Source organism: Ceratotherium simum, chromosome 33, assembly GCF_057802395.1.
Source record: "Ceratotherium simum simum isolate JZ-2026a chromosome 33, ASM5780239v1, whole genome shotgun sequence".
Classification (NCBI taxonomy): domain Eukaryota; kingdom Metazoa; phylum Chordata; class Mammalia; order Perissodactyla; family Rhinocerotidae; genus Ceratotherium; species Ceratotherium simum.
The window spans coordinates 27,394,364-27,531,713 of NC_141932.1; the positions used below are offsets into that span (position 1 = coordinate 27,394,364).

Consider the following 137,350-nt stretch of genomic DNA (forward strand, 5'->3'; position numbering starts at 1 on the left):
GTTTTTAATTTTTTGAGGAGTCTCCATATTGTTTTCCATACTGGCTGCACCAATTTACATTCCCACCACAGGTTATGAGGGTTCCCTTTTCTCCACGTCCTCTCCAACACTTCTTACTTCTTGTCATTTTAATAATAGCCATTCTGACGGGCATGAGGTGATCTCATTGTGCTTTTGATTTACATTTCCCTAATAATTAGTGATGTTGAACATCTTTTCATGTGCCCGTTGGCAATCTGTATATCTTCTTTGGAAAAATGTTCAGATATTCTGCCCATTTATTAATTGGGTTGTTTGTTTTTTTGTTGTTTAGTTGTATGAGTTTATATATTTTGGATGTTAACCCCTTATTGGGTATATGATTTGTAAATATCTTCTCCCAATTGGTAGGTTGTCTTTTCATTTTGTTGATGGTTTCCTTTGCTGTGCAGAAGCTTTTTAATTTGATGTAGTCTCATTTGCTTATTTTTTCTTTTGTTTCCCTTGCCTGAGGAGACATATCCAAAAAAATATTGCTAAGACTGATGTCAAAGAGCATACTGCCTGTGTTTTCTTCTAGGAGTTTTATGGTTTCAGGTCTTTAATATATTTTGAATTAATTTTTCTGTATGGTGTAAAATAATGGTCTACTTTCATTCTTTTGCATGTGGCTGTACAGTTTTCCCAACACTATTTATTGAGACTTTCCTTTCTCCACTGTATGTTCTTGGCTCCTTTGCAGAAATTTGCTATCCATAAATATGATGGTTTATTTCTGGGCTCCTGATTCTGTTCCATTGATCTATGTGTCTGTTTTTTGACAGTACCATGCTGTTTTGATTACTATAGCTTTGTAATATACTTTGAAATCAGAGTGTGTTATCTCCAGCTTTGTTCTTTTTTCTCAGGATTGCTTTGGCTATTTGGGGCCTTTTTGCTGTTCCATATAAATTTTAGGATTCTTTGCTCTATTTCCATGAAAAATGTCATTGGAATTTTGAGAGGGATTGCATTGAATGTGTAGATTGCTATAGGTAATATGGACATTTTAATTATGTTTAGTCTTCCAATCCATAAGCATGGAATATCTTTCCATTTCTTTGTGTCATCTTTGATTTCTTTCGACAACATCTTATCGTTTTCAGTGTATAGGTCTTTCACCTCCTTGGTTAAATTTATTCCTAGGTGTTTTATTCTTTTTGTTGCAGTCATAAATCGGCTTGTATTCTTGATTTCTCTTTCTGCTAGTTCATTATTAGTGTATAGAAATGTAACTGATTTTTGTGAGTTGATTTTGTACCCTGTGACTTTACTATATTGGTTAATTATTTCTAAGTTTTTTGGTGGATTCTTTAGGGTTTTCTATATATAAAATCATGTCATCTGCGAATAGTGACAATCTTACTTTTTCCTTTCCAATTTGGATACTTTTTATTTCTTTTTCTTGCCTAATTGCTCTGGCTAGGACTTCCAATACTATGTTGAATAAGAGTGGTGAGAATGGGCATCCTTGTCTTGTACCTGTTCTTAGAGGGATAGCTTTTAGTTTTTCATCATTGAATATGATATTACCTGTGGGTTTGTTGTATATAGCCTTTATTATGTTGAGGTACTTTCTTTCTATATCCATTTTATTGAGTTTTTATCATAAATGGATGCTGAATTGAATGCTTTCTCTGCATCTATTGAGATGATCATGAGTTTTTATTCTTCATTTTGTTAATGTGGTGTATCACATTGATTGATTTGCAGATGTGGAACCATCCCTGTGTCCCTGGTATGAATCCCACTTGATCATGGTGTATGATCATTTTAATGTATTGCTGTATTTGGTTTGCCAATATTTTGTTGAGGATTTTTGCATCTATGTTCATCAGTGATTTTGGCCTGTCATTTTCCTTCTTTGTGTTGTCCTTGTCTGGATTTGGGATCAGGGTGATGTTGGCCTCGTAGAATGAGTTAGGAAGTGTTCCATCTTCTTCCAATTTTTGGAATAGTTTGAGAAGGATAGGTATTAAATCTTCTTTGAATGTTTGGTAGAATTCTTCAGAGAAGCCATCTGGTCCAAGACTTTTAGTTTTTGGGAAGTTTTTGATTACTGTTTCAATCTCTTTACTTGTGATTGGTCTATTCAGATTCTCTATTTCTTCTTGATTCAGTTTTCTGAGATTATATGAGTCTAGGAATTTATCCATTTCTTCTAGATTGTCCAATTTGTTGGCATATAGTTTTTAATAGTATTCTCTTATAATCCTTTGTATTTCTGTGGTATCTGTTGTAATTTCTCCTCTTTCATTTCTAATTTTATTTATTTGAGCCTTCTCTCTTTTTTTCTTAGTGAGTCTTGCTAGGGTTTGTCAATTTTGTCTTCTCAGAGAACCAGCTCTTTGTTTCATTGATCCTTTGTACTGTGTTTTTTTTTGTTTGTTTAATTTCATTTATTTCTGCTCTAGTTTTTATTATTTCCCTCCTTCTGCTGACTTTGGGCTTTGTTTCTTCTCCTTTTTCTAGTTCTGTTAGGTTTAATTTAAGATTGCTTATTTGAGATTTTTCTTGTTTGCTATGATGGGCCTGTATTGCTATGAATTTCCCTCTTAGGACAGCTTTTGCTGCACCCTGTATGTGTTGGTATGGTGTATTTTCATTTTCATTTGTCTCCAGATATTTTTTGATTTTTCCTTTGATTTCCTTGTTGATCTAAAAGTTGTTCTGTAGCATGTTGTTTAGTGTCCACATATTTGTAACTTTTCAAGCTTTTTTCTTATAGTTCATTTCTAGTTTCACACCATCATGATTGGAAAAGATGATTGATATGATCTCAATCTTAAATGTATTGAGACTTGTTTTGTTCCTGACATATGGTTTACCTTTGAGAGTGTTCGAGGAGAATTTGTATTCTGCTCCTTTTGGATAGAATGTTTTGTATATATTTATTAAGTCCATCTGATCTAATGTTTCATTTAAGGCTGATGTTTCCTTTACTTTCTGTCTGGATGATCTATCCATTGATATAAGTAGGGTATTAAAGTCCCCTACTATTATTGTATTGCTGTCAGTTTCTCCCTTTAGATCTGTTAATAATTGCTTTATATACTTTGGTGCTCCTATGTTAGGTGCATGTATTAATAAATGTTATGTCTTTTTGATGGATTGTTCCCTTTACCATTATATAATATCCATCTTTGTCTCTTGTTATCTTTTTTGACTTAAAGTCTGTTTTGTCTGATATAAGTATGGCTACACTCTCTTTCTTTTGGTTGCCATTTGCTTGGAGTAGCATCTTCCATCCCTTCACTTTGAGCCTATATTTGTCTTTAGAGCTGAGATGGGTCAACTGGAGGCAGGATATTGTTGGGTCTTGTTTTTGAATTCATCCATCCACCCTGTGTCTTTTGGTTGGTGAATTCAATTCATTTACATTTAGGGTGATTATTGATATATGAGGACTTAATACTGCCACTTTGTCTTTTGTTTTCTGGTTGTTCTATATTTCCATTTTTTCTTTTTCCTTTAGTTTCTATCTGCCATTTCAGTTTGGTCATTTTCTGTGATGTGTTTCTCAGTTTCCTCTTTTTTGTGATTCACAATTCTGCTCTGAATTTTTGTTTTGTGGTTACCATCAGGTTTGTAAAAAAAGTCTTATAGATAAGATAGTCCTTTTTCTGCTGATAGCATCTTATGTTCATTTGCCTATGTAGGTTTCATCCCCCTACCCTTCCCCTTCTGTGTTTTTATTGTTACAAATTATCCTTTTTTGTATTGTGTTTGTCACCAAATTGAAGTGGTTATAGTTATTTTTAACACTTCCTTTCCCTTTAACCTTTATGTTATAATTAAATTTTACTGACCTATTCTGATATGGAGTTGCAATTTGTTGATTCTATCTATTTATCACCTTGCTCAAAGCTTTGTATACCTTTGCCTTTTCATTTCAGGTAGGAGAGCTCCTTTCAACATTTCTTGTAAGGCAGGTCTAGTGGTGATGAACTCCCTCAGCTTTTGTCTGTCTTGGAAAACCTTTATTTCTCCTTTATATCTGAAAGATAACTTTGCTGGATAGAGTATTCTTGGCTGAAAGTTTTTATCTTTCAGTATTTTGCATATATCATTCCGCTCTCTCCTAGCCAGTAGAGGTTCTGCTGAGAAATCTGCTGATAGCCTATTGGGGGTTCCCTTGTAGGTTGTCCCCTGTGCCCCCCGGCTGCCTTTAATATTTTCTGTGTCATTGACTTTTGACAGTTTTATTATCACGTGTCTTGAAGAAGGTCTTTTTGTGTTGAGATAATTGAGTGTTCTGTTAACTTCATGGATTTATACATCCAGTTCATTCCCAGATTTGGGAAGTTCTCAACTAGTATTTCTTTTTGTTTTTTTAAAGTACTTTTTAATTTATTTTTTAATTTAATTTTTTTGGTGGGGAAGATTGGCTCTGAGCCAACATCTGTCACCAATCTTCCTATTTTTGCTTGAGGAAGACTGTCCCTGAGCTAATGTCTGTGCCAATCTTCCTCTATTTTGTATGTAAGACACTGGCACAGCATGGCTTGATGAGCAGTGTGTAGGTCCACACCTGGGATCCAAACCCATGATCCCGGGCTGCCAAAGCAGAGCATGTGAACTGAACTACTATGCCACTGGGCCAGCCCCTATTATTTCTTTAAATAAGGTCTCTGCTCCCTTCTCCTTCTCTTCTCCTTCTGGGATACCCACTATCCTTATGTTGCCCTTTCTAATGGAGTCGGATAATTCTTGTAGAATTTCTACATTTTAAAAAAATCTCTTTAAGTTTCACTTCTAGGTTTCTATCTTCAAGTTCGCTAATTCTCTCTTCCATATGGTCTTTATTTCCAATGCTTTCTAATGCATTCTTCATCTCATTTATTGAGTTCTTCAGCTCCAGAATTTCTGCTTAGTTCTTTTTTAGAGTTTCAGTCTCTTTGGTAAAGTACTCCTTTGGTTCATTGATTTTATTCCTGAGCTCATTGAACTGCCTTCCTGAGTTTTCTTGTACCTTATTGAGTTTCTTCATGACAACTATTTTGAATTCTTTATCAGTGTGAGATCACAATCTTCCATAACTTTATGTTTGGTTCCTGGAGAATTGTTATTTTCTTTCTGTGATGCTGTGTTACTGTGGCTTTTTGTAGTGCTTGCTGACTTGTTCCTCTGCTGGTATATTTGTTGTAGCAAACACTTCTCTTATTTAGGTATAGCTTTATTTGTTTTAATTCAAACTTTTCAACTGGTTGGAGATTAGAGTCCTTTCTTTTGTTTTTCAGTAGGCGGTGCTATAACACTAGTTTTTGGTTTCTCTTACCTAAGCTGCCTCTGGTTATATTCAAGAATCTGCATGTTCCACCCTCCACGGCCTCTATTTAGAGTGTCACCAGTAATCTTGTTGTGGCCATCTGTGCCTCTTGGGGTCACTGATGCCTTGCTGTTGCTGGTGTCGCTGTGGTTGCTGGCTTCACTGCCAGGGGTACAGGGATGGCTGATGCCTCCACTGCATCTGAAATCACCTGAGTCAGAAGCTCCAGTGCTGTTGTGGTGGTGCAGGGAGGCAGGAGCCAGGTTCGCAGGGCACCATCTCTGCTGTTGCCCATTGCCTTGTGGTCGTAGCACAGCTGTAGTTGGTATGTTGGAGTCCTGTGCACACCTCTGCTGCTGCTACCAGGCTCTGAGCCGTGGCCAGGGGCCTCAGATCATGGGGCTCTGCCTCTACTGCTGCTCCAGTCCCCACGGCCACAGGTGCTGCTGTGGCTGGCTGAGTGGAATTGCACACATGCCTCCACTGCTGCCCACCAGGTTCTCTGGGGCTGGGAATGGCTGGCTCAGCTACTACAGCTGGGGGTCCAGGGTCCTGGGCTCTGCCTTTGTTGTTCCCATTTAGCCTCCTCTATGTGCTCCAATCCACCCACTTTTGTATGTACCAATGTGCAGATCTCTTTGGCATCCTGGTGTGTTGGGCAGTGTAGCCTTTGTTGGGTTATGGTTGTTTTACTCACTGTAGATTGAAGGGGAGAGACAAAGGGATCCTCTCACTCTGCCATGATGATGATGTCTCCTCTTAAATTCATTATTAACGTGCATTATTTTCAGTTCATCATTTATCTCTAATTTTTTTTTCCCCGTGGTACAGGAAAACAACATTTGTTTTCTTGCTTTTTTTTTTTTCAGGTTTGGAGACCAGGTGTGATACAAAGACATTATCTCCAGAAAAAAAGATTTTTGAAATAAATTTATCTAAATGGAAGATAAAGGAAAGAAGTGAAATGCTTGACCTTGAAGTGTTTCATTATCCAAAATAGCTGGCAGAACAAAATTGAGATTGAGAAACAAGAAGAACCTCAAGAAGGATATTTAAGCCAAATGAAAATCATCTATGAAAATACTCACATAAGGGATGCATCTCTTATCCTACATAACAGAATTCCTAGTAGAGAAAACATTTATGAATATAAGGAATGTGGGAAGAAGACCTTTAATTATGGCTCAGACCTAATCAAACATGAGAGAATCCATCCTGTGAGAAGCCTTATGCATGTAAGGAATGTCAGAAGGCCTTTAGACTTTGTGAACAACTAGCTCGACATCTGAAAATTCATAATGGAGTGAAACCCTATAGATGTCTGGAATGTGGGAAGGCTTTCAGTTTTGGCAGAGACCTTAGAGTACATCAAAATATTCATACTGGTGAGAAACCCTATCAATATAAGGAATGTGGGAAAGCTTTTAGTTTTGGCAAAGACTTAAAGTACACCAAAATATCCATTCTGGTGAGAAACCATATGAATGTCAGGACTTTAGGAAGACCTTCAGTTCTTCCTAAGTTCTTCCAGAGTACACCAGAAAATTCATACTGATGAAAAACCCTGTGAATGTAAGGAATGTGATCATTGCTTTAGACTGCATGGACAACTTAGTTGACATAAAAAAACTGATACCAGTGAGAAATCTTATGAATGGAAAGAATGTGGGAAAACCTTTAGACTTCATGCATATCTTAAAGGTCATCAGAGTATTCATACTGGTGAGAAACCTTATGAATGTAAGGAATGTGGGAAGGTCTTTAGAGAGCATGCACACCTTATTGTACACCAGAAAATTCATACTGGTGAGAAACCCTATGAATGTAAAAAATGTGGCAAGACCTTTAGACAGAATTCAACACTTAATGAACATCAGAGAATGCACACTAAAGATCAACCCTATGAATGTAAGGAATGTGGGAAGGCTTATAGATGGAGTTCAACATTTAATCAACATCAGAAAATGCCCACTAAGGGGAAACTGAATTTAAGGAATTTAAGGAATTTGGAAAGACCTTTGAACTTCATTCAATGCTTACAGATCATCAGATAACTCAATGGTGAGAAACCAATCCTATGAATGTGAGGAATGATGTGGGAAGGACTTTAGATAGAATGAACATCAGTGAATGTACACTAAGGAGAAATCCTGTGAACACAAGGAGTGTGAGAATGCCTTTAGATTTTGTTCACACGTTATTGAATGTCAGAGAATTCATAATGGTGAAAAACTCTAAAAATGTGAGAAGTGTATAAAGGCCCAATATTCATGCCTCTGTCAACATCTGAGGATTCATAACCTTATTCAATTAGTAAAAAAGTACTTTCATTCCACTCTATAGAATATTAATACCAGAGGAAAATGTTTAGGAAACCCTTTTCTGTCATGCTTATGAGTTATTTGGCATAAAAGATTTCTTACCAGGTATCTTAATCTAATGAATATATAAAAGACTTCCAAAACCACTCGATTCCTGTTGGATGTCAGCAAATTTATAGTAGAGAAGAATTTCTTAATCTATCAGTTGTGGAACTGAAGGAAAGCCTTTAGTCACAGCACAGACCTACCCTATCATCATCTTCAAGATATTCAGCAATACACTTAGTATCTCTGTGTCTCAGTTGTAAAATGGTGAAGATAATACCTATCTATATGTGTTTTTGTGAGGATTAATACCTATAAACCCTTGTAAGATTATTTGGCAAATAAATATTAGCTGTTGTTCCTCTGATGATAATCAATAGCGTTAACTATGTGTCAATTCTTTTAAGAGAGTCTATGTTGGTAATGAACTTAGAAAAGTCTCCACTCACCACCCATCTCCTATTGAACTTCAGATAACTGATTTTGAATAAAGTCCAGTAGAATATAAAGAACATGCGAGACAACTTCATTCCTAATGCAGCTTCATTAAGCTGATCAGCACATTAATTCTGGAATAAATATTCTGGAATTAGCAGCTGAAAATCGAAGAAAAAATATCTTGAAAGCTTCCAGAGAACATTGATGCATTATATACAGGAGAACAAGGCCTCAAATAACAGAATTTCTCATCAGAAAGTATGAAAGCCTAAGGGTAATGGAACAACATCTTAAAAGCATTTTAAGGAAAGAATTGTCAACCCCAAATTCTATCCAATGAAAATAATTTTCAGGAGTGAAGGGTGAATATATTCTCAGATAAAGGAAAACCAAGAGGATTTGCTACCTGCAAACTTGCTCTAAAAGAAATGCTAAATGAAGTTCTTTAGGTAGAAGGGAAATGATAACAAAGGGAAACTTGAAACTTCAGAAATAAAGAGCAACAGAAATGGCAAATAGCTGAGTAAATAATAAAATAGTCTGTTTTTCTCTTTTTATATTTAAAATATTTACTGTGTTTAAAAAGCAAAGAGTATAACATTGCTGATGGGGTTTGCAATCGTTGTAGATATAATAAATATGATAATCATAACATAAAGAGGGGAGGCTAAAGGGACAAATATGGTGGTAAGAGTTCTACATTCAACACGAAGTGGTAAAATATGAATTGAAAATATACTGAAAATAAATATTATTATCCCAAGAGGAACTACTAAAGAAAATAGAGAAATAGTAAAAAGCTAAATAGATAAAATAGAATAATAAAATGTATAAAGTATAATAAAAAATAATAAATCAAAATGATACTAAAGAAGGCAAGAAAGGGAAACAGGTGAATTAAAAATAGAGGGGAGAAACAGAAAAAAATGTTAGAACTAAAACCAAATATATCAGTATGCACATTAAATGTAAATGTTTTAAACCAAAGACAGATTGTCAGATTGGATTTTTTAAAACTCCAACTACATGTTGTCTATAATAAAGTGGCTTTAATATAATGACACAGGTAGGTGAAAAGTAAAAGGATGGAAAATGATGTACCATACTAATCAAAGATCGAGTGGCAGTAAAATACAGAGAAAATACACTTCAGAAAAAAGGAAAATTACCAAGACAAAGGGATATTACAAAATGATAATGTGTGTATATACTTAACACTAGTACTTTAAAATACATGAAACAAAAGAAAAACAAACTAAACCCAAAGTTAGCAGAAGGAAGAAAATAATGAAGATCAGAGCAGAAATAAATGAAATAGAGACCAGAAAAGCAATAGAGAAGATCAATGAAACTAAGAGTTGGTTTTTTGAAAAAATAAAATTAACAACCCTTTAACTAGACTAAGAAAAAAAAAGCAGACTCAAACTTAGAAATGAAACTGGAGATATTATAACTGATGCCACAGAAATACAAAGGATCATAAGAGACTACTATGAACAATTATATGCCAACAAATTGGATAACTTAGAAGATATAGATAAATTCCTGGAAACATACAACCTACCAAGACTCAATCATGAAGAAATAGAAAATGAGATTAAATGAGTAATCAAAAATCTCCCAACAAAGAAAAGCCAGGGACCAGATGGTTTCACTGGTGAATTCAACCAAACATTTAAAGAATAATTCACACCAATCCTTCTCAAACTCTTTCAAAAAAACTGAAGAGGCGGAAACACTATCAAACTCGTTTTTTTTTTTTTTTTTTGCAGTGAAAGAGTCGCCCTAAGCTAACATCTGTTGCCAATCTTCCTTTTTTTTCCCTCTCCAAAGCCTGTGCATGGTTGGATATCCTAGTTGTAATTCCTTCTAGTTCTTCTATGTGCGCTGCTGCTACAGCATGGCAACTGATAGGTGGGTGGTGTGGTTCAGCGAGTGGGAAACAAACCTGGGCTCCTGAAGTGATGAGCATGCCAAACTTTAACCACTAGGCCATCAGGGCTGGCTCCCAAACTCATTTTTTGAGGCTAGCATTACACTGATACCAAAGCCAGACAAGGACACTACAAGAAAAGAAAACTACAGGCCAATAGCTCTGATGAATATAGATGCAAAAATTCTCAACAAAATATTAGCAAACCAAATTCAACAGCACAATTAAGAGTATCATACACCTTGGTCAATGGAGACTTATCCCTGAGATGCAAGGATGGTTCAACATACGCAAATCAATAAATGTGATACACAACATTAATAGAAGGAAAGATAAAAATCATATTATCTCAATAAATGCAGAAAGAACATTTGACAAAATTTAAAATCCTTTCATGATTAAAACTCTCAACAAGTTGAGTATAGAAAGAACATACTTCTACATAATAAGGGCCATATATGACAAGCCCATACTAACATCCTCCTCAACAGTGAAAGGTTGAAAGCTTTTTCTCTAAGATCAGAAATAAGACAAGGATGCCCACCCTCACCACTCCTATTCAGCATAGTACTGGAATTCCTAGCCAGAGCAATTAAGCAAGAAAAAGAAATGAAAGGCATCCATATTGGAAAGGAAAAGTAAAATTTTGTTTGCAAATGATATGATCTCATATATAGAAAATCTTAAAAACTCCACAAATAGACACTGGTAACTAATAAATAAATCCAGTAAATTAGCAGGATACAAAATCAACGTACAGAAGTCAGTTGCATTTCTATACACTAACAACAAAATATCTGAAAAATAAAGAAAACAATCCCTTAACAATAACAAACAGTAGCATCAAATAGAATAAAATACTTTGGAATAAATTTAACCAAAGAGCTGAATGATCTGTGCATGGACAACTATAATTTTTGTTTTTTTGTGTGTGAGGAAGACCAGCCCTGAGCTAACATCCAATGCCAATCCTCCTCTTTTTTGCTGAGGAAGACTGGCCCTGGGCTAACATCCATGCCCATCTTCCTCCACTTTCTATGGGACGCCGCCACAGCATGGCTTGCCAAGCAGTGCGTTGGTGTGCACCTGGGATCCAAACCGGCGAACCCTGGGCCACCGCAGTGGAGCACGCACACTTAACTGCTTGAGCCACCGGGCTGGCCCCGAAAACTATAATTCTGATGAAAGAAGTTTAAAAGACACAAATAAATGGAGAGGTATCCCATGTTCATGCATCAGAAGAATTAATATTGTCCATCCTACCCAAAGTGATTTACAAGTTCAACGCAATCCCTATCAAAATTTTAATGGCATTGTTTACAGACAGAAAGAAAATTCCTAAAATTCATGTGGAACCACAAAAGACTCCAAATAGCCAAACCAATCCTAAGAAATAAGAATAAAGCTGGAGGCATCACATTTCCTGATTCCAAATTATATACAAAGCTATAGCAATCAAAACGGTATGGTACTGTCATAACCAGTATCATAACTGCCATAACCATAACTGGCATATCGACACATAAACCAATGGAACAGAAGCGAGAATCGAGAAATAAAGCCTCACATATACAGTCGAGAAATAAAGCCTCACATATACAGTCAATTAATATTTGACAAGGGAGCCAAGAATAGTCAGTGGGGAAAGGATAGTCTCTTCAATAAATGGTGCTGGGAAAACTGGATAATCACATGCAGAAGAATGAAATTGGACCACTCTTATACTACTCACAAAAATTAACTCAAAAGGGATAAAGAGTTAAAAATAAGACCCGAAACTGTAAAACCCCTAGAAAAAAACATAGGGGAACATCTCCTTGACACTGGTCTTGACAACGGTTTTTTGGATATGATGCCAAAAGCACAAGCAACAAAAGCAAAAATAAACTTGTGGGATGACATGAAACTAAATGTTTCTGCACAGCAAAATAAACAATCAACAAAATGAAAAGTTGACTTATGAAATTGGAGAATATATTTGTAAACCATCTACCTGATAAGGGGTTAATATCCAAAATACAATGAGCTCATACAACTCAATAGCAAAATAATAATAATAATAATCCTAGTAAAAAATGGGCAAAAGACTTGAATAGATATCTTTCCAATGAAGATATATAAACGGCCAACAGGTACATGAAAAGGTGCTCAATGTTACTAATCATCAGGGAAATACAAATCAAAACCACAATGAGATATCACCACCTAGCTGTCAGAATGGCTATTATCAAAAAGACAAGACATAAGTATTGGCAAGGATGTGGAGAAAAGGCAACCCTTGTACTGTAGATTGGGATGTAAATTGGTTCAGACACTATGGAAAACAGTATAGAGGTTCATCAAAAAATTAAAAATAGAACTACCATATGATCCAGCAATTCCACTACCGGGTATATATCCAAAGGAAATGAAATCAGGATCTCAAAGAGATATCTGCACTCCTTTGTTCATTGCAGCATTATTCACAATAGCCAAGATATGGAAATAACCTAGGCGTCTGTCCATGGAAGAATAGATCAAGATGTGGTATGTATGTATGTGTGTGTGTGTGTGTGTGTATAAATATATAAATATATATATATATTTATACACACACAATGGAGTATTATTCAGCCATTAGAAAGAAGGAAACCTTGCCATTTGTGACAGCATGGAAGGACTTTAAGGGCATTATGCTAAGTGAAATAAGTCAAGAGAAAGACAAATACTGTATAATCTCACCTATATGTGGAATCTAAGAAAGCCAAACTCATAGAAACAGAGAGTAGAATGGTGGTTGCTGCGGGTTTGGGGATGGGGAAAACAGGGAGATATTGGTCAAAGGGTACAAACTTCAGTTATAAGATGAATAACTGAGATCTAATGTATACCATGGTGACTATAGTTAATACTGTATTATGTACTTGAAAGTTGCTAAGAGAGTAGATCTTAAATGTTCTCACCACACACACAAAAAGGTAATTATGTGAGGTGAGGGAGATGTTAACTAACCCTTTGTAGTAATCATTTCTCTCTCTATATATATATATCAAATCATCACATTGTACACCTTAACTTACATAATGTTATATGTCAATTATATCTTAGTAAAGCTGGGGGAAAATCCAAATAAATAAATAACTGATAGAACTGAAAGAAGTAGATAAATCCACAATTAATATGGGAGTCTTCAATATTTATCTCTTACCTATTGATAGAACAACAGACAAGAAATCAGCAAGGATATAGAAGAATTCAGTACCATCTAACTGACATCTATAGATCAACAGCAGAGTATACGTTCTTTTCAATTACATATGTAACATTCATCAAGATAAACTATATTCTGCGTCATAAAACAAATCTTCATAAATATAAAAGAATTGAAATAGTGAAAAGTATTTTCTCTGACCAAAATGGAATTAAATTAGACATCAATAACAGAAAGATATTTGGCAAGTTCACAAATACTTGAAAATTAAACAACCTACATATAGTTAATCCACAGGGCAAAGAGGAGGTCTTGAATGAAATTAGAAAATATTTTCAACTGAACAAAAATGGAAATACAACATATTAATTTAAGAGATACAGCCAAAGAAGTACCAAGAGGGAAATTTATAGCAATAAATGTTATAATAGAAAAAAAAGAAAGTTCTCAAACAACCTAAGCTTTTGCCTAGAGAAATAAACCCAAAGCAAATAAAAGGAAAGAAACACAAAAGATAAAAGCAGAAGTCAATGAAATGGAAAACAATACAATTTTGGGAATCAATAAATCCAAAAGCTGTTTCTACATACTAACAATGAATCATTGAAAAACAACTTTTTCAAAGAATACCATTTTACAATGACTCTTCCCCAAATGAAACACTTAGGTATAAATCTAAAGAAACAAAAACAAAAGACATGTACAGTATACATGTGCCCCAAAACTACAAAACTTGATGAAATAAAGAAGACCTAAACAAATGGACACATGTCCTGTTCACAGATTGGAAGAGTCAGTATAGTTAAGATGCCAATTCTGCACAAATTGATCTATAGCAATTCCAATAAAAATCCCTGCAGGATTTTTTTTTGGTAATCAAATAAGCTGATTCTAAAACTATATAGAGTGGCAAGTGAACTAGAACAGCCAAAACCATTTTGAAAAAGAAGAATGAGGTTGGAGGACTCAGACTACCTGATGACAAGATTTTCTACATAGCTACAGTAATCAAGACAGGTGATACATTTTTAGTAGAAATACCATTACAGAAATTATATTGTATCCTTCTCAGTGCATCACATGAGCACGCACATGATGTTGCTTTGTCTATTGTTGGTGATGATGTCTTTGATCACTTGTTAAGTTGACATCTGTCAGGTTTCTGCACTGTAAAATTATTTTCCCTTTGTAATAAGTAATTTGTATGGTTAATAATTTGAGACTATGTACTCAACAAACTATCACTCTCTAGTTTTAGCATCCATTGATGATTGCTGCCCGCATCAGTTGTTACTGTGTTTACAAAAGAGTGATTTTTTTAATACTATCATTCCTTTTACATTCTACTATAAGTAAATCACTCCCTTCAATACCAATTATCTATTTGTCACTTTATTTTCATATGGACTCACAAATCCTTTTTAAATGTTTAATGGATTATAATCTATTATTGTAATTCTGTTACTCTTTAATTTGATGCTCAGCTTGTCCCAGATTTGGCCACTTGTTCAATTCAGATGGTGTCCTCTGTCCTTTTGATATGTCTCCCTCATTTTTTGAGCCAGTCCTTACTTTCTGGCCCAACAAAATGTTCCAATCTCATCTTGTACTGTTTCTAACTCAGCCCTGAGATTAGCCATTTCTTTAAGGAGCCTTGGTTCTTTTGAATAGAAACGGTGTTGGAAAGAAAGATCTGGGTGCTGGTGTGCTCATTTCTCCTGTGATGTCATTGTTTCTAGGCCTTTTTAGTAGACAGAGCTAGGAAACACACACACTTTACTATATTTCCATATTAAAATCATGGTATCATCCTAATGTATCCAATTCCAATCATACCTAACAAGTTTATTCCCCAAGCTTTTCCCATTCCATATTTGTATTTTCCTTCTTTAGATCTGAGAAACCTAGCTCCTGACTTCATCAATATATTTATTCATTTGCTTAATCCTCCCACACACAGACAGTAGTTTCAAAATTGATAGACCCATACAACTGTAACAAAAAAACCTAATAATATTTTTAACAGTAGTTTTATCTTTAGGCAATTCACAAAAAGACACTATGTCTCTTAGACATTTGAGAAGATGTTACACTTCACTCATAATAAAAGAAATGCAACTTAAACTACACTGAGAAACCATTTTGCACCTATCAGGCTGACAAAATTTAAAAACTTGACAATACACTGTTGGTGGGGCAGTGGGGAAACAAACGTCATACAGCTGGTGGCAATGCAGAATTTTATAACTGTTTTATTACATGTTTGGTAACAAAACTACACGAGTGTTTACCTTTTGACTCAGCAGTCGTACTTCTAGGGGTTTACCTTAAAAACATACCTCTAACAATATGAAAACACAGTTACACAAAATTATTCACTATAGCATTATCTGTAATAGCAAAATACTGGAACCAATCTAAGCATCCATACATAGCATAAAGTATTGTTCATTCACACAATGGAGGATTTGTGAAAAAAAATCCTATAAATTGATATGGATACAAGAAACATAGTGGTGAATTTCCTCGGTTTTATTTTTGTGTCATATATCTCAGACTTGGAGGTGAAGAAGCCAAGAACCTGGAAACAGCAAGTGCAGACAAAAAAAGTCCTAACAAAAGCCTGCCTTCTGTAGACAAAGGAGCAGGAAAAGGGCAGCCTTGCAAGACAGAAAACTTTTAGACAATAATTGCTCTACTCTAGCCAAAAACCACAGAGAAAAATCTCTGCCACACACATCCATGGTAGCAAAAGCAGAGTGCAGAACCTAGCTTTCTACCCTCACCAGGCTGTAGCAAGGCACTCCAACCTCCCTGCCATGGTGGGTTCAGGGAGACTGTGAAGGGAGCCAGTGGAAGTTATCCCCACTGGCAGTTAGGAGGTCCCCTTGAGTCATGTGAAGAAACTGTATTTCTATCCCCTACCTGGCAGTAGAGAGGTGCTTCTCACAACACTACTGTGTTGGTGTCAGAGTAGGTGTAGTATAGTCAGGATCTTCACCACCACCCAGCCTAACGAGGCCATTCTCCTCTGTGGTGAATATGGAGGGGAAATGGAGAGCACCAAAGAGGCACTCTTACCTCTCTCCACTAGGGATGTATAAGAAGAAGGTTAGTGGGGAACCAGGACCCCCATTCACACATAATAGTAAAGAACCCCCACCATGTGTCAATAGAGGCTGAGTGAGGAACCTGGATTTCTACCCCTGACTTGGCATAATAAGATGGCACCCCCCTTCCCATGACAGAGTAGTGTCAGAGAATGCCAGCTTAAACAGGTTTAAATAAGATCTAGAATATCAGCATAATGCAAAAATGTCCCATTTCAATTGAAAATCAATCATCATAACAAGAACCGGGAAAATCTCAAAATGAACAAAGACAGATAAGAGCATGGAGATGACAAAGATGTTAGAATTATCTGATAAACATATAAACCAGACATCAAAAAAACACTTGAAAAATCATAAATACCCTTGAAACAAATGAAAAAATAAAGTCTCAGCATAGAAATATGAAGTCCAGAAAAGAAATTAGAAGATATAAGAAAGAAACACATGGAAATTAACTGAAATTAACCTATAATTGAAATAAACTCAATAGATGTGCTAACAGCAGAAATGGAGGGGACAGCAGAAAGAATAAAATAGAAATTACCCAATCTGAACAACAGAGAGAAAATAGGTTGAAAAAAAGTGAGAAAAGACTCAAGAACCTGTGAGATATAACACAAGATCTAACATTCCTACCATCAAAATCCTGGACGGAGAGGAAAAAGACCACAAGACTGAAAAAATACTCAAAGAAATAATGGCTGAAACTTCCTCAAATTTGGCAAAAGCCATGAACAGATTCAAGAAACTGAGTGAATTCCAAACAAGATACCCCTCCCCCGAAAGAAGTAAACACCATTTCACATCATAGTCAAACTTCTGCAAACTAAAGACAAAATAAAAATCTTGAAAGCAAGAGAAACAACACCTTACATTTAGAGGGAAAAATTCAAACAAAAGCAGATTTCTCACGAGAAACCGTGGGACCAGAAAAAAGTGGTACATTTTTCAAGCACTGGAAGAAAGACTAGTCAATCCCAAATCCTATATCCAGCAAAAATATTCTTCAAGAATAAAGAAGACAAACATCATTAGTCATTAGGGAAGTGAAAATCAAAACCACAATGAGATAGCACTGTACACCCGCTAGGATGGCTATAATAAAAAAAAAAAGGAAAGTAACAAATGATGCCTAAGATGTGGAGAAATTGGAACCTTTTTGGTGAAGCTTCTGTAGAAAACAGTATGGCAATTCCTCAAAAAAAAGTTAATATATAGGGGCCGGCCCCGTGGCTTAGTGGTTAAGTGCGTGCGCTCTGCTACTGGCAGCCCGGGTTCGGATCCCAGGCGCGCACCGATGCACCGCTTGTGTGGCCATGCTGGGGCCATGTCCCACATACAGCAACTAGAAGGATGTGCAGCTATGACATACAACTATCTACTGGGGCTTTGGGGAAAAAAAAATAAAAAGGAGGAGGATTGGCAATAGATGTTAGCTCAGAGCTGGTCTTCCTCAGCAAAAAGAGGAGGATTAGCATGGATGTTAGCTCAGGGCTGATATTCCTCACACACACAACAAGTTAATATATAATTATCATATAATCCAATAATTCCACTTATGGCTCTACACCCAAAAGAATTGAAAGCAGGAACTGGAACAGATACTTGCATACCAATGTTCGTGGCAGCATTATTCACAATAGCTAAAAGGTGAAAGCAACCCAAATGTCCATCAATGAATGAATGGATTAACAAAGTTTGGTATACACATACAATGGAATATTATTCAGCCTTAAAAAGGAATTAAATACTGACACATGCTACAACATGGATGAACCCTAGGACATTATGCTAAGTGAAATATGCCAGACACAAAAGGACAAATACTGTATATGATTCCATTATATAAGGTACCTGGAAAAGTCAAGAGACAGAAAGTATAGTAGTGGTTACCAGCAGCTGGGAGAAGGTGGTAATGTAGAGTTAAAATTTAATGGGTATAGAGTTTCAGTTAGGGATGATGAAATAATTGAAGATGGATAGTGGTGATGGTTGCGCAATGTGAATGTACTTAATGCCATTTAATTGTACACCTAAAAATTGTTAAAATGGTAAATTTTACATTATGTGTATTTTATCACAATTAAAAAATTTTTTAAATATGCAGTTTCCAAGAAACTCTCTTTCAGATATAAAGATATAGGAAAGTTGAAAGTAATAGAATGGAAAAGGATATATTAGGAAAGTTGAAAGTAACAGAATGGAAAAGGATATATTATGCAAACATTAAAGAAAATCAGGAGTGGGTATATTAACATAAGATAAAGTAGTCTTCAGACCAAAGAAAATTACCAGAGACAGAGATGGAAATTATATAATGTTAAAGGGATAAATCCACCAAGAAGATATAGCAATTCCTAAATGTGTATGCACCAAACAGGAGAGCTGCAAAATACATGAAGCAAAAACTGATAGAAATGAAAGGAGAAATAGACAAATCTACAATTATAGTTGGAGACTTCAACATCTCTTTCTCTCAACAATTGATGTTAGAACAACTAGACAGAAAATCAGGAAGGATACCAAAGAATTTAACATCATCAATCAATATACTAATTGCCATTTACAGACTACTTTACCCAAAAATATTAAAAAACACATTATTTTCAAGCACTCACAAAACATACACCAAAACAGACCATATCTTGGGCCTTAAAACAAACCTCAACAAATGTAAAGGAATTAAAATCATACACATTGGGTTCTTTGATTGCAATATGTTTAAAGTAGAAATCAATAACAGAAAGATAACAGGAAAATCTCCAAACATTTGGAAACTAAACAAAACATTTCTAAATAATCCATGGGTCAAAGAAGAAATCTCAAAATAAATTAAAAATACATTGAACTGAAGGAAAATTTAAAAAAACAATATATCAAAATTTGTAGGAAGCAGCTAAAGCAGGGATGAGAGGGAAATTTATAGCACTAAGTGCATATATTAGAAAAGAGGAAAATTCTCAAATTAATAACCTAAGCTCCCACCACAGGACCTAGAAAAGAAGAGCAAAATAATGCAAAACAAACAGAGGAAAGAAAAATAAGGATAAGAATAGAAATCAATGAAATTGAAAACACAAAAACAATAGGGAAAATCAAGGAACTCTTTATTGGCTCTTTGAAAAAAATCAATAAAATTGACAAACCTCTAGAAAGACTGACAAAGAAAAACAGAAGACACAGACTACCAATATCCATCTGAAACGGGAGATATCACTACCCTGAAGACATCAAAAGGATAATAAGGGAATACTACAAACAACTCTTACACACATAAATTTGACAATTTAGATGAAATGGATTCCTTACTTGAATCACAAAACTACCAAACCACACCCAATATGAAATAGATAATGTGTAGCTATATAACTATTAAGGAAATCGAATCTGTAATTAAAACTTTCCAAAAGAGAAACCTCCAGGGCCAGATAATTTCACTGGAGAATCCTACCAAATGTTTAAAGAAGAACACATTCTCTTCCAGAAAACAGAATGCTAGTATTACCTTGATACCAAAGACAGTATAAAAGAAGAAATATACAGTCCAATATACTTCATGAATATAGACACAAAAATCCTTAACAAAACATTAGTGAAGAGAATTTAGCAATATATAAAAAGAATTTTACACAACCAAGTGGGGTTTACTCCAGACATTCAACACTGGGTCAATATTTGAAAATCAATCAACATAATCAACCATTTCAACAAACTAAAGAAGAAAAAAAAATTACACAATCACATCAATTGATGCAGAAAAAAAATTTGCCAAAATTCAACACCCATTCGTGATAAAAATTCAGAAAAATAGGAATAGAGGGAAACTTCTTAATATTGATAAAAAGTATCTACAAAAAACTTACAGTCAATATTATACTTAATGGCATAATAGAAAATCCTTTCCCCTAAAAATCAGGAAGCAAGAATTTCTGCTCTCACCACTCTTATTTAGCATAGTGCTTGAAGTTCTTGTGTGTGCAGTAAGGGAAGGAAAAGCAATAAAAGGCATACAGATAGGAAATAAAACTTTCCTTATTTACAGATGACATGATTGTCTATGTAGACAGTCTCAATGCATCATTAAAAAACTTCTAGAACCCATAGCTGAGTTCAGAAAAGTCACAAGGTAGAATATAAACATGCAAACATTGGTTGTGTTTCTATATACTAGCAATGAACACATGGACACTGAAATTAAAAATATATACTATTGGGGCCAGCCCGGTGGCACAAGCAGTTAGGTGGTCGCGCTCTGCTGCGGTGGCCTGGGGTTCGCCGGTTCCGATCCTGGGCTCGCACCGAAGCACCACTTGTCAAGCCATGCTGTGGCAGCGTCCCATGTAAAGTGGAGGAAGATAGGCATGGATGTTAGCCAAGGGCCAGTCTTCCTCAGCAAAAAGAGGAGGATTGGCAGATGTTAGCTCAGGGCCAATCTTCCTCTCACACACACACACACACACACACACACACACACACTCTATATACACTATTTATAAGCACTTAAAAATACATAGGTATAAATCTCAAAACATATATACATCTTGTATGCTGAAAACTATATAACACTGATGAAAGAAATAAAAGAAAATCTAAATATATTAAAAAGACACACTGTGTTCATGGATTGGAACACTAAACATAATAAAGATGTCAATTCTCTCCAAAGTGATATACAGGTTAAATGCAATTCCTATCAAAATCCCAGCAAGAATCTTTGTAGATGCATGATTGCTGCTGTAACAAATGGCTTAAAATAACAAGTTTATTATCTTATAGTTCTTTATGTTAGAAGTCCAACTTGGGTCTCATGGGGCTAAAAGCAAGGTATGGGCAGAGCTGCATTCCCTTCTGGAGACTCAAAGGAGATCACTCCACCTCCACCTTGACCTCCTCCACCCCCACCACGCCCATCTCGACCTCCTCCACCTCCACTTCTCTGCTTTTTTTGTACCTCCACTTCCCTCCTTCTTCACCTCTACCTACCTCCACCACTTCCTCCTCCCTTCCTCTTCCATTTTTTAAGACCTTTGATTCATGTCCACCTGAATAATCCAGAATAATTTATTTTAAGGATAGATAGTTAGCAACCTTGATTCTATCTGCAATCTTAATTGCCCTTGCCATGTTAAATGGAGATTCAGATTCCAGGGATTAGGTTGTGGATATATTTGTGGGGCCATTACTTTGTCTACCATAGTAGATATAGACCAGATTATCCTAAAATTTATATGGAAAGATATAGGAACTGGAATAGGTAAAGTGATTTTGATAAAGAAGAATAAAGTGGGAGGAATCACTCTACGCAATTTCAAGACTTATTATATAGATACAATAATAAAGATTGTGTGGTATTGGCAGAGACTGACCCCATAGATCAATGGAACAAAACAGAGAACTCAGAACTAGCTTCACAACAAAAAACATGCCCAACTGATTTTTGACAAAGATGCAAGAGAAATTCAATGGAGGAAAGACAGCTTTTTTAACAAATGGTGCTAGAGCAATTGGACATTCATAGGCAAAACAAAACAAAACACCAAAATTAAACAAAAAATCCTCTAAGTCTTATACATTATAACTCAAATAACACATTATCTCAGTCATATCATATATGATCACAATCATATAACACAAACTAACTCAACATGGATCACAGACATAAACGTAAAACATAAAACAGAAAAAAAATGAAGGAAAAAACTTGGGGGGTTTAGAGCCAGGCAAAGAGATCTTAGAGTGGACACAAAAAGGATGATTCATAAGAGAGAAATTTGGTAAGTTGGACCTCAGCAAAATGAAATCTTTTGTTCTGTGAAAGACCTTGTTAAAAAGATAAAAAGACAAGCTACCCAATAGGGGAAAACCCTTGCAAATCACAAATCTAAGTACTAATATCTAACATATGTAAAGAATTCTCAAATTTCAACAGTAAAAAACCCCACATAGGGGACGGCCTGGTGGCCTAGCAGTTCAGTTCGTGCATTCTGTTTTGGTGGCCTGGGGTTCACTGGTTTGGATCCCGGCCAGTGGACCTGCTCACTGCTCATCAAGCCACGCTGAGGTGGCATCCCACATAGAAGAACTAGAAGGACCTATAACTAGGATATAAAACTATGTACTGGGCTTTGAAAAAAGAAAAAGAGGAAGATTGGCAACAGATGTTAGCTCAGGGCCAAATCTTCCTCAAAAACAAAAAATAACATAATCCAGTTAGAAAGTGGGCAAAAGATATAAACAGACATTTCACCAAAGTGGCTATACGGATGGCCAATAAGCACGCAAAAAGTCACTGGTCTCAAGCAAGTCCAAAATCCAACAGAGCAAATTCCATTAGTTTTCGAGGCCTGGGAGTAATCCCATGTCTTGCGACTAGACCCTATAGGTTGCATCTCCACCCTCAAGGTCCATAGCTCTGCAGGCCTCTGCCTCTGTGCCCAGTCCTTCTTCCTTTTTCTTGAAGGGTAGCACATGTTTGCAGTCGAGTATCTCTATCAGTCCATTTTCTGCCTGTAGAATTTTGGAAATCTGACAGTCTTCTGTCATTTCATCCTGTCTCTGTCCCCTTCAGTCCAAGCTAGCAATATTTCTGCTGATATAACCTTCACAAAGACCTTGTGAGTCTCCTGTCTTTGTCAGAGGGATCCACATGATTAGACAAGAGGGTTCTTCACAGATCATTCTTGGATAACTCCATCTCTAGTTGCTTCTGCTGAGATGGTTGATTAGATCTGTTAAGTCACACACCCAATCTCTTCAGCTAAAGGTTGTCCATCCACAACTCTCCAGAGCAAGCTCTCCCCACAGTGAATCTCCTAATTTTAGCATTCTTTGCAGTTTGGGTAGGCTGAGAATTTCCCAAATGATCAAGTTTTGTTTCCTTTTTAACATTTCCTTCCTCAATTTCTCTCTTCTCTCACATTTTACTGTAAGCAGCAGGAAGATACCAGGCCCCACGTTCATTTTCCTTGGAAATCTCCTCAGCCAAATATCCAAGTTCATCACTTACTAGTTTTCTTTTCACACAACTGTAGGACACAAGTCAAGTCTTCTGCCACTACATAACTATACAACTTTCCTCCAGTTTCCAATAATAGTTTACTCATTTCCTTCTGAGCCCTCACCAGAAGTGCTGTTAAATGTTAATATTTCTACTAAAATTCTGTTCATGATGATATAAGTATCCTCTAAGAAAACAGCTTTCTCTCTCTTGATCCTCTCTTCTTCCTGAGCCTGCACCAGAGGCATCTTGAACATCCATGTCTAACAACAGTCTGCTTAAGGCAATCCAGACTTTTTCCATCATGTGACTTAAAATTCTTCCAGCCTCTATCCATTACCCAAACCCAAGGCCACTTCCACATTTTTTTGGTATTTGTTTCAGCAGAACCCCATTTCCTGGGGCAAAAATCTGTATTAGTTTCCTGTTGCTGCCATAATAAATCACTACTAATTTGATAGTTAAAACAAACTGCACTATATTTATTTAAACAAATTGTGTGTATTTATTTTAAAAGTGGTATATTTAGGAAATTAAATTTGATGGATTTAATTTTAAATGGAAAAGTTAAAATTTTTAAATTTAAAAACAGAAAATCATACCGAAAACTTCACATCTGCCACTTTGAATTATGCAGGGACCCTTCAAATAGGGTAACTTTCTATGGCCAAATATTTGCATAATGTCTTTTCACTGCTCTCTTCCCCATCAGCCAACTGAGATAAAATACATGTTAAATTCCAGAGATTTACATGAGGGCTTAATATAGGATTTGAGAAATAATGGAAATATAAAACATAAAATATAGGTTTAGGATATTTGCTGTTTGCCCTAGAATGCGAAAGGAGTCTGGGACTGGCCTACTTGAGTTTTTTGTTTTCGGTACAATGAATATAGTAACAGTGTGTCTCTTCTAATAACACACCATTCCATCTCCTCCTGTAAGGGATAGATAGTTTGGTGGCTACAGTAACTATGATAGGAGAGTAGAAATTGGGGAGATCTTGGTAAATAGCTAAGAGCATAAATATGGAGAGATGCCCAGTGATTCTATACAAATACTTTTATGACTTGTTTACATAACCTGCTATACTGGGAGTTCTCTTAGGTAAGAAACAGCCTAATCATCTGTGAGTTCATAACTGTACTTTTGAGTTTAGCCATTCAAAAAAAACTGTCCATTAGTACACCATACTTTGTAGTACCTCATACACAAGACCTATAAAATATGATTATGTCTTATTGTATAAAACTAAAATAAGCAAATGCGTACAACGTTCTACCACAAGCAAAACATGGCTATTTCTATATAATATAATCAGTAAATCAGAAGGCAGGATAGCACATGTAGGGATGCCACATAATTTATATTTTTGTGACAGCCACAGCAATGCCTAGGAGAGCAGAAACAAGGGAAAGTCGAATATCCAAGAGAATGTAACTCAACACGTTCCCAACATCTTTGGTGGGTTGAGACTAGAACAAACAGATTCCATTAGACCACGCCTCCCCACTCACTACATACCCAGGAAGACGTAGGCTTGCATCCTTGGTCACGAGTACAACTCTTGTTACTCACCTTTGTTAGCATATAATAGTATTTACTCATCTACAAATACAGATTTATTCAAATAAAATTAACTCCTAGGTTCTCGTAGTTCTGAATATAGGTTTTGTAATCTTACCTAGTTGTAGTTATTTTATTCTAATATGTTCACCCTCCCTGCCTCTAAAAAAGAAGAAAAATCTCTTAAGCATGAATGTAATTATTAGTTAAGGCTAAATTTCACAAGTTATGACCAGTCAGACAAGGAATTATCTTTTACCTTACGCCTCTTTCAAGTCTAAATTTTTATCATGTCAGATTTACCTCATCACTCACTGCTCTTTTTTTGCTCTGAAATTATCTGCAAGACCAGGACTGACAAACCTGTTTCCATTTACTACCCACTGGCAATTACTGCCCTTTCTATAGGCCAGAGGGCTTGTTTAACATTGTCAGACACATGAAACACCAAGCATTTTCCTGCTTACTTAGACATGGTTTATAGCTTTACTCAATTGGGGGAAAAAAAAAACCCGATTGTTTAAATTTCTGTTTATTACACACGATGACTTCATGTATATTGTAAATACTGGTTATGAATTATCCCCCCCAAGAAGGGCCTTCACTAACACTGTTCAACTTGCAGCTGAGTTGACTATTTTCACAGAAAAGATGGTATAGATGTTATTGTTTTAGCAGATTTCTAATTCTCAAACATCAAAATCTCTCTAGTGATTTTTCATTTGGGATTTTCGGAGACCCACATTTCTTGTGAATTAAATCAAGGTATAAAGAGCTTATTTTATATAGACATTATATTATATATAGGCTTACTTATATATATTTTTCATAATTCTGTCTACTGTGTGACTCCTATACTCCCAAATTTTCCTCACCTATGTCCCTTCTTAACCTCCCTTTCTCTAGTATGAATTCTTTGATGTTGAATAAGATGTAAGCTACGGCTAAAAATACCCCTATAAATCATGACAACTATAGGATTCCCTCCAATATAAATTCTCTGGTTTTGTGTAAGGTTTAAGCCACAGCTAAAGGTCTTTCTACATTTATCACATTTATATACTCATGACTAACAACCTTCTCACATTAGAAGGATTATAACATTACAAGGATTTCTTTTTAGTAGGAATTCTCCAGTTGAATGACCTAAAGACCTTTCTCTACATTGATTACAATCAGGGCTGTTATTCCCCAAAGTGAATCATCTCATGTTGAGAAAGGTCTGAGAGATATTTGGCAGTTCTACCATAGCTGAAAACACTTACATACACCCTTGAACTGAGTATTTCCAGTCTTCAATTCTATAAAATCAACAGAATTATATACACACACACACACAAAGACATATACAAGAATATTTATAGCAGTATTTTTATTACAACACAAAATTTTAAAAAATACAAATATCCATCAAGAGGATAAATAGCTGTATATTCTTAAAATGGAATAGCATACAGAATGAAAATGAATACTGCCACATGCAATAATGTATGAATCTTAAAAATGTTGAGTGAAACAAGACACAAAAGAATTCATGGTGTATGATAAAATATATATAAAGCTTAAAGACATGCAAAAACTATTTCATGATGTTTAAGCCAGAGAACTGGTAATCTTTGGGGAAGTAACAACTACTTTTTATTCTACAGACTGCAATGAGAAATATACTTCATATTTTCTCTTATGAAGACTGATGCTTATAACCATTTTGTATCTTGCCTCTGTGTGTATTTATATAAGTTTTTTTTTAATATAAACTGAGTCAGCAAGAGAACTTGAAAACTTAAAAATTAGCTTCATTGCTGATAGCATTCAATAACAATGATCATACCCATTTTATATGCTAGTAAACAGGAAATAGTTATATGGTATAGTACTTTAAATTAATAACTATTATTAGATTTGTGATTAAAGTAACCTTATTAACATGTTTAAGCATGCTTTCTTTTTTAAACTAAAGGTTTATAATAACTTGGAAAGGCTTCACAAAGAAATCACATTGTTTATTGCATTTCCATGTTTTCTCCCTTGTGAGTTCTTTGATGGACAATGAGGTTTCTCTTATAACTGAAGGACTTACCACAGTCATTACAAATATAGGGTTTCTCCCCTGTGTGAGTTCTCTGATGTACAATGAGATTTGTCTTCTGGCGAAAGCACTTCCCACATTCATTACATTTATATGGTTTCTCTCCTGTATGAGTTCTTTGATGATGAATAAGATATGACTTCCTGCTAAAGGCTTTCCCACACTGAGGACATTCATAGGACTTCTGACCTGTATGTATTTTCTGATGTACAGTGAGGGTTGCTTTCTGGCGAAAAGACTTCCCACATTCATTACAAACATAGGGTTTCTCCCCTGTATGAATTCTTTGATGTAGATTGAGATTTGTCTTCTGGCTGAAGGATTTCCCACATTCATTACATTCATATGGTTTCTCTCCTGTGTGAGTTCTGTGGTGATCAATGAGGTATGACTTCATTCTAAAGGCCTTCCCACAGTGAGGACATTCATAGGATTTTTCCCCTGTATGTGTTCTCTGATGTGCTACGAGGGTTGTCTTCTGGCGGAAGGACTTCCCACATTCATTACAAATGTAGGGTTTTTCCTCATTATGAGTTTTCTCATGAAGCGCAAGGGTTGTCTTCTGGGAGAAGGATTTCCCACATTCATTACAAATATAGGGCTTTTCCCCTGTATGAGTTCTCTGATGTACAGTAAGGTTTGCCTTCTGGTGAAAGGACTTGCCACATTCTTTGCAAATATAGGGTTTCTCTCCTGTATGAATTCTTTGATGTAGAGAGAGTGTTGTCTTCTGGCGGAAGGACTTCCCACAGTCATTACACTCATATGGTTTCTCTCCTGTATGAGTTCTCTGATGACGAATCAGGTGTGACTTCAATCTGAAGGCATTCCTACATTGTGGACATTCGTATGATTTCTCCCCTGTATGTGTTCTCTGATGATCAGTGAGGGCTGTCTTTAGGCGGAAGGACTTACCACATTCATTACAAACAAAGGGTTTCTCTCCTGTGTGAGTTCTCTGATGATCGATGAGATATGACTTCCTTCTAAATGAATTTCCACATTGATGACATTGATAGGGTTTTTCTTCTGTGTGAATTCCCTGATGTAGAATTAATACTGACTTCCTGCAGAAGGACTTCCCACATTCAGCGCATGTATGTTTCTTTTCAACATTGGTTGCTCTTCTCCTTTTATGATATTCAGATGGGTTTCCCCTTCTGTAAGCTCTATTATGTGTTATTAAGTCTCCTTTTTTAAGGAAGGATTTCTCACAGTCGTTATATCCAAATGACTGTGGAGTTTCCATCTTATGATATTGCATAAGCACTTCATTATGACGGACAACCCTGCCACGTTGATTATGGGATTTGACTCCAGGATGAGCTGTCCCTGGCTGAGTATTGAGGAGTGATTTCCCATATCCATTATACTCACTAAGTCTCTTTCTTGTAGGACTTAGATTACTGATGATTAATTCTGAAACATTTTTAAAAATCTTTCTGTGAGTGTCATATTCAGGAGGTAGATTTTTTAACTTAACAGGGTTTTTGCCTAAAGTAAATGTCTTTTCGTGTGCAGTACTGTTCTCCTTCATCAGTTTTTTCTGGTTGATGAATACAACTGATCTAGAATACTTATCTTGATGTTCCTTGAATTTCACTAAAAAGTCTTCAGCTTTCCAGTTTTCTTCTAGAAAAGAATATAATTAATAACAATTTGTGAATCTTCATACATTTGCTATGGAAAGGAATTGTACTAGGGTCTAGCATACGAGGCCAGAAAGACCTAGGACAAATTACTCCCAGCCTGGGAAAAGACACAGAACCTAAATAAAAACTATGCTTCAGTGTGGAAAAGGAAGAAAAAATAAGCAATGGATGCTAGTAACTTTTGCACTTTGCCCCAGAATTTCATATAGAAAGTGAAATGAAAACAAGAAGCAGGGAGGAGAAGACAAAGACTGGTGGAAGAGGGACTGATGCCTTGATGGGTGGATTCAGAGGCAATGAAGTGAACCTATCAAGGGCATTAAGCTTTAAGTAGGATAGGCAAGAAAAATTAGTAAAAAAGCTTATTCAGGGAAAATACTAGAGGAATGATTACTTTTGGAGGACACAGATCAGAGTGTATACTTTTATACATTCACCTCTCAATTGCAAGGTGAAACACTTCCAGTTGCTCCACCACCCTCTTCTTTGTAGCCATCAATTGCTAATTACTCTTTCTAAGCATCAATTAATTTCCTAGTGTTAAGAAAAACAATCCTATAGTCTAGGCTCTAATCCTCCAGATAGCTGGGAATCATTTTCTCTTGTGAGGGAAGAACCAGGAAAACATTTTCAACAGGAACTTTAAAACAGACTAGGGGTATATTCACTGGTGTATTCAGATTGCTGTTACTATCAATTCTTTCAGAATTGTTCAATAACAAAACTCTCATGACCATCAATTATAACTGTTCCTCTTTTTAATTGCTGGCTTATTTTTTTAGGTTTAAAGAAAAACTAGTTCAAGTCTTTCCCAAATATGATAACATTCCTTAACTCCAGTTTTCCATATGGTGGACCAGAAAGATCAGATTGTTCATTCTGGTTCTAGATCATCATTAACCATGACCTTCATTTCTCTTATAAATGTGTAGCTATATTTGACTTCTATTACTTTGCAATCATCCACATCTAGTGGAACAATGTTAAATCTAGGCTCAAAAATCTATTTCTTCCTTGAGTCCACTGCCTCCAATATTAACATATGAGGAATACTGTAAACAAAACTTTACATCACCTATATTCACTTTTTATATTCAAACAAGTTTTCAGGGTTGTGCACATATCTGACATACCTCATATGTAACAAGTTTTATTGACTGATTGATTGCCCTATAAATACTTCACTTATTCCTAATAACAAGCTTTGCTCATGTTCTTTTAATCAGTTGGCTTGCCTTCTGGTCTTATTTCTACTTGTATTTAGAGAATCTTCAAGAAAATGCTACTGTTCTATGATCTCAAAAGCCCTTCACATATTTCCCATCACTTTAAGCACTACTTCTTTATAACTTGCAAATAACTATGATCTAGAAAAATCCTTTTAATAAATCTTTTTACAAGCTTAGACTGTGTCATAAATATTTCATTAAAAATGTAGACTTTGATAGTAATCCTTTCTCACTGAAAGAAATACTTTATTGTTTGAACTCTTCCGAGTCTACATTAACACTGTATATAGTAAATAGGTAGTATTTGGTAGATCCAACCATTTAAATCAGAATCTATAGAGTCATGGCCTGAGCAGGTACATCTGAAAGGAACTTACCAGTACATGCTTTCTGAATGGAGGAAAAAGATATCTCCCCTGTATAACTCCACAAACAGTTAATGAAGCAACTACTGAGTATCTAACATATTATATACTACAGCAAAGAAGATTCAAACAGAGGATCTTGTCTTTGAGGGAAAGAATTCTTAAGCATAAACCATGTACAATCAGGTATCAAATTATATAATCATATCCAAGAATTGCGTGTGCTATAATTAGTAAGTAACATAGGAATTCAGAAAAAGGAAAGGTGGATATGATGTGGAATAGTCAAAGAATAGTTCATGGAGAAAAAAACCTTAAGACAACTTAAAAGATATAGAGTATATGGAAGGCAGAACACAACACAATGAAAAGTACAGACATCACGACAAATCCTACATGTATGGAGAACATTAGGAGACTGTATCAAGTGGAAATTAGCAAGAGTTTTCCACAAGAGAAATAAACTTGAAAAGACCAGATGAGAGCTTATTATGGTAGTCTTTCAATGAAGAATTTCAATGTCATATGATAAATAATAGGGAACAAATGATGATATTTCCTGTCAGGAAAGCCACAGTATAAAGTGAAAAAATTAGGACAAATTATGGAAAAGCCAAACTGTTATTATAGTAGTCAAGACATGAAATAAGATAGTTCTCATTTTGTAGATGTCAGTGAGAAATGAAAATATGAGAGGATGTAAAATATATTTCACAGGCTGATAAACATAATACAGATTGTGAAGAGATCCACAAGAGATGATGACAGAGACAGAAGAATCAAGCTGATATCATGGCAAGGAAAAATTAATTTGGAAATAGATAATGGAAAAGAATTTAAGAGCTAGGAAAGTTAGTAATTTTCATTTCCAACATATCGTCACAAAATAAGTCACAAAAAAGACGGGAAGAATGTGCTAAGTATGCCCATGTCAGAGGCATCTACATAAAACAAAGAGCTTAAGTCCTGAGAATGGATGAGATTACTATAATTTAAAGGCAGATCCCTTGAGGACAAATCAGAGAAATAAAGCCTGAGAGTACAGTGAAACAATATTCCCTAAAAAAAATCTGTGTGGCTATTATGTGCCAGGCTTTGTTCCAGGCAATATAGCCACAGTGGTGAAGAAAATAGACCAAGTTGCAAACAGTAATCACTCAGGTAATCAGGATAAGAATGAGTTAGTGTTTTACCCAAACCAATGGCTGATTTCAGGAATGATCAGCCATATAAAATGAACCACAAAAGTTTAGTGGAAGAAAATAACAACTGTGGAATTATCAGTCTGGGTCAAGACAAGTGAGTTTTAAAATTAACAACTAGATTTGTGGTGAGAATGGGAAGTTAGACTTAGCACAGAAAACAAATCTGAGGTAATATAAAAGAAAGAGAAAGAAAGAAAATGGGAAGCAACTAAGAAGAGAAACATTAACCAAGAATTTTCTCTTTTTTAAACGTAGACTTAGGAATGCCTGAAAGAAATCTATCACAATAGCAAGGAGATAAGGAACTGAGAATGCTAGAAAAAAGGCACAAATCAAGAAAAAAGATCTAACAGAAGGAAGGCTTATAGTATATTTTGATTAAGTTTAAGAGTGGCAACTATCTTTGATAACATCAAGCAAACTTAGGAAAAAATATTATACAGGAAGGGTAATATTTCAAAGTTTGATTTATGTTTTGCAGGCACAAAGGTCATTTCAAAGGTTAGTACCTTTTAAAAACACTCCCAAAATATTTCAAAGGTGCCACTCACCACATGACCACTTTAAAATTTATTTTTCACTAGATTTCATGTCCCTGAGAGTCAGAAACTCACCTAAGCAGGTATGACCTGTAAATGATGTCCATGGCTCTTCTCCTCGTTCCAACTTGAGGATCACATCAGGCTTGGTCATGTGACACCCTGATAAGGGAAGATTTGGATTAAGTTGCTTAGGCTTCAGTACATCCGAAAAATTAGTAAGATGCATTTTGAGTAATACAATTTAAGATACTCCTTTGTGTAACAGTAAACTTAACACCTTGCCCCAAGCAAGTGAAGACACAATCATCCTTTCTGTTAACCAAAAAGAATTCATCACCTCTTATCCCTGAAATTCAAGAGCACACATACTTTACGCACTTTGAAAGGAAATGTATGCTACTCAAGTTTCCATGAGAGTTTTTCTTACCCACAGAAACGAGGTGGCAATAGTTTTCCAACATCACGTCCATGTATAGAGTCTTCTGAGCAGGATCCAGGTGCTGCCACTCCTCTGGAGTGAAGTCTACAGTCACATCTTTGAATGACACGGATCCCTGAAATGGATTGGAATTGTGATCAGAACAAGTAGATTAGATATTGGAGACGAGTTTTAATCCTGTTCCTTTGTGGCATTCATATGAAAACTTGTAAAGAAAGCCTATCATTTTTCTTGTTTTGTGCTTTACATTGCAAGGAAAACAAAAATCAAGGTAGAAGTACCTAACACAGAATTTATTTAATAATTCATATTCTAAAAGTATTTACTGTGACGTCACTTTGTACCCTAAAACTGTATTAGTTTACTGGGGTGCCAAGAGATACAAAACACTGTCCCTGCTCACAAGCAGCTACAGCCTCAAAGCATGTTAACACCTACCTTCAAGAAAGTACGTGTAAACACAAACCTGCAAGAAGGTGTTACAGGTAGAACAGAAGAATGTACAAGATGCAGTGTGTCACAGGGCAGAACAATTTCTCAGGCTTCAATGAGGAGGTAAATTGTTTCCCCTTCAAGACTAAAGTGTTATACAGGAAGAATATAGTTTTAAAATGCCTGGGAGAGACTTTCAGCATCCAGCAAAAATAGAGTGAAGGATGAGACCCCAAATCTGAGTATAAACTCTGCCAGAACTCCAGGTTGATAGTTAAACTAAGCAATTACTGGTGAGATCACAGAGAGCTTAGCAAAAAGCAGACAGGAAGATACCAGAAAAGAGTCTTGAAAAGCAGAAGTGCACCTAGTGAGACTCTGAGATTTCTGCATTTTTGATTAACAACATTCCACAACCTGCTCACAGCCCAAGCAGAAGAAAATTGAAGCCTTATTGGATTGAGGTATTAGAAGTTGGGGCTGACAAAGCAGCAGGAAGTATAAGGAGTGAAATCCTGGAAGAAAGAGAACTGAAGAAAATTAGCCCGAAAATCAAAGTATAAACACCAATTCCTTGACTGAGAGCTAAAGTACTTCAACACAAGGAGAATCCAGCTCCCCTCAGGGGCCAGGGTGAAAAGCAGCAGCTGGAAGCTTAAAGAACCAAGGGAATATATCAACTGCTTCACACTTGGGAAGCGAGGAGGACAGAGGGCAGAGTTTGAAGTTTGATTCCAAGCAAGTTAATTGCCAGCTAGAAAAAAAACCCAATAATCCTCTGAAAAACAGACATAACAGAATTCAGATTACTATAACATATAATTCATCATGTCCAGGTTTCTAGCAAAAATTGCTAGACACGCAAACAAAACAAAACAAAAAAGGATGGCGAATATGACCCATATTCAGAAAATGACAGTCATAGAAACTAATTCCTAGTGGGTCCTGATGTTGGATTTTGCCAAAAAAGGCTTCAAAGCAGTTGTTCTAAATGTGTTCAAAGAAGTAATAGAAAACCTGGCACAGAATCTCAAAATGTAAACTACAAAAAAAGCACCAAACGAAAATTCTAGAGCTGAAAAATACAATAACTGAAATGAAAAATTCACTATATGGGCTCAATAGCAGATCAGATATAGAAAAAGGAAGAATCAGTAACCTTGTAAACAGATCAACAGAAATTAAGTAATCTAAATATAAAGAAAAAAGAATAAGGACAAATGAACACAATCACACAGATCTGTGGGTCAATTTCAAAGTAATCCAATACAGATGTAACTGGAGTCCCAGAAAGAATGAAAAAGAAAGGGTCTGAAAAAGCTTTAAGGAAATAATGGCCCAACACATTTGCAGTTAGCAAAAACTTTAACTTACATATTGAAAAAGCTTAATGAACCCCAAAAGGATAAAAAACAAAGAAAACCATACTGAGAAAATCCTAATCAAACTGCTGAAAGCCAAAGATAACATCAACTGAGAATTCTATATTCAGCAAAATTATCTGTTACAAGTAAAGGCAACATAAAGCTATTTTCAGATAAAACTGGAGAGAATTCAATACTAGCAAGACTGTACCATCAAAAATGGTAAAGGAATTTCTTCAGGCTGAAGGTAAAAATGACATCAGATGATAACTAAGGTCTTTAGGAAGGAATGAAGATGATGAGAAAAGTTATATATAAAAGACTATAAATACTAATTTCCCTCCTTCAAAAGACATGACTGTTTCAAGCAGGTGTTGGTGAACATATTCCATTGTTTTAGCACAAAAGCAACCACAGATAGTATGTAAAATGAACAAGAAAAGTTGTGTTCCTATAAAACTTCATGTATGGACACTGAAATTTGATTTTTTTTTTTTTTTTTTTTGTGAGGAAGGTCAGCCCTGAGCTAACATCCATGCCAATCCTCCTCTTTTTGCTGAGGAAGACCGGCCCTGGGCTAACATCTGTGCCTATCTTCCTTCACTTTATATGGGACGCCGCCACGGCATGGCCTGACAGCAGTGGGTTGGTGTGCACCCGGGATCTGAACCCGGGCTGCAAGCAGCAGAGCATGTGCACTTAACCACTACGCCACGGGGCCGGCCCTCCTAAAACTTTTAATAGGTCAGAAGTATTCTGCTTTTGCATCTTTTCAAACATTTAAACTATAAAAACCATTTCTGACTCACAATCTGTACAAAAGCAGGCAGCAGGTTGGATTTGGCCTATAAGCTGTCGACTCTTGGCTTAAAATAAGCATTCTAACACCATTTATTACAAGCATAAATATCACATACACGGCCAACAAAAAAACAAAAGATGGAAAAGTCAGTAAGTAGAACTATAATGTTTCAAGAATGATGTATTTTACCTTAAGTAATGCAGGATCATCTCTAAGTAAATCATGATAAGTTAAAGGTGCATATTGCAATCCCTAAAGCGACCACAAAAAATGCAAACAGATAGAACTAAAAAGTCAACAGAGGAATAAAAATGAATTATTAAAATATATCTGATTGACATAACATACAAGATGTAGGAACAGATTAACAAAGACAGGTTAGGAGGAACCTTAAATGCATATTGCTAAGTATTAAGAAGTCAATCTGAAAAGGCTACATATTGTATGATTTCAACTATATGACATGCTGTAAAAGGCAAAACTATGGAAACAGTAAAAAGATCAGTGGTTGCCACTGCCAGAGATTAGGGGAGAAGGAGGGATGAATAGGTGGAGCAGAGAGGATTTTTAGGACAGTGAAACTATTCTGTATAATACTATAATGGTGGATACATGTCATTATATATTTGACAAAATCCATAGACTATACATGCAATGTAAACTATGGACTTTGGGTGATAATGATGTGTCAATGTAGCTTCACTGATTTTAAGACACATACCACTCTGGTGCAAGATGTTGATAGTGGGGGAAGCTATGCATGTGTAGGGGTAGGGGGTAAAAGGAAACTCTCTGTACTTTCTACTCAATTTTGCTGTGACCCTAAAACTGCCCTAAAATATAAAGTATAATTAAAAGGATAAAAAAACCCACCATAGGTTAGGCAATCAGAAAACACATAGCAAAATGGTAGCCCTAAATCCAACTATACCTTTCATTGTATTAATGTAAATGGACTAAACACACCAATAAAAAGGTCAAGGTTATTAGAACGTATAAAAAAGCAAGACTCAAATATATTCTGTCTACAGGAGACATATTTTAAATACCATAGACACAAATAGGCTGAAAGTGAAAGGATGGAAAAAGACATACAAATACTAAATAAGGGAAAGCTGATGTGGGTATAGTAAAAGTAGATAAAATTGATTTCAAGTTGATGAGTATTACTACTACAGACAAGAAAGGGACATTTCATAACAATAAAAGAGTAAATACATCAGGAAAATATCACAATTACACGTGTATATGTACTTAATAGAGTTTCAAAATACATGAAGCAAAAATTGACAAAAGTTAAATGAGATTTTTAAAAGTTCAAAATCATAGTTGATGTTAATGTTTGTCAGTAACTAAAAGAACTAGAGCAAAGCGGGGGGAAATCTGTAAATATTTAGAAACTCTAAAGAATACTGACAACCACCTAACTCATTTGATATTTATAGACTACCATTTTCAATAATTTCACAACACATACTTTTTTCAAGAGCAAATGGACTACACACCAAGACAGAACATAAACAAATGTCGATGGATTAAGGAGAAATCATACAAAATATGTTCTCTGACCACAACCGAACTAAATTAGATATCAACAAAAATAACATATCTAGACAAGCCCCAAATGTTTGGACATTAAATGATACTTTTCCAAGTAACCAATTTTGGGTCAAAGAATAATTGAAAAGAAAATTTTCATGAAATATTTTGAACTAAATAAAAACATCAAAACCTGAAGATGCAATTAAAGCAGGCTAAGATAGAAACTTGTAGGTTTAAATGCTTATTTTAGAAAACAAGAAAGATCTAATGTCAATAATTTAAACTTTTATCCTAAGAAGCTTTAAAAAAAGAGTAAATTAAACCCAAAGCAAGCAGAAGGAAATAAAGTTAAAAGCAAAAATCAGTGAAATAGAAATTGAATAAGAGGAAAAAAATCAATGAAAACCTGAAGCCAAATCTTGAAAGTATCAAAAAAATTTAAAAACCTCTAGTAAGATGGATTAAGAAATTAAGAAGGATGTCATATATGGCCACCCTGAGATCCTACAGATATTAAACAGATAACAAGGGAAGATTATAAATAAATTGAAGGCAATAAATTATATAATGTAGATGAAATGGACAAATATTTTCACTTAAAAAAATGTTACCAAAAGAAAAAAATATGAAAACTCTAAACTATTAAAGATACTGAATTTGCAATTTTACAAGTTCCCACAAAGATTTTTCCAGGCCCAGAAGACTTCAAGGTAAATTCTATCAAACATTTAAGAGTTAATGAGAATACTACACTAACTCTTATTAGAGGACTGGCTAGCACTTTCCAATTCATTTTATAAGGTGAACATTACACTGTTACCAAAACCAGGAAAAGACATTAAAAGAAAATTACAGGGGCCAGCCCCGTGGCCATTTGCTTAAGTTCAGCACGCTCTGCTTCAGCGGTCCAGGTTTGCTTCCCAGGCATGGACCTACACTGCTTGTCAGCGGCCATGCTTTGCCAGCGACCCACATACACAACAAAGGAAGACTGGCACGGATGATAGCTCAAGGCCAATTTTCCTCAAGCAAAAAGAGGAAGATTGGCAACAGATGTTAGCTCAGGGCGAATCTTCCTCAGCAAAAAAAACAAAAACAAAAAAACACAGACCAGTATCCCTGATGAATACTGATTAAAAAAATTAACAAAATATTAGCAAATTGAGTAAGGTGATATATAAAATGCATAACACATCATGACCATGTGGTGCTTATCCCTGGAATGCAAGGTTGGTATAACATCAGAAAATCAATAATGTAATCATCATAATATTAGAATAAAATAAGAAAATCATATAATCATTTCAAATGAAGAAAAAGCATTAGATAAATTTTAAAATCTAAAAACTCCCAACAGTAGGAATAGAAAGAATTTCCTCAACCTGATAAAATGCAACTACAAAAGACTTACAGCTAACATCGTACTTAATGAAGAAAGACTGCTAAGGTCAGGAGCAAGACAAGGGTGTCTGCTCTCACCAATTCTATTCAATGCTGTAGACAATACAGAAAGAACGAAAAAGAAATATAAGGCATACAGACTGGAAGGGGAGAAGGCAAACTGTATTTACAGATGACATGACCAGATATGAAGAAAGTACTAAGGAATCTACTAAAAAGAGTACTAGAAATAATAAGTGAATTTAGCAAGGTCACTGGATACTTATGTCAAAATACAAAAATCAATTCTATTTTTTTTTTTTTTTTTTGTGAGGAGGACCAGCCCTGAGCTAACATCCAATGCCCATCCTCCTCTTTTTGCTGAGGAAGACTGGCCCTGGGCTAACATCCAGGCCCATCTTCCTCTACTTTATATGGGACGCCGCCACAGCATGGCTTAACAAGCGGTGCGTTGGTGCGCACCCGGGATCTGAACCGGCGAACCCCGGGCCGCCGCAGCGGAACGTGCGCACTTAACCACTTGCGCCACCGGGCTGGCCCCAAAAATCAATTCTATTTTTATATGCTAACAACAAACAATTGAAAATGAAATTAAAGAATAAAATTAACAAAATATTTGCAAGATCTGTACACTGAACACTATAAAACACTGCTGAGAGAAATTTTAAAAGACCTAAAAAAACATGGAGATACACCAGATCTATGGATTGGAAGACATACGACTGTTAACACATCAATCACCTCCAACCAATCTGTAAGGTCTTTGAAAACCCAATCACAATCCAAGTGGGTTGTTTTATAGAGATCAATAAGCTGATTCTAAAATTTACATGGAAATGTAAAACACCTAGCATATCTACAACAAATTTGAAAAAGACAGAGTTGGAAGATTCACATTACCTGATACCAGGACTTAATACACTAATCAAAACTGTTACATTGGCGAAAGCATAAATATACAAATCAGTGAAATAGACTACAGAAATATATCTATGCATATATGATCAAATGATTGTCAACAAAGGCTCCAGGATAATTCAGTAGAGAAAGAATGTATTTTCACAAATGACTCTGGAAAAACTGGCTATCCATTAAAAAAAACAAAAAGGAATCTCAACTCTTACAGTACACAAAAGAATTATGTTGAAATGGCTCATTCACTTAAAAGAAATCCAGGGGCCGGCCCGGTGGCGCAGTGGTTAAGCTCAGCGCACTTCACTTCCGTGGCCCAGGGCTCCCGGGTTCTGATCCTGGGCATGGACCTACACCACTCATCAAGTCATGCTGTGGTGGTGTCCTACATACAAAATAGAGGAAGATGGGCATGGACATCAGCTCAGCACCCCTCTTCCTCAAGGAAAAAGAGGAAGATGGGCACCAGGTGTTAGCTCAGGGGCAATCCTCTTCACCAAAAAAAAATATATAAGAAATCTAAATCCATAACACTTATATAATAAACAAAGAAAAAAATATGTCCAACCTTCGAGTATGCAAAGATTTCTGAGGAAGGATACAAAAAGTATGGATCATAAAGGTTAAAAACCTGATGAATTGGACTTTGTCAAAATTTAAAACTTCACCTCTGAAGTTTTAAGAAGAAAGAAAAAAATCAAGTTACAGACTGGGAAAAGATATTCATAGTACTATTATCTGACAAAAGACTTGTATCTAGAAAATATAAAGAACTCTCATAACACAAGAATAAGAAGACAACCAATCCAATTAAAAATTGGCAAAAGATCTGAACAAACTTAGAAGATACATAAATGACAAGCGAAATAAAAAATGCTCACCATTTTAAATCTTTTCAGGGAAATGAAAATTAAAACAATGAGGAAATACCATTATACACCTGCTAGAATAACTAATATTAAAAAATGACCATACCAAGTGCTGGTGGGGACACATAGCTTCTACAAGTCTCGTACATTGCTGGTGGGAAGGTAAAATGGCACAACCACTTTGCATAAGTTTGGGAGTTTCTTATAAAGTTAAATATACATTTTTCATACAACCCACTGATTCCACACCTAGGTATTTACTCAAAAAAAAAATGAAAATATAGTCCACACAAATATTTCTAAGCAAATGTTCATAGGAGTGTCATTTATAATAGTCTAAAAGTACTTTCTAAAAGTAGAAAAAAAAAGTCTATCGAAAAGTGAATGGATAAACAAATTGTGGTGTATTCATATACAGGAATACCACTCAGCAATACAAGGAATGTTCTAATATACACAGTAACATGAATGAATTTCAAAAACATCATGTTGAGTTAAATAGGCAAACCCCCCCCAAAAGTATATATTCTATTATCCCATTTTATGAATTTTAGAGAGGAAAAACTAATTTATAGTGACAGAAGCAGATATATGATTACTGAAGGCTGGGGGTGGCAGTGGAGCAATTGGTTATATGGGGGCATGAGGAAACTTTCTGGAGTAATGGAAATTTTGTGATCTTGATTGTTGTGGTGATTACATAGATCTATACACTTTTCAAAGTTCATGAACGCTACACTTAAAGTGGGTGCTTTTTATTGTATGTAAATTATACCTCAATAAAATTGATTAAAAAATAAGGGTGGGTTTGGGGTTCTGCTTTGAGAATGGCAGAGTAGCTCTTACTTGACCATTACTGTAGATAACAACTATAAACTCCAGATAAAAATATAAAAAACAACTATCTAAAGGCACTGCAAAGTGACCCAAACAAACAGAAAGAGGAGGGTTTACACTTGGAAGAAAAGAAGAGTAATGGGAGAATTGTCAATTTATACTACTGGTAGCCTGAGGGCAGGTCCCAAGTAGACACTGAGTGTGGCAAATAAAATTCAGGTGGAAACCCATAGTCTTACAGGCTTAAAGAACCAAAAGACAGAGTTTAGGGCAACAGCAGCAGCTGGAAAGGAAGTAGGGAAATCCCACAGAAATGAAAGCCAGAGAGGGGGGCCCAAGGACTTTGAATAACCTTTGTTCATACCTTTGGCTGATATCTCAATTAGGCATGCATGGGCCTGAATCCAAGCACCCTGATTAAACATAAAAGAAATAAAGCAGGGATTCAAGCTGCCACAAATCAGATAGTCTGAAGTTTGAGGTTTGATTTCAGCCAATTTTACTGTCCAATAAAACAAAATGAAACAAATCAATATTCATTTCCATTTCCATGGAAATTAACTGCTAATGAAATTCTCCTTTGCCATAAACAACTAAAAAACTGTAAAAAATATATTAAACATTTGTTTTCAAGTACAGGCCAGCTGACAGCACAGAATGGTGATCCCTGCAAGAAGGGAAACAAAGTAAATTCTATGACTGCCCCAGCTTCCTGCCTAGAAGCAGTTTCCAGGTCATAGCACAGGGAGTGGGACCACAAACAGAGCCTGGCAGTCTCCCTGAGTTGAAGAAACTGAGATGAGAATTTGAAGAGTCCAAGATGGCAAGAACTGCCAGGCAAGATACTGAAGAGGAGGAAGCAGCAGAGAGAGAGACCACTCTAGACAGCCGCAGACTGATCCCCTTGAATCTATGGCTGAATACTGACCTGCAAGTACATGGGAGTGAAACTGGGGAGAGAATCAGAGGAAAGTAATAGGGCGAACAATTCCCAGAGCTCATATAGGCCTGGGAACAGTCTGTATTCCCACCAGCTAGAGTTACAGAGACCTGATACTACACAGGCTTTGGGCAGAGCAGGGGTTGGCAAACTTTTTGTGTAAAGGGCCAGACAATAAATATTTCAGGCCGTGTGGGCCATACTGTCTCTGTCACAACTGCTCTGTAATTGTAGTGCAAAAGCAGTCATAGACAGTAGGTAAACAAATGAGTGTGACTGTGCTCCAATATAACGTTTATTTACAAAAACAGGCAGCAGGCTGCATTTGGCCCATGGCCTGTAGGTTGCTGACCTTAATAATGGAACTAAATTAGCCCTAGAGCAAATGCTGCTCTACACCAACAAAAAGTTAAAAGCAAGCCTCAAACGGGTCAAAAAGATATGAAGTAACTTAACTCTTTAACGGCACACAACAAAATACAGCATCCTGTAATTTTAAATTCAAGTAAAAAGTTTCAGAGAGTGACATCAGCATCAAGGCAGAGTGAGCTCTTCCCTTAGTCCCTCTCCCCTCAGTCCCTCTCCCCTAAGCTACAACGAAAAGGACATTCATAAACCAACAGAGGACATTTGCGCAACATAACAGATGTCTGAGAGATCCACACAGCCATATGTCTGAAGGTGGGGGTGCTCGACCCCCCCGGGGAGGCAGTGGAAGGAGGTAAGATCTTCTCTCCCTCCCCGAGCGGCAAGGATCTAGGGCACGGGACCTTGTGCAGCGGCCAGAGTACAACTCTGAGAGGGGAAGAGAGTAAGGGCAGCCCTCTGCAGGAACACTAGCACTCCTGGAGTTGCCGCCCAGCCTGTGGGAACACTCCAAACTGAGGCAGCTAAGCTATCGTGGGAGTGTCCACACCAAGCTAAGCTGCCCAAGCCGGCAGACAGTGAGTGCAGAGCAGGGGTACATGGGATCACACACGTGAAAGAAAGCACCCCTCCCCCTTCTGCCTGGCACACCAGCTCAGCCGGTTGGCCAGAACGGGGATCCCTGCCAGAGTGCCTGTGCACACGTGTGTAAAGCAGCAGGGGCCAGCAAGCAAACGCAGACAGGCCCAGTCAGCACAGTTTCAAATGGACAGGCACATCTGCCAGGGGTTGCAAGGGCTCAGAAGACACGCCCCCTGCCCGCCTCAGTGGTAGCACGTGGAATCTGTGACCAGATACTACCACTATGCAATGGCAAAAGTCCACCCAATCAAATAGCATGGGGAGGTATATTAACACTCCAGACCAGAAGGAAAATGACAAATACCCAGAAATCAATCCTGAAGTCACAGACATTTACAATCTAAATGACAGAGAATTCAAAATAGCTATCATAAAGAAACCAAACAAGTTACAAGAAAACTCAGAAATACAGTGTAATGATCTCAGGAATAAAATTAATGAACAGAGAGAATTCTTCACAAAAGAGACTGAAACTATAAAAAAAAAAAATCAGAAATGCTGGAGAGAAAAAACACAATGAATGAGATAAAGAAACATCTTCAGTCCTCCAACAACAGAACTGATATTATAGAGGACAGAGTCAGTAATTTAAAGGACAGAAATACAGAAATGCTGCAGATGGAGGAGGAGAGAGAACTAAGACTAAAAAAAAACGAAGAAATCCTCCAAGAAATATCTGACTCAATTAGGAAATGCAACATAAGGATTATAGGTATTCCAGAAGGAGAAGGGAGGGAAAAAGGAGCAGAGAAGTTGTTCAAAGAAATAATAGCTGAGAACCTCCCAAACCTGAGGAAGGAACTAGAGTTAGATGTAACGAAGCTAACAGAACTCCTAATTACATCAGTATAAAAAGACCTTTCCGAGGCATATATTAGTAAAACTGGCAAAAGTCAATAAAAAGAAAAAATATTAAGGGCAGCAATAACCTACAAGGGAACCCCTATCAGGCTTTCGGTGGACTTCTCAGCAGAAACCTTACAGGCTAGGAGACAGTGGAATGATACATTCAAAATTCTAGAAGACAAAAACTTTCAGCCAAGAATATTCTATCTAGCGAAAATATTCTTCAGATATAATGGAGAAATAAAAACTTTCCCAGATAAACAAAAGCTGAGGAAGTTCAACACAACAAGATGCCCCCTACAAGAAATGATCAATAAGGCCCTTATATTTGGAAAAAAAAGAAAGGGTTTACAAAGCCTTGAGCAAGGAAATAAATAGACAAAATCAGAAAATTGTAGCTCTCTATCAGAACAGGTTAGCAAACAATTATAACATTAAAGATAAAGGAAAGGAAAGCATCAAGAATAACTATAATCACTTCATTTTAATCACAAACTCACAACAGAAAACATAATAAGTTTTGACAACAATAACTTAGATGGGGAAGAGGAAAGGGATGGAACCTGCTTAGACGAAGGATACAAGAGACTATCAGAAAATGATATCTCAACTACGAGATCTTTTATACAAACTTCATGGTAACCACTAAACAAAAAATCAGAACAAAGACACAAATGATAAATAAGGAGAAAACTGAGAAAACCATCATAGAGACACACTATACTGAACTGGCAGTCGGAAATACACGGGTCGAGAAACAAGGGAAATACAGAACAACTGGAAAACAAGTTATAAAATGGCAATATTAAGCCCTTGTATATCAATAATCACTCTAAATGTAAATGGACTGAAATCTCCAATCAAAAGACACAGAGTGGCTAGATGGATTAAAAAACAAGACCCAACAATATGCTGCCTCCAAGAAATACATCTCAGCTCTAACGACAAACACAGGCTCAGAGTAAAAGGATGGAAGACGATACTCTAAGCTAATGGCAAACAAGAGAAAGCAGGTGTTGCCATACTTATATCAGACAAAGAGACTTCAAGATAAAAAAGGCAATGAGAGACAAAGAGGAACAGTATATAATGATAAAAGGAACACTCCACCAAGAGGACATAACACTTACAAATATATACGCACCTAACACAGGAACACCAAAGTCAATAAAGCAACTATTAACAGACCTAAAAGGAAAAATTAACAGCAACACAATAATAGTAGGAGATCTCAACACCCAACTTACATCAATGAATAGATCATCCAGACTGCAAGTCAACAAGGAAATAGTGGAATTAAATGAAAAACTAGACCAGATGGACTGAACAGATATATATAGAACACTCTAGCCAAAATCAGCAGAATACACATTCTTCTCAAGTGTACATGGAACATTCTCAAATATAAACCATATGTTAGGAAACAAGGCAAGCCTCAATAAATTCAAGAAGACTGAAATCATGTCAAGCATCTTTTGCGACCATAAAGCTAAGAAACTAGAAATCAACCACAGGAAAAAAGCGGGGAAAGTGACAAATATGTGGAGACTAAACAACATGCTACTGAACAACCAATGGATCAATAAAGAAATTAAAGAAGAAATCAACAAATATCTGGAGACAAATGAAAATGAAAATACACCATACCATCGCATATGGGATGCAGCAAAAGCAGTCCTAAGAGAGAAATTCATAGCAATACAAGCCCATCATAACAAACAAGAAAAATCTCAAATAAGTAATTTTAAACTACACCTAACAGAACTTGAAAAAGAACAAAGCCCAAAGTCAGCAGAAAGAGGAAAATAATAAAAACTAGAGCAGAAATAAATGAAACAGAAAAAAAAAAAAAAGAAAAAGAAAAACAGGAGAAAGGAGCAATGAAACAAAGAGCTGGTTCTTTGAGAAGATAAACAAAATTGACAAACCCTTAGCCAGACTCACTAAGAAAAAAAGACAGAAGGCTCAAATAAATAAAATTAGAAATGAAAGAGGAGAAATTAAAACGGATACCACAGAAATACAAAGGATTATAAAAGAATACTATGGCGCCGGCCCGGTGGTGCAAGCGGTTAAGTGTGCACACTCTGCTGAGGCAGCCCAGGGTTTGCCAGTTTGGATCCCGGGCACGCACGGATGCAATGCTTGTCAAGCCATGCTCTGGCGGTGTCCCATATAAAGTGGAGGAAGATGGGCACAGATGTTAGCCCAGGGCCAGTCTTCCTCAGCAAAAAGAGGAGGACTGGCAGATGTTAGTATAGGGCTGATCTTCCTTACAAAAAAAAAAAAAAGAGAATACTATAAAAAACTATAGGCCAACAAATTCGACAATCTAGAAGAAATGGATAAATTCTTAGACTCTGAAAACTAAATAAACTTAGATTTACAACCTCCCAAAATGGAATCAGGAAGAAATAGAGAATCTGAATAGACCAACCACAAGTAAAGAGATTGAAATAGTAATCAAAAACCTCCCAAAAAATAAAAGTCCAGGACCATTCTCAGGAGAATTCTACCAAAGATTCAAAGATTTAATACCTATCCTTCTCAAACTATTCCAAAAAAACCTGAAGAAGACAGAACACTTCCTAATTCATTCTATGATGCCAACAACAGCCTGATCCCAAAGCCAGACAAGGACAACACGAAGAAGGAAAATTACAGGCCAATATCACTGATGAACACAGATGAAAAAATCCTCAACAAAATATTGGCAAACCGAATACAGCAATACCTTAAAAGGATCATACATCACGATCAAGTAGGATTTACACCAGGGAAGCAAGGATGGTTCAACACCCGCAAATCAATCAATGTGATACACCACATTAACAAAATGAAGAATAAAAACCACATGATCATCTCTATAGATGCAGAGAAAGCATTTGACAAGATCCAACATCTCTTTATGATAAAAACTCTCAACATAATGGGTATAGAACGAAAGTAACTCAACATAATAAAGGCCATATATGACAAACCCACGGCCAACATCATACTCAACAGGGAAAAACTGAAAGCCATGCCTCTGAGAACAGGAACGGGACAAGGGTGCCCACTCTCACCACTCTTATTCAACACAGTACTGGAGGTTCTGGCCAGAGCAATTAGGCAAGAAAAATAAATAAAAGGTATCCAAATAGGCAAGGAAGAAGTGAAACTCTCACTGTTTGCAGATGACATGATTCTATATATAGAAAAACCTAAAGAATCTGTTGGAAAACTATTAGAAATAATTAACAACTACAGCAAAGTTGCAGGGTACAAAATCAACTTACAAAAACCAGTTGCATTTCTACACTCTAATAACGAACTAACAGAAAGAGAACTCAAGAATACAACTCCATTTACGATCCCAAAAAAAACCCCAAAATATCTAGGAATAAATTTAACCAAGGAGGTAAAAGACCTATACAATGAAAACTATAAGACATTATTGAAAGAAATCGATGACAACATAAAGAAATGGAAAAATATTCCATGAACATGGATTGGAAGAATAAACATAGTTAAAATGTCCATACTACCTAAAGCAATCTATAGATTCAATGCAATCCCAATCAGAATCCAATGACATTCTTCAGAGAAACAGAATAAAGAATACTAAAATTCATATGGGGCAACAAAAGACCCCGAATAGCTAAAGCAATCCTGAGAAAAAAGAACGAAGCTGGAGGCATCACAATCCCTGACTTCACAATATACTACAAAGCTATAGTAATCAAAACAGCATGGTACTGGTACAAAAACAGACACACAGATCAGTGGAACAGATCTGAAAGCCCAGAAATAAAATCACATCTACAGACAGCTAATCTTCGACAAAGGAGCCAAGAACATACAATGGACAGAGGAAAGTCTTTTCAGTAAATGGTATTGGGAAAATCAGACAGCTGCATGCAAAAGAATGAAAATAGACCATTACCTTACACCATACACAAAAGTTAACTCAAAATGGATTAAAGACTTGAAGGTAAGACATGAAACCATAAAACTCCTAGAAGAAAATAGAGGCAGTACACTCTTTGACATTGGCCTTAGAAATAGTTTTTTGAATACCATGTCTACTCAGGCAAGGGAAACAAAAGAAAAAAGTAAACAAATGAGACTACATCAGACTAAAGAGCTTCTGCAAGGCAAAGGAAACCAGGAACAAAACAAAAAAAGACAACCCAGCAACTGGGAGAAAATATTTACAAATCATGTATGTGACAAGGTATTAATCTCTAAAACATGTAAAGAACTCACACAACACAACAACAAAAAAACAAAAACCCCAATCAAGAAATGGGCAGAGGATATGAACAGACATTTTTCCAAAGAAGATATATATAGATGGCCAATAGGCACATGAAAAGATGTTCAACATCACTAACCATTAGAGAAATGCAAATCAAAACTACAATGAGATATCACCTTACACCCGTTAGAGTGACTATAATTACCAAGACAATAAATAACAAATGTTGGAGAGGATGTAGGAAAAAGGGAACCCTCATACACTGCTGGTGGGAATGCAAAGTGGTGTAGCCACTATGGAAAACAGTATGGAGATTTCTCAAAAAATTAAAAATAGAAACACCATATGACCCAGCTATCCCACTACTGGGTATTTATCCAAAGAACTTGAAATCAACAATTCAAAGAGACTTATGCACCCCTATGTTCATTGCAGCCTTATTCACAATAGCCAAGACGTGGAAGCAACCCAAGTGCCCACTGACTGATGAATGCATAAAGAAGATGTGATATATATATATATATATATATATATATACACACACACACACAATGGAATACTACTCAGCCATAAAAAAAGACAAAATCATTCCAGTTGCAACATGGATGGACCTTGAGGGTATTATGTTAAGCGAAATAAGCCAGAAAGAGAAAAATAAACACGGCATGATTACACTCATATGCAGAAGATAAACACATGGACAAAGAGAACTGATTAGTGGGTACCAGAGGGGAAGGGGGTTAGAGGGTGGGCATAAGGGGTAAAGGAGCACATATATATAGTGACTGACAAATAATAATGTACAACTGAAATTTCACAATGTTATAAACTATTATGACTGCAATAACATAATAAATAAATAAAATTCAAGTAAAAAATTTCCAGGCAAGCAAAGAAGCAGGAAAATGGGATCTATATTCAGGAGGAAGAAAAAACACAAAAACAAAACCAGAAATAACAGAGATGATGGATTCAGCAAATAAGGATGTTAAAACAGGTATTGCTCCATAAGCTCAAGAACGTAGAGGAAAGATGAACACGATGAGAGAAATTGAAGATACGAAAAAGGATCAAATAGAACTTCTAGAGAAGAAATATATGATGTGAAAAATACAATGAATGGGAGTAACAACAGATTAGACATTGAAGAAGGAAAGAGCAGTGCACTTGAAGAGAAAGTAATATAAGCTATCCAAAATGCTTTGGCAATTGGCTGCGTTCCAGTTAAACTTAATATTTACAGAACCAGGTGGCATACCTGATTGAACCCTCAGGCAACAGTTCACCAATCCCTGGGCCTAGGGCAACCACTAAAAAAATAAAACAAAGAGATACTTCTAATAAGTGAATAATAGAGGAAAAAATGGAATCAAAAAAATTTCTCAATCCAAAAGGAAACGAGAGGGGCTGGCCCTGTGTCTTAGTGGTTAAGTGCGCACACTCTGCTACTGGCGGCCCGGGTTCGGATCCCAGGCATGCACTGACGCACCGCTTGTCCAGCCATGCTGAGGCAGCGTCCCACATACAGCAACTAGAAGCATGTGCAACTATGACATACAACTATCTACTGGGGCTTTGGGGGAAAAAAAGGAGGAGGACTGGCAATAGATGTTAGCTCAGAGCCAGTCTTCCTCAGCAAAAAGAGAAGGATTGGCATGGATGTTAGCTCAGGGCTGATTTTCCTCAAAAAAAGAAAACAAGAAAAGAGAAAAAAAGGAACAACAACAATAATAAAAATTGGGAAAATAGGAAAAATAGCAAGATGGTATATTTAAACCCAACTTATTGATAATTAATTAAATGAAAATGAACTAAAAACTCCAATTAGAAGGTAGAGGGTATCAGATTGGAGAAAAAACTAAGACCAAACTATATACTGTCTATGAGACTCACTATAAATATTAAAACACAGGTAGGTTAAAGTAAAAAAGACGGAAGACAGATATACTATGTAAATACTCATCATGAGAAAGCCAGAATGGCTATAATAGTATCAAACAAAATAGATTCAGAACAAAGAATATTATTGGAGATTAAGTGAGGCATTTCATAATGATAGAGGGCGTCAACTCATGAGAGGATATGACAGTCCTAGATGTGAATGCACCTAAAAACAGAATTTTAAAATACATTAAGTAAAACCCGATTGAAAAGGAAAAACAGACAAAGCCACGATTATAAGTGAAGATTTCAACTTTCCTCTCTGTCATTGCTATAACAGACTGATAATCAATAAGGATATAGACTTTACCATCACCATCAACCAATCTGACCTGATTATTTAGAGAATATACAACCTAATAACACTAGAATATACGTTTTTTACAAGCGCACACAGAACATTCAAGTTAAACTATAACCTGTGCCACAAAAGACATCTCCATAAATTTAAGAAGATTGAAATCATATAGTGTATGTTCCCTGATTGCAAGAGAATTAAACTAGAAATCAATAATAGAAAGCTATCTAGAAAATCCCCAAATATCTGGAAATTAAACATACTTCTAAAAAACCAAAGGGTCAAAATAGAAATCGTGAGGAAAATTAGAAAATATTTTCAACTAAAAGAAAATGAAAATACATGTCAAAATTTGTCGAAGGCTACTAAAACAGTCCTTAGAGGGAAATTTATAACATTAAATGTTCCATTAGAAAAAAAGAAAGGTCTTATATCAACGATATAAGCTTTTACCTACAAAACTAGAAAAAGAATTAATTAAACCCAAAGTAATGAAAAGGAAAGGAAATAAAAAATTGGGGCCGGCCCCATGGCGCAGCAGTTAAGCGCACGCACTCTGCTGCTGGCGGCCCGGGTTCAGTCCCGGGCGCGCACCGACGCACCGCGTGTCAGGCCATGCTGTGGCGGCGTCCCACATAAAGTGGAAGAAGATGGGCACAGATGTTAGCTCAGGGCCAGTCTTCCTCAAGAAAAACGAGGAGGATTGGCAGATGTTAGCTCAGGGCTAATCTTCCTCACACACACAAAAAATATATAAGAGCAGAAGTGAAGAAATAGGAAATAGAAAAACAATGGAGGAAATCAATGAAACCAAAAGCTGGTATTTTGAAAAGATCAATGAAATTGATAAACCTCTAGCCATTGACCAAGGAAAAAAGTAAGAGAAAAATTATCAATAATAGGAGTGAAAGAGGGGCATTGCTACAGATTGTACAAAATCAAAAGGATAAAAAGAGTATATTTTTAACAACTTTATGCCAATAAATTTTATAACTTAGATGAAATGGACAAATTCCTTGAAAGACACAAATTACAAAAGCTCACCGAAGGAAAAAAAAATTGATAACATGAATAGCCCTAATTCTATTAAGAAAATTGAACTGCTAGTTAAATACCTTTCCACAAAGAAATTTCCAGGCTCAGATGGCTTCGCTGGTGAATTCTAACAAACACTGAAGGAAGAAATAATACTAACTCTTTCAGAAAAAAAGAGGAGCGAATACTTCCCAACTCATTTTATAAGACAGCATTACCCTGATACCAACACTAAACAAAGATATTACAAGAAAAACCATATACCTAATTCTTTATGAACCACAGACCAAAGAATCCTTAACAGTGTATTAGCAAATTTATCAAACAATATATAAAAAAATAATATATCATGACCAAGTGAGGTTTATCTAGGGCTACTAAGCAGTTTAACACCTTCAAAATCAATCAATATAATTCATCATGTTAATAGAAAAGAGCCATAAAATGCAGAAAACCAATACATGCAGAAAAACTTTTGACAAAATACAACACCCATTTGTGATAAAAACTATCAGCAAACTAGAACTTCTTTAACCTGATAAATCTGAAAAAGAGCATCTATGTAAAAACTATTGCTATTAACATACTTAGCAGTCTTTTACTGAATGCTTTTCCTCTGTCAGGAATAAGGCAAAAATGTCTGTTCTCATCACTTCTATTCAACATTGTACTGAAAGTTCTAGACAATGTAGTAAAGCAAAACAGAAATAAAAGGAATATAGATTGGAAAGCAAGAAGGAAAACAGTTATTATTCACATATGACATGATTGGCTATGTAAAAAATCCTAAAGCATCTCAAAAAAATTACTAAAACTATTAAGTGAGTTTAGAAAGACTGCAGGTCAATACACAAAAATCAACTGCATTTTCATATACTAGCAATAAATGATGGAAATTTGAAATAAAAATGCATAGTATTTACAACAGCATAAAAAGAGAAATACCTAGGGATTAATATAACAAAATATTTGCAACACTCTTACACTGAAAACATCAAAATATTACTGAGAGAATTTAAAGATCTAAAAAGGAGATGTGCATCATATTCATGAATTGGAAAATTATATTATTATTAATAATTACTATTCTTAAATTTAAACTATTAATGAGCATTCTAATATTTTCTTCTCTCTTAATGGATTGTCTTTATATATTCCTCTAATGTGCTTTGGGTCTGATGCTATAAAAACCATAAGATAAGAGTAGTTGTTTAATGTTATTGGTACAGAGTTTCTGTTTGGGATGATGAAAAAGTTCTGGAAATAAGACAGTGGTGACAGTTACACAACATTGTGAATGTACTTAATGGCACTGAATCACACATTTAAAAATAGTTAAAATGGTAAAATTTTGTTATGTATATTTTACCACACACATACAAAAGTTAAACAGAAAAGCCTAAGAAACACGAAGATCTGTAAGTGAGCACTGGAGTGAGCACTTGAAGGACTGGAAAAGAAGCAAAGGTGTTAAATGGGAAGACAAGTGACCACTATGAGAGAGGCACCCAAATAAACATAGTATCAGTGGGGATGAAGGGCACTGTGGTATGAGGAATAAGATTCACCACTAAATGGTTGTATGGTGAAGGAGGAGACATTTAACTCAAGTTAGCTGTATCAGCAGGTGGGTAGGGGCTGGGGACATAAGCAGATTAGGAAAAAAAAACACAACAAAACACAGGATGGGCAGGAGATAATGAGGTAAATCTTGGCCATGTGCCTGAAGCATCTGTGGAACATGCAGGTGGTGATAGCTAGTTAGAGGATGGATATGGTTTTGACACTCAGGCCAGAGGTTTAGGATTATAATTACTTAAGCATCATTAGAATAACAGTGGCAGATTGTGAATAGGAAAAGGAGACTGTAAAGAGAAGAGAACCAATACAGAAGCAGGATAACACCAGTATTTAAGAGGTCCAGATATAAAGATGAATTTTCTGAAAGAAAGAACCAGGAGAGAGTAATTGAAACCAAGAGCAAAATATTTCAAGAGTTACACTGCTAGTTCAGCACTGTGATTTAAGCATATACATTTACTTCTCCTGCAACCAAATAAAAAAATTGGAATAAATTTAAAAATAGGCATAAATCTATAACATTATCAGCATACTGGAAGAATATTATTGGCAGGCCACAGATTTTTAGGAATTGTTGGCAGCTATGAGCAAAACTGAAGGATCACACAGGAGAAATACACAATTCTCAGTTCTTCGTACAATCTGCCAAGCAAAGCTCTACTGTCAAAGCCTCAAGACACGACTTCTTGCCACTTATTGATAGTGATCTTTCAATTCCCTCTCCATCTTGACTCTTTTTATCCATACAAGACAAATTCATGCAGTAATATATTCTCATTAAATTTGACAAAACGCATTTTTGTCCCATTACTGCTTCTGGGAGAGGACTGAGAAAGATGTTGGATTACATACCCACTTAACGTGTGAACACTGGTGAAAATTAGAAGGAGCACTTGTGGAAGGCAAAGGCTTATTTGGCCAATATGGGAAGAAATGAGACCACTTCCCTGAAGGGGAAGATACGCAGGAGGATTTTAGTACAAGACAAGAAAGGCAAATGCTCAAATATTCTTAAAAAAAAAAAAAGACTATTTCAGAAAAGAGAGAGGAACCATCACCTCACCTGAGCCATGGCTTTGAGATTTGCAAAAGATGACCAGTCTTTCTTTGGGCTCCCCTTTAGAAAACGGGCGGTTCCTAAGAAGGCAAAGCCAAGATGAAAAGAAGCCACATGCACCACACATGCCTTACAGCTCTCTTAGGATTTACGACTCAATTAAAATTGCCTCCATTGCCCTTGCTTTGGGCCCTATCCACTCTGCAAACCCATATAAACACAGGGGGGAGAATGAGCTAAGCAAATCTTATTTTATGCCCAAAGCCAGAGATACAGGCTCTTGGGGCAACAGGTTAGATTCTGGGCAAGCTCCCCTCCTCTCTAGCACCACCTTTTCTCTCCTAAGGAGCCTACTGTTATTAACTACGTCCAAGCTGCTCTCCTTTAAGGCTCTACCATTTATACTACCACCAGCAATATATGAGAATACCTGTCACTCTATATCCTGATATATACTACTGACACAAACTTCTTGATGCCTGCCTATCTAATAGGTATAAACTGTGGTTCTAGTTTTTATTTTTCTTATTATGAGAGGAGACAAGCTTCTTTTCATAAGTTTAAAAAACATCTTTAGTTTCTTATCTGTGAAAGGTCTAATTCTTTCACTTTTCTACTAGGTTTTTTTTTTTTATTTTCTGGATTGATATTAGATCTTCTTTAAAAGAAGGAAATTAATCCTGTCTTTACTTAATATAATTTTTTATAGTTTCTCATTTGACTTTGCATTTTTCCCATGTAAAAATAACTTAAAAAAAAAAATTCCTGGGCCATCTGGTTTAGTACCATCAGGTATTTGATAATCTATACTTTTTCCACTCATCAAAACTGCCTCTTTAGCATATACTTTACTTCCTTTATATATCTGAGTTGATCTGGACTTCATATTTAGTTCCAATGATCGGTGCATTTAATCACCAAGATTACTCTGTAGTTATTACAGTTTTAAAACAATTTTAATATCAGCTAGGCCTACTTCCCCCTCCATTATTTTTCTCTTTCAGAATTTCTGGCTTGTTCATTTTCTCCTAAGAACTTTAGAAAGTTCAAAAATTTTACTGGAACTGCAAGAAATTTTAGGGAGTTTTGAAACTTTATCATGTTGTGTCTTTCTGCCCTTTTATCCAAGTCTTGATTTTTGAGTCCCTTAGGAATATTAAAAAAAAATTTTGTTTTACACAAGCAATCCTTTGTAGCTCATATTTTTGATGGCCACTGGCCACTTCCCACAGTTTTCTGATACATATATATATACACATATGCACAAACACAAAAATATGAAGCCTATTAATTTGTTAATGTTTTTTTCCAGCAAAGCTCTGAGTTTTCTAATTGCTGTCACTGTTTGTTTTTAACAGGATGGTAACTTAGAAATCTTTCTGCTTCAGTTTCAGCATATGTCCCAAAGATGGTGAGCAAAACAAGCTTCTGAGTGTCCCTCATTCTAAAATAAAGTCTTGTAAAGCAGCTGACTGTAAAGTTTTGCTACCATTAATTTAACTCCTACTTCGAGGCTGGAGAGGCTTAGAGAAGGGAATGTCTCTTTAAGAGAGTAAATGATTTTTAGAACACAGTTTTCCAGAGAGATGAAAAGTGGGTGCTTCTCTCTTCCTTATAATAAACAAGGGGCCTCTCAGACCCTGATGCCAATAGGAACCAAAGTGGTGGGAGAATTCAGGGGGAAAATGTATATGTTTCCAGGATTTGGGAGGGCAAAGTGACTGAGGTGGCTAATTCTCACCTGAGCTCTAGATGGGGACCCCATGGATGCAGCCCGCCTAGTTTGGCTTGGATCCTGCCAAGAGGACTGACTGGAGAGACAAGACCCACCAGGTGGGCCACTGCATGCCCAGAGGAAGCACTGAGGAGGCAGCTGGAGAAGTGTCTATGCCCATAAGAAGGGAAGTGTATCTCTGGAAGTGGCCAGCAGTGGGTTCTTTCAGAAGGTAAAAGATGACTTACACTAAATTATAATGGTACCAGTCATGTTAGCCTCTTCTTCTCCCTGACTTCTCTTCCCTTTTCCAGCTCCCAATCCATTGCAGCTGGAGACTACCCACCTAGAGGGAGCAAAGAGACAAAACAGACATTGAGAAATCAGCAAAGAAACTGATCATGTACTCTTTCACACTGCAGGCTTCCAACAGGAGGGAGAGTTTTTGCTTTTAAAATGAGTTTGGAGTGTTGATGTCTACAGTGAATATTTTATCTAGCTACATGACTCTTGTAAGACTGATTTTGTGTTTAAATGTTCAACAGATATTTTTATTGTCTTCAGGGTGACTGAAGAATTATTGAACCTGTCCAGGAATTCATCCAATGGAAGAAAAAAAAAATTCACCCAAATAGAAATTTTGAGAGTGGTAGTTACGGGAGAAGATTTTTGTGTGTGTGCTGCTAATGGTGTTATTTCATATACTTATTTCAACATACTAGTCATTAGTCAATATGGGGTTTCCCCAGTAAACTATCCTACCATCTGAAAATTATTTTATCTCATCCTGTCCTCTATTTATTTTACTTGTCCTCATCCTTTACTTACTCCTCATCCTCTATTTTACTTGTCTAATTGCCACAGAGTGAAATTCTGAAGCACATAAAATGGCCCATGTTCAGATAATCTAAACAATACATACTTAACTAGTCATGCATCCAATTTCTCAAGCGCTCCATCTCACACAGTGAGCCACATAGTCACCATGGATTGTGCACACAAAATACTACAAAAATTAGACATATTCAGTTATATCACCTACTACACAATCACAATCCCATGGACATACGTCATGCATAATCTCGTACAGCCCATCACATAGTCCTACACAAAGAAGCAAAATTTTACTCATAAACCCTTTACTGTCGCTTCTCCAAAGTTGCAGTCTCAAAAACAAATCGACTCGCACCTAATTCAAAAAAAACGCAGAGATCCTATCACTTTCATAAACAACCGGTTCCACAATGTCACACGGAGTAACACACGCCCAAACACACACAAGCACAGGCACACAAAGCTATACAAACTGTATGCTTGTGCATGCCAGGCCGCGCTCCGAGAGTTGGGGATTCCTCACGAGGAAAAATCAGACAAAATTCCTGCCCTCGCCGAGCTCACACCCGCCTCGGGCTTCCAGGTCCCTCCTTGGCCCTCTCCACCCTGCACTCCCGGCTCCCTCTCGGGCGCTCCCCGGCCCTGGCTCCCGCTTCCTTCCTCTGCCTAGGTTCTCGCTTCCCTCCTCGCTTTCTCTAGGGCCCGGACTCGCGCTTTCCTCCTCGGCCTTCTCCGCCCAGGTTCCCTCTTCCTTCCTCGTCCTCTCCAGCGGTCCCTCCTCGGCATTCCCCACGGGTCCCCCCATCAGCCGCCTCCTCCGTGCCCACAGGACCCACCAGACTCACCTTGGACCACTGGCCAGCCGCCTGCGCCTGCGTACTCCCCCGCCGGCTGCTCCTCCCAAGCGTCTCCGCGGCTCCGTCCTCGCGGCCGCGGCCTCCGCGCGCCCTCTCGACATCCGGGTTTTTCCGGCGTTGAACTACATTTCCCACAGACCCCTGGCAGCTTTTGAAAAGAACTTTGCGTCTCTGGCTCTTCCGAAATCCTCAAAGTCGTGGCGCTCCGAGTGGGAACTGGTGTCTGGGCGCGGCGGGCGCTCACGGCGAGGAATCCTCGAGGCCTCCTGGCGCAGACAGGGCGTGTGGAGCCCGGAGCTCAGGCTTGTGTATGCGTGTTTAAGTGTGAGCGTTTGTGGCCGTGACGAGGCGGGGTGTGTGCGCAGTGATGAGGCCGTGACAGGTGCGTGATTGTGCTTGTGTGTCCCTGCTCGGATGCGGGACCTTTGGGGTGACTGTGATCGGCTCCGATGTGGGGTACGTGACACGGTGGCGTTTGAGACTGCCCATCACAAAACATTGCTGTTGTTACCTAATGTGATGGAAGAGGCTTTTAATTCTGTGATCAGGTAGGGTTGTATTACGGGGTAGAGCTTCATTTCTGCAGTTCTGGGTTTAACGTTGGGCCTGAGGGGCTTTTGGAAGATCTCCCTAAAAGTCTGTCTGTGCCTGTACAGACTATGATGGCTGTGTTAACTACAGTCGTCCTGCACTGAAGCATGGCCTTGAGCTGCCTTCGTCAGGGCACCCCCACCTCCAATGCCCAGCCTCCTGCTTAACACAGAGGGCTATCCGTGGAGTGAGTGTTGCCCGCCTACGGGCCAATTTTAGGATCTATCCTGTCTCGGGATCTTTATCCCTGGGTTCCCTGCTGCTGCTGCTTTTCTCCCACTTTATAGCCATGGACCCCAGCTGCAGAGAAATGGTCACCAAAAGGGGAGTCAGATATTTGAGTGGTAGGATAAAGATTACATGCAAGCAAAAAAGCACAAACCTGTTTTTGGAATGAATTTGAGAGTTGGAAGTGCCCCTTAAGAAGACATGGGGAGAGCCTGGGAGTAGGATCTCCCTTGGGAGGTGAGGTCAAGTTCCATGTTTCAGAACCACATCATTCCCAAAGTTGTCTCCCCAGGAAACTTGCTGTGAACTTAGAGAAAGTTTCAGCCCTGGATATCAGTGACCCTGGCCTCTCCCTTTGATACTAAGAAGGTTACCAGTACTCCCATCTCCCTTTTACTTCTGTATGTATGCGGTAGATGATGGGAGCTTGTGTGGTGTTGAAGAATTTCTTCCCATTTAGCCAGTCTGTGTTCCAAGAAAGGTCTGGTGTCTCCTGATTCCTTACCCTTTCCGATCTCCCTCCCCCTGCTGTGCCTGAGGAAAGGAAAACATTACTGAGCGTATCTGAAAACCAAGCTCAAAGTCAGGGATTTTGTTGTTGTTCTCTTTGTTTTTGTTTTTCAGAAAAGGAAGTTTTTGCTCTCCTTCTACTGAAATGGTTAGGTTACTGTTAGGCAGGGCCAAAGTGATGTACTTTGACTAGTAGAATGTGGTGGAAGTGACATTGTGAAACTTCCCAGACAAAGCCTTAGGAGGTCTTGCAGTTTGTGCCCTTTTCCTCTTCCTGCCCTGAGAACACCATATGCTGAAGGCTAAGACTAGCTTGCTTGGAGACAAAAGATCACATGGAGACAGTGGCCCAGCTGACAGTCAGCAACAACCGCCAGCTATTTCAGTGAGACCATCTTGGACCATCCACCAAGCCACCAGCTGGCTGCTGTCATATAAGGGAGATCAGCAGAAGGACCATTCTGCCAAGCCTAAATTGCCAACGCCCAGAATAATGAGCTAATTAATGTTTTTTAAGCTACACACTTCTGGTGTTGTTACATAGTAATAGATAACTGAAACAGGTGTTTAACTTTCTAGACTATTCTATCACTCTGTATTATTTGTATTATATATTACTCTGATATAATTGTATTGGTCAACTTGTTTTGTGAAGTAATTTCTCTGCTGATATTATATCTTGAAAATATTCCATATCCTTAATAATTTTCTGCAACTTTGCATTTGTCTTAGTATTCTAGTACATGGATATTTTGTAATTTATTTAACCGATAACTTTCCTGAGCCACTCCTTCTACTTGCTGTCCAGCTCCCATGTCTTCACCAACTTTACATTCCCTTCCAGGACCTTAGGGGGACATGGGTTCATGTTATTTTAGGAGTATGTAGACTCAGGAACGTGGCATTGACTTCTAAGTGGAGTATAGATGACTCTCCCCACTCAGAGGAATTTGTTCAAGTATGTGATATAGGACCTATATACATTTATTTAAGCAATCAACTGGGTCTCCCTGATTATAGTATCTCTTTTCCCTTTTCCAATTCAAAATCTGCATTCTGGAGCCATCTTACTTTCTTCACTGTGATTCATTGGGAAATGTGACTCTTTAGAGTGCTTAGCTAATTTTCTAAAGGATTGGTTAAAAGATTCCTAGAGGTGGAAATGGGCATCTCTGCTGTGTTATTTCCAAAGTGTCGTCATCCTGATCCTTCAGATTACCTTCTCAACTTCCTCTTCTGTCTGATGATCAAGGGAATGGTCTGAATTTCTGCATAGCCACATCAGGCCTAAGTCTCATTTCTTCTCCTATGTGTAGGGTTTATTATTAATTAATTAATTAATTTCCAAGGCAGATATGATTTCCTTGTTGGAGCAATGGTGATGGAGAAGTTGGCAACAAGAGATCTAAGCCTAGGTAAGTGAGGGGCAAGGAGTAAGAGGAATCCATTGTGCATAAAATCTTAGGATTGAAATAGAAGTATAATGATGTACACCTGAAATGTATACAATGTTATAAACCAATGTTACCACAATAAAAAAATAAACAAAAAAAATAAATGAAAAGACTTATTAGACAATCAAAAAAAAATCTTAGGATTCAAAGTAGTATTGGTACTACTTTAAGGTAGTATTTGTGTTACTCATCTGAAAGACTTCATGTCTATGAAGAAAGTTCAGGACTGTTCAGCCAGAATTCAAACCACTACAACACTACATGTATCAGACACATATCTCCTTCTGTTATGTCTTCTGCTTTCAAAGAGGGAAGAATTAGCTCTATTATATTTTCTGATTGTAAAATTAGTAGATTCTTAATTCAGAATTCAGAGAATACAGAAAAGCTTAAAGTAAATCTCACCTAGAAACAGCTTCTTTGAACATTTTATTCCAAATCATGTCACCTGTTTCTCTGTGAATTAACACATGGATATAGGCAAATAGGATTTTTTTCATTCAAAACAAAATCATACTGCAATACTGCTTTGTAATCTACTTTCTTCATCTAACAAAATATAGATGAATACAGATTTTCATGTCATCAAATTACAAACTCATAATTTTTCAACTGCATTGTTTGTCTGAATATACTATAATTTATTTAACCATTTCCCTATTGTAGGATATTTAAGTTCTTTCTAGCTTTTCTCCATTATTATGCAGTGTTTTACTGCACACTCCTTTTTGTGCACACGTATAGTTATATCTTTTGGACAGAGTCAGAAATATTGTTGAGAATGAAGCTTTCATAGTTAAAACCTGATTATACATCTTTATCAATTGCCCTGCTTAAATTTTCACCAATATACAACATACAATGAGAGTGTCTATTCTACTAATATAAGGTAACATCAGTCTTTTTTTTTTTTTTTTTGTGAGAAAGATCAGCCCTGAGCTAACATCCGTGCTAATCCTCCTCTTTTTGCTCAGGAAGACCGGCTCTGAGCTAACATCTATTGCCAATCCTCCTCCTTTTTTTCTTCTCCAAAGCCCCAGTAGATAGTTGTATGTCATAGTTGCACATCCTTCTAGTTGCTGTATGTGGGATGCGGCCTCAGCATGGCCGGAGAAGCGGTGCGTTGGTGCGCGCCTGGGATCCGAACCCGGGCCGCCAGCAGCGGAGCACGTGAACTTAACCGCTAAGCCACTGGGCCGGCCCGTATCAGTCTTAAATGTAGCAATCTAGTGGAAGTTGTGTCTGTTTAAATGAATTACCCATGCTCAGGTTTCGCTCAATGTAATAAAATCTGGGCTTCTGAGGCAAAAACCAGAATTGAAAGAGAACTGTTTTTGTATTTAGAGAAATGTGGGATTCAAAACATAGGTCTGCCATTTATTCTGAGCCTGTGTGATTTTTTCCTTCATTTTATTTGTTTATTTTTTCTTTATTTTTTCCCCCCAAAGCCCCAGTAGATAGTTGTATGTCATAGCTACACATTCTTCTAGTTGCTGTATGTGGGACACAGCCTCAGCATGGCCGGAGAAGCGGTGCGTCAGTGCGCGCCCGGGATCCGAACCCAGGCCGCCAGCAGTGGAGCGGACGCACTTAACCGCTAAGCCACAGGGCCAGCCCTCATTTTAAATAAGACTTTTATACAATATAGAGCAAAGATCTTTAATCTTTAAGATTAAAGATCTTAATGATGATTTGTTTTATAAACCCATACAACCACCATTCGATAAAGAAACTTTTCAACATCCCAGAAGGCTCCCTCATGTGTCTTCCCAATCAATATACCCCACAATTAACCATTATTTTGACCTCTATCACAATAGATTAGTTTTGTCTGATTTTGAACTTTCTATAAATAGAATCATACAGTATGTACTTTTGTGTCTGGCCCCTTTTACTCAACATTGTATCTATGAGTCATCCATATTGTTGTCCATAGCAGTATTTCGTAATTTAACATTGTTGTATAGTATTATATTGTCTGAATGTACCATAATTTATGTATCCATTCTCCTGTTGATGTGATATTTGGGTTGTTTCCAGTTTTGGCCTATTATGAGTAAAGCTGCTATGAATATTCTTGTACCAGTCTTTTGGTGTATATATGAAATCAGTTCTGTTTGTATGTACCACAAAATAGAACTGCTGGGTTACAAAGTACACATATATTAAGCTTTAATAGATGTTGCAAAATAGTATTTGAAAGTGGTTGTTCCATTTTACACTCCCACCTGCAAAGTATGAGAATTCTAGTTGCTCCACATTATTGGCATTATTCTTCTCAGTCTTTTGAATTTTAGCCATTCTAGTGAGCGTGTAGTGGTACAGTTGGATTTAATTTGCATTCCCCTTATGACTAATGATGCTGCAAACATCAATTCCTATGGACAATGGAATAATCCCATTATCCACAGAGCCAGGAATGAACAAAATTGAAATAAGTGAAGTTTCACAATAAAAAGTAAGTGCATAGCTTACCACAAAACACAGCAACTGTACTCTTGGCCATTTATCCCAGAAAAATGAAAACTTATGTTTACACAAACACCTGTACATGAATGTTCATAGCAGCTTTATTTGTAATAACCCAAAACTGGAAATAACCCAAATGTCCTTCAACAGGTAAATGGTTAAACAAACTAGGATATATCTATACCATGGAAAAACACTCGGCAATAAAAAGGAATGAACCATTGAAACACACAACAACTTGGATGGATCTTAAGGGAATCATGCAGAGTGAAAAAGAGCCAATCTCATAAACTCACAAACTATGTGATTCCATTTATATAAGATTCTTAAAATGACAAAACTATAGAGAGGGAGAACAGATTAGAGTCTGCCAGGGATTGGAGGGTGGAGAGGAGGTGGCTGTGGCTATAAAACGGAAGCACAGGGATCCTTGTGATAGAACTGTTCTGAATTATGATGGTGGTGGTGGTCACATGACTCTACACATGACTCTATGATAAAATTGCATAGAATTAAATATACACAGAGATACACAAATGTGTGCATATAAAACTGGCAAAACGTGAATAACGTCTATGGATTGTGTCAATACTGACATCCTGGCCATGATATGGTACTGTAGTTTTACAAGAAGTTACCATTGAGGGAAACTGGGTGAAGGTTATCTGCGATCTCTCTGTATTATTTCTTACAACTGAATATAAATCTACAATGATCTCAAAGTAAAAAGTTAAAAGATAAGCAAATACCTGGGACAAGCAGTTTGCCATTTGGAAAAAAATAAAATTATATCCCTATCACATCATACCACAAGAATAGACTCCAAACAGATCAAAGGTCCTAGAAGAAAGCATCAGTGAATTCCTCTTTAATTTAAGTGTAAAAAGGAACTTCCTAACTATGACTCAGAAAACAGATGCAATAAAATATTGAAAAATTTGAAATATTCAAAGATTTGATACATTAAAAAGAAAATCAAAAGACAACTTACGAATTGGGAGAAAATATTTGCAAGATATATCACAAATAAAGGGCTAATATTCCTGTATTAGTTTGCTAGGGTCACCATAATAAAATACCACAGACTGGGTGGTTTAAACAACCAAAATTAATTTTCTCATTGTTCTGGAGGCTGGAAGTCCAAGATCAAGGTGTTGGCAGATTTGTTTTCTCCTGAGGTCTCTTCTTAGCTTGCAGATGGCCTTTTCTCTGTATGCACGCATCCCTGGTGTGTCTCTCTGTGTATGTCCTTATCTCCACTTATAAGGACACGAGTTAGATTAGATTAGGCCCCACCCTAACAGCTTCATTTTAACTTAATTACTTCTTTAAAGGCCCTATCTCCAAATACAGCCACATTCTAATGTACTGAGGATTAGGGCTTCAACATAGGAATTTGCCAGCGCGAAGACATAATTCAGTCCATAAGAATTCCTACTACCAAAAAAACACTTCATTTTGCAATATCTACAAGTATGGAATCATCATGTTGTACATGTGAAACTGCAGTCACGCTCCACATAATGATGTTTCAGTCAATGACAGACCGCATATACAATGGTGGCCCCATAAAATTAGTACCATATAGCCTAGGTGTGTAGTAGGCTATGCCATGTAGGTTTGTGTAAGTACACTCTGTGATGTTTGAACAACGACGAAATCGCCTAACAATGCATTTGTTAGAATGCACCCCTGTCATTAACCAATGCATACCTCTAATGTTATATGTCAATTATACCTCAATTTTAAAAAAGCTCTTAAGTTGAGGAAAGACCAAAAAACTTGACAGAAAAAAATGGATAAAAGAAACAAACAATTCACAAAAAATATGTAAACTCCAAATAGATCAGTGACCCTTATATGTATGAAAAGAGAAATGTAAATTAAAATGATACTGAGACCATTTTTCACCTATCAGAATGGCAAAAATTAAAAAGTATAACAGCATAGTCTGTTCATAAGGCAGGGTGTAATGGGCTGAATGGTGACATCAAAAAAAGTTATGTCCACACCCTAATCTCTGGAACTTTTGAATGTTACTTTATGTGGAAAAAGGGTCTTTGTAGATACAATTAAGTTAAGGATCTTGAGATGAAAAGTTCATCCAGGATTGTCTGGGTGGACCCTAAATCCAATGACAAGTGTCCTTGTAAGAGTGAGGCAGAGAAAGATTTGACAGAGGAGGTGGAGGCAATGTGACCATGGAGGCAGAAATTAGAGTGAGGGGGCCACAGGTCAAGGAATACCTACAGCCACCAAAAGCTGGGAGAGGCAAAGAACAGATTCTCCCCTAGAGTCTCTAGAGGGAGTCTGGCCCTGCTGACACCTTGATTTTTGACTTCTGACCTCAGAACTGTGACAGAGAATAAATATCTATTATTTTAAGCCACTCAGTTTGTGGTAATTTGTTACATCAGCCACAGAAAACTAACATGCAGGAGATTAAGCAGTCTCATATACTGCTGGTACAAGCACTATAGCAGGGAATTTGGTAGTATGTATGAAAACTATATGTTTACTTGCCATCCAATTTTAGGAATTTGCCCAAAGATATGCCTCCATCTTTTAAACAAATACAGCCATTACAATGGATGCTCTAGACCCTTACCTGTTGACATGGAAGAATGTTCACTAGTGTTAGGTAAGGAAGGTAGGTTTCAGAACAGCAACATTTAGTGAATTCTGTTTTTGAAAGAAAAGACTTTACATAGAAAGAGGGTAAAGAGATTTTCAATAAAATGTTCATAGTGGGCAATCATTATTTTAGGATTCTCTGGTTTCTGAATTTTAATGCTTAGTATGTATTTCTTTTATAATCACAAACTCTGTGAAGGCTAATCTCCCTCTCTTTGGACCTGGAGGGAATTATGGAAAGAGCTGTGGACACAGTGACCCATGGGGATGAGGGTGACATGTCTTTGGGAACTCAGGCTGAAGCGGCCTCAGTTCTCTCCTTTGGCCTTTGAGAAGAAGGCTTCTCAAACAACATCTTCACGTTCCGACTCTTCACACCAGCTGAGCTTTACCGGCAACGGCTTCCCTCTTCCTGCAGCCCGTTTACTGACTGCTCTCTCCACCATTCAGGGCTGTCTCCTTTCCTCCAGTGAGGAAGTCACATCTGGCTTAGACACAGCAAGTCCTGTACACAGGAAGAGAAATGGGACTTAGATCTGCTGTGGTGATGGCAGTCAGGGAAGAGGAATAGAAGGGCCAAAGGAAGATAAGGTCACCTTAGGTGTCAAGAAAATGAAGCCTCAGTAACAACAAAATACACTTGTTTGTTTCTAGTTACACAAATGTCAAGTCAGTTCTTCAAAGGCTCTCCAGAGATTCATAATGAAAGAAAATACTTTCAGCAGGCAGATTACAAATAATGAGGGAAAATATTCTTAACTGGCAAGACCAGGCTCCAACATCACATCCTTGTGGTTACATCCCTCTAAGCAGAGTTCAAGCACTCACCCTCCACCTGGGAGAACTTGATGGACATCTTTGGGAATGATGTCCTGCAAATGACAAAAACATTTCAACTCTACAAAGTCTAGTCCCATATGACCCTGGGGGAAGGGGGCTGGTAGGGCAGACACAGGAGCTAGGCAGCATATAGAAAGAATTTCTCTGGCATAGTTCAGCTGTCTGAGTCTAGCAAGAATATACTAGTTTAATAAATTCCAGAACTTCCTCACAATGAGCTATTATGTGGTCGTTAAAAATTAAGTTGTAGAATAACCAAAAAATATAGAAAAATTCAAAATATACTGACAGTGGCTAAAGCAGGTTACTACACAATATGTACAACTATTCCATTTATCAAAATGTACATATATGTCATTACAGATAGAATGTCAGACATCAGCAATAGAAAGAAAAACAGCTGGATTTATACTCTAAATGTTAACATTGGTGATTTCTAGGCTGTGATACTGAATTTTTAAGTATACTTCCATAGACTTACATAAATTTAAACTTAAGTATACTTCCTATTTTCTTTACAAGAACCATGTATTGATTTTACAATATATGTTTTAAGGAATTTTATTAAAGGGAAGTTCTTCAAAAAATAGGTAAAAGAAACTGTAAGTCTTTAGGTTAGATTTACAGCTCAGCATATTCTAAACACAATTGGCTATGAATGATTTCTCTTATGTCCCTTACAACAAACTATTAGTTTCCAAGCATGCCTGTGGGTGTTCTGCCTAGAAAAGAAGAGCTAAGAGGCTCAAACCTTGGTCTTGCTGCTTTGTTTTATGTCTTCTTGACCGAAGGACTTATTTCACTTCTGAAATATTAGCCATCATGCCCTGCAACCAGTCAGAGAATCACCTTGCTCCATTAGTTTCTCTTTGGACCCAACATCAAGAGAATCAAAACTGTAGGGCATAAACTTGACTAGAGAAAATTCATTCACACCCAGAGTTCCTGTGAATTCACAATAATTTGAACATGTTGCTGTAGTTAGAATTCTTTCTTATCAACTCCCATGGTTTATCATTGTACTTCTCCAGAGGTCTTTGTCATGCTGTGCCTTTGACCTACTTTTATATCCCCTGCTGAATTATGAACAACATAAAAGTAGCAATTTTATCTTATTAATCTATGTTTCTTCCAAGTATATAGGTACAAGTTCTTGCATATTGCGGGCCTGCCCAATGTCTTACACAGAAATCACACTTCTGGGACACTTTGTCTTAGGAAGAAATTATAAAAATGAACAAAGTATTACAAGGATGTTCATTGAAGAAGAATTCCTGATAATCAATAATTAGCAAAAAGAATGTTTAAGAATAAACAATGTGTTAAATAAAATATGATAGACCATATTATAATCATGATTTTGGTTCCAAATTAATTGTCAGAGAGATACTCATCAAGAGTGGCTTAGTGAAGCAGACAGGATACAGAGCAGAAGGTATAGAGTTGGAAAATGGTATAATCTAGTAGTTAAGTAGTCAAAGACTGAGGGCTTTGGAATTCAAATTCTGGTTCCATCTCTAAGGAACTGACATTTCACAAGTTATTTCGGCTCTTAGTGCCTCTCTTACCTAATCAGTTTACTGGGAATGGTAATGATACCTCCCTCACAGGGTTCTCAGGAGGATTAAATGAGACAATCCATATAAAATACTTAGAATAGTATATTAGGGTTCTCCAGAGAAACAGAACCAACATGATGTGTGTGTGTGTACATGTGTATGTATGTATGTCTATATCTATCTATATATCTAGAGAGAGGGATTTTAAGGAAGTAGCTCATGAGATTGTGGAGGTTTGGTAAGTCCAAAATCTGCAGGGCAGGTCAGCAGGTTGAACAGTTGCAGTTCGAGTCCAAAAGCTGTCTGCTAGCAGAGTTCCTTCCTGCTCTGGGAGAGGTCAGTCTTTGTTTTATCAAGGTCTTCAGCTGACTGGATGAGGCCCACTCACATTATGGACAGTAATCTGCTCTACTCACAGTCTACTGATTTAATTAATCTCATCCAAAAAACACTTTCACAGAAACATCCAGAAGGATGTCTGACCACATATCTGGGCATCGTGGCCCAGCCAAGTTGACACATAAAATTAACCATCATAAGTCTACCCTTTGTCAACTTGGCACCTCTATACGCATCTCCTTAAACCATACTTAATCTCTGAATAAAGACAGTAACAAGGTCATACTTCCACCTAACATAACACAGCTATCCTGCATACAACCAAAAACACACTAACCCTTTCCCCAGAAGAGGAGGCAAAGTCCTTGGGTGATGTTTACTCGTCTCCTTGATATCCCATAACTTAAATATCATGATGTAAAGTTAATAATACTTAAATACTATGATATAAGGTCAGTACATTTTATGTTACATGATAAAGGGATAAAAAAGAGAAGAGACCAAAGATATTTGATCTATATACACACACAAGAAAATAAGGAAAAAATACTCGTGACAATTACAGTCCTTATTTCTGAAACTAGTCACATGGTCATAGTTGGCATTTATAACTGCCTTCTTCCACTACCCATTCCGTATTCCCTTTGCACCCCAGCTGGCCGTGGTTCTTTACTTGGTGAGGTGACCCAAACATTCATTCTTGAAGGGTCTGGCCCATCAGTAATCCTGCCTGAATAGAGTTGTAGTTTTCCATTCACTTTAATCAAGGGCAGAGTAATACTAAGAGATGCCCGAAAGAATCTCCTTACTCAGACATACTCTTTCTTACCTCCTTCTGGAGTCGCAGTCCAATTTCCCTTCGTAGTAAAGATCAGTCACCTCAGCCAGCACAGTAACTCCCTTCTTTGCCTATTGATTCAGAGGGATGAGGAGCCCAGAGTGGTGGGGTAGCAATCTTAACTTCCAGTTCAATGGAATCATTGTATCTCCTGGTAGAAGCAGTCCTCCCTTTGGAACCAACACCTCTGGGGCAGCAGAGCATAGGTTGTAGGGACAGGAAGCAAAAATTTTGCTATTGGGTCACTAGGGGTAATAATGAGTGGTATCACTCCCATTTCTACCACTTGATTCCTGGCCTCGTGAATTCTGGCAATGGGAGAAACAGCACCAGATATTGGATGCTGATCCAGAGCATACATAGCTTTCTGGAGAACCTTGCCCCAGCCCTGAGAGGTAGTGCCACCTAGCTGGCACTGTAATTGAGGCTTAAAAAGGTCATTCCACTCTTCTATCAAGCCAGCTGCTTTAGGATGGTGGGGAACATGGTAAGACCAGTGAATTCCATGAGGATGGGCCCATTGCTGCACTTCATTAGCTGTGACATGAATTCCTTGATCAGAAGCAATGCTGCATGGAATACCATGATAGCGGATAAGGCATTCTGTAAGTTCATGGATAGTAGTTTGGGCAGAAGCATTATGTGCAGTAAAGGCAAATTTGTATCCAGAGTGTCTACTCCAGTAAGAACAAAATGCTGCCCCTTCCACGATGAAGCAGTCCAATGTAATCAACCTGCCACCAGGAATGATGTCATATCGGGGACTCAGTGTTGGTCTCTGCTGCTGGCAGACTGGGCATTCAACAGTGGCTGTAGCCAGGTCAGCCTTGGTGAATGGAAGCCCATGTTGCTGAACCAGTACTTATCCTCCATCATTGCCACCATGGCCACTTTGTTCATGAGCCCATTGGGTGATGACAGGGGTGGCTGAGGAAAGAATCTGACTGGTATCCACAGAACAGTTCATCTATCCACTTTATTAAGATCCTCCTCTGCTGAGGTTACCCTTTGGTGAGTATTCGTGGGACATAAATATCTCCATTTCTACCCATGGAGAGAAGTCCATACCTCTTTCTCAGACTTCCTTAACACCAATTTTCCAATCATGTCCCTTTCAGTCCTTGGCCATCCAGCCAAACCACTGGCCACAGCCCATGAATTGGTATATAATCACACATCTGGCCATTTCTCCTTCCAATGCATCTGGCATTGCCTAAAGTTGTGCCCAATAGGAGGATTACTTGTGCCTTCAAGGCCTGCTCAGCCTGATCACGTATATACCACTTCCATTTGATGATGGAGTGCTGCTATGTGCACCCAACTTAATGGCTTATTGGGTCAGATAACCTCCAGTTCATGATGGGCAGCTCAGTTCTCATGGTAACTTGGTGACGCATGGTTAAGTGTTCACTCTCTGCTAAGGCCCAGCAGCAGGCCAAAAGCTGTTTCTCAAAAGGAGAGTAGTTAACCACAGAGGATGGCAGGGCTTTGCTTCAAATTGCTAAGGGCCTTTGCTGCAGTTAACCGATAGGGACCTGCCAAATGCTCCAGACAGCATCCCTATCTGCCACTGATACTTCAAGCACCATTAGATCTGCTGGGCCATACAGCCCAAGTGGCAAGGCAGCTTGCACAGTAGTCTGGACCTATTGCAGAGCCTTCTCTTGTTCTGGGCCCTGTTCAAGACTAGCAGCTTTTCAGGTCACTCAGTAAATAGGCCAGAGTAACATACCCAAATGAGAATATGTTGCCTCCAAAATCCAGAGGCCCACTAGGCTTTGTGCCTCTTTTCTGGTTGTGGGAGGGGCCAGATACAACAACTTATCCTTCACTTACGAAGGGATATCTTGACATACCCCACACCACTGGATCCCTAGAAATTTCACTGAGGTAGAAGGCCTCTGAGTTTTTGTTGGATTCATTTCCCACCCTCTAACACAAATCTCTTACCAATAAGTCTAAAGTAGTGGCCACTTCTTGCTCAGTAAGTCCAATCAGCATAATGTCATCAATGTAATGGACCAGTGTGACATCTGGTGGAAGGGAAAGGTAATCTGTAAACTAAATTATGACATATAGCTGGAGAGTTGATATGCCCCTGAAGTAGGACATTAAAGGTGTATTGCTGGCCTTGCCAGCTGAAAGCAAACTGCTTCTGGTTTTCTTTACTAACAGGGATGGAGGAAAAAAACATTTGCCAGATCAATAGTTGCATATCAGGTACCAGAGGATGTGTTAATTTGCTCAAGCAATGAAACTGTGTTACAGCAGCTACAATTGGAGTCACCACCTGGATAAGCTTACGATAATCCATTGTCATTCTCCAAGATCCACATGTCTTCTGCACAGGCCATATGGGCAAGTCGAATGGGGATGTGGTGGGAATCACCACCCCTGCATCTTTCAAGTCCTTAATGGTGGCACTAATCTCTGCAATCCCTCCAGGAATGCAGTATTTCTTTTGGTTTACTAGTTTTCTAGATAGAGGCAGTTCTAGTAGCTTCCACTTGGCCTTTTCCACCGTAATAACCCTCACTCAACAGGTCAGAGAACTAATGTGGGGATTCTGACAGTTGCTGAGTATGTCTATTCCAATTATCCATTCTAGAACTAGGGGGGAAAAAACCCCACAGGATGGGTTGGAGCACCCACTGGGCCCACTGTGAGATGGACCTGAGCTAAAACTCCATTGATCACCTGACCTCCATAAACCCTTACTCTGACTGGTAAACCACAGTGACATTTTGGGTCTCCTGCAATTAGTGTCAGTTCAGAGCCAGTGTCCAGTAGTACCTGAAAGGTCTGATTATTTCCTTTTCCTCAATGTACAGACACTCTGGTAAAGGCTACAGGTTCCTTTGGGAAGGCTTGGAGAAAAATTAACAGTATAAATTTTTGGCAATGTAGCAGGGTCTTTCATTCAAGGGGTTCTGGATTTGTACACTGGGTCAAGTGTGGGAACTGACTGAGGGGCAATGACTGTCTTTTTATTATTCAAGTTAAGTTTCTGTTCACTTGACCTAGAACTCTTCTGCTTATTCAGATGGAGGAAGAATTTACTAAACTACACATCTATTTCACCTCCACCAAACAATACCAACCATATTCCCAGTTATCCTATAACAGAGATTTTTTTTTGAAATCTTCTTTCATGGTCATTTTGCATACTTTATCAGAAATTACTTTCATATTTTTGAAATCATTCTTAGATTTTAAAAAATTTCCATTGAAAATTTAATTTTCAAGTAAAACTGATATTTCAAGAAGCCTAACCATTATTTTTTTCGAAGTGAGGTTTAGAGTAGGTATCACCTCATACTCAATCTCACACATTCATAATATTTCCGTCTCTCATATGGTTAGTATGTTCAGATCGCAACCACACACACTATCTTCCATCCATATTTTAACTTGCCTAAGCTGCATTCAAACACACACAAAAACACATTTACCAAATCTCTCACATGATCTCCCACTCAATCATACTCAGTTAAAACTCACACATCCACCTGCAAGTCTTAAGGTTATAATCACCTGCTCTTTCACTGTCCTACAGTTCATCCGGATACTTGGGTACAGTCACGAACCACTTTCAGATACTGCATATATTGCCCTCAATGCCCTCTCCCAGTGACAGCAGTCTCAAGTGCAAACCATCTTACACATGTCACCAAGAATCAGACACAAACACAACCACGTGTTCTCACAGATACATTTCCTCACATCACACTTAGAGATGGGGTTTCTGGCCTCTCAGCAAGGTGAAAAATCTTTACCACAGACTTATCCCCTCTGCCAGATAGTCTGTACTAGCTTCCACCCCTCTCAATCAATTCTGGTCTCTCTCTCCCTCCCTCCCTCCCTCTCTCTCCCCCCCTCTCCCTCTCTCTCTGTCACACACACAGGCACACAATGTCACCTCACACCTCTCCCATGCACACATGTAAGGCTCCGGACCAGCTGGCCCTTCCCCAGGGATCTGTAATTCATCCAGCTGGGTCCCTCCTGGTCCCAAGAGACCAGCTTCCTCCCTTCTCCCCCTCGAACTCACGGACACGCGCCACAGCCAAACCCCTCCACTAGTCATAGGTAGACCCAGCGCAGCCTCCCACTGAAGGTTTCATGGTCACCGGCCGCGTGGCCGCGCCGCCGACGAGCATGCGTCATCAAGCACACGGTCTCACCGCCCCGGCACGTAAGGCACATCACGTTACATCCCGTCACAATCACGGAGCGTGGCCGAGCTCACCGCGTGAACCGACATGGGCATACAGCACATCCACTACCTCAAAGGTCCCCAAACCGTTTCACATACGAATTTCCTCACCCGTGCCACCCGCACAGCCGGCGTCACACACATCCTCGTCCTCTCAGGCAGACGCCCTCGGCCACGCTCGCGTGCGGACTAAACAGAATGCAAATCTCGGAGGGCCGGAGGGCACCCTCGCAGACTGAGGCCGGATCCTTCCGCAGCAGACAACCACAATTCTAACCCACGCTACGCGCACGTCCACTTTGGGGTGGTAGGGACAGCCACTGTGCCGATCCGTCCTCAGAGAAATCCGAGGTCCCTAATTCAGACCTAAGACCAGGGCCTAAGCCGCGGAGACGGGCAGACGGGCATCACTCCAGGCCCGAGGGAAGCCGCGCAGGAGCAGCCCGAAGACTGGCACAAGCCTTACCTCGTTCGCTCCCGGGCTCTTTCCTCTGGACTACGTTTCCCAGAGGACGTAGCTGGCCACAGCTACTTCCGGGGGGAAGGGCGGCGGAGGGTCCGCCGCAGGGGCAGGTGCTTCCCCCGACCTGTCGCGTAGGCAGGGCTCGGCGTGCGGCCTCACCTGGAATCGAATCAGAGTTGGCCCGGAGCCCTTCCTGAGGATGCTGAAGGTGAGGAATCCTGGAGCCCGGGGCCCGCGCGCGAGGAGTGTCTGGAGCCTTAGGCCTCTAAGTGCGCGAGCAGCACTAGGGAGATTGGGTTGTTGTGAGTGCGTGACAGAAACTAAAGTTTGTCTCCGCACTAAATGTATATGGCTGTTTGTTGTGACAGCGACTGGATTCGTGATCGCGCTTTTGTGACAGTGCAATTGTGTGCGTGACCGTTTGTGTGAGTGGAGTTTGTATGTGATTGTGACCGTGACTGCGGGTGGCTATTTGTGTAAGTCCTATTTACTTAGATAAAAGAAAAGCGCATTTACACAAACCGTTACACCCAGGCTCGCGCAGTCAGTTAGGGAGACATTCCTAAAAAGGAACTAAAGTAATCACCTGTAGATGCATACACATAACGCAAAGCCAAAATCACATAATCCACCCCGCGTTTATCATCATCACATAGCCTCAGACAAAGCCACATATAGAGTGAAAAAAACTACCCTTATGCCCACTTAGTCCTCATCCCCAACAGTTATTTGAAGAGCTCACACATATCACCAGGAATCATAGAAACATAGTTACCGTGGTCACAGACAATGTCTACTCCACATCAAGTATCATGAAGTTTGTGGTGCAAGAAAGGCCTGGTGTCTCATCGTTGTTCTCCACCTCACTACTTCTGCCATTCCCCTTAGAGTAGGAGTAAAGAATGGCACTGTTGCACATCCAGAAACAGTGTTTAAGATGATCAGGTGCTGCTTCTGACCTGAAATGTTCATATTAACTTTTAAAATTCTTTTGTTATATTACTTCATTTAAAGTAAAAGTTATCTGTAATTCTTCAACCACTCTGACCATTTTATTGCAAATGTTTTCACCCTCCTTATATGCATCCATACATGCTTAGGTACATATGTATTTTTTTCCCAAAGATTAGACCGCAATACACATTGTTTTGTAATTCCATATTAAAAGCTATTTAGGTCTTTTTGTCGGTATTCAGGGATAAATTTCCAAAGATTTTCCAGGATGCTTCCTCATGTGATTCTTTAATTCTCACCAGTACTGCAAACTAAAGACTCAGTATTTATTTTGCCCTGGAAATTTTTGTTCTATTTTTCTTCTTTTCCATCAGTGTTGTTTTAGTCTCTGTTTACACATATATTAGGTCTTTTGGGTCATTTCCTATTTCCCTGATATTTTCATAATGTCCATTTCCTTTTTTCTTTTTTTTTCCTCTTAATTTAGTGAGAATCTGGTCAGGGTAGGTCTGAGCATGTTGGTTGGGTTCATTTCATCATAGTGTTGGGACACTGGTCTGCCTCTCTGAATCCCTCCCTAAAGAGTTTGGGCCGAGTCTTTCTTGAATCCATCCTGCTATAGCTGGATCCCCTCCTTGTCTTGAGTAAGGCTGGGATTTGTCCAACTTCCCTCTAATTTTTTATGTATGTGTATATGGGGGCTGGGAGTAGGAGACATGAAGGGGGAAAAATATCAGTCGAAATTAGCACTTTGGGAGCTCACAGGCAAGATCATCTTATGTCTCCTTTTTTAAACCTCTCTCATCCAGCAATACTTTCTTTGGACTCTGATTTTCTTCTCAAGTGGAACCAAGAAGAGAACTAATAAATACGTTGAATTCTAAAAAAAGCCATGGCCCATGTAAGTTGGTGTTTTCTTGTTCCTAACTGAAGTATTCTTTTTTTTCTGTAGTTCATATGAATACTTGCATTTTTTATCCTGATATTGTTAACCTAACTGAACATCATACAATAACTTACTAGTGAGTGAGTGATAATGACAGAAACTCAGGGTTTTCCTTTTTTGCTCCTTTCTTCTCTAAACAGTGTTCATCTACTCATTCAGTAAATCATTCCTCATTTCCCATATGCCATCTTCTGCCAGGAACAAGGAGAGAACAGAAATAGTATTCTTTTGAGGAAAATATTAGTGTTTCTCTTGTTAGAGCTTTGGTTTGAAGAGGTGATTTAAGAAATATTTATTGATTACCTACTATGTGACAGGCACTCTTCTAGGTAACTAGGAATAAATCAATGGGGGAAAAATATCAGACACATACAAATCATCCCTAGTGGAACTTAACTTGTAGTGAGAGAGACAGAAAATGACTAACTTTATAGTGTAAGACTTAAGACACACAGATATATATATATACCTACGTATATACTTATATATATATAAAATGAAAAAAAAATGATAAAACTAAGACCAAAGAGCAAATATATGTCTTATCAATAAATGTATATGAGCTTTAGCTCACCTATTAAAAGAAAGAGGCTTTCAGATTGAATCACAAAGAAAAAATTGACTCTGCATCAGACATTTACATGATTCAGAAAGGTTAATAAAAGGATGGACAAATTATATCAGGTAAATGGAAACTAAAAGAAAACAGACTAAAATTCAGGCCATATCACACCGTTAAACATGGCAAAGAAGGGCACTATATAATTCTAAGGTGTAAATTTCAAAATGAAGATATAATAGTTATGAATACACATGTATCAAATATTACAGCAGCAGCTTTCTTAAAGCAAATAAAAGAGCAGATAGAAGAAGAAATAGACGCTTGCCAGCAGTAGGGGACATTAATTTACTCTCTCAGTCAAAGTCAGGCCAAGTGGACAAAATTTAGTAAGGATATAGAAGTACTAAATCACATACTCCATGAAATCTATCTTATTGATATGTAGAAAAAATTCTTTATCCTAATAATAGTGACTGTGCATTCTTTTCAAAGAAAAGAATGACAGAAAAAAATGACAAAATATTAAGCCACAGTCAAGTCCAAAAAGTAGAAATGATAAACAGTGTCCTCTGAACACAGTGAAATACAACCAGGACTTAATAACAAAATCAGAAAAAATAAATTTACTAACAATGTGTAAAATCTGTATTAATAACTCCTAGATCAAACAAGAAATATAATCTAAAAGTAAAGAATTTCTGATAATCAATGATAGCACTACATACTGGAACCCATGGGATTTAGTTAAAGCGGACTCTAAAGGAAAAGTCATAGCTTTAAATGCTTCCAACAAAAAATAATGAAAATACATAAGTTAAAAGGAACTATGGGCCGGCCCCGTGGCTTAGCAGTTAAGTGCGTGCACTCTGCTGCTGGAGACCCAGGTTCGGATCCCGGGCACGCACCGACGCACCACTTCTCCGGCCATGCTGAGGCCGTGTCCCACATACAGCAACTAGAAGGATGTGCAGCTGTGGCATACAACTGTCTACTGGGGCTTTGGGGGAAAAAATAAATAAAATTTTAAAAAAAAGGAACTAGAAAGAAATATGGAAGGAATTTACAGAGATAAACGTTATATGTGTTAGAGAACAGGAAATAATTATAACTAATAAGATAAGTAAATAAGATAAATCACTAACCCTCAAATCAGGAAAGAAAAGGGAGAAAGCACAAATATACCATTTTCAATTGCTCTCTCTTCTTGAGATCTGAATTTCCGTTTGTTATCATTTCTCTGTAGCCTGAAGATTTTCCCTTAGCATTTCCTGCAGTTTGTGTCTTCTGGTGACAAAGGCTGTCAGCTTTCTTTATGTGAAAATGTCTTTATTCCATCTTAATTTGTAAAATAAGCCAGGAAATGCACCCTCCTATTTTGTGGGAGAGTTTTTTGTAGAATTAGTATTATTTCTTCCGTAATTGTCTAATAGAATTCACCAGTGGAAGCATCTATTGTAGGCACAATAATGAACCCCCAAAGATGTCTACCTGCTAATCCTGGAACCCGTGAATATGTTACCTTATGTGGAAAATGACTTTGCATGTGTGATTAAATTAATAATTTTGAGATGGGAAGATTGTCTTGGGTTATCTGAAGAGTCGGGGTCAGAGGGAGGTACGAGTATGGAATATGAATACTTCTGTTAGAGAAATGCAACTTTACTGGCTTTGAAGATGGAAGAATGGGGCATGAGCCAAGGAATGTAAGTGGCCTCTAGAAGGTATGTATAAAAGGGAAGGAAATGGACTCTTCCCTAGAGCTGCCAGAAAGGTATACAGCCCTGCTAACACCTTAATTTAGTCTAATAAAACTCTTTTTGGACTTCTAACCTACAGAACTGTAAAATAATAAATTTGGTTTTAAGCTACAACATTTGTGGTGATTTGTTGCAGCAGCAGTAGAAAACTAATTTACCATCTGAGTTTGGAGTTTTCTTCATGGGGATATTTGAATTTCTTTAATAGATATAGGACTTTTGGGGATTTTTATTTCTTCTTGAATCAGTTTAGTAGTTTATGTCTTTCAGGGAATTAGTTTATTTCAACTTAGATGTCAAATTTATTGGCATAAAATTGTTCATAATATTCCTTTATTATCCTTATACCAACTGTCAGATATGTAGTAATGCCCCCTTTTTAAATTCCTGATATTGATAATTTATGTCCTCTTTTCTTGATCAGTATACTAACAGTTTATCAATTTTATTGATCTTTTCAAAGAACTAGCATTTAGTTTTATTGCTTTTTCTCTCTAGTTTGCCCTTGCAATTTCATTGATTACTGATCTTATTTATTCTTTCCTTCCTTCTGCATACTTTGGGTTTAATTTTCTCTTCTCTTTCTAGCTTAAAATTCCCTTTCTTCTTTTACCCATGGGTTATTTAGAAGAGTGTTCTTTAACTGTCCAGATATTTGGGGACTTTTTCAGATCTTTCTGATCATTCATTTTTAATGTAATTCTGTTGTGGTCAGAGGACATACTCTGTAATTTCAATTCTTTTAAATTTATTGGGACTTGTTTTATGGCCCCAATTGTGGACTATCTTGGTGAATATTCCATGTGCACTTGAAAAAGTGAGTATTATACTGTTACTGGGTAGAGTGTTTATCAGTTAGGTCGAGTTGTTTGTAGTGGTGATCCACTCTTCTCTGTCTTCACTGATTTTTTGTCACTTGGCCTATCAATTACTGAGAGAGGCCTGTTGAAACCTCCAAATATAATTGTGAATTCTTCTGTTACAGTTCTGTCAGTTTTTGTTTTATGTATCTTGAAGCTCTTATTATTAGGTACATGTATATTTAGGATTGCTGTGTCCTGTTGATTAACTGACCTCTTTATCGTGAAATATTCTTTTTCGTAATTTTCTTTTTCTTGAATTCTACTCTATTAATATAACTGCTTAAGCTTCCTTATACTGTTGTTTCATGGCATATCTTTTTTTCATCCTTTTATTTTAACCAATTTTAAGTATATCTCGTATAATAGCATATAGTTTGGTCTTACTTTTTTATCCAGTCAGACAATCTCTGACTTCAAGTGTCTAGACTAGGGGTTGGCAAACAATGGCATGCCAGCCAAATTCAGCCCACAGTCTGTTTTTGTATGGCCCTCAAGCTAAAAATGGTTTTGCATTTCTGAAGGGTTATAAACAAAGAAGAATGTGGTAGGGGCTATATGTGACTTCCAGAGCCTAAAATATTTACTATCTGACTCTTTTCAGAAAAAGTTTGCTGACTTCTAGAACGACTATTTAAATTGAATGTAATTATTAGGTTTTAATCTATCATCTTCTTATCTGTTCTTTTTTTTTCTATTTTCCTGCTTTCTCTTAGACTAATCTTGTATTTTTTCAGTATTCCGTTTATCTCCACTATTTTTTAGTATTCTATTTATGTCCATTATAGGATTATTACCTGTAGTGTTTTTACTGTTTTAGGGGTTGTTCTAAGGTTTACAATGTGCCTTAAAGAAAAACTTTTTAGAATCTTCCAGTAATTTTATACGATTTCACATATAAAACAGAAATCTTACACCTGAAGACTTCCATTTGCCCTTCCCATCTTTTTTACTATTGTCATATATAATACGTTTAAACCACACATGCTTTTTTTTCTTTAAATGATCAGTTATCTTTTAAATAAATCATGAAATGAAAACAATATCTTTGTTATTTACATCCAAATTTACCATTTCTGGCACTCTTCATTCCTCTGTGGATAGAAGTTTTTACCTAGAATCACTTTTTTTCCACCTGAAGAACTTCCTTTAACCTTTTTTCTAGGACATGTCTTCTGGTGAAGAATCCTCTCAGCTGTTTTTTTGGTCTCAAAAAACAAACCAAAAAAACCCCCCCAAACTTTATTTCACCTTCATTTTGAAGGATTTTAGTTGGATATAGAATTATAGGTTGATGGCTTTGTTTCAGCATTTTAAAGATAGTGTTTTGTTGTTTTCTTGCCCCCATTGTTATTAATGAGAATTAATCTTTGATTCTTATTGTTGTTCCCCTCTGTGTAATGCATCTTTTTTGGGAGGGAAGGTCTGGCTGCTTTTAAGATTTTTTTCCTTATCTTTAGTCTTCAGCAGTTTGATTATAGTGAGCATAGGTATAGTTTTCTTTGTATTTATGTAACTTGGGGTTCATTGAGCTTCTTGAACCTATGGATTGGTGGTGGTTTTTTTAAAATCAAATTTGGGAAATATTTTGGCCAGTGTTTCTAAAGATTATTTTTTTGCCGTATTGTTTCTCTCTTCTTCTGAATCTCCAATTACATGTATGTTGGATTGATGGTGTCTCATAGATCATTATGTCTCTGTTCACTTTTTTTTTTCGATCTTTTTTCTCTCTGGGCTTCAGTGGGTGATTCCTATAGACCTGTCCTGAAGTTTACTGATCTTTTCTTTTACTGTATTTAATCTGCTATAGATCCCATCAAACGAATTTTTTATTTCAGATAGTTCATTTCTCAATTTCAGGGTTTGCCTATGGTACTTTTTTAAAGTACCTAAATTTGTCAAGTCTTTGTATGCTAATTTCAACATCTGTATCATTTGTGGGTATGTTTCTATTAAGTGATTTTCACTTGCGTATGGGTCACATTTTCTTTTTTTGCATTTCTAGTAATCTTTTACTAGTAATCTTAGTAATCTTTTATTATATACTCAACATTGTGTATTGTTGACTTTGGATTCTGTTAATCCCTTCACAAGAAAAGAAATTAGCTCTACCAGGTAATTACATATAATTATATATAATGTAAAGCACGATACTTAAAACATTATGGTACTGGAGCATAAATAGATCATGGGAACAAAATTGAAAATCTAGAAATATACCTACAAATGGTGATTTAACTTATGATAAAAGTGACATTTCAAATTGATAGGCTAAAGATAGACTCTTTTTTTTTAATTGAGATATAACTGACATATAACATTGTTAGTTTCAGGTATACAACATAATGATTTAATATATGTATATATTATGAAGTGATCGCCACAGTAAGTCTAGTTACCATCCATCACCACACATACTTACCATTTTTTTTCTTGTGATGAGAACTTTTAAAATCTACTCTCTTAGCAACTTTAGAATATACAATATTGTATTGATAACTATAGTCACCATGCTGTACATTCTATCCCCAGGACTTATTAATTTTATAGCTGAAAGTTTATATGTTTTTTTCTTAATTTTTTTATTGAGGTCATATTGGTTTATAACATTATGTAATTTCAGGTGTACATTATTACCTATCAGTTTCTGTATAGACTGCATCTTGCTTGCCCCCAATAGTCTAATTTTTATCTGTCACCATACATATGTGCCTCTTTACCCCTTTCTTCCTCCCCGCCCACCCCCTTCTCCTCTGGTAACCACCATCTGTTCTCTTTATCCATGTGTTGGTTTATCATCCACATATGAGTGAAATTATCCAGTGTTTGTCCTTCTCTCTCTGGCTTATTTCACTTAACATAATACCCTCAAGGTCCATCCCTGTTGTTGCAAATAGAACAATTTCATCTTTTTTTATGGCTGAGTAGTATTTCATTGTATATATATATGCCACATCTTCTTTATCCATTCATCAGTTGATGGGCACTTGGGTTGCTTCCACATCTTTGGCTATAGAATTTATACTTTTTGGAAAGTATACTTTCATCCATTTCACCCACCTATCTCCTCCCACTTCTAGCAACCACCAATCTGTTCTCTATATCTATGAGTTTGATTTTTTGTTTTCTGTTTTTAGATTTCAGATATAAGTGAGATCATAAGGTATTTGTCTTTTTCTGTCTGAATTATTTCACCTAAAATAATGCCCTCAAGGTCCATCCATCTTGTTGCAAATGGCAGGCTTTCTTTCTTTTTTATGGCTGAATAATATTCCATCATGTATCTATGAGGTCAATATATATATCACGCTTTTTCTTTATTCATCCAATGGTGGATAGTTAGGTTGTTTCCATATCTTGGCTATTGTAAATAATGCTGCAATGAACATGGGGTGCAGATATCTACTTGAGTTATTGTTTTTGTTTCCTTCAGATAAGTACTCAGAGGTGGAAGTGCTGGATCATATGGTAGTTCTATTTTTAATTTTTTGAAGAACTTCCATACTGTTTTCCATACTGGCTGCACCAATTTACATTCCCACCAACAGTTCACAAGGGTTCCCTTTTCTCCACATCCTTGCCAACACTTGTTATTATGTCTTGTCTTTTTGATAATGGCCATTCTGACAGGTGTGAGGTGATATCTCATTGTGGTTTTGATTTCCAGTTCCCTGATGATTATTGATGTTGAGCACCTTTTCATGTATCTGTGGGTCATCTGTATGGCTTCTTTGGAAAAATGTCTATTCAGATCTGCTGCTCATTTTTTAATCAGGTTTTTTTTTCTCTTGAGTTGTATGAGTTCTTTATATATTTTGGATATTAACTCCTTATCAGATATATGATTTGCAAATTATTTCTCCCATTCTATAGGTTGCCTTTTCATTTTCTTGATGATTTCCTTTGCTGTGCAGAAGCTTTTTAGTTTCATGTAGTCCTTCATGTTTGTTTTTGCTGTTGGTATCAAATCCAGAAAATCATCACCAAGACTGACGTTGAGGAGCTTACTGCCTATGTTTTCGTCTAGGAGTTTTTTGGTTTCAGGTCTTACATTCAAGTCTTTAATCCATTTTGAGTTGATTTTTGTGTATGATGTAAGATAGTGGTCGAGTTTCATTCTTTTGCATGTGGCTGTCCAGTTTTCCCAATACCATTTATTGAAGAGATTGTCCTTTCCCCATTGTGTATTCTTGGCTTCTTTATTGTAAATAAATTGACCATATATGCATGGGCTTATTTCTGGGCTCTCTATTCTGTTCCATTGACATTGATCTGTGTGTCTGTTTTTATACCAATACCTTACCGTTTTGATTTGATTACTATAGCTTTGTAATATAGTTAGAAATCAGGAAGCGTGATGCCTCCAGCTTTGTTCTTCTTTCTTAAGATTGCTTTGGCTATTTGGGGGCTTTTGTGGTTCCATATGAATTTTAGGATAGTTTGTTCTAGTTCTGTGAAAAATGCCATTGGAATCCTGATAGGGATTGCATTGAATCTGTAGATTGCCTTGGGTAGTATGGACATTTTAACAATATTAATTCTTCCAATCCATGAGCATGGAATATCTTTCCATTTATTTGTGTATTCTTCAGTTTCTTTCATCAGTGTCTTCTAGTTTTCAGTGTATAGGTCTTTCACCTCCTTGGTTAAAGACAGACCGTTGATGAATCATGTTAGACAGCTGGGTAGCCATTTTGGAAAAAGATAAAGCCTGATCTATATCTCATCTACCATACATGATAAACTGCAAATAAATTGAATGATTTAATTATTAAAAATTCAACCATAACATTACTAGACTATAAATCATGGGAGAATTCCTTCATAACTTAGATGTGAGGAAAGTCTTTATAACTAGGCCTCAAAATCCAGAAACTAAGAAAAGATTAACAAATTTGACTACATAAAAATAAAAAACTTCTGCATGGCAAACACTGGTAAGCAAAGTCAGAAGAGAAATGACAAAATGGGGGAAAGTATTTACAACTCATACACAGGCAAGGAACTTATTTTCTCTCTAATTTATAAAGAATTCTTAGAAAGTTAAAAAAAAAATCAACAGCCTAGTAGGAAAAAGGTCAAAGGTCATGTACAGAAAGTTCACAGAAAAAGAAATATAAAAGGCCCCTATAAAAAGAAAAATATTCAACTCATAATTCAAGAAATACCAATTAAAACTCTACTAACAGGGCCGGCCCCATGGCTTAGCGGTTAAGTGCGCGTGCTCCACTGCTGGCAGCCCGGGTTTGGATCCCAGGCGCACACTGACGCACCGCTTCTCTGGCCATGCTGAGACCGCGTCCCACATACAGTAACTAGAAGGATGTGCAGCTATGACATACAACTATCTACTGGGGCTTTGGGGGGAAAAAAAGTAAATAAATAAAATTAAAAACTCTACTAACATACAATTTCTCCCCTATGAAAATGGTAAAAATAAAATGTTTTGACAAAAACACTTTGCTAGTTGGGCTATAAGGAAACAGGTACCGTCATATGTTGCTGGTGTCTAGTAAAATGGTCCGGCTGCTGTGGAGGGCAGTTTGACAGCATCTACCAAAATTAGAAATGCATTTTCAATTTTGACCCTGCAATCTGACTTCTGAGACTTATTACAAATATACCTGTATGTATATAAAATGATATTTACAGAAGTGTTTGTTGCACATTGTTATAGCAAAAGATTGGAAACAGCTAAGTGTCCATCTGTAGAGGTCTGGTTAAATGAACTATGATAAATACAAAAATTGAATGATATGTACTTATAGAAAAATAAGGAAGCCATTAGCCTTAGAATTTAATAAGTTAAAAAAGCCAATACAGAACAATGTATACATTATAGTATGTTACCTTCTGTGTAAAAGTGTGGAAAATAATATGTACATATATACTTGTATTTGCTTAAAAACACTGGAAAGGCATACAAGAAACTTATAAAATTGCTCATCTGTAGGGGTTAGGAGGTGGGAGATAAAATGGACAGGACAAGTGTGGGAGTGAGACGTCTGAATGTATATCTTTTTAGTCCTGAACAATTTAAGAAAGGAAAATAAAATATAAAAATAAAAACCTGTCATTAAGATTGGTGATTTTCACTAGTTATATTCGGCTACATATGTGCGGTGACAGAGTAGAAAGAGAGTTGGATTTATCTGGGATTCAGGCTTTGCTAAGCAAGTATGAAATGAGAGGGTCAAGGGAGTTCACCTTGGGAGTAATTATGAAGTTGGGTGATTAGCTGAACAGAATTTCAGTTGGGTAAGAAGGGGAGAAGAGGTATGAGTATGGTGAGTGACAGTTTAAAGGTGACCAGAGAGAAGGATACTTGATAATTTGGAGATGTTGCAGTTACTGCTAATGACAGGGTCTAGGGTAGTGAGATAAGAAGTGAGTGCACTAGAGTGGAAGACAAGATCATTGAAGCAGAGAGGAGGTCCGGGAACTGGGAGACCAGGATACTAGAAGGAATAGGTATGTGGATATTTGAATCACTGAGAATTAAGATAGGAATAGTATTGGAGATAGTGACACTGAGCCAGGACCTAAAATTCCTGAGGGGCAGAAATCTGGATGTCAACAAATCACTGCAAAAGGGAGAGAGAATGCATAGTATAGCCTGATGAAATGATGACATTAGATTCTAGAGAACGAGGGACAGTTGTCTGATACCAGCAATGAGGAGCCTGGAGGACAGTGGTATGAAGATTGTAGGAGAAAAAACAGCCACGCACTTGAGATGTCCTCGCAGGAAATGATGTCCTCAGGGAAAAATGCTTAATTGGTCACACATGGGAAATTTTTGAGCTTCTCCACAATTCTGAGTTTTTCAATTAGACATTAAGGGAATTGGTGTAGGGTGATCTCACTGGGTGGAGAGACCTTTTGGTTTGTGAAGCATTAGGTTGTGGTGGAGATATGATTGGTGCTTGCATATAGAAAGATCGAAGGTCTTGCCAGGAAATAGATAAGCACCAGTTACAAAATCAAATTTTAGATTGAACTGGATATGCTAGACTTAGGTCACATCTGTGTGAGTCTAGATCATTCTACATTGGTATTCTCTAACTTAAGAACTTGGAAAGTGTACAAGGAGGAGTGCTGGATGATAGGAGGTAAGATCTCCCAGATGTAATTTCAAAAAATGGAATGGTATATGCCTTAGAAAAGATCTTAGAGATTTTGTCCACTATAAAAGTCCAAGTTTAAGAGAATGATTAAATATTTTATTTATAAGGTCAAATGTTATGCCACCAATTAAGAAAAAAGATGTTAAATTACTATTGCTGCATAACAAACCACCCCAAAACTTAGTAGATTAAAACAACAGCAATCATGGTTTGGCTCTCAAATCTGCAGTCTGAACAGGACTCAGTAGGGATGGCGTACTGCTGTTGTGACATGGTATCAGTTGTGATGGCTTGACTGAGAGCTGGATGATCCACTTGCAAGCTGGCTCACTCACATGGCTTGCAAGTTGTTGCTGGAAGCTGGCTAAGAGCTCAACCAGGGCTGTGGTTTGGGGCTGTGGTTCCTTTTCACATGAGCTGTTCTATGGGCTGCTTGGGCTTCCTAGGAACATGGTGGCTGGGTTTCAAGAACAAGCGTCCCAACAGAGTAAGATAGAAGTACGAGACATTTTTATAATCTAGCCTCAGAAGTCACATAGTCACTTCTGCCATACTCTATAGGTTAAGTCACAAATGTTCTCCCAGGTTCAGGTTGGAGGGAAGAGGACATAGACCCCATACCAGTGGGGGGGGTGGGGCACATCAAGATTACACTGAAGAAGAACATATGAAATGGGAGATGTTGCTCTGTCCATTTTTGGAAAATACAATCTGCACTGGATGTTTACTTAAGAATTTGCACGAAGAGTAAAAATGCTTATGACATAGTCATAATGACGAAGAAAAATCTTCAAGTCTTTTTTCTCAATATGGAGATTTTCATAAGACATTCTGGAAAGATTAAAAATTTTCCAACTATTTAACTTAGTTGGGAACCTCTACTTATTTTCTTAATTTCTAGATGACTGATTAACAGAAGTTTTCCACTCTGCAAGGGGATGTGTCTTAATTGTTTAAGAACATGTGGGCACTCTGGTTCAGTCTCACTAAATTCCTTTTGACCTGTGGCACATGCTTCCAGCCTTAGCCTGTACACTCACCGTACCATACCTTTCCTGCAGGGCCTCCTTTTAGCACCTGGTCTTCCTTTTGTAAAATGTTTCTTATAATTTCAAAAATAGTACTGTGATTTGTCATTTTAGGGGTTGGTGATGTTCAAAGATGTGGCTATAGATGTGTCTCAGGAGGAATGGGAACGCCTGAACCCTGCGCAGAGGAATTTGTACAAAGATGTGATGTTGGAGAACTATAGCAACTTGGTTTCACTGGGTAAAGTTATCTGCCTCTAATAATTCAGAATCTGTTTCTTGGAATTTCTGCTTTCTCCACTGTAGATTTTAGGGCTACCTTTCAAATAACCAGATGAATTTTCTCTCTGTGTAGAAATGAGCACAGCTAAATGGAGGTGCACCTTCATTTTCCTCATCCTCACACCTTCCTCTGGTCCTTTCTTATAATTGACTTTCTTCCTTGATGATTAAGGAGCAGAATTGGAATTCTATACCATTAAAGCATGACATGGTCAAAGAAACCAAGCTCTGTCTTTTGTTTCACTTGCGCTGTGCTAAAGCTGTAGGTGCATTAGCATAGATTAAAACTACTCACATGGGTCCTGGATGTGAAGCTCTTTGGCCTTGCCAATTAATGTCATGATGCACTGGATCAAGAAATGTCACTTATATTTACAGCTCAAGTGAACACTATTCCATTTCCTACAACAAATGTACTCTCTTTTAAACAATTTGCATTTGGAAGTTACATTCTAAGAACTTTGTATTTAACATTGAAAAATATCTGCGAATAAGTATCTCAGGAAGCTTCTTTTTTTCTTACAGCAAAATAAAGAGAGAAAGCTTATATAAATTTAAACAGCATTTTATCACCTATTTGTTTGCTTTGTTTCTTATGATTCTGAGTTCACCTGATATGAGTATTTCTTCCTTTCTGCTTTCTTCTGTAGACCTTATCAAGTACCATGTTGACCTATAGTTTATTTTTTTTTAATCAATTCTGAATCATAGTATTTGGGTATTTTCATTTCCACCTCATCTCCATCTCTTTTCTTATAACCAGGACTTTCTGTTTCTAAGCCGGCTGTGATCTCCTTGTTGGAGCAAGGGAAGGAGCCCTGGCTGGTGGTGAGGGAAGGGACAGGAGGACGGTGCCCAGGTGAGTGAGCAATGATCAAGAAGCAGGAAGCTGTTGCAAGGGGTAGGCCAGCCGGTCAGAATGTTGGGCTGGTAAGGTTATTTTAGACAGAATATGTAGGGAAAGCCTGATTTCAAAACTTAATTACAAAGCTCCAGTAATGAAAAGTGTGGTACTGTCATAAAGACAAGACATTTAGATCAATGGGATAGAATAGAGAGCCCGGAAATAAACTCTCAGATATATGACCAAATAATTTTAGACAAGAGTGCCAAGACCATTCAGTGGGGGAAGGACTGTATCTTTAACAAATAGAGTTGATAAAACTGGATATCCACATGTAAAGAAATAAAGTTGGATCCTTACCTTATGCCATATATCAAAATTAACTCAAAATGGATCAAAGCACTAAATGTAAGACCCGACACTATAAAACGCCTAGAAGAAAACATCAGGGAAAACCTTCATGATGTTGGATTTGGCAGTGATTTCTGGAATATGACACCAAGACACAGGTAACTAAAGCAAAGATAGACAAATGGGAGTACCTCAAATTTAAAAACTTCTTTTCAGGGCCGGCCCCGTGGCTTAGTGGTTAAGTGCGCACGCTCCACTACTGGCGGCCCCGGTTCGGATCCCGGGCGCGCACCGCCGCACTGCTTCTCCGGCCATGCTGAGGCTGCGTCCCACATACAGCAACTAGAAGGATGTGCAACTATGACATACAACTATCTACTGGGGCTTTGGGGAAAAAAAAAGGAGGAGGATTGGCAATAGATGTTAGCTCAGAGCCGGTCTTCCTCAGCAAAAAGAGGAGGATTAGCATGGATGTTAGCTCAGGGCTGATCTTCCTCACAAAATAAATAAATAAATAAATAAAAATGAAAACTTATTTTCATCAAAGGACACAATCAATAGAGTGTTTATTAATTTTTTCAAAAACTCATACAAATTTTGCTTTTCTAGGTAATGTGAATACATTTTTTTTTTAAAGATTTTATTTATTTTTTTCCCCCCAAAGCCCCGGTAGATAGTTGTATGTCATAGCTGCACATCCTTCTAGTTGCTGTATGTGGGACGCAGCCTCAGCATGGCCAGAGAAGCAGTGCGTCGGTGTACACCCGGGATCCGAACCCGGGCCACCAGCAGCGGAGCACGCGCACTTAACCGCTAAGCCACAGGGCCGGCCCATGAATACATTTTTTTTTAAGTCTTATAAGGACATTTTGAATCTAGTAGTGGATCAAGAACATATGAATAGATGTTCTAATAGAATACTTAGGAAAAATTAAGATTAATTAGAAATTGGAAAAGTTAAGAAAATTACTACATTGAGGAGGTAGAGATGGCAGAGGGATGATTGGGAAGGAAGGAGGTCATCTAGGAAAGTGTAGAGTCCTGGAGGCCAAGAGCAAGTCCATTCTACAGGTTACAGGTCTTTGATGATGTCTGTGACTCATTGGAGTACTCCAGAACTGTGAGAGCGTATATTTCTATTGTTTAAGCAACCCAATTTGTGGTACGTTATGGCAGCTCTAAGAAATGAATACAGAGGGGAGTCATGGAAAACTGATACAAACTCTCCTGTTTTGTTTTCATTTAAAGATATCATTCCTTTATCACTTTTTTTTTTAATTATTATTTTTGTGTGTGTGTGAGGAAGTCAGCCCTGAGCTAACATCCATGCTGATCTTCCTCTTTTTGCTGAGGAATACCAGCTCTGAGCTAACATCCATTGCCAATCCTCCTCCTTTTTTTCCCCAAAGCCCCAGTAGATAGTTGTATGTCGTAGTTGCACATCCTTCTAGTTGCTGTATGTGGGACACGGCCTCAGCATGGCCGGACAAGCGGTGTGTCGGTGCACGCCCGGTATCTGAACCCGGGCCGCCAGTAGTGGAGCGCGTGCACTTAACCACTAAGCCATGGGGCTGGTCCCTGTATCACTTTTTGATGCCTGTCCAGCCCTTTCCTTTTGCATAGGTGTGATGATTTCTTTTTTAAAACTTTTTATTTTGAAATAATTATAGATTCATGGGAGGTTGCAAAGAAATGTACAGGGAGGTCCCATGTTGTACCCTTCCTCCAGCCTCCTCCCAGTGTTAACATCTGAGACAAGTATAATACAATATCATATGAAAAGATTGACATTGGTACAATCCATAGAACTTCTTCAGTTTTCACTAGTTATACACGCACTCATTTGTGTGTGTGTGTGTGTATAGCTCTATGCAGTTTTACCACATATAGCTTTGTATCACCACTGCAGCTGTCAAAATACTAGACAGTACCATCACCACAAGACTCCCTCGTGTTACCTCTTTATAGCTACACCCATCCTCCCTTATTCCTAACCCTTGGCAACCACTAATGTGTTCTACATGTATATAATTATGTTATTTCATGAATGTTACACAAATGGAATCCTGCAGAATGTGTCCTTTTGAGATTGACTTTTTTCCTCTGTCTCATATATGTAGTACATGAATGTAATGTAATACATAATGTAATATAGTACAGGAGTACCTGTAATGAACACATACACACACACTCATATATATGAACATAAATATATATATATATATATATATATATATATGTTCCTTACATTCATGTAAAAGTTTGTATCTATAAATAAGTCTGGGATAAAGTGCAAGCATGTAATTGCTGGGTGGTATGGTAAGCTGCCAAACTGTTTTCCACAATGGTTGTACCATTTTACATTCCCATCAGCAATGTGTGAGTGATCCACTTTCACTGCATCCTAGCCAGCATTTGGTGTTATATCTGTTTCTCATTTTAGCCATACTATAGGTGGGTAGTGACAGCTCGTTGTGGTTTTAATTTGAATTTCCTTAATGGAAAACTATGTTGAACGTCATTTCATGTGTTTATTTGCCATCTGTATATTCTCTTTGATGAAATGTCTGTTCATATCTTTTGCCCATTTTCTAATTTGATTGGTTTTTTACTGTTGAATTTTCGAAGTTCTTTATGTACTCTAGATAGGCCCTCGTTGGATATGTAATTAAACAAATATTTTCTCCAAGTCTGTAATTTGTCTTTTCATCCTTTTAACAGGGCCTTTTGCAGAACTAAAGTTTTTAATTTTGATAAGTTTAATTTATCCATTTTCTTTCTTATGAATTGTGAGAGTTTTTTGTTTTGGGGGTTTGTTTGTTTGTCTGTTTGTTTTGTTTGTTTGTTTTTTGGTGTCAAGTCAAAGAACTCTCCACCTGTTCCTAGGTCCCAAAGATTTTCTTCCATGTTCTTTTCTAGACTTTTATAGTTTTCATTTAAGTCTGTGACCCATTTTGAGTTCATTTCTGTAGAAGATGTGAGACTTTAGATCAAGGTTCATTCATTTTTTTGCCTATGGATGTCCAGTTGCTCCATCACCATTTATTTAAAAAATTATCCCTCCTCCATTGAATTGTTTTTTCACTCTTGTCAGAAATTAGTTGGGCACATTTGTTTGGCTCTATTTCTGAGTTCTCTGTTCTATACCATTGATCTTTGTGACTGGCCCTTTGCCAGTACCATACTTTCTTTCTTTCTTTTTTTGTTTTTTGTTTTTTTTTTGCAGGGTAAGATTCGCCCTAAGCTAACATCTATTGCCAATCTTCCTCCTTTTTTTTCCCTTCCTTTCCCCCTCCCCAAAGCCCCAGTAGATAGTTGTCTATAGTTCTTCTAGTTCTTCTGTGTGAGTCACTGCCACAGCATGGCTACTGACAGACGAGTGGTGTGGTTCCACACGCAGGAACTGAACCCGGGCCGCCAAAGTGGAGTGTGCCAAACTTTAACCACTAGGCCATCAGGGCTAGCTCAGTACCATACTTTCTTGATTACTACAGTTATATAGTAAGCCTTAATATTGGGAAGAATGATTCTTCCCACTTTACTATTTTTTTTGAAATTGTTTTGGCTATCCTTAGGGCCTTTTTCTTTACATATAAATTTTAGAATAAGCTTGACTGTGTCTACAGAAAAACTTGCCGAGATTTTAATAGGAATTATGTTAGACCTATAGGTGATAATTTAGGGAATTAACATCTTTACTTTGTTGAGTCTTCAAATCCATGAACACAGCATGTTTCTCCAAGTAATTTTTCTTTGATTTTTTATTAGCATTTTATAATTTTCATCATACAGAATCTGTACATGTTTTGTTAGTTATTTACCAAAGTATTTCAATTTTTTTGGAGCATTTCTAAATGGTATTGCATTTTTGTTTTGGTGTCCACTTGCTCATTGTCACTGTATAGAAATTCAGTTGATTTTGCATGTTGATCTTATATTCTGTGACCTTATTCAACTCACTTATTGGTACTAGGTTTTTCCTTGTAGATTTGTTCCTTTGACAGTCATATCATCTGCAAATAGATACTCTTATTTCTTTTTTTCCAATCTATGCCTTTTATTTCTTTTTCTTGCCTTATTGGAATTGCTAGAACTTCCAGGACTATGTTGAATAAGAGTGTTAAGAGTGGACATCCTTGCCTTTTCCCTGGTTTTAGAGAGAAAGCAGAGATTTGTTCTTTTACCATTATGTATGATGTTAGCTGTAGGTTTTTTGGAGATGCTCTTTATGAGGTTGAGGAAGTTTCCTTTTGTTTCTAATGCCCTGAGGATTTTTTTAATCATGAATGGGTGTCAGTATGATCATGTGATTTTTCCTCTTTAGCACGTTGGTATGATGGATTGCATTCAGTGATTTTTAAATATTAAATTAGCCTTTCATACTTGGAATAAATCCTACTTAGTCATGATGTATTATTATTTTTATTCATTGTTGGATTTCATTGGTAAAATTTAATTGAGGATTTCTTCATCCAAGTTCATCAGAGATATTGGACTGTAGTTTTCGTTTTTGTGCTGCCTTTGCCTGGTTTTGGTATCAGAGTAATAGTGGCCTCATAAAGCAAGTTGGGAAGTGTTCCCCTTTCTTCTGTTTTCTGGAAGAAATTGTGTAAAACATTCTATGAATGTTTGGTAAAATTCTCCAGTGAAACCATCTGGACCTGGAGATTTCTTTTTTGAGATCTTTTAAATTACAAATTCAATTTCTATGATAGTTATAGGACTGTTTAGATTACCTATTTCATCTTGGCTGAGTTTTGTAGTTTGTGATTTTCAAGGAATTGGTCCATTTCTTCTAAATTGTCGAAGTTATAAGTGTAAAGTTATATGTTGTGTTCTGATTATTCTTATAATGGATGATCTATAAATAATTCATTATATATTTCCATATATATAAAGGATGTATATACATGTCCTTATAACCCTTTAAAAATGTTTTTCTTTGAGACATTCTCTTTCACCCATGGATTATGTAGAAGTGTGTTATTTGAAAGTGTTTGGAAATTTTCCTGTTGTCTTTCTTTCATTGATTTATAGTTTAATTCCATTATGGTCTCATGTGAAAGTTACAGGGAGCTGTCCACAGAGTCTTCCTTCATTTTTGATACCAATTGCAATTTAGGGGTTCCTAAGACCACCTTCAGCTTTGATAATTCACTAGAAGGACTAATGGAACTCATGGAAAGCTATCATCCTCACAGTTGCAGTTTATTACAGCAAAAGGATGCAGATTAAAATCAGCCAAGGGAAGAAGTACATGGGGCAGAGCCCAGGAGAGTTCCAAATGCAGAGCTTCCAGTTGTCCTCTCCCAGTGGAGCCATAGACAGTGCTCACTTTTCCCATCAACTATATGTGACAATATACATGGAGTATTGCCAAATAGGGAAGCTCACCTGAACCTTGATATCCAGAATTTTTATTGGGGCTCCTTGTTGGCTGCCCATGTAGCTGACCTGTAGTTTCTAGCCTTTCAGGAGGTAGAGCTGATACCTTTAGTCCCAGTCGCTCCAGAGGAGAATTGATGCCACACGGCTCAAAGCCTCCATCATAAATCCCATTATTAGAATATCTGGTGGCTGTGGCCCCCAGGTAAACAAACACACTCTTTGTAGAGATCACTTCCCTGGGGATGAAGACAAAAGCCAGATCTCTCTTTGGGTAATGTTAAATTCTTTACTATACTTTGCAGAACATACTCAATATGATTTTGATTCTTTTAAATTTAAGATTTGCTTCATGACCCAGAATATGGTCTGTCTTCGGGAATGTTCAATGTGTGCTTGAAAACATTGTGAATTCTGCTGTTGTTGGGTGTCATGTTCCATAAATGTTGATTACATCGTATTGGTTGATGGTCTTGTTCAGTTCCTCTCTATCCTTGTATATTTTCTGTGTAGTAGTTCTATCAATCGCTGAGAATAGGATATTTGAGTCCCCAGCTATAATTGTTATTGTGAATTTCTCCTTTGGCTATATCAGTTTTTGCTTCATGTATTTTGAAGTTCTGTTGGTGGTGGTGATTAGTTTTCTTTACCCTGAAGTCTGCTTTATCTGATATTAATATAGCTATGTCTACTTTCTTTTGAGTAATGTTTACCTGATGTATATTTTTCCATCCTTTTACTTTCTACTTACCTATATCATTATGTTTGAAATGAGTTGCTTGTAGTCATCATGTAATTGGATCATGTTATTTATCCATTTTACTAATCTTTGTCTTTTAATTGGTGATTTAGACCATTTACATTTAAAGTAATTATTGATATGGTAGGGCTTAAGTCTGCCATTTTGTTGTTTTATGCTGGTTCCTTCTATTTGTTGTTCTAATGTTTCTTTTTTTTTCCTACCTATGAATTATTCAAACATTTTTAGAGTTCCATTTTGATTTATTTATAATGTTTTTAATATATTGCTTTGGTTTTGGTTTTTTTGTTTTTAGTGTTTGTTCTAGGTATTACCATATATATACATACTTACAGAGTCTGCTGGTGTTGACATTTTACCACTTCAAGTGAAGTGTACAACCTTACATCCATTTAGGTCCCTTTACCCTCCCCAATTTTTAGTATAATTGTTTTAAGTATTTCTTCTATATACATTGATCACCACATGAGATAGTGTTATAATTGTTGCTTCAGTTAAAAAATAGGATTAGGGGCCGGCCCCATGGCATAGCAGTTAAGTGTGCACGCTCTGCTGCTGGCGGCCCGGGTTTGATCCCAGGCATGCACCGTCATACCGCTTGTCAGGCCATGCCGTGGCAGCATCCCATATAAAGTGGAGAAAGATGGGCACAGATGTTAGCCCAGGGCCAGTCTTCCTCAGCAAAAAGAGCAGGATTGTCATGGATGTTAGCTCAGGGCTGATCTTCCTCACACACACAAAAAATAGGATTAAAGAAGCTCATGGGATTAAGGATAGTCCATTATGTTTACTTCTATTTTTGCCCATTTTATTGTTCTTTTCTTTCTGAAGGTCTCAGCCTTCTTCTGCTATCATTTTCTTTATGTTGGGAGAGCTTCCTTTAGTCACTTTTTAAGGGCATGTCTGCAAAAAACAAATTCTCTTAGTTTTCCTTTGTCTGAGGATGCCTTTATTTCTTCTTCATTCCTTAGGGATAGTTTCACTGGGTGTAAAATTTGAGACTGACAGTTCTTTTCTTTCAGCACTTAAAAAGTATTGTGTTACTTCCTTTTGGTCTCCATGGTTTCAGATGAGAAGTCCAAAGTCTTTCAAATTGGTGTTTCTTTATCATCAATATGTAATTTGTGTTTCTCGCTATTTTTTAAGATTATTTCTTTGTCTAGCTTTTAGAAATGTGTTTCTTGGTTTTGATTTCTTTGGATTTATCTTATTAGAAATTTATTCAGGTTTTTGAATCTGTAGATATGTGTCTTGTATGAAATTTGGAAAGTTTTTAACCATTATTTCTTTGAATATTTTTTCAGTCTCACAGTTTTTCTCCTCTCGTTCTGAGACTCGGTGATATGAATGTTGAATCTTTTATTATTGTCCCATAGAGATTGAGGCTCTGTTCTTTTTTTTTTTTTTTTAAGGGTGTTTTTTTGTTGTCATTCAGATTAAGTAAATTCTGTCTTTAAGTTCACTGAATCCAGCCTCTGTCATCTCTGCTCTACTCTTAAGACCATTCAGTGTGTCTTTTATAATGGTTATTATAGTTTTCATTCCATTTAGTTCTTTTTATAACCACTATTTTTTCTGAGATATTCTATTTTTTCATTTGTTTCAAGAGAATTTGAAATTGATTGTCAATGCCTTTTTATGAAGACTGCTTTAAAATCCTTCAGATAATTCATCTTGGTATTGGTGTCAGTTGATTGTCTTTTCTCCTTAAGACTTTGGTTTTCCTGGCTTTTGGTATGATTTTCAGTGGTATCCTGCACATTTTAGTTACTATGTTAAGAGAGTCTTGATTCTATTTAAATCTTCTATTTTAGCAGGTAGTCACCCTGTTAGGTTTACTGTATAGATTTGGCCTACTTTTGTAGGCTTTATTCTAATGGCAGCTTAGTTTTCAGAGTCCTTGCAGTGCTAGTCTGATCTTCTTCATAGTTCTGTTACTGCTGGAGCTCCTGCTCAATCCCTGATGCTGTTGTCTGCAAGGACAGAAAGCTTCCATAGACCCCCAACGGAGCTGGGCCACCTTCTGCAGGATGGGGGAGGTGGATACTGAAACCACAGGGCATGGATTTCTTTATGTCACTGGGTGGAGGCAGGGAGATGCAAGACTCTGCTAATGCTGCCCTTCTGCTGGATGGATCTGTCAGCAGTGCTGGTTGTGAAGTGGGGGCTGGGACAGCAACAGACTTCCTCTTGCTGCTGAAACTGGTGGATCAATCACGGGGACTTCTTGCTCCTACTGTAGCTGGCTGATGAAACTGTAGCTAGGGCCCAGGTTGTGGAGCTGGCACTGGGGATCCCACTAGGTCTGCTGGGCTTCCCTGTTCCTGGTCCTTTGGCTAGAGAGAGCAGACTTATCTTGGTGTGTGTGTGTGTGTGTGTGTGTGTGTGTGTGTGTGTGTGTATGTCAGTGGTTCCAGGTTGCATGCCTCTTCAGTGCCTATATGGGGGTATATGGGAGATAAAAAGAAAACCCAGGGAATTCACCATGTGGTAATTCCTCAAGTCCATATGATTTCACTCATATGTAGAAGATAAACAAACAAACACATAGATAAGGAGAACAGATTGGTATTTGCCAGAGGGGAAGGGGATGGGGGGAGGGCAAAAGGGGTAAGGGGGAACATATGTATAGTGATGGGTAAAAACTAGACTGTTGGTGGTGAACATGATGCAGTCTACACAGAAACTGAAATATAATGATGTACACCTGAAATTTACACAATGTTATAAGCCAATATACCTCAATAAAATAATAAATAAATAAAATGAACCTTGGAATATGCATTTTCTGTGATATTTACTTTGATTTCTTTAAAGAGGAAGATCATAAAGACAATGTGAATGCACTGTACTTCATTTTTATGTTCCCCTCAAAGCCAGTCTTTTTCTTGTAGCAGTTTTTATTTTTGTTTTTTCTTAAGTAATTGCCATTATCTGGTCTTTCCAAGGAAGTTAGCTTAGTGAAATGGCCGGTTTTCACACTTGTTTCATCTCCCAGTATAAACAAGGAGGGGAACTTCCAGCAGGCACACAGCTTGGCTGTTGGATCAGCTTGGCATGCTTGTAGCCCGCTAGCTGGTACCACTGAGCTTGCTGGGTCCTGTCGTGTTTTCCAGAGAGAATAGAGTGTTTCTTTTAGTCTGAGGTGTCTTATCTGTCTGGTGAGTTGGTTAAGAATTGAATGTTACCAATGCCATGGAAGCTACCTGTGTGCTTCTCCCTGATCCCATCCCCTGCTACATCTCCAGAGATAACCATTATCTTGAATTTTGTTATGATTATTGTGTTTTTTAAAATAGTTTACCACACTTGTGTATGCCCTTAAACACTATATTGTTGTGTTTTGCTTGTTTTTGAGTTTTTAAAAATGATAATGTGTATGTGTCTTCTGTGATTTGGTTATTTCATACCACATGGTTTCTAATAATTTTCCCATATTATTTTATGCCTGAGTTCATTTTAACAGCTGTATAATATTCCATTCCAAAAATTTCCGGCTGTTATAATTTGGGTTGTTTGTAAGTTTTTGCTGGTACACACAATGGTGCTATGAATATTCCTCCACATGTCTCCTGAAGCATATAATACAAGATTTTCTCCAGGCTATTTGCTAGAATTAGAATTGCCAGGTCATAGAACATGTACATCTTCAACTTTATATCACAACAAATTCTTTTCCTAAGTGTTGGTACTAATTTATATTACCACTGGCAGTGTGTAACAATTCTAGTTGTTCAGCATCTTAACAGCAAATGAAATTCTTAGACATTTTAATTTTTAGCAATCTAATGAGTATGAAATTGTATCTCATTATATCTTAATTTGAATTTCCTGGATTCCTGATGAGTTTGAGCATTTTTGCATATGATTATTTAACACTGGTGTTTCCTCTTCTCTGAAACGCCTCTTCAGATCTTTTGCCCATTTTTCTTTTAAGTTACCTTTTTTCTGGTTAGCCTGTTTGTCTCATTTAAGATATCCATTCTACCTTGAGGTGTTTTTTCTATATATCCATATTTTTTCCATAAGCTTTACAGTTTTTCCTTTAACTTGTAAGTCTTACATCCATTTAGAGTTTATATTTATGTATTTATGGTGCATGGTAGGGATCCAAGCTATTTGTTTTTTCATATCTATAGCTAGTTGTTCTAATATCATTCATTAAATAATTTATTTTTTTCCTCACTGATCTGCAGTGCATCCTATGTGGGTCTGTATCTGGTCTTTCTGTGGGTCAAGCCCTATGTGAATACCACACTGTCTTAATTTCTAAGTCTTTATGATAAGTCTTTATCATAGGTAGGAGAAGTTCTCTTTGTTTTTCTTCAGGAGTGTTTTGAACATTTGTTCTTTCATATGTATTTTTGAATCAGTTTTTAAAAAATTTTTTTTATTGTGAAATTTTTGTTGTACATTATTGTTTGTCAGTCACTATATACGTGCATCCCTCCACCCCTTGTGCCCACCCCCCACCCCCCTAGCCCCTGGTAACCACCAAACAGTTCTGTCTGTGCATGTGTTGGTTTATCTTCCACATATTGAATCAGTTTTTAAAGTTCTTCAAAAAACCTTATAGGGATTTGATTGGATTTCTGTTGAATCTCTGATCTCCAGCTCTCTGTCTTCTCTTACTTGGTTTGAGCCATCCTAGTCTCCTTGATGTTCCTCTAAGAAGCCAGTGAAGCTTTCTTTTTAGGGACGTGCTATGTTCTCTGCCTGGATTGCTCTCCCCCACATAGGCATGACTCTCTTTATCTCCTACAGCTTTTTTTTCCTCAAATGTCACAAAAGTGAGGCTTTTCTGACTACTTTATTTAAAATTATAACCCCACCTCCATTATTTGGAACTTTTCATCTCTTTCCCTCTTATTTTACTTTTCTATAGCATTTTTGCCATCTGACATACTAATTCATTTACTAATCATTTTATTAATGTTATTCCACTAGAATTTGATTCTGTGAGGGGATGAGTTTTTGTTTGTAATGCTGTCCCCCCTTTTCACTTTTAATATTGAATATTTTTACCTTCTCTTGCTCTCTTTTATAAAATAAAAATTTATTTTGAATTATTTTTAAACTTACAGAAGAGATGCAAGAATATCAAAACAACTCCCATATGCCGTTCACCTAGGTTCACCAATTGTTAATATTTCACCATGTTTGCCTTATTTATTCCATTTCCGTCAAGTCGTTTTACCCTAAATACTTAAGCTTATCTTTCCTAAGAATGAGGATACTCTTACATTTCATAAATTCAGGAAATTTTACATTGACCCAAAACTATTATCTCATATATTGTCTGTATTCATGTTTCACTAATTATTCCAATATTGCCCTTTTCACTTGACTCAGGAACTCATGTTACATTTCTCTTTACTTTAATCTGAAAAGTTCCTCAGCCTTTCTTTGGATTTCATGACATTGGTGTTTTTGAAGAATACTGGCCACCTTTATAGAATGTCCTTCAATTGGAGTATTTTGATAGTTCTTCATGATTAAATTCAAGTTATACATTTTGGGCAGGATTGTTGCATTAGTGACATATCCTTCTTAGTGTATCATTTAAGGAGGCACATAATGTTATTCTTTCCCATTATTGGTGATGTTACCTTTGATCACTTGGTTTGGGTGGTGTTTGCCAGGTTTCTCCACTGTAATTTTTTTCTTTGTAATTAACGTTTAATCTGTAGGGGAGATAGTTTGTTTTTCTTGACCAGTCTTGCTAGGAATCCTCTCTATTATATATTTGTTTCTGTTTCATTCTGCCCTATTTTTGTTTTTTCCTTTATTCTACTGTTTTGCATTTTAGTTTGCTATTCTTCTTCTAACTTCTTGAGATAGATGTTTAGATGATTCATTGTAAGAATTTCTTTTTTCTGTTTGCATTCAAGGCCGTAAATTTTCCTCTAAATATGGCTTTAGTTTCATCCTTCAAGTTTTGATCATAGGGGTAGATAGAGGGCAGCGAATATAGTGCCTTATAGACCATGATAAGAATCTTTTTTTCCTAAATGTGATGGGAAACTATTAGAGGGATTTAAAAGCAAAAGTTATATCATATCATTTAGATATGATGTGCTTAATGGAACAAGAAAGAAAGCAGGTGACCAATTTGAGAGCTACTGCAGTAGTACAATGGTGGTGGCTTAGACTGTAATAGAAATGGTGGTGATAAATAATCAAATGTTATTATACATATTAAAGAATAAGTTGACCGTGCTTGCTAATGGACTGTAAATTGAGTAGGAAGAAAAAACTAGGCTTTTGGCTTAACCTGTTGGTAAAAGATGGTTGCATTTACTGAGATGGGTTAAGCTGGAGTATGAATGAGTCTAAAAAGGGGGAATTGAAGGTCTTTTTGGACATGTTATGGTTGAGATACTTATTACATATTTACCTGAAGATTTCAAAGAGGCAATTAGATGATTAACCTGGAGCTCAGGGGTAAGATAAAAGCTAGAAATATACACATCAAAGGACTCAATCCATAAAGTGAAAGGCAACCTGTGAAATAGGAGAAAATATTTGCAAATAATATAGCTGATAAGGGGTTAATACCTAGAATATATAGAGAACTCCTACAAATCAACAACAAAAAACCCAAACAACTCAATTAAAAAAATGGGAAAAGGATTTGAATAGACATTTCTCCAAAGAAGATATACAAATGGCCAGCAAGTACATGAAAAGATGCTCAACATCATTAGGGAAATGCAAATCAAAACCACAATGAAATATCACTTCACATCCATTAGGATGGCTACTATCAAAAAACATAAAATAAAAAGTGTTGGTGTGAGGATATGGGGAAATGGGAACGCTTGTGTTGGTGTTAGTATAAAGGTGCAGCCACTGTGGGAAACAGTATGGTGGTTCCTTAAAAAATTAAAAATAGAATTACCATATGATCCAGCATTTCTACTTCTGGATATATACCCAAAAGAATTGAAAGCAGTGACTCAAACAGATATTTGTACACCCATCTTCTTAGCAGCATTATACACAATAGCCAAAAGGTGGAAGCAACCTAGGTGTTCATCAACAGATGAATGGATAAACAGTATATACATACAGTGGAATATTATGCAGCCTTAAAAAGGAAGTAAATTCTGACACATGCTACAACATGGTTGAACCTTGAGGGTGTTCTGTTAAGTGAAATAAGCCAGTCACAAAAGACAAATATAGTATGATTTCACTGATATGAGGTATCTAGAGCAGTCAAATCCATAGAAACAGGAAGTACAATGGTGCTTGCCAGGAACTGGGGGAGGGAGGAATGGGTACAGAGCTTTAGTTCTGCAAGGTGAAAAAGTTCTGGAGATTGGTTGCACGACAGTGTGAACGTACTTAACACTACTGAACTGTACACTTAAAAATGGTTAAGATGGTGGGGCCGGGCCAGTGGTGTAGTGGTTAAGTTCATGCACTCTGCTTCGGCGGCCCGGGGTTCAAGGGTTTGGATCCCTGGCGTGGACCTATGCGCCGCTTATCAAGCCATGCTGTGGCAGGTGTCACACATATAAAGTAGAGGAAGAAAACAAATAAAGTAGAGGAAGATGGGCACAGATGTTAGCCCAGGGCCAATCTTCCTCAGCAAAAAGAGGAGGATTGGCAAAGATGTTAGCTCAGGGCTAATCTTCCTCACATACACACAAAAAATATGGTTAAGATGGTAAATTTTATGTGTATTTTACCACAATTAAAAACTAAAAAAAAAAAAAGCTAGCAGTATAAATTTAAAACTTAGCAGTATATGACTGGTATTTAAGCCAGCCTAGTGTTTAGGGAAAGAGTGTAGATTGAGAGCTGGCCAGAGCCTGAGTTCTGGGACATTTCAACATTTAGAGTTCAGGAAGTGGAGGGAGATGCATTAGGGGGAACTGAGTATAAGTAGAGAGATAGGAGGATAACCAGGAGAATATGGTATACAGGAAGCAAAGGGATTGATCAGTTGTGTCAAATGCTGCTAACAAGTCGAGTGAAGACTGGCACTTGAGCATTGATTTTGATAGTGACTTTAGCTAGAAGTGTTTATTGGAGTGGATTACAGAGAAAATGACTAACATACACAGTCATTTGATAAGATAAAGGCAGGGAAAGAATGGTCTTTTCAATAAATGGTGCTGAGTCAATTGGTTATCTATATCAAAAAATGGGAATCTTGATTCCTGCCTCACACCATAATATCTAATCTAGGTGGATTATTGATCTAAGTATGAAAGATAAAATAGTAAAAGCTTCTAGAAGACAATATAAGTATATTTTCATGACCTTGGGATTAGACTACCTTAAAATCAAGAACGTCTGTTCATCAAAACATACTATTAAGAGAGTGAAAGGACCAGCCCCAGAGTGGGAGAAGATATTGCAATATATATGTTGGTTATATCCAGAATATATTAAGAATTTCTACAAATCAAAAAGAAAAATATTACCCAGAAACTAGCCAAATGTCCCTCAACTGATGAATGGATAAACAAAATATGGTATATCTATACAATGAAATATTAGTCATAAAAAGGAATGAAGTACTGAAACATGCTACAAACATGGTTGAAGCTTGAAACATTACACTGAATGAAAACAGACACAAAAGGTCACATCTTGTATGATTACATTTGTATGAAATGTCCAGAATAGGCAAATTTGTAGAGACGTAAAGCAGTTTAGTGGTTGTCAGGGGCTGAGAGGAAGAGGGGAATAGGAAATGACTATGCGTATGGGGTTTCTTTTTGGCATGATGAAAATGCTCTGGAATTGCAATTATCAGATAGTGATCTGATGGTTGCACAACATTGAGAATATACTAAGAGTTACTTCAAATTGGTTAAAATGGTGGATTTTATGTTATATGAGTTTTACTACAAAAAAATCAATAAAAATGGACAAAAGACCTGGATAGGCAGTTTATTAAAGAAGATATCCACTTGCCCAATAAACATATGAAAAAGTGCTCAACCTCATTTGTCATCAGGGAAAATGCAAATTAAACCACAATGTGGTATCACAACACATCTGCCAGGATGCCTGAATATAAGATTGGCAATAATACGTGGCGGTGAGGATGTGAGGAACTGAAGTCTTTTACAGTTTGATGGAATTGTAAATTAGTTGCATAAAAACTGTTGCATAGTGTCATTTAAAGCTGAATAAATGCATATCCTGTGGTGCAGCAATTTCATTCCTAGGTGTATACACCTAGCAGAAAAGAGTCCTGTTTCCACCAAAAGAAATGTATATGAATGTTCCTAGCAGTACTAATCATAATAGCCAACTGGAAACAACCCAATGTCTATCATTAGGAAAATGCAAAAGTAAATTGTGTTAGAATAGAATGTTTTGTATAGCTGTCAGTCTCAACCTTTTTCTTCTGAAACAGCCTCTGAAAAGCTCTAAGATAGGAGAGGCTTTGGAATGTCCTAGTTGTTGAAAGGAGGTTAGTGTTGTAGCACAGTGAATAAAAGGGAAATGGACTCAAACGAGGTATTATAGGTAAGCAGAAGCCTTATATTTTCATGGTAAAGAGTTGGATTTTTTAAATTTCAGTTTAGTGGAAAGCTATATTAGTTTGGATATAGTTTTGGCTGCATGTGACAGAGACCCCAAAATAATAGTGGTTTAAACTATATGGAAGGTTAATTTTCTCTTGCATGAAAGTCTAGGCTGGAATGGCAGCTCTGCTCTGCAAAACCATCATGTGACAACCATGACACCAAATCCACATTGCAGCCAGCTTTGCTAAGGAAGCAGGAGAATAAGGGATATAGGACGTGGGCCAGCTGGCTCTTAAGGAAAGTTCTCAGAAGCTACTACATAATACTCGTACATTTCATTAGGCAGAATCCAGTTACATGGCATATTCTGCTGGAAAGGAGCCTGGGAAATGCAATGTTTATATTGGACAGCCTTGTTCTCAACTACAAACCATGAGTTCAGTCACTATACAAAAGGGGAATAATTAATATTTGGGGGCAACTAGTAGTCTCCATAACATAATCCTTTGGCCTGGTGGAGAGTGTTAAACGTACAGGGCTGGCCCCGTGGCTTAGGGGTTAAGTGCACGCGCTCCGCTACTGGCAGCCTGGGTTCGGATCCCGGGCGCGCACCGACGCACCGCTTCTCCGGCCATGCTGAGGCCACGTCCCACAAACAGCAAGTAGAAGGCTGTGCAACTATGCCATACAACTATGTACTGGGGCTTTGGGTGAAAAAAAAAAAGGAGGAGGATTGGCAATAGATGTTAGCTCAGAGCCGGTCTTCCTCAGCAAAAAGAGGAGGATTAGCATGGATGTTAGCTTAGGGCTGATCTTCCAAATAAATAAATAAATACAAACAAACAAATAAACAAACAAACAAACTCTTGTAGATTCTGATTCAGTTGATCTCATTCCAAAACTGACTCTGATTCAGTTGATCTAGAATGTTTCCCAAACATCCATAGTTGCAGCAAAACTCCCAGGGTGATGCTGAGGTAGATCAAAATTTCAGAATCATTGACTTGACTTGTTAACTTCCTTGCTTTCTCTCATGAGCTCTCATTTCTCTGTGTTCTCCTTACCCTTTTTTCATTCAATTGCATGACAGTATTTAAGAGCTCTCCAAGCCTTTCATTTCTTGTGCGAATTATTTTCAGTTATCTCTCTTTTGTACCATAGATATTTTATTTCTGTTGTAACACAAAACCAGCAATTAAAATGTGTTTCTTATCTTTCAGACTTGGTGTCCAGGTGTAAGCCCAAGAAGTTATCTCCAAAAAGAGACATTTACGAGACAGACTCATCCCAATGGGCTATCATGGAACAATTTAAAAGCCATAATCCTGAGAAATCCATTTTCAGAGATATTTGGGAATGCAGAATTCAGTTTGAGAGACAACAGGGACAACAGGAAGGCTATTTCAGGCAGTTTATTATCAACCAAGAACACATGCCCATTTTTAGCCAACATACTTTACTCACTCAGGAATTTTATAAGAGAGAGAAAATCTTTGAATGTAAAGAATGTAGAAAAAACTGTGGTTACCATTTATTCTTTAGTCATCACAAAAGAACTCATTCTAAAGAAAAACTTTCTGAATGTAAGGAATGTGCAGAAACTGTTAATACATCATACCTTACTAAACAACAGCGAATTCAAAATAGTAACAAATACAATGAATGTAAGGGATGCTGGAAGGCCTTTATTCCTCGCTCACAATTTAAACAACATCTGAGAATTCCTAACCATGGAAAACGGTATGAATGTAAAGAATGTGGGAAGCCCTTTAATTATGGCTCAGAACTTATTCTACATCAGAGAATTCACACTGGTGAGAAACCCTATGAATGTAAGGAATGCGGGAAGGCCTTTAGGCAGCGATCACAACTTACTCAACATCAGAGACTTCATACTGGTGAAAAACCCTATGAATGTAAGCAATGTGGGAAGGCTTTTATTCGTGGCTTTCAACTTACTGAACATTTGCGACTCCATACTGGAGAGAAACCCTATGAATGTAAAGAATGTGGAAAGACTTTTAGGCATCGCTCACACCTTACCATACATCAGAGAATTCATACTGGTGAGAAACCCTATGAATGTAGAGAATGTGGAAAAGCCTTTAGTTATCACTCAAGCTTCTCTCACCATCAGAAAATTCATTCTGGCAAAAAACCTTATGAATGTAGTGAATGTGGGAAGGCCTTTTGTGATGGCTTACAACTTACCCTGCATCAGAGGATTCATACTGGTGAGAAACCCTATGGGTGTAAGGAGTGTGGTAAGACTTTTAGACAGTGCTCACACCTCAAAAGACACCAGAGAATTCACACTGGTGAGAAACCTCATGAATGTATGATATGTGGTAAAGCCTTTAGACTTCATTCACACCTTATTCAACATCAAAGAATTCATACTGGTGAGAAGCCATATGAATGTAAGGAATGTGGGAAGGCCTTTAGCTATCATTCAAGCTTCTCACACCATCAGAGAATTCATTCTGGGAAGAAAACTTATGAATGTAGGAAGGCCTTTCACCATGGTTTACAATTTAATCTACATCAGACACTTCATACTGTTGAGACGCCAGTAAGGTTTCCTCTCCTCTCCCCCCATGCTGGTCTAGCATCATGAAATTATTTTTGGAGATACACATTTTCTTTGTTTTTTTTTTTTCTTTAAGGAAAAAGTAAAATACTGAGTTTCATTAGTATTTATTTATTTCAGTAATCCTTGAAAATCAAATTTATTTTTTCAAGTGGGAAAATGGAAAAGTTATTGAAAGGTAAAAATTGCTCAGTTTTCAATGCTGTTTCTGAGTTAATGTAATAACTACTATTGGAAATAAATTTTATAAAATTATTTGTTTTCACAGAAACCAGTGAAGTGTGGTAGAAATAAAATGAAAACAACTTCTTCCCCTCCCACAAATCCCTGAGCTAGCCAGTACGTGTGTTGCTCCTTTCTTCATGCTCAGACATACCTGCACATATGAAGGGCTTGTTGCATGTGTGTGGAAGAGGTTTTACCCCCTGTGGTGACATATTTAATGGCAGTTTGCCTTTTTCACTTAATAAATAATCACGGACATTTTTCCAGGTCAATACATGTAGGTCTAACTCATTCTTTTTACAGCTTTAGAATATGTCTAGTATGTGATGTATGTCAGTATTTTGAACCATTCCCTACTGTAGACATTCAGATTGTTTCTACTTCTTTTTCACCAGAAGTGTCATGCAATAAATATTCTTACATCGTCATTCCTGTATTTCTATTGGGTTGATTCCCAACCGTATGTTTTGATGTTACATTAATTTTTTAAATAAAAAAAATTTTTAGGTAATAAAAGTAGATGCTATAAAATTCAAAAATTACCAAAAAAAAAGTGAAAATTAAGTCTCTTCTAATATCTATTCCTGTAGCCACCTGTTTACCCTACACAGGGGCAACCATAGCTGTCACTTCTTTTGTAGTCTTCCAGGAATTAAATTTTAAAATTCTATGGACAAAATGCATTAATCATAATACTTGATTCATGATATTCTCATTATTGGGCCTTATTTGCTCCACTTTTCTTTGTTTTTAATATATTCCAGGGATTTACAAACATTGTGCCAGCTGTCTATCTATTGCCTCTCTTCTCCAGATCCTTCATTGCCTGCTCTACAATACTGGAACCCTCCTCTTTTATTCGTAATATTATATTGAGTCCTCTCTCTCTTTCTGGTTAGACTAGCTAAAAGTGTTTAAACTTTGTTTATGCCTTCAAAGGACCAACTCTTAGTTTTATTGATCTTTTCTGTTGTCTTTCTAGTCTCTGTTTCATTTATATCTGCTCTAATGTTTATCATTTCCTTCCTTCTGCTAACTTTGAGCTTAGTTGTTTTTCTAGTTCCTTGAAGTATAAAGTTAGGTAGTTTACTTAAGATCTTTTTTCTTAATGTAGGCTTTTTTCACTATACACTTCCCTCTTAGAACTGTATTTGCTTTATCTCATACATTTTTGTATGTTTTGTTTCCATTTTCATTTTTCTCAAGATACTTTTTGATTTCTCTCTCTCTATTTTTTTTTTTTTTTTGGTGAGAAAGATTAGCCCTGAGCTAACCTCCATTGCCAATCCTCCTCTTTTTTCCTGAGGAAGATTGGCCCTGAGCTAACATCCGTTCCCATCTTCTACTATTTTATATGTGGGATGCCAACCACAGCATGGCTTGATAAGTGGCATATAGGTCCACACCTGTGATCCAAACCTGCAAACCCCGGGCCGCCAAAGTGGAGTGTGCGAACTTAACCACTATGCCACCAGGCCGGCCCCTTTGATTTCCCTTTTGATTTGTTTTTTGATCCATTGGTTTGTCAGGAGTGTGGTGTTTAGTTTTCATATATCTGTGAATTTTCCAATTTTCCTCCTGTTAATGATTTCTAGTTTCATACCATTGTGGTCAGAAAAGATACTTGATATGATTTCACTCTTCTTAAATGTGTTAAGACTTGTTTTGTGGCCTAACATATAATCTGTCCTGGAGAGTGTTCTGTATGTGCTTGAGAAGAATGTGTACTCTGCTATGGTTGGATGGAATGTTCTGTATACGTCTGTTAGTTCCATTTGGTCTGAAATGTTAATTTAAGTCCAGTGTTTCCTTATTGATGTTCTGTTTGGATGAGCTATCCATTGGTAAAAGTGGGATATTGAAGTTCCCTACTGTTAGTATACTGCTATTTTTCCCTTTCAGATCTGTCAATATTTGCTTTGTATATTTAGGTACTCTGATGTTGGGTGCATATATATTACAATTGTTATATCCCCTTTATGAATTGACCACTTATCATATAGTGACCCTTGTCTCTTGTGACAGATTTTGACTGAAAGTCTATTTTTTCTGATATAAGTATAACCGCCCTGCTCTCTTTTGATTACTATTTGCATAGAATATCTTTTTTCATTCTTTCACTTTCAGCCTATGTGTGTCCTAAAGCTAAAGTGATTCTCTTGTAGGCAGCATATTTTTGGATATTGTTTTTAAAATCCATTCGGCCACTCTGTGTCCTTGATTGGAGAATTTAATCGTTTTACAGTTAAAGTAATTATTGATAGGTAAGGTCTTTTTATTGCCATTTTTTTCATTGTTTTCTGACTGTATTGTAGTTGTTTGTTCCTTCCTCTCATGCTGTTTTCCTTTTTGAATTGATGATTTTTTTAAATAGAGATATTCTTTGATTCCTTTCTCTTTGTCTTTTGTGTATCTACTATAGGTTTTTTCTTTGTGATTACTATGAGACTTTAAGACTTACGTAAAACATTTTATAATTATAACAGTCTATATTTTAAGCTGATAACTTCAATTGCATTTTTACTTCTGCCCTCCCCTGACATTTTATGATATTGATGTCACATTTTACATCTTTTTATGTTGTGTATCAATTAAGAAATTATTGTATAGTTATTTTTTTAATATTTTTTGTCTTTTAACTTTTATACTGGAATTAAAAGTGATTTACACACCACCATAACAATATTAGAGCATCCTGAATTTGACTATTTACTTTTACCAGTGATTTTTATACTTTCATATGTTTTCATGTTGTTGTTTAGGGCCTTTTCATTTCAACTTGAAGAACTCCCTTTAGCATTTCTTTTAAGGTAGGTCTAGTGGTGATGAACTCCCACAGTTTTTGTTTGTCTGGGAAGGTCTTAAATGTCTCCTAGGTAGCTTGCCATATACATCTTAAGTTATCAAAATCTACTTCATCTGTATACTAACAATTCCAGTGAGATGTGGAAATGTTACCCCTATATATCTCTGTTTCCTCTTCCTCCATTTTGTGTTATTATTATACATATTATATCTATGTATGTCACAAACCAAAACTTTATATATTTTTGTGTCTATTAAAGATGCTGAGGGCAAGCCACAGTGGCCTCGTGGTTAAGTTTGGTGCACTCTGCTTTGGTGGCCTGGGTTCGGTTCCCGGGCACGGACCTACACCACTCGTCTGTCAGCGGCCATGCTGTGATGGCAGCTCACATACAAAAAGAGAAAGATTGACAGTGGATGTTAGCTTAGGGTGAATCTTCCTCAGCCAAAAAAAAAAACAAAAAAAAGTGCTGAGTAAAGAAAAGAGGCAAAATGCATATTTATAGAGTTTGTTATATTAACCTTCTTATTTACCATTTCTATTTCTCTTTGTTTCCTGTGGATTCAAGTTAACATCTGGTGTCATTTCTTCAGTCTAGTACAACTTTGCTCCTTCCCACCTTCTTTGTGCTATTATTGTTTAATGTAGTACATTTATGTATGTTCTAGGCCTAACAATACAATTATATTGTATACAGTTGTGTAAATATTGTATTGTATAAATAGTATTAGCCTTGAAGTTTTTCTTTTTTTATAATGCAAGTACCTGACCTAAGCGTTGATTGCCAGGGCATCCACTTCAAAGAGGCATCCCCTTCAAAGATGGCTATCTCAAATAAACACATTGCCAGCCGCAGGACAAGATAAAGAGCCCGCCCACCCCCCACCAAGGCTCTTTTGTTTTAAAGATCGTGGTTGATTTTGGTAGCTGACCATTTGGGCTGCTTGTTTTTTCTCTTCCCATGCTTTAAGTTCCTGCTCTTATGTTTTAAATTTACCAATAAAGAGTGAGCCCATGAAACCCTAGGGCCCCACTCTTGACCCCAATAAAAGCAGAACCCTGGGCCATCACTCTCTCTCTCTACCTGCAACCTCACTGTGTGGCCCCAGGTGTGCCAGGTAATTTCCAGGACCTGTAACTAATAAACCTTGTCTCTTTCCAAGTTTCCTGATGTTTACTGCTGAGGATATCTTGCAGTTGTAATAAGAACCACAAGGGCCAGTCCAGCCACATTAGTTATTGATAGGCTGAGACCAGCACAAAACATTGTTTCATATAGCTATATAATTGCTTTTTAGATCAGTTAAGAGAAGAAATATGCATTTATGCTGTCTTTTATAATTACATAATTACCATTGCTCCTTTTTTTTTTTTTTACCATCTAGAATCACTTGCTTTCAATCTGAAGAATATTCTTTAGTGTATCTTGTAAGGTAGGTCTGTTAGCAACAAATTCTCTTAGTTTTGGTTTAACTGGGAATGTCTTTATTTCACTATTTCTGAAAGAGTTTTGCTTGCATACAGAATTCTTTATGTACAGATTCCCCCCCAGCACTTTGATTATGTCATCCCATTATCTTCTGGCCTCCATTGTTTCTTCTTTTTTTTTTTTTTTTTGTGAGGAAGATCAGCCCTGAGCTAACATCCATGCTAATCCTCCTCTTTTTGCTGAGGAAGACCAGCTCTGAGCTAACATCTATTGCCAATCCACCTCCTTTTTTTTTTTCTCCCCCAAAGCCCCAGTAGATAGTTGTATGTCATAGTTGCACATCCTTCTAGTTGCTGTATGTGGGACGTGGCCTCAGCATGGCCGGAGAAGCGGTGCGTCTCGGGCCGCCAGCAGCGGAGTGCGCGCACTTAACCACTAAGCCACGGGGCTGGCCCTGGCCTCCATTGTTTCTGATAAGAGATCTGCTGTTAACATTATTGGGGTTCCCTTGTAAGTGATGAGTCATTTTTTGTGTTGGTGCTTTCAAGATTTTCTTCTTGACTTTAGCTTTCAACAGTTTTACTATGATGTCTCTGTGGATCTTTGCTTAAGAGTTTCTTGAGCTTCTTGGATGTGTATATTAAAGTTTTTCAGCAAATTGGGAAATTTTCAACCATTATTTCTTCAAATGTTGTTTCTGCTTCTCTCCTCTCTACATGTATGCTGGCATTCTTAATGGTGCCCTACATTTCTCTGAGGCACTGTTCATTTTTTCTTCATTCTTTTTTCTCTCTGTTGTTTGTATTACATAATCTTCATAATCTTCATGTTCACTGATTCTTTCTTGTATCAGCTCAAGTCTGCTGAGCCCCTCAAGTCAATTTTTCATTTTGGTTATTGGAGTTTTAAACTCAAGAATTTCTATTCTGTTCTTTTTATAATTTAACTCTCTTTATTAATGGTTGCTCTTTGATGAAGCATTGTCATATTTTCCTTTGGTTCTCTAATCATGGTTTCCTTTAGTTCTTGACATAATTTTAATGGCTGCTTTGATGTCCTTGTCTTTGATGTTAATTGTGACATCTGGGCCCTCTCACAGACAGTTTCTGTTGCTTGCTTTTTTTCCTGTGTATGGGTCATAGTTTCCTGTTTCTTTGTATGTCTCATAATTTTTTGTTAAAAATGGACACTTTAGGTAATATATTGTAATACATTTTAGCAACTCTGGATACTGATTTCCCCACTCTCCTTTCCAAGTGGGTACTGATTTCCCCACCCTCCTTTCTGACCACATAATCTGTGGTCCTCAATCAAACCCAGAGTCCTTATTGTTTTATTTTACAGTTTTCTAATAGGGTGATGTTGTGATACAGCCCTTGAAAAGGGGTGAGGATAAAGCATTCAGGCCACTTTTCATAAGGGACTTTGCCACATGGTTCCATGGGTGTTTTTTTCCTTAACCCTGAGGATCAGAATCTGTTTTTCTGACAGAGGCATAGGCAGCAGTGCCGGCAAAGATATTTTGTAGGGTCTTAGTGAGCCATCTGGTTTTAGGAGTGTAGACTCGAGCATGCCACATAGTGATTGCTCTTCCTTCACAGAAACAATCACCCAGTGGGCCTGAGTATTGCTCAGGGTGATCAGTCTTTCTCCTGAGTGCACTTCAGAATGGGGGCCAACGTCCGGGTGAAACACACAACTAATGGTCTTAGGGTAAGTGTCAGTCCTCTGAGCCTAGTGTCAGTAATGACTTATGCTGGAATTGAGATGTATGATTCAATCTAAGATAGATAGGTTTGGGCCAAGACACATGACCCGGGGCTACTTTAAGGAGGGCCTCAATTCATTCCTATAAATTCCAATTGTCAAAACTTCTGACTTAGATCAGTTAAATCTATAACAGAGGTTTGTAGGACTCAGCAAATACAGCATAAATCTGCAAAGCTCAAAGCACAAACTCTCCAGCAGACAGCAGCACAGGTCAAAGAGCATGCTTTCCAGCCAGCAGCAACTCAAAACGTATAGTTGTCAAAAGGCAGCACAGCTAGTTAGCAAGCCAAAGCATGAGAAGAAAAACCCGTGGTAGTGGTGGCCATTGCCTAGACACTCTGCTCACTGCTCCAGTTGGCAGCCACGCTAGAGATGTGGGATAAACCCGCAACCCAAAATTTGGTTTGAATGTCAAGACTGATGTTACCACACATACACCAAGAGGATACAGAAAGGTTTATTACCCACTTTTTTGAGAGGTTCGGTGGATTTGATCAGAGACATAAAAGAAACTTTCCAACCCAAACAAATGGACTGAAGGTATATTTTATTATATAGAGGAGAGTAAAGGCAATAGTCCACAAACAGATCCGGATAGGTCAAATAATGAGAGGGGAAAACATCAAATCAATCAGAAAGGGGAACACCAGATCGACTGAAGGGAAATGACACAAATCAACCAGAAAGAGAAACACCAGGTTGACTGAAAAGAAAACACATCAGATCGGTTACTCACAACATCCACGCCCCACTGCCTGGGAGAGTCCCTTCAATTGACACGGCTAGGCAGGAGTCCGATCATCAGAAGTCCTGGGCAAGGCGTCCCCTCAACAGGTGAGGTGCTCACCAGTCCTCAGTTTCCAGCAGTTTATATAGCATCAGTAATTTCCAGAGTAAGCAGTTACAGAGTTTGCAGAGCAAGCATTTAGTTCCCATGCACAAATGGTTATCAGTGGCGTACGTGCACTGAGCCCCCTGGCTATCGTCCCAGCCCAGCAGTTGTGTACGTGCATTGTGCTCCCTAGTTATCATCCCAGCCCAGCATAGCTGGCCAGTCCGTCCCAAGCTACGATGCCCAAAGAGCCTTGTAATGTTACAATTTTGCAACTGTCTCTTGGAGAAGGGCCAGTTCCTGGGAGAAAGGCCAGTTCCCACCACACAGAAAGCAGCTTTATATTTCTTTGTGTGCTGGTGGCTGTAGGTCAATGGAACAGCCAAACATGGCTGTACTCATGTCAAGACACCCGCATATTGAGATTTTCTAGGGGGAGCAAGGCAGTATTCCAAGCAGGTTTCAAAATGAATTGAGAGATCAGGGAGGGGAGACTGGCTTGGGTTTTTATTGTGCTTAGGGGTGGGGCTGTGTAAGGGTTCCCATGCACAGGCTGGAGTTTGTGTAGTTTGAACTTCCCACCTGCACCAAAGGAGGGGACATTCAGCAGTCCAACATCAAAAATGGAATCAGACTCTATATTACGCTGTATTATCTGTTGCTGTGTAACAAACTACCACAAACTTAGCAGCTTAGAGCAACATATAGTCATTATCTCAAAGTTTCTGAGGTTCAGGAATATGAACACAGCCTTGCTGGGTCCTCTACCTCAAGACCTTTCATATGGCTTCAATCAAGGTTTGGGCTAGGATTTATCTGAAGACGAAACTGGAAAAGGATCACTTCCAAGCTCACATGATTATTTGCAGGATTTACATCCTTACAAGCTATTAGACTGAGAACCTCATTTTCATGCCAGGGCCACCCTCAGTTCATTGCTGTGTGGGCTTCTCCAATACGGCATCTTGCTACATCAACACCAGCAAGAGAGAGTCAATAAAGAGTCTTCTAGCAAGAAAGAAGTTACAATGTTTTGTAACTTAATAATGGAAGTGACTTCCTATGACCTTTGCAATATTCTATTAGTTAGAAAGAAGTTGCTAAGTCAGCCCACATTCAACGGAAGGGAATACACAAGGGCAGGAATATCAGGAGTCAAGGAGCATCAAGGGACATCTTAGTCTTTCTGCCACCGGGACCTATGACCATTTACTTGATCAACTGTACATTGCAAAGGGGAGAATACCCAGATATCTTGAAAACTACCAAACAAAGGGTCTGAGTTGACAATGATACCCAGAGACCTAAAGCATTGTCACGGTCCACATGTTAGAACAGGCATATAGCAGGTTATAAATGGATTCTTGGCCAAGGTCTAGCTTACAGTGGGTCTATTGGGTCCATATGGTGGTCATTTTATGGGTCTGTGAATTTATAAGTATTGAAATACTTTGGAGTTGGAGTTACTTCACATAATTGGTCCTTGGCCTGTACTGTAAGAGCTATAATAGTGGAAAAGACCAAGTGAAAATCTCTGAGATTACCCACTGTCCCCTTAAGATACAATAGTAAATAAAAAACTGTATCACATCCCAGGGAAATGGTAGAGATTAGTGCCACCGTAAAGATCAAAAGGATGTAAGGTTGGTGGTCACTATTATAGCTCACTATCATATCTCTATTTTATACACCACTCTGTGAATGTAACTGGAGGATGGCTGTAGACTACTGCAAGCTCTACCAATTAGCAGTAGCCTCTGGAAGTGGTATTTTTGCTATAGTAATGAGTTCAGGTATATAGCATACAGTCACTGATTTGGACAACTGTATTATTTTCCATCCCAATCAGGAAAGAAAATCAGAAACAGTTTGCAAGGGAGCGACAAAATATGTATTTACGATTTTGCCTCCTCTGTTAAAATATAGCATGAGAAGATCTGGATCGTGTAAATGCCCTGCAGACCATCACAGTAATTAATTACATCGATGACATCAATCTGATAAGAGATCATGGGGAAAGAATGTCATGCACATTAGAAGCCTTATTAAGACACATGTTCTCCAGAGGGAGAGAGGCAAAACCTACAAAGATTCGTGAAACCTGCCACTTCAGTCAAGTAAAAGACAAATTGCTGTATTATGTATCCTCTACTATTAAGAAGAAAGTACACTTCCAGGTAGACTTCTTTGTGATCTGAAAGCAACATATTCAACACTTAGGAATACCCATATACAAAGTGACAAAGAATGCTGCCAACTTTGAGTAGAGTCTAGTGCAGAAAAGGGCTCTGCAGCAGGTCCTGGCTGAGGTGAAGTAGCCCTTCCACCCGAGCTATATGATCTGAAATTCTGTATACTGTTGGAGATATGACTGATGGAAAATAATGCAGTGTGGAGTTCGTGGCAAGCCCCAATCAGAGAAACCCATGCAGAATGAGCAAGAACATGTCATCTATAGTAGATAATCACACGCTTTTTGAAAATAACCTCCTGAAAAGAAGAACAAACAAAGCCCAAAATCAGTAGAAGAAGGGAAATAATAAAAATCAGAGCAGAAATAAATGAAATAGAGACCAAAAAAACAATAGAAAAAATTAATAAAACCAAGAGCTGGTTCTTTGAAAAGATCAACAAAATAGACAAACCTTTAGCTAGACTCACCAAGAAAAAAAGAGAGAAGGCACAAATAAGTAAAATCAGAAATGAAAGAGGAGAGGTTACAACAGACACCTCAGAAATACAAAAGATTATAAGAGAATACTATGAAAAACTATATGCCAACCAATTCGACAATCTGGAAGAAATGGATAAATTCTTAGAATCATACAACCTTCCAAAACTGGATCAAGAAGAAGTAGAGAATTTGAATAGACCAATCACCAGTAAGGAGATAGAAACAGTAATCAAAAACCTCCTCAAAAATAAAAGTCCAGGACCAGACGGCTTCCCTGGTGAATTCTACCAAACATTCAAAGAAGACTTAATACCTATCCTTCTCAAACTCTTCCAAAAAATTGAGGAGGGGGGGAAGCTCCCTAACTCATTCTACGAAGGTGACATTACCCTGATACCAAAACCAGACAAGGACAACACAAAAAAAAGAAAATTACAGGCCAATATCACTGATGAACATCGATGCGAAAATCCTCAACAAAATACTAGCAAATCGCATACAATAATACGTTAAAAAGATTATACACCATGATCAAGTGGGATTTATTCTAGGTATGCAGGGATGGTTTAACATTCGCAAATCAATCAACGTAATACACCACATTAATAAAATGAAGAAAAAAATCACATGATCATCTCAATAGACGCAGAGAAAGCATTTGACAAGATCCAGCATCCATTTATGATAAAAACTCTGAATAAAATGGGTATAGAAGGAAAGTACCTCAACATAATAAAGACCATATATGAGAAACCCACAGCTAATATCATCCTCAATGGTGAAAAACTGAAACCTATCCCTCTAAGAACAGGAACCAGACAAGGATGCCCACTGTCACCACTCCTATTTAACATAGTATTGGAAGTCCTAGCCAGAGCAATCAGGCAAGAGAAAGAAATAAAAGGGATCCAAATTGGAAAGGAAGAAGTGAAACTGTCACTATTTGCAGATGACATGATTTTATATATAGAAAACCCTAAAGAATCCACCAGAAAACTTTTAGAAGTAATAAACGAATATGGTAAAGTTGCAGGATACAAAATCAACATACAAAAATCAGTTGCATTTCTGTACACTAACAACGAAGTAGCAGAAAGAGAAATTAAGAATACCATCCCATTTACAATTGCAACAAAAAGAATAAAATACCTAGGAATAAACTTAACCAAAGAGGTAAAAGATCTGTACACCGAAAACTATAAAACATTTCTGAAAGAAACTGAAGAAGACACAAAGAAATGGAAAGATATTCCGTGCTCTTGGATTGGAAGAATTAACATAGTTAAGATGTCCATACTTCCTAAAGCCATCTATAGATTCAATGCAATCCCTATCAAAGTTCCAACAACATTTTTCACAGAAATAGAACAAAGAATCCTAAAATTTATATGGAACAGCAGAAGACCCCGAATAGCTAAAGGAATCCTGGGAAAAAAGAACAAAGCTGGAGGTATCACACTCCCTGATTTCAAAGTATACTACAAAGCTATAGTAACCAAAACAGCATGGTACTGGCACAAAAACAGACACACAGATCAATGGAATAGAATCGAAAGCCCCGAAATAAACCCACACATCTATGGACAGCTAATCTTTGACAAAGGAGCCAAGAACATAGATTGGGGAAAAGAAAGTCTCTTCAACAAATGGTGTTGGGAAAACTGGATAGCCATATGCAAAAAATGAAAGTAGACCCTTACCTTACACCATACACAAAAATTAACTCCAAATGGATTAAAGACTTGAATGTAAGACCTGAAACTGTGAAAGTTCTAGAAGAAAACATAGGCAGTACGCTCTTCGACATCGGTCTTAGCAACATCTTTTCAAACACCACATCTGACCGGGCAAGAGAAACAATAGAAAAAATAAACAAATGGGACTACATCAAACTAAAAAGCTTCTGCACAGCAAAGGAAACCATCAACAAAACGAAAAGACAACCTAACAATTGGGAGAAGATATTTGCAAACCATACATCTGATTAGGGCTTAATCTCCAAAATATATAAAGAACTCATGCATCTCAACAACAAAACTACCAACCCAATTAAAAAATGGGCAAAAGACCTGAACAGACATTTCTCCAAAGAAGATATACAGATGGCCAACAGACACATGAAAAGATGTTCAAAATCACTAACTATCAGGGAAATGCAAATCAAAACTACAATGAGATATCACCTCACGCCCGTCAGAATGGCTATAATTAACAAGACAGGAAACAACATGTGTTGGAGAGGATGTGGAGAGAAGGGAACTCTCATACACTGCTGGTGGGAGTGCAAACTGGTGCAGCCACTATGGAAAACAGTATGGAGATTCCTCAAAAAATCAACGATAGAACTACCATATGATCCAGCTATTCCACTGCTGGGTATTTATCCAAAGAACTTGAAAACACCAATTTGTAAAGGTACATGCACCCCTGTGTTCATTGCAGCCTTATTCACGATAGCCAAGACTTGGAAGCAACCTAAGTGCCCATCAAGGGATGAATGGATAAAGAAGCTGTGGTATATATACACAATGGAATACTACTCAGCCATAAGAAACGACAAAATCCAGCCATTTGTGACAACATGGATGGACATTGAGGGTATAATGCAAAGTGAAATAAGTCAGAGGGAGAAGGTCAAATACCGTATGATTTCCTTCATTAAGTAGTGGATAATAACAACAATAAACAAACACATAGGGACAGAGATTGGATTGGTGGTTACCAGAGGGGAAGGGGGGAGGGAGGAGGGTGAAAGGGATAATTCGGTACATGTGTGTGGTGATGGGTTGTAATTAGTATTTTGGTGGTGAACATGATGTAGTCCATGCAGAAATAGAAGTACAATGATGTACACCTGAAATTTTTACAATGTTATAAACCAACGTTACCGCAATAAACAAAAAATTAAAAAAAAAAAAAAAAAGAAAAGAAGCTCCTGGCATGCCACTGGGCCCTGTGGAGATAAGAATGCTTGGCCATGTGAAACCAAGTCACCATGCATCCTCAATTGCCTATTGTGAGCTAGGTCTTATCAGAACCCCAAAGTGATAAAGTTGGGTGATCCTAGTGCAATCTTTAAAAAATGGGAATGATACATTCAGGATTGAACACAAGAAGTACTAGAGGGCACACACAATCTACATGAGCATGTCACCCATCACAGTTTCAGCAGTGTCCCTCTCAGATCACTCATATGGACATATGGTAGCCTCATATAACCAGCGGAGGGAGAAAGAAAAAGGCTGAGCTTGGCTTAGAATTTGTTGGCTCTATATGTGGGTGCAAACTGAAATGGAAAGCAGCAGCATTACACAGCAGCTTCACACGGGTGGCTTTGAAATGCACTGGCAAGGGAAATTTTTCTCAATAGGTGGAACTTCAGGTATTGCATTTGGTCATCCACTTCATGTGGAAGGAGAAGTGGTCCAACAGAAAAATAATCATACTCCTGGGGTAAATGGCCTAGTCGGAGGCCTGGAAGGAGAAAGGTTGGAAGATTGTTATATCAGTCAGTGTTTAACCAGAGAAACAGAAATAGTACTCTGTATAAAGATTCATTGCAATGCATCTGCTTACATGATTGTGGGGGCTGTCTAGACACTCTGAAATCAGGAAGGGCAGGCTAGAATTCTCGGACATGAGCTGAAACTGCTATCTACAGGCAGAAGTTTTTCTTCTTCAGGAAGCCTCAGCTCTGCTCTTAAGGACTTTCAACTGATTAAATCAGCCTCACCTAGATGATCTAGGCTTACCTAAAGTTAACTGATATAGACTTTGGTCACATCTACAAAATACCTTCACAGCAACACCTAAATAAGTGTTTGATTAAATAACTGCAGTCTAGCTAAGTTGACACATAAAACTGAACGTAACAGTACACCCCTTATCAACTTGGTTTCCACATACATTTCCTTAAATCACACTTACCCTTCAAATAAAGACAATAACAAAGTCATATTTCCACCTAACATGAAACATTATCCTGGATACAACTGAAAACATGCTAACCCTTTCCCCAGGAAAGGAGGCAAAGTCTTTGGGTGAGGTTCACTTTTATTTTATATGCTGTAACTTAAATACTGTGATATAAAGTTAACCATTATTAATATATTTAAAGTTAGACAATAGTGGATAAGAGAGGGAAGGAAACAAAAATATTTGGTTAATATGTATACAAACATTCATAACCAAACAAGGAAGAATTACTCTTACTGTCCTCATTTCTACAACTGGTCATGTGGTCATTGCTAGTGTTTCTAACTACCTTCTTCCACTGCAAATTTCGTATCCACTTCGCCCTCAGCAAACACATCAGCTGGTTGTGGTTCTTACCTGGCAGGATGACTCAAATATTCCTGAGGTGTCTGAGCCATTAGCAGTCCTGCCCCAACTGGGTTATAGTTTTCCATTACCATTAGTCACAGGACACAGTAGTACTGAGACACCCTAAGGGATCTCCTGTATTACAGATATAATCTTCCTTACATCCATTGTGTATTAGCAACCCAATTTCCTCTTGGTAATCAGGACCACTCACTCAATCAGTACAGTAACCCCCTTCTTTGCCTGTTGATTCAGAAGCATGAGGAGCCCCAAGTGGACAGGTGGCAGCCTCAACCTTCAGTTTAATGGAATCGTTGTGTCTCTTGCTGGAAGCATTCTTTTTTGGGGACCTAGGGCCCCTAGTCCAGCAGAGCCTAAGGTTGCAGAGGTGGAAAGCAAAAATTTTGCTAGTGGATCACTAGGGGTAATAATAAGTGGAACCCCCCCATTTCCACCCCTGATTCCTAGACTCTAGGAGAAACAGCACCATATATTGGTTGCTGATTTAGAGCATATACAGCAAGCTGGAAGACACTGCCCCAGCCCTAGAGGTATTTAACACCTCACTGGCACTGTAACTGAGGCTTCAAAAGGCCATTCTAACATTCTATCAAGATACCTGCTTCAGGATGATGGAGAACATGGTAAGACCACATGAACAGCTCATTGCCACAATTTGTTTGCTATGAAATGAGTCTTGATCAGAAGCAAATGTTAGCTGGAATACCACAATGATGCATGAGGCATTCTGCATGTCCACAGGGGGTAGTTTTGGCAGAAGCATTGCATGCAGGGAAAACAAAGCCATTTCACCCCAGAAAATGATGCCATATTGGGAACTCAGTGTTGGTCTCTGCTACTGGCAGACTGGGCACTCAGCAGTAGCTGTAACCAGGTTGGCCTTGGTGAGTGGAAGTCCATATTGCTGAGCCCATGCTTAACCTCCATCATTGCTACCATGGCCACTTTGTTTATGAGCCCATTGGGCAATGACAGGAGTGGCTGAGGAAAGAAGCTGACTGATATCCACAGAATTGGTCATCCTATACACTTGATCATTAAGATCCTCCTCTGCTGAGGTTACCTTTTGGTGAGCATACACATGGGACACAAATATCTTCACATTATTTGCTGATTCAGAGAGGTCTATCCACATACCACTTCCCCAGACCTCCTTATCACAAGTTTTCCAATCATGTTCCTTCTAAGTCCCTGACTTAGGTGTATTACTGGCCTGAAAGCACACTACTTCTGGTGGTCTTTACTAACAGATATCAAGAAAGAAAAGCATTTTCCAGGTCAATAGCTGTATACCAGATACCGGGGGATGTGTTAATTTGCTCAAGCAACAAAACCACATCTGGAATAGCAGCTGCAATTAGGGTCACCACCTGATTAAATTTATGATACTCTATTGTCATTCTTTGAGATCCATCTGTTTCCTGCACAAGCCAAATAGGTGACTTGAATGGGATATGTTGGAAATCACCACCACCCCTGTATCTTTCAAGTCCTTTATGGTGGCAGAAATCTCTGCAATCCCTCCAGGACTGTGGTATTGCTTTTGTTTTACTATTTTTGTGGGTAAAGGCAGTTCTGCCTACAAAGGCTTCCAGTTGACCTTCCCTACCATAATAACCCTCACTACACAGGTCAGAGAACTAATATAGGGGTTCTGCCAGTTGTTGAGCATGTCTATTCCAATTATGCATTTGGAACTGGGAAAATAACCATAGGATGGGTTGGGGAACCAACAGGCTCACTGTGAGACAGACTTGAGCCAACATTCCACTGATCACCTGACCTCCATAAGCACCTACTCTAACTGGTGGACCACAGTGACATTTTGGGTTTCCAGGAATTAGTGTCGGTTATGAGAGGTTTGGGGATTCGATCGGAGATGTAAAAGAAACTTTTCACTCCAAACAAATGGACTGAAGATATATTTTATTATATAGAGGATAGTAAAGGTGATAGTCTGCAACAGATTTGAATAGGTCAAATATTAAGAGGGAAAAACATCAGCTCGACTGGAAAGGGAAAACACCCACATCGACTGAAGAGAAATGACACAAATCAACTGGAAAGAGAAACACCAGGTTGACTGAAAAGAGAACACATCAGATCAATTACTTCACAATAAATCAATTACTTCACATCAAATCAATTACTCACAACATCCACGCCCCAATGCCAGGAGAGTCCTGTCAATCGACATGGCTAGGCAGGGATCACACGTCCTGGGCAAGGTGTCCCTTCCACAGGTGGAACTCTCACTAGGGCTCAGTTTCCAGCAGTTTTTATACCATCAGTAATTTTCAGAGTAAGCAATTACAGAGTTTGCAGAGCAAGAATTTAGTGTTTCCATTCACAAATGGTTATCTGTGGCATATGTGCACTGAGCCCCCTGGCTATTGTCCCAGCCCAGTAGTTGTGTACGTGCATTGTTCTCTCTGGTTATCGTCCCAGCCCGGCACAGATGGTCAGTCCGTCCCGTGCTATGACGCCCAAAGAGCCTTGAAATGTTACAACTTACAACTCTCTCCGTGGAAGAAAGGCCAGTTCCCGGGAAAAGGCCAGTTCCCACCACACAGGAAGCAGCTTTATATTTCTTTGTGTGCTGAAACATTGGCTATAGGTCAATGGAACGGCCAAACATGACTGTACTTATGTCAAGACAGTGTCTAATCAATTCAATGTCCAGTAATTCCTGAAAAGTCCAATTATTTCTCTTTCCCCAATGCAGTCACCTTGGTAAATGGCCATCATTCCCTTTGGAAAAGGATGGGAGATAGATTAACAAAATAAATTTTTGGCAGAGTAGGAGTGTCTTTTTTCAAGGAGACCTGTGCCTCCCCTTTTATTCAAGGGGCTCTGAGTCTGTAAACTGGCTCAGGTCTAGGAATTGATTGAGGGGTCATGACTCACTGTTTTGGTAATTCAAGTTAGACTTCTGTCCACTCAACCTAGAACCCTTCTGTTTATATAGATAAAATAAGAATTTAGTAGTCTGACCATCTATGTCTTCTCTAGGTATACCATGATTAATTAGCCAACACCATGGGTCTCTATGAGTCATACTATTTTGTTTACTGCTTTGGCTGTGCTGTCCACTAGGTAATCACAGACACCTGGTCTTTTGTGACTGTCACCACATTGCCCCTGCTACCCCAAGACCCCATTATCCCCATTGTATTTTTTTTTATTTCCCCCAAAGCCCCAGTAGATAGTTGTATGTCATAGCTGCACATCCTTCTAGTTGCTGTATGCGGGACGCGGCCCCAGCATGGCCAGAGAAGCAGTGTGTCAGTGCTCGCCGGGGATCCGAACCCAGGCCACCAGCAGCAGAGCGCGCACACTTAACCGCTAAGCCATGGGGCCGGCCCTCCCCATTGTATTTTGAGATTCCAGTTCAATGGTAACAGTTCCCATTGTAATTTCTGACCTACTGAGAAAAGACAAAGTTCTTGGGTATGCTGAGGCTCCTCCCCACAATTGTAGTGAAAGGTTTGTCCTCTGGACTCTCTGGGGTAGGTTAGCAGGTCTTACATGATAGATTAGTCTAACCCTCCAATCTCCCTAGGCCTTTGGATACCTTACTCTACAGTATACAAAGGCAGTTCTAGCATTTCAACTTCATTTAGTGTAGGCTACCTTTTGGTTGATGTTTTAGCCAACGAACCAACAAATTAGAGCCTCTTGAGGCTACAAGAGATAAGGTTTTCTTCCAGGGAAGATATAGAAGCTTCTAAGTCGTTTATACAGAGCTTGAGCTGGGAACTCATCTTTTTCTTTCCCCACATTCTCCAGCACCGTTATAAGTGACTAGCTATACTAGTTTCCTATGGCTGCTCTAACAAATCACCACAAATTTGGCGGCTTAAAACAACACAAATTTATTCTCTTACAGTTCAGGATGCCAGAAGTCCAAAATCTGTTTCACTGAGCTAAAACCAAAGTGTCAGTAGGGCCTTGCTCCCTCCAAAGGCTTGAGGGCAGAATCTGTTTTCTTGTCTTTCTCAGTTTTTCTGAGCTGAGTTATTTGCATTTCTTGGCTCATTGCTCCTTCCTCCATCTTAAAAGCCAACAGCATAGTATCTTCAAATCTCTCTGCTTGAGGTTGTTACATCACCTTCTCTCTTCTGGAGTGGAATCTCCCTCTACCTCACTAATATAAGGATATTTATTGCATTTATTGCCCACAAAGATAATCCAGGATAATCTCCTCCTCTCAAGATCCTTAATTTAATCATATCAGCAAAGTCCTCCTTGCCATATAAGGTAACAGTCACAGGTTCCAGAGAGTAGGAAATGGATGTTTTGGGGAACCGTTATTTCAGCCTATCACAACAGCCAATCCCATTACACTCCTTAGTTTCACTAAAATGTTCTAAGGTAACAAATACGTGGTCATTCAGACCTCACCTTCTATAGGTATTTGGTTTGGAGTATCCAATGGCAATATTTTGCCTATATTTATAGCTACTTAATTCCATGGACTACCATGGAAACAGAATCTTTACCACTAGAAATAGAATCATTAATGTGTTTCAATCTAATCAGATTTAGAAAGTCAATTCCAGAAAACCCAGAACCAATTAAGAAAACTTATCCTTAAGATTTTGTTTCTCTAGAACATATCTGGTATCAAAATCTGAATCAGTCAGGGTTCAACCAGAGAAACAGAACCAGTATGAGATATATATTAAGAAATTTATTTTAATGAATTGACTTAAATGATTGTGGGGGCTGGCTAGAAGTCTGCATTTCATAAGGCAGACCATCAGGAAGGCAGGGTGGAATTCCTGGGCATGAGCCGAAGCTGCTATCCAATTTCTTCTTCATGGAAGCCTCAGCTCTGCTCTTAAGGACTTTCAACTGATTGAATCAGGCCCAGACAGGTTATCTAGGATAACTTTCATAAAGCATCTCACATAACAATGGGATGAACTGGTCATATAGCATACTGCACCATCTAGAAGCTTCCCTGATAAAGCATTGGAATGGCCTGAAAGTACAGCCAATCTGAAGGCTCAACAGACATATTCTGCAAGAATGAAGTACCATCCTCCAGGATGTAGTATACACATACAAAGACTTTAATATGGTACTGTGTTCCAAATAAGAAGAAAACTGCTGAGAACCAAGGAGTAGAAGCAGGATTGGTCCCACTTAGCATCATTCCCAATCATCGCTTGTGCACTGATGTATGTGAGTTGGCTGGTTGGTCATCCATTGTTAGCCCCATTGGAGAAAGCCCCACAGAACACACAGCCTGTGTTACATAGCCCATAGGTGAGCTCTCCAACTCCCCCTCATACCCCAGACATGAAGCCTGCCACTTCAGTGGGGGCCTGATCATCTGGATGGGGGTTACGAACATGGTCCAAGTACACTGTGTCCCTTGTGTTATGGGTGAGTTGACTTGGGAAATAAGTAATTATGAGACCAGGTGGGCAAGGCCACTGTGTGTTTGTCTGCAGACCATTGAACACACTGTTCAGAAGTTAGACTAAAGACTTTTTTTTTCACTAACCAGGAGGTCCTACTGATGATGGAGCTGGAACACAGATACAGAGTTGTTTTTTTTTTTTAATTTACAAACAGTACAATTCACTATTTTTCTAACTTTATTGAGGTATAGTTGACAAAAATTGTATACATTTAAGGTATACCATGTGATGTTTTGATATACATATACATTGTGAAATGATTACTACAATCAAGCCAATTACCATATCCTAACCTCAAACTTACCTTTTTTTTTGTGGTGAGAACATTTAAGATCTACTCAGCAAATTTCAGTTATATAGTACAGTATTATTAACTATAGTCACCATGCTTTACATTAGATCTCCAGAACTATTCATCCTGCATAACTGAAAGTTTGTACCCTGTCAGCAACAACTTACCATTCCCCCCAGCCCCAAACCCTGGCAACCACTATTCTACATTCTGCTTCTACGAGTTCGACTTTTTTAGATTCCACATATAAGTGAGATCATGCACTATTTGTCTTTCTGTGCCTGGTTTATTTCACTTAGCATAATGTCCTCCAGGTTCACCCATTGCAAATGACAGGGTTTCTTTCACTTTTTAAGACTTCATAACATTCCATTGTATATTTATATACCACATTTTCTTTATCCATTCATCCATTGATGGACACTTAGGTTGATTCCATATCTTTTTTCATAAACCTGCTGGCCATTTGTATACTTCTTTTGAGAAATGTCTATTTTGGTCTTTTGCCCATTTTTTGATTGGGTTGTTGTCTTGCTATTGAGTTGTATGAGTTCCTCATATATTTTGGATATTAACCCCTTATCAGAAGTATGGTTTGCAAATATTTTCTCCTGTTCTGTAGGTTGTCTCATCACCCTGTTGATTGTTTCCTGTGCTGTGCAGAAGCTTTCTAGTTTGATGCAATCCCACTTATCTATTTTTGGTCCCCCCCAGTTTTAGCGTCATACCCAAAAAATCATCACCCAGATCAATATTAAGAAACTTTTTTCCTGTGTTTCCTTCCAGTAGTTTTACAGTTTCAGGTCTTATGTTTAAACCTTTAATCCATTTTCAGTTGATTTTTATACATGGTGTGAAATAAGGGTCAAATTTCATTCCTTTGCATGTGGATATTCAATTCTCCCAACACCATTTATTGAAGACACCATCCTTTCCCCATTGTGTATTCTTGGTGCACTTTTCAAAGAGTAGATGACTGTATATGTATGGGTTTATTTCTGGGCTTCCAATTCTGTTCCATTGGTCTGTTTGTTTTTATGCCAGTACTATACTGTTTTGATTACTATAGCTTTGGGGTATATTTTGAACTCAGATAGTGTGATGCCTCTAACTTTGTTCTTTCTCAAGATTCATTTGGCTATTTAGGGTCTTTTATGGTTCCATAAGAATTTTAGGGTTGTTTTTTCTATTTCCATAAAATATGCCATTGGAATTTTAATAGAGATTGCATTGAATCTCTAGATTGCTTTGGGTAGTATGGTCATTTTAACCATATTATTTCTTCCAACCCGTGAACTTGGGATCCTTCCATATTTGTGTCCTCTTCAATTTCTTTCATCAATGTCTTATAGTTATCAGTGTAAAGACCTTTCATTTCCTTGGTTAAATATATTCCTAAGTATTTTGCTCTTTTTGATGCTATTGTAAATGGAAATTTTTTCTTCATTTCTTTATTTTTTTATTTTTTATTTTGCTGAGGAAGATGCACCCTGAGCTAACATCTGTGCCAGTCTTCCTCTATTTTGTTTGTGGGTCGCCGCCACAGCATGACTGCCAATAAGTGGTGTAGGTCCACGCCTGGAAACTGAACCAGGCTGCCAAAGCAGAGCATGCCAAACTTAACCACTAGGCCACAGAGCTGGCCCCTCTGCATTTCTTTTTTGAATAATTCGTTGTTAGTGTATGGAAATGAACTGATTTTTGTATGTTTGGTTACGTATCCAGCAACTTTACTATTTATTAGTTCTAACAGTTTCTTTTTGGTGGAGTCTTTAGGGTTTCTCTCTATATAAGAGTATATTATCAGCAGAAACAATTTTACTTCTGCCTTTCCAATATGGATGCCTTTTTTCTCTTTTTCTTACCTAACTGCTCTGGCTAGGACTTCCAGTAATATATTGAATAGATGTTGTGAGAGTGGGCATCCTTGTTTTTTGTTCTTGATCTTAGAGGAAAAGCTTTTAGCTTTTCACCATTGAGTATGAGGTTAGCTGTGGGCTTGTCATATATAGCCGTTACTATGTTGAGGTACATTCATTGTGTACCCAATGTATTGAGAGTCTTTATCATGAAAGGATGGTTTTTAAAAAAAATATATATATATATATATATATATATTTTTTTTTTTTGAGGAAGATCAGCCCTGTGCTAACATCTGCCAATCCTCCTCTTTTTTTGCTGAGGAAGACTGGCCCTGGGCTAACATCTGTGCCCATCTTCCTCCACTTTATATGGGACACCACAACAGCATGGCTTGCCAAGCGGTGCGTTGGTGTGCACCCAGGATCCAAACCAGCGAACCCCGGGCCGCTGCAGCAGAGCACGTGCACTTAACTGCTTGTGCCACTGGGCCAGCCCCAATATTTTTTTCCAAATGATTTTTTGCATCTTTTGAGATGATCATATGATTTTTATCTTTCATTCTATTAATGTGGTGTATCACATTTATTGATTTGCATATGTTGAACCATCCTTGTGTCTCAGGGATAAATCCCATTTGATCATGGTGTATGATTCTTATAATGAGCTGTTGAATTTGCTTTGCTAGTATTTTGTCGAAGATTTTTGCAACGATGTTCATCAGGGATATTGGCCTGTAAATTTCTTTTCTTGTAGTCCTTGTCTGCTTTTTGTATGAGGGTAATTCTGGCTTTGTAAAATGAGTTTGGAAGTGTTTCCTTCTCTTCAATATGTTGGAAAAATTTGAGAAGGATTTGTGTTAATTCTTCTTTAAATGTTTGTTATAATCCACCAGTGAAACCATCTGGTCCTGGAATTTTCTTTGTTGAGAGATTTTTGATTGCTGATTCAATCTCCTTACTCATCATTGGTCTGTACAAATGTTCTATTTCTTCACGATTAAGTCTGATAGGTTGTTATGTTTCTAGAAATGTATCCATTTATTCTATGTTATTCAATTTGTTGGCATATAATTATTCATAATAGTCTCTTATGATTATTTTGTATATCTGTGGTATCAGTTGTAATGTCTCATCTTTCATTTACAATCTTTCAGTCTTCTCTCCTTTTTTAGTTAGTTTAGCTAAAGGTTTTTCAATTTTGTTTATCTTTTCAAAAGACCAACTCTTAGTTTTATTGATCTTTTCTATTTTCTTTCTAGATTCTATTTCATTTATATCTGCTCTAATGTGTATCATTTCCTCCCTTCTGCTAACTTTGGGCTTTGTTCTTCTTTTTCTATTTCCTTGAGCTGTAAAGTTAGGTTGTTTGATCTTTCTTTTTTTTTTTTTTTGAGGAAGATTAGCCCTGAGCTAAGATCCGATGCCAATCCTCCTCTTTTTGCTGAGGAAGATTGGCCCTGGGCTAACATCCATGCCCATCTTCCTCTACTTTATATGGGATGCTGCCACAGCATGGCTTGACAAGCAGTGCGTCGGTCCACGCCCAGGATCCGAACCTGTGAACCCCAGGCCGCTGAAGCAGAGCACGCGAACTTAACTGCTACACCACCAAGCCAGTCCGATCTTTCTTTTTTCTTAATGAAGGTATTTATCACTATAAACTTCCCTCATACAACTGCTTTTGCTGCATACCATAAGTGTGGGTCTGTTGCATTTCCATTTTCATTTGTCTCAAGGTACTTTTTAATTTCCCTTTTGATTTCTTCTTTGTTCCATTGATTGTTCAGGGGTGTGTTGTTTAATTTCCACATATTTGTGAATTTTCCAGTTTTCCTCCTGTTATTTTTTTTTTTTTTTTTTTTAAAGATTTTATTTATTTATTTTTCCCCCAAAGCCCCAGTAGATAGCTGTGTGTCATAGCTGCACATCCTATTCTAGTTGCTGTATGTGGGACGCGGCCTCAGCATGGCCGGAGAAGCAGCGCGTCGGCGCGAGCCCGGGATCCGAACCCAGGTCGCCAGCAGTGGAGCGCACTCACTTAACCACCAAGCCACGGGGCCGGCCCCTTCCTCCTGTTATTGACTTCTAGTTTCATACCATTGTGGTTGGAAAAGATTCTTGATATGATTTCAGTCTTCTTAAATATGTTAAGACTTGTTTTGTGGCCTAACATATGGTCCATGTTGGAGAATGTTCCATGTGTGCTTGAGAAGAATGTATATTCTGCTGTTATTGGATGGAATGTTCTGTATATATCTTTTAGGTCCATTAGGTCTGTAGTGTTGTTCAAGTCCACTCTTCCCTTACTGATTTTCTGTCTGGATGAGGTATCCATTGTTGATAGTGGGGTATTGATTTTCCTACTATTATTGTATTTCTCTCTCTCTCTCCCTTCAGTTCTGTTAATATTTGCCTTATATATGTAGGTGTTCTGATGTTGGGTGCATACACATTTACAATTCTTACATCTTCTTTATAAATTGACCACTTTATCATTATATAGTGACCTTTTTGTCTCTTGTGACAGATTTCCACTGAAAGTCTATTTAGTCTGATATAAGTATAGCCACTCCAGCTCTCTTTGGGTTACGATTTGCATGGAATATCTTTTTCCATCTTTTCACTTTCAGCCTATATGTATCCTTAAAGTTAAAGTGAGTCTCTTTTAGGTAGCATATAGTTGGATCTTATTTTTCAATCCCTTCAGCTATTCTACATCTTTTGATTGAATAATTTATTCCACTTACATTTAAAGTAATTATTGACAGGTAAGGTCTTTCTATTGCCATTTTAATTGTTCTCTGACTTTTTTGTGGTTACTTTGTTCTTTTCTTCCTCTCTTACTGTCTTCCTTTGTGATTTGATGCTATTTTATAGTGATGTGCATTGATCCCTTTCTCTTTATCTTTTGTGTATCGACTGCAGATTTTCTCTTTGTAGTCACCATGAGGCTTATATAAAACATCTTATAACTGTGTATTTTAAGCTGATAAGAACTTTATTCCAACTGTTTAAAAAAAACTACACTTTAACTTCTCTTCCCTCTATGTTTTATGTTATTGATATCACAATTTACATCTCTTTATATTGTGTATCAATAACTACAAATTATTATAGTTATTTTTAATAATTTTGTCTTTTAACTTTTATACTGGATTTAAAAGTGATTTATCACCATTACAGTATGTGAGTATTCTGAATTTGACTATACCTTTACCAGTGAGTTATAAGTGGTAAGCTTTGATTCCTTTATCTTTTGTGTATCTACTGTAGGCTTTTGCTTTGTGGTTACTGTGAGGCTTATTTAAAACATCTTATAGATATAACAGTTTATGTTAAGCTGACAACAACTAAAGTTTGCATACAAAATCTCTACACTTTAACTTCTTCACCCACATTTTTGTTATTGATGTCACAATTTATACCTTTTATATATGGTGTATCTATTAACACATTATTGTAGCTATAGTTATTTTTAATACTTTTGTCCTTTAACCTTTATACTAGAGTTATTAACACACCACCATATTACAGTATTAGAGTATTCTGAATTTGACTATATACTTACTTTTATCAGTGAGTATGAAATACTCAAGTATGAAAGTATGAAAATACTTTCATATGTTTTCATGCATTACTTAGCATCCTTTCATTTCAACTTGAAGAACTCCCTTTAGCATTTCTTGTAAGGTGGTCCAATGGTGATGAACTCCCTCACCTTATGTTTGTATAGGAATGTCTTTTTCTCTCCTTCATTTCTGAAGGACAGCTTTGCTGGGTATAGTATTCTTGGTTGGCATTTTTTTTTTTGCTTTCAGCACTTTGAATATATCATGCCACTGTCTCCTGGCCTGCAAGGTTTCTGCTGAGAAATCCACTGACAGCCTTATGGGGAGGGGAGGGGGTCCCTTGTAAGTGACAAGTCGCTTTTCTATTGCTGCTTTCAAAATTCTCTCTTTGGCTTTTGAGAATTTGATTAATGTGCTTCAGTGAAGATCTCTTTATGTTTAATCTATTTGAGGTTATTTGGGCTGCATGAATGTGGATGTTCATTTCCCTCTCCAGATTAGAGAATTTTGTCATTATTTCTTTAAATAATCTTTCTTCCCCTTTTTCTTTCTCTGCCTCTTCTGGGACTCCCATAGTACAAATATTGATACCCTTGATGGTGCCCCATAATTTCTGTAGGCTTTCTTCACTATTTTTCATTCGGTTCTCTGGGTAATTTCAAATGAACAGCAAGTCTTAGAGCTCACTGATTCTTTCTTCTGCTTGATAAAATTTCCTATGAAGTTCTGTATGGAATTTTTCAATTTAGTCATTGTGTTTTTCAGCTCCAGAACTTCTGTTGGTTCTTTTTTATGGTTTTCTAGCTCTTCATTCTATCTCATTTTGTTCATGTATTGTTTGGCTGATTTTGTTTCGTTATCTGTATTTTTTTGTCACTCATTGAGCTTCTTTAAGATGATTATTTTGAATTCTTTGTTAGGCAGTTTGCATATCTCTATTTCTTTTGGGTTGGTTACTTGTGTTTTATTTTGTTCCTATGGTGGTGTCATGTTTCCCTGATTATTTGTGATCCTTTTGGCCTTGTGTTGGTATCTGCAATTTGAAGAAGAGGCACCTTTTCTTCAGTAGTGAAAGCCCTTCACAAGTTAGCCTGTCCAGAGATTCTGGGGAGGTCAGCAGGTGGGGTCCACAGGTGGGCTTGCTCCTGGAGCCCTCAGGCAGGCCAACCTGGTGCCTGAGTCAGCAGGTGGGTGGACCTGACTCCTGGGTCCACTGGGTGGGCCTTGTGCCTGGAGCTGCAGGGGCAGGCCTGGAGGTTGGCCATGTTGGCGGATCTGGTGCCAGGGTCCACTGGCCTGAGCCTGTCCACTGGGTCTGTGCAGCAGACCTAGAGCCTGGGCCCATGGGGGCTGGCCTGATGCTGGGGCTCACCAGGCTGAGCCCAGTGAGCCTGGGTCTGTGAAGATGGGCCTGGATCCTGGATCCACAGGAGCAGACCTGTTGCTGTGGCAGGACTTGAGCCTGAGTCAGTGGGAGCCAGCCTTGGTGCTGGAGCTGGCCTGGTGTCTGGGTCCCATCCCAATGGGACCCATGGGAGCCAGCCTGGTGCTGGGGTCCATTGGGGCAGGCCATGTGCCTAGATCCATGGGGTGGGCCTGGAGCCTGGGCTTGTGGGGGCTAGCCTGGTTCTGGGGTCCCAGCCTAGTACCTGGGTTTTCAGGGGCCAGCATGTTGCTGGGGTGGGCCTGGAGCCTGTGTCTGTGGTGGCTGGCCTGGAGCCTGGTGTTTGGGTCCACAGGAGCAGGCCTGGATCCTGAGTCACAGTGGTGGACCTAGAGCCTGGGTTCACTGGGGGAGCCTGGTGCTGGGGTCCATGGCAAAGTTAGGTGCTTACTTCACTCTCCTTCACTCATGCAGAGGGTATGTGTCTCCATGCTTCACTGCATGGGATTGGGGAAGGAGTGATGCAGGTAGAGTAAAACCATCCTTTTTACCCTCCTCAACGCATCTTTTATTTCTCTGCTCCACCCCAGCGCTGTGATCTCTCACTTGGATTTACTAGCTCTTGTAAAGGTGTTTTCATGTGTAGAGGGTTGTTCAAATTGATGTTTCTATGAGAGGACGAGTGCTGGAAACTCCTATCCCTCCTATTCTTGCTGATGTCACTACTCTAATTCACTATTTTTGTGTGTGTGTCCAGTTCTATTATCTTTTTACATATGCATAGATTTTTGTATTTATGACCATAAACAGTATACAAAACAATTCCAATACCTCAAAGAATTCCCTCATGCATCCCCTTTCTATTTAGACACTCCCCCCACCCCTAACCCCTGGCAATGACTGATTTGTTTTCTGTCCTCTATTTTTACCTTTTCCAGAACGTTATATAAATTGAAGTTCATCCATATTGTTGCATGTATCGATAGTTCATTATTTTCATTGTTGACTATTCCATTGTGTGGATATACCATAGGGTATCCATTTATACACTGAAGAACATTTGGGTTGTTTCCAGCTTGTAGTGGTTATAAATAATGATACTATAGACATCTGTGTATAATTTTTCTGTGTGAACATAAATTTGCATTTCTCTAGGAGAAATATCTGTAAGTGGGATTGCTGGGTCATATGGGAAGTGTATGTTTAACTTTTTAAGAAACTGTCAGGGCCGGCCCCGTGGCTTAGCGGTTGAGTGCGTGCGCTCCGCTGCTGGTGGCCCGGGTTCGGATCCCAGGCACGCACCGATGCACTGCTTCTCCGGCCATGCTGAGGCCGCGTCCCACATATAGCAACTAGAAGGATGTGCAGCTATGACATACAGCTATCTACTGGGCCTTTGGGGGAACAAATAAATAAATAAATAAAAAAGAAATTGTCAAATTGTTTTCCATAATGGCGTTACCATTTTGCATTCCCATTAGCAATGTATGAGAGTTCCACATCCTCATCAGTGCTTGGTATGACAATACATCTAGGGATTTGAAAAGCCCCAGATTATAAACTGACGAATATCTCAAATGGTAGAATATCCCAGATGAATGTTAGAGACCAGTGTTGATGCCTGTGTTTTTTGCTGTTGCATATTACTTATGAAGCAGAGCATGGCAAGCCTGGCTCTGTTGCTGGACCACAAATTGAGTGAAGAGATTCAGGCAAGGAAGTTTCAGGTTTGAGATGTACTGTGCACAATCTGATAATGGGGACACAGGAAGTGAGGCAACATGCTTGTTTACACACACACATTATCAGAAAATACACAGGAGATGTAGGAACCACGTTTGTAGGAGACAGTTGGTTTACAACTGGACTGGAAAAGTTCTAACATTATTTCCATGATGCTTGGATGTCGGCATTGACTCTTGATTGAGATAAGGGCAGAGGATTACATGAGGTGCTGTTTAAAGTCCAAAACTCCCCTGGAGACCCCCAGAGCCAATTTGTTTACTCACATAAACGATTAGATAGCCCAGCTGGACTATGTAACCAGTGGATAGAGTAGCATAAAGGCCTTGCAAGGAACTTCTCCCTTGCAAGGAATTCACACAGATCTCAGTGGTTCAATTTGAAGACAGAATGCAGTCTATTTGTGATTAAGGACACTGGGGAGCTTGCATCTGGATGATTCTCAGACCCTCCCTTACTTACTTACCCTTTCTTTCTCTTGGTGAGCCACATCCTTTGCTTTTAAATAAAAGCATTACATGGGTATGCTCTGTGGAGTCTTGCTAGTCCTTTTGAACTGATGAAATCTTTGCACATTTTAACTCTCTTTTGTCTTATGACCTTGCAGTTAGGTCTACAAAATACGAATTTGCATATTCATATGCAAAATAAGAATTGCATAGGAACAGAATTCCTATACTGTTGTATATATTTAGGAATAAATGGACTTGGATTCCAAAACCATGTTCACTCTTCAGAGCTGCCCAAATGTCATTGACAAATAGATCAGTTGGATGAAAAGTCCTCATTTCATATATTTATCAATTCATAAAATAAAATTCCATAAAAATTAATGAAAAAGAACATTCCCACCTTCTTCAAAAGAAATCTTCATACAGGAGTCTTGAATATAGCCCAATCCTGTTTCATACCAAAATATAAACTATTGGACCTAATTTTTGTGAGAAGTAGCATATATGTGAACAGCTGTTAGAAAGCAAACCTTCACTTAGACTTTCTTCAAACCATACAAAAGTACCTCCTACAAGGACATGGCTGTACTTATCTTCATTGGATTCCATATCTTGATTTCTCTCTGCACCTTAGTTCATGGAACCTCATGGAAATAACTGTGCACAGGATCTTTTGAGGACAGACTTGCTTCCCTCTGCATTATTTACAGCAGGTCTTTTGCGGTTACTTTCATTTTTGCAAAGTTTGCATTTGCATAGGTAAGCTAACCAAGTTGATAAGTATAATTTACTGCCAGAAAATGAGAAAGAAGAGATGTATATGGAACACTCATTGAGCAGTTATTTAGGTATGTAATTGTAAACCAAAAATACAGCCAAATCTTCAACTGTATTTCAGGCCCAGTTTTCATTCATGCAATAATCACCTAGTGGTCACCACACTTTTGCTCGACTCTGGAATCCAAATATTCATGCCTTTACTTTCATAATATAAATAGATACTAACAGATTATTTTCCTTTTCATATATATATATATTTCATATACATATATATATATGTTTGTGTTTTTGTTTGTTGAGGAAGATTTGCCCTGAGCTAACATCTGTGCCAGCCTTCCTCTACTTTATAAGTGGTTCCCCGCCACGTCATGGCAGATGAGTGGTGTAGGTCCACTCCTGGGATCCAAACCCATGAACCCAGGCTCCCGAAGCAGAATGCGCCAAATTTAACCACTATGCCATGGGGCTGACTCCTATTTTCCTTTTCTTTTAGTCAGTGAAATTTAATTTAAAAACAGTAACCATTTTGTGGGTCAGGTATTTGAGAAGGCCTCAGCTGAGCAGTTCTTGCTTGGGGCCACTCACGTGGTTCCAGTCAGATGTCAGTCGGCTACAGTCATCTGAGAGTTGATTAAATGTCCAAGATGGCTCATTCACATAGTTGGTAGATGATACTGGGATACAGATGATGGCTGGGAGCTCATCTGGAACTATTGACCAGGGTGCCTACACAGACTCTCCAGCATTATGATCTCAGTATGGTTGGACTTCTTTCACGGAAGCAGCTTTCCCCAGAGTGAGAGTTCCAAGCCTCATCTGTTCCCCCATCCTTGCTTTTGTTTTTTTTGTTTTTTTTGGCAGGGAAGGATTCACCCTGACATCTGTTGCCAGTCTTTCCTTTTTTTTTTCTCCTTCTCTCCAAAGCCCCCAGTACATGGTTGTATATCATAGTTGTAAGTCCTTCTAGTTCTCTATGTGAGCTGCTGTCACAGCATGGCAACTGACAGGTGGTGTGGTTCCACGACCAGGAAATGAACCCGGGCCGTGGGGGTTAGAGTGCAGAACTTTAACCACTACACCATCAGGTCTGGCTCTCATCTGTTCCCTTTTTCATCTTCCTTTCTTTACTATGAGTTTGTTTTTTTTTTTTACTTTTTTTCCCCCAAAGCCCCAGTAGATAGTTGTATGTCATAGCTGCACATCCTTCTAGTTGCTGTATGTGGGATGCGGCCTCAGCATGGCCGGAGAAGCGGTGCGTCAGTGCGTGCCCAGGATCCGAACCCGGGCCGCCAGCAGCAGAGAGCATGCACTTAACTGCTAAGCCACGGGGCCAGCCCTGGAGTTTTTTGATGTTGTACAAGGAGTAAGCTATGGCTAAAGTCATTATTACAGTCATTTCATTTGAAGAGTTCTCATTCAATGTGAATTCCCTGGTGTCATATAAGATTTGAGCTATGGCTATAAGCTTTTCTATATTCATCATTTTTATATGACCAGCAAGACATGGGCCGTGGGTAAAGGTTATCCCCTGCCCCCCTTATTATACTCATAGGGTTTTTCTCTAGTTAGAATTCTCTAATGTTGAGCAAGGAAGATGCTAGGTGCCTCCCCTTCCCTAGTATGACTTTTTGATTTCAAATAACGCATTACTGTGGCTAAAGGCAATCTCACATTTATTACATTTGTCTGGTATTATATAAAGATTTGGGCTGTGGCTAAAAGCCTTTATACATGTATTATATGCGAATTC

The 137,350-nt window shown here is 37.8% G+C and overlaps 2 protein-coding genes and 1 long non-coding RNA gene across 5 annotated transcripts; 1 reads left to right on the plus strand and 2 right to left on the minus strand.

The window, feature by feature from the left end:
- Positions 1 to 26,247: 26,247 nt before the first annotated feature.
- ZNF567 (zinc finger protein 567) lies at positions 26,248 to 56,976 on the minus strand. 3 transcript variants are annotated; one of them, XM_014794808.2, is made up of 6 exons: positions 56,911 to 56,976; positions 55,480 to 55,577; positions 53,524 to 53,597; positions 32,401 to 32,527; positions 32,046 to 32,132; positions 26,248 to 28,612 (listed from the first exon to the last, which is right to left on the minus strand). In XM_014794808.2, the coding sequence occupies exons 3-6, from the start codon at positions 53,530 to 53,532 to the stop codon at positions 26,895 to 26,897; spliced, it is 1,941 nt and encodes a 646-aa protein (XP_014650294.2). In that variant the 5' UTR covers positions 53,533 to 53,597; positions 55,480 to 55,577; positions 56,911 to 56,976; the 3' UTR covers positions 26,248 to 26,894. The 3 variants fall into 3 exon arrangements, with proteins under 3 accessions (XP_014650294.2, XP_087278297.1, XP_014650293.2); XM_087422171.1 differs by lacking the exon at positions 56,911 to 56,976 and having other exon boundaries at positions 55,480 to 56,856; XM_014794807.2 differs by lacking the exons at positions 55,480 to 55,577; positions 56,911 to 56,976 and adding an exon at positions 55,259 to 55,471.
- Positions 56,977 to 63,027: 6,051 nt separating this feature from the next.
- On the minus strand, positions 63,028 to 73,048 carry LOC147912915 (uncharacterized). The gene is made up of 2 exons (XR_015549607.1): positions 72,712 to 73,048; positions 63,028 to 65,313 (listed from the first exon to the last, which is right to left on the minus strand). It is a non-coding gene; the product is annotated as an uncharacterized LOC147912915 (long non-coding RNA).
- Positions 73,049 to 73,146: 98 nt separating this feature from the next.
- On the plus strand, positions 73,147 to 106,718 carry ZNF461 (zinc finger protein 461). Its single transcript, XM_014794818.2, has 5 exons — positions 73,147 to 73,271; positions 74,827 to 74,918; positions 86,412 to 86,538; positions 87,343 to 87,438; positions 104,637 to 106,718. The coding sequence occupies exons 2-5, from the start codon at positions 74,910 to 74,912 to the stop codon at positions 106,031 to 106,033; spliced, it is 1,629 nt and encodes a 542-aa protein (XP_014650304.1). The 5' UTR covers positions 73,147 to 73,271; positions 74,827 to 74,909; the 3' UTR covers positions 106,034 to 106,718.
- The last annotated feature ends 30,632 nt before the right edge of the window (positions 106,719 to 137,350 follow it).

What these genes read in the sequence shown, in the direction of transcription:
- ZNF461 (XM_014794818.2), top strand. An exon ending in TAGCAACTTGGTTTCACTGG is followed by an intron (nt 86,539 to 87,342) that starts GTAAAGTTATCT and finishes TCTTATAACCAG; the next exon opens with GACTTTCTGTTTCTAAGCCG. An exon ending in GACAGGAGGACGGTGCCCAG is followed by an intron (nt 87,439 to 104,636) that starts GTGAGTGAGCAA and finishes CTTATCTTTCAG; the next exon opens with ACTTGGTGTCCAGGTGTAAG.
- ZNF567 (XM_014794808.2), bottom strand. An exon ending in TTGCCACCTCGTTTCTGTGG is followed by an intron (nt 32,133 to 32,400) that starts GTAAGAAAAACT and finishes TTCCCTTATCAG; the next exon opens with GGTGTCACATGACCAAGCCT. An exon ending in TACAGGTCATACCTGCTTAG is followed by an intron (nt 28,613 to 32,045) that starts GTGAGTTTCTGA and finishes ATTCTTTTCTAG; the next exon opens with AAGAAAACTGGAAAGCTGAA.